The sequence below is a fragment of the Haemaphysalis longicornis genome, unplaced genomic scaffold (assembly GCF_048455015.1).
Source record: "Haemaphysalis longicornis isolate Haplotype H1 unplaced genomic scaffold, Haemaphysalis longicornis Haplotype H1 scaffold_6, whole genome shotgun sequence".
Lineage (NCBI taxonomy): Eukaryota > Metazoa > Arthropoda > Arachnida > Ixodida > Ixodidae > Haemaphysalis > Haemaphysalis longicornis.
Window position 1 is genome coordinate 11,672,135 of NW_027526407.1, and position 127,364 is coordinate 11,799,498.

Genomic DNA, 127,364 nt, shown 5'->3' on the forward strand with positions numbered 1-127,364 from the left:
TACGACGCTGAATGTAACTTTTGCTCAGAAGTAGGAGCAGTCCTCCACATAATCGGGGTGTGCTACTTTAGCCTTGAGCACCCTCCTCTCTTTCCGTCAACTACCCAACAAGAGCACTTGGAGGTGCTGCTGTCCAGCCCCTATCTGCCTACCCAGCTTCAACTGATTGACAGAGCACAGGCGGCTCGGACTGCATATGGGCTCGAGTGAAGAAGGAACCACTTCCCTGCGCCGCACTCTGGGCCATTCGGAAATCTGAATAAAAGTATTTCCTCCCCCTCCTGCCGCCGATCTCGTCGCCGCCGTCCGTGACGGCAGAGACGGAGAAGTAAGATCACCTAATACCGGGTTTGATTTTCCTTTACTTATATAAAAAAAAGTTTAAACTCATGTGCTACACCAATACAACTTAACCAACCGCCGTTCATGCATCATGCATGATTTAACTTTACCAAGAATATCTCTTTCAAGTAATAAATGGTCTGGTTAAGTGCATTTCACTTCTCTCTGGTTTCGCTATTTGTAGAGCGACGTGAGTGAATTTAGTGACGTGGCATGGGTAATCGTTGTGGGTGCCGTTTACCGCTTTGCTTTCCAACCACATTCACAGGGTGGATTGGCGCGAATTATTTTAATGGCGCGAACAAATCCTTTACAACCTTGCAAGAATGGCCTTTCTCCTCATGTAACTCCTCAAACGGCCTCGCTTAGCTGGCCAAGGCGAATCATTTGCCTTCACAAGTTTGAGCTGACACTTTCACTTGCAGACATATAAGCGGACCGTTAAGTAAGGTTTATTGCCCGCCGTTATGCCTCAGTGCCTAAGGACACAGGTTCTATCCAAGCCTCGCTGGCTGCTCTTTTAGAAAAAGGTCATCAAAACCACACGTGTATCAAGATTTGGGAGCACAATAACTCTGGAGCCCTCAACTAAGGCGCGCCTCACAACTGATGTGTAGCTTTGGCGTAATCTGAAATCCGTAATCTGAAATCCGAAAGTTCAAGGGAAGTATTTGCGTTTTGTTCCGTTTCGAAGAGCCGACATAATTCACATGATAGATCCCACTTTTTTTAGCTACAGCTGGTGGTCACGTGGGATTGTTTGTCTGCAGGCAAGATCTTTGGTTGCTTTATTGAAGGTACGCGGGAACGTTCTAAAGACGCGGGAGCGTCGACCGCGGCTTAGGTCAACGCCCTATCATGAGCAAGACACGCGTTCTGAGAGTGATCCCGCTGTACTGAGCGCCGCCTCCTTCGCAGTTCCTCAAAGAAACAACGCATTCCCTACCACTCGTAAACATCCGTCCCTGTTCGTTGACCGGGAGATGACACCAACAATGTGCACGGAAGTCTAGAGTTAAAATGCGTAGTTCGCCCGGCGTCAATTTTCTGTTTCACTACCTTCGGTCCAGCAGACATGCACGTAAGGGCGATCCAAAATTTAAACGGAGCATGAGATCGGAAGCCTAACTGGCCAAAACTAAGGTGCTAAGATGCGAACACCACTGCAGAGGGTGGAGACACTTTTTGAACGGTCCCGTGACGTCGCTCTAGGCTCCAAGTGCTCAACGCGTAGTTTTTTTCGTTTCGCACAAGGCACAGCATTGCAAAATAAATAAGATTATTTAAACTTACAGAGTAAACCACGTGGCGAGGAAAACTTTAGCGCTATCTTGATACAGTGGCTTGCTGCAGCGGCGAGCGATTGACACAAAATGACGGCGCCAACGTATTGCTTGTATTCACTGGCAAGGCGCGCATGCAGGAACTCTATCCATGCAGGCAACCGTGTGAGTGCGCCGTCACTCGTTACGTGGTCTCCGCGGGATGGCGGTATTTGTCATTGCTAAGCGCATGACTGTGTTGCACGTTAAAAAACTACCTCACCGAACGCAAACTATTACTTGGAGTCCAATGTGAGTGCGATTAATAGCATCTCTATTGACACCACCGTCGAGAATCGGGTTAAAACAGAGCCGAAGACGCACGCCGGTGGTTTTTTTTTTTTTTACGTCGTGCGGGCGCATTGGCCAAGCCGCGCCATGTCCATGGCGCATCGGCCATGTCTGTAGCCGTTTCCATTGTTAAACGGCTAAACTTTTCACGGATTACCACCTATACGTGACTCAATCCTGTACGGCGGAGGCTTGTGAATCGAGGCACATTAGCCAGAACTGCGTGCCGCGTGGTCTACGGGTACATGCGTCGCAGAGAGCGAGAGCGCGTCTGTGGATCCGACTGCCCTATTTCAATATTCTAAGGCTCGGCTTGTCGCCGGCTCACGCCAAGCCACCCTACAACCATTCGGACTCTCCAGGTGCGCTCTCAATTCTTTATGCAACCGTGTGTCTACCGTCCTGAAAAAAAAATTACATTGAATGGCGCGTCCTTCCCGCTTCATCGGGAATGTACCACTTTCAATCTGCGTGACTGCTGGGATTGCCGACCCGTACGGTGGCAAATTCAATCCGCAATATGGTGTTGACTCTAGAGAAATAATTTGGCAAGTGCGACCAAAACGCCCACGTCGCTCGACGGGCGCATTCGAAACAAAATAATTTCACACCGCTATTAAAACTTCTTTTACACACAAAATAGGCGCTCAACGCAATTGAGAAAGTGGGCCGTTTAAAACCCCGACACTGCAAAGTTGGTTGCCTTTAAAACACAGGGTAAGCGAAACTAACCAAATTATTCGAGGAAAAAAAGGTGCCCCTGCTTGAGACGCACAGGATATGTTGTATGTTGCAAACGTGTAGGGGTCGCAGAGCCAACACAGTTGACGTTTTGTTTTGCTGAAGAACACCCGCCGGGTGTACAAGCCCAGATCTTCAAAACCGCCACTGCGGTGTTTCTTCAACGTGATTAAACTTGTAAAGCAGGTTATTGTCAAGCATTGTCAAAAAATTATTTGTCCTAAATTCCGGCATCCACTCAGCAAAAAAAAAAAGAAATACTGACGTAACGATAGGTAAGGTCCAGAAAAAAATTACACCATCTTCCCGTAGGGGAACCCTGCGGGAAGAAGCAGCCATGGCGTCGACTGAAGTTCCCATTAGTTTTCAGTTCGTCGTTTCCGTTGACATTCAGCTTCGCATGCCTTTGTTGTATCAGTAGCTTCTTGACGTAGTTTGAATGAGTGAAGGACATAAGGCGCGTTCGTAGCGCATGCTCCCGTCTCGGTTTGTAGCGCAGCGGGAAGAGCGCCACGTACCTCCCGTTGCGACCAGAGAGTCGTGGGATCGAAACCTGGCGCCACCTATTTCTTTTTATAGTCGACTGCGCTGACGTCAGCCCAAACGCTGACGGGGCCGAAGAGATGCGCATGCGCAGTAGAGTGCGGACGGCGGAAAACGACAACCAGGGAAGGAGGGACACAGTCCCGAGGATGAGATGCTCCGCATCTAAAATGGGTCGTGTATCTTCTCGCTTTGCTGGAAATGTCGTCGAAAGAAGATAATATTTTGGAGCTCCTGCCAGAAGTTTCCTCCTCTCTCTCTCCCACTCTCCCTCTCTCCCGCCCACCTCTGCCGCTGTTCCCCTCCGCTCTCGGTACTCCTAGGATAAATGCTGTAGATGTGTGGTGAATTCACTTCAATTCTGCCGCGTCCGCGCTGCTTCTGCGGTATCTGCTGATACTTTTTGTAACCGTGCCGCTTTGCACTCGAGCCACGAGATACACGCGTGAAAGTGAGCTTTTTGTATTTTGCGATAAATATTAATTGAAATACGTTTCTTGTGTTTGCGCCCAATTCGCCAAATTTCCTTTTAAATTCAAAGAACAGTCCTGGTACGAGCAATGTATTTGGGTTTTGCCTAAAATATGCGGAATGTTTATTTCTACTGAACAATGTTGACCAGAATGAAGCTGTCAACCAGATTTAATAGTTTGGGAACTTTTTCCTAAATAAACGTCTCGTTCTAGAGCTTGACACCTTGACTGGGCGACAGAATCAAGGGGCATAGAGACAGACCAAAATTTTTCCGTTTAGAGGGACACTGTACTGAATGTCAAACAACTGTTCTTGTTTTCACTGCATATACTGGTTGCAGTAAATGCACTTTTCATCATTTATCCGCTCTATAAACCACCATTTATCGTAAAGACTGAAAGAAGAAAAATACGTACGTTACGACATTTGTGGCGGCTGCAACAACTAAGAGTAGTGACGCATATTCCAGTTGGGATGTCATTCGACGATGTCCAAGATTCGAATTCAAACTAGTTTCGCGTTCAGCTCCGTGCGACAACCTGCTTGGCATCCCACATAATCATTTGGCCTTCTCGATATCCCAGGAATCGGCATACCGTCCCTCTGCAATGTTTCCCGCTGTATAATGCGTCATACGTGCCTGCCACCACCGTTTACAATCGTAGCGTTCACCAGCCGAGGGAGAGAGACAGAGAATCAACTTTTATTGAGCTCAATAAGGTATTGGCTAGTGCACGCAGGCACCGGATAGGGTGGAACCCTCTTCTCGGGTCCCATATGCATCTAGCAGGTCCTGGCCCCTGGCTGCCAGCGCGAGCTGGATCGTCAGGTCGGGGCTTGACAACAAGGTCTCCCATCGCTCTCGGGGGTCGGGTGTTGGAATGGGGGTAAGGGGCGGGCGGATCTCAAGAGGCTCGCACTCGGCCAGGACGTGTGCCAGAGTGCCTTGTCTGTCCTTGCAGAACGGGCACGTACTCTCGTACCTGTCCGGGTACATCTTGTTTAGAAGTGTGGGATGCACTAGCGACCCCGCCTGTATTCGGCGGATAACGGTCTGCTGTTTTCGGCTCAATTTCGGGTGAGGCCTGGGAAATATGCATCTGCGCTCTCTGTACATTTCAGGAATTTCTCTGTAGCTCAAGACGGGGCGCAGCTGCGCCGGCTCGTCCTCGGCCCGGACGGACAACCCTCGGGCGTGGTGGTCGGCGAGTTCGTTTCCTTCCACCGTCGAGTGAGCCGGCACCCACATGAGCTCTAAGGCTTGCATCGGGGGCCTTCGCTTGGACAATATCGCATGTGCCGCGGGGGACACCCTCCCTGTTCGGAAGCTGGCGTACGCCTTCTTGGAGTCTGTGACTATAGTGCCGGCCCTCGCATGTGTTAGCGCGAGGGCCACGGCAACTTTCTCTGGTTCGATCAATTGCGTCGTGCGAACTGATGCGCAGGTCGCCAGTGTGTCTATGGTGGTCACCGCTGCCGTAACCTTGGTTCCGTACTTTGGAAGCGCTGCGTCCGCGTAGAGGACGTCGGGAACCTCTTCGAGCTGGAGGGCCAGCGCTCTGGCCCTTGCGGACCGCCTCCTTTCGTTTTTCCCGGGCTGCAAGTTCCTGGGAAGGGGCTTGGTCTTTACGACGTCCTTCCACTCGGGAGGTAATGTCTCGGTGTCTGGATGCGGTTCGATGCTCCATCTCACCTTGCGCAGGACGGTCCGTCCGTGTTCTGTCTGACTTAGTCAGATCCTTTGGTTAGAGAGGTGGGCCTCCACCATTTTGTCCACAGTGTTGTGCCTGCCCATGCCCAGCAGTTTCTGCGTGGACGAATGGACGGGCACTCCACGGGGAGCTTGGTCGCCTTTCTGACCACCGTGTCCAGGGCCTCACGGTCTACCTCCGTCAGCTGGAAGTACGGGGCGGAGTAAGTGATGCGGGACACGATGAACGCCTGAACCAATTTTAGGGCGTCGTCTTTCTTGATTCCTCGGTTCCTGTTGGTGAATCTTCTGATCATGCTCGAGATTTGCTCGGAGACGGTCTTGAACTTGTCTGTGGCCGCGGTGGCCTTGGCGTCGTCGCGCAGCAACAGGCCCAGGATGCGGACCTGCTGCGTGAGCTCGATCTTTGTGCCGTCGATCGTGACGATCACGTTCGGCGACGGTTTCTTCTTGGGCCTACCTGGCTGCACCATCAACAGCTCCGATTTCTGCGGGGCACAGCTCAGCCCGCAGGTCTTGGCATACTCGTGGACGGTCGTCGCCGCCCGCTGAAAGGTTTCCTCCACCCAGGCTTCGGAACGCAGACACGTCGGAAGAAGGGACGGCGGTCCTGGTACGCAGCAATGTGGCGGCCACCCAGCACCTCACGGCACAGAAGGGCTGCGCACACACCCTGGTCGAGATACACACGAGAACCATAGGCAGCGCAGGGAACCTGTTCGTGATGAGCGCCTACTGCAGGCCGTCACGCAGGGACTTCGATTTCGATGAGATGGTCGGTCAGGCAAAGCAGCTGGTGGGGAACAGGCCACTTCTGGTCCTCGGAGACTTCAACCCCCGTACACCACGTGGGGTTACAAGTTTAAATCCAAGCAAGGCAAGGCCCTCGCGAAGACGATGGAAGACCTGAACGGGGCGCTCCTCAACGAGCCTGGGGTAGCGACCCGAAGGGGAACCGCCACGAAACGGGACACCGTCCCGTACCTCTCGTGGCTCGCGGGGACTCTCGACGCCACCTGGCGCAACGAGGACGTCAGCCTGGGACCCGACCACGACATTCTGAGCGTGACCATAACAGGACCCAAGTTCAGAGTGGAAATCGGCACAGCGAGAATCACCGACTGGGACCGCATACGCAAGTGGGGCAGAAGCGGCCGAATCTTCCGCCCAAGCCGAGGAGAGTAGAGGAAGACGGTACGCGGAGTGGACAAGAGAACAGAAGGCCGCGCTCGATAAGTTCACGGAGACCGTCGCCACGACAGCAAAGACGCCGTTCGTCGACGCCAAGCTCGCGCATATGTGGGCGGCTCGACACTCGCTGACTCGGAAGTGGAAACGACAGAGAAGGAACACAAAGCTGCCCACGCGCATAGCCTCGCTGAACAAGCAAATCTCCGAGTACGCCGCCAAGCTCTGCCGGGAGAACTGGATGAGCAAGTGCCACGACCTGCAGGCCATGGCGTCCACGTGCAAAACCTCGTGCCTCGTGCGCCACTTGGTCCACCCGCTAAATGGTAGGGCGACCACGAACCGGAACCTCACCAAGGTCCTCAACGCCTACGGCCGGTAAGAAATGTAGCTCATTGAAGACCTGAAATCGAAGTATCTCAAGACGGAGCGCGGGCAGTTCCCGCTGCCGGAGGAATACGGGGGACCCGAAAATCCTGAGCTGGACGAGCCCTTTACCACCACAGAACTACTGACGGCCATCGACGAGAATAACAAAAAGAGCGCACCCGGCACGGAGGCCATTACCTACCGACTCCTGAACAGAATGAGCGACGCGGCGATGGCCGAGCTCCTGGACCACATCAACCTGGCCTGGGAACGCTCGGAACTACCCGCGGAATGGAAGGAAGCAGAAGCGAGATTCATTCCCAAGCCGGGCAAACCGCTGACAATCGAGAACATGCGCCCGATCTCGCTCACGTCTTGAGTGGGCAAGGTCTTGGAACGCATGGTTCTCCGAAGACTCTAAGGGTTCCTGGACGAGACGAGTCAGATGCCGGCTGCTATGTACGGGTTCCGCCAGCACCTGTGCACCCAAGACGTCCTCCTCCAGCTAAACGAACTGGTGTTCAAGAAGGCCACGAGGCACTCACCTCGCGGGATACTTGCGTTGGACCTAAAGGGGGCCTTCGACAACGTCTCCCACGGACGCGTGCTCGAGAACCTCTGCAAGACGGGCTGCGGCCGCAGGACGTAGGGCTACGTCGAAAACTTTCTGACCAAGCGCACGGCAACCATAAGGATGGGAGAGGAACGGCCCGACCCTATCGAGCTCGGAGACAGGGCCAGTCCGCAAGGGTCGGTCTTGTCGCCGCTGCTCTTCAACCTGGCCCCCCCTGCCCTTTCCCAGGTTACTCCAAGAGTTCGAAGGCGTGTACCACGCGTTCCACGCCGACCAGCCAAGGCGTACCCAGTGGTTCAACACCCTCGGCGTCATCAGAGACGCTTCGCTGCGAGGTGCTTCGTCTACACCTTTCCAACTTGTCTGCCTCCTCCAGTGTCGTGAAAGGCGTATTTGCACCACACCCGGTTTTTGTAACGAGAGAATGCAGAGAACGCGCACGTAGGTGCACCCCAAGACAAAACGCAGAGGCTGCTGAGCGCAGTCGGCGTTGTAGGCGTTAGCAGGCAGTATATTTACCGGCTTCTAGCGCCTGCGCCTGTCATTTTGTGATGGCGCACTCTTCCACTCTATGTACACGCCTCCCCTCGGGAAAAACCTGCGACCAGGCGCTTTCACTACGCAACCACATGAAGTATTACGTAACCTTGTCGGAGTTTGAAGGTAATATTGGCGCTGCGAGGAACAAGCCGCTTTCTGGGTTTGGCCTCGTGTAATAAGCTGTACTCAAAACGAAGAACTCTCACTGAAGTAAGATCATTTTTGCGCGTTGCAGACAAATCCGGCAACTTGCACAGGGCATCGTGGGAGATGTATCGTCGCTACGGACCAATCGTAGCCGAGGAGAACCACGGCCGCCGGACCGTGGTGCACTGTTCAGCGCAGACCACTTCCTCACGCTTTACCAGTACGAGGGAAAGGCGCCTCACCGCGTGGGGGTGCGGCCATTCAAGGCCTACCACAAGGCCAAGCCAAAGTACTTTCCCAATGTCGGAATCCTAAATGTGTACGTTTTGTGCATCAAAAAGTTTGAGAGATCTTCAGGTACAGGCAACCAATTTTATGACGAAAACCTGAGCTCTCCAAAAACGCCTAAACAGGCGTTATTGTTGTTGTTGTTCTTTTTGTAAATCAGTGATCCTATATCATATGTCGCGATACTTCATTACAGTGTCCTTTTCCAAACCAGCACAAAAATGCTTGTGCAACTGACACTTCCTCCAAAAGGTATCAGTACCAAATACGTATCTCAGAGAAGGCCTCCGTTATTTCGGCAGTATCACGTGACGTTAGTAACGGGTATTTATCTCATTCGAATTATTTGGTATTTCATACTTGAACGCGCTGTAAAAATGTAACTTTTCTGAACCGGTCATTGAGAAAGGATGCATCTCATATTTTCATACGTCACAGAATCTCCTGCACAATTTCTATTCGACAGAAAACACTGCTGCGATCGGTGACGCCACATATTAAGAGAGCAGTCATAACACCACATACACGATCGAAGGTGTTGTTTGTCCCGTATGAAGGGTACGGCTGCGCAACACACCCCGCATTTGGCATCTGAAGTTCCCATGACTGCGAGGACAAGCTTTTGTGACTACAGTCGAACACGGATATATCGAACACGGGTATATCGAATTATTGTCTATATCGAATTCATAAATTATCCCCTTGAAAATTCTGTGTAAAAGTATAGGAATTCGTACGTTTATATCGAACCGTATTTTTCCCGACATCGGGTATATCGAACGCCGCGGGAGCTGGTAGGTGCTCTTCGGCGGTCGCTGCACCCCCGATTGAGGTTGAGGAGGATGTGGAGGAATGCGCGGGCATGGCGAAGGTCGGGCACAGGAGGCGACTCCTCGATAGGCTTTTGATGAACCTCCGCGTGGGCACCGAGCTTAAGGTTGACCTGCTGGGAGCCATACATATGATGACAAGCGCTTGGAACGGCGGGAAGAAGGAGACCGTGGCCAACTGCTTCCGGAAGGCAGGCTTTGTGACGGCCGAAGTTTCCGAAGCTTGCGTAGACGCCGACGACAACGACGAGTGCATGGGCGACACGTTTCGAGAGTTGTCCCTTTTCCCGGCTGCTGTTCCAGCCGGAGTGTCTGCCGACGACTTCGCGAATGCTGACACCAATGTTCAGGCTGTTTCGAGCCTCGGTGACGAGGATAGTGTAGCTGCGGTCGCAGGAACCCAGGCCGATAGCTCGAGTGGTGAAGATCGTCCGGACGAGGAGGCGGCTACACGATCGTACTCCGCGGGTGAAGTGGCCGCTGCGTTCAGATTGATTCGCCGTTGTTGCGGCGACATGGAAGGAACTGGGCTGTCGCACTTGGACGGCCTCGAGAAGATTGAGACCAGCGTCTTTAATTTCATTTCCAGGACGAAGAAGCAGGCCAAGATCAGCGATTTTTTTTTCACGGAAATAAAGCGTACTGTTGCGTCGTGAGTGCGGAATTAGTTGTCATTCTTGAATGCGCCCATCGGTAAGTGATCGCCATAGGCGAGGTCTCGGAGCCCATATTTTTTATATCGAATTTTTCATATATCGAACTATTTCGCGATCCCCTTGGAGTTCGATATATCCGTGTTCGACTGTATAGAAATGTAGCAGAAGCTAGTCATACCGCTCGCCGCCGGCAAATTGTTTTGGTGTTGAAGAATAAAGCCGTAATTTGTACGATGTCATTCGAGGAACATGAAGCGTTTCCCACCTTATTGCAATCATGTTTTTTTTTGTAATAAATCAATAAATAAAACATTGGCTGGTGATTACGGTACTCCCTAATGCAATATTTGGGCGCAGCAGCAGTCCGCTGAGGCAGCACTCACTCGTGGGTTTTCTCGACGGCAGCAACGATGAGCCTTTGAGTCGGCGGCGCGAAGTGCGTCTCAGGAAAGGACCGCGACCCACGTCTTAGGCCAAGAACGCACGCCATCGTCACGCGCGTGCCCCCCTCACGTTTTCGCCAGCGTCGCGCAGACAAGCGTCTCGTGCGGGCACAGCGTACTGCCCCCCTCCTCCGCCGCACACATTTGGGGAGTGCTGGCGCCGCCACGCGAGCCACTCTCCCCTCACAATTTCGCGACACTCTCCTTTGCTGTCGTTCCATCGTCGGTCTTGCCATCGTTCACTCGGTAACGACGGCGACGCGGGTCAGCCCAGAGATGGGCGCCAAAGCGCTGCGCCTTAAAAAGTATACTTTACCTTCAACCGCTTCTGTTCACAAGGCCACGAGGGAAAAAATCCTAGGCCCCTTTCTGGAAGAAATATGGTGGGACCACGAAGCTCTTTTCGGTGCAAATGTCAATTCCACATCTAATCGGCCAAAGCCCAAATCTACGAAAACGCTGAGCGAACCGAATGTGATGTTACGATCTTCCATCTATTAGTCTGTGATCGGGGCATCTGAAAGTGCTGATTCGGTTAGCCCAGCGTTTTCGTTGATTTGAACTTCGGTTGATTGGATTGTACACTTTTTTATGAGAAAAATCTTCGCGTTTTATAGCCACAATCATGTGCCTTTCGTAGAATCCCATTGTGTAAAGTTGACTTTCCTGCAATGCGTTTTTTTGAACACCGCAGAAAACTTGGAATTTTATATCAACGTCATCACCACCACCATCATGTGCGATCTGTGGAAACCCATTGAGAAAGTTGGCGGCTTTTCTGCAGTGCGTTTTTTTACACCCCAAAAGGTGAGTCAAAAATAGCTTCGCTTCAATCGTTTCGCCACAGCAAACCCAAGGGGCGATTCAGGTAGCACTTTCCTTTGTTTAACCATATCTTCAAGTATTTATGTAGATTTTCTGATTTCCAAGGCTTCCTGTAGAGTCCTTACTGCCGCGGTATTAGCTTCATCGTTAAACGCCATGACGCCTGATCTCTGAGGGTTAATAACGTAGGTCTACATCACTCGATTTCTCAGCCCAGATATTAGCTTGTAATGTCATGTTCTCCGCGTACATCCTTCCAGGGATCCGTGGTCCCATTATCTCTGCATTGCTTTGATCCGACAAGTCAAAGCCAATTTGTCTCTGTTTCAATTGCCTTTCCATTCATCTAACATAAATCGTCAAGGGCAATGATTGAAAAGGGCGTTTTTCTGTAAACCCTTTTCAAATGTACACCGTCTTGGTGCCTCTGCTCCAGTTTTTTGGAATTGGCACTTTGTTGTCTTTCTACATTGCTTTACGTAGCTGAATAAAAAGTGAACAAGGAACGAAAGACGTACGGAAATAACGCAAACGCATTTTATGTTTTTCTGTCTGTCCGTCACTTCTTGTGCACTTTTTAACTACACAATATGTACACCTTTCCATCCTGTCCAACTTTTGTTCTTGCATACACGGCCCCACAACCTCTTTAGTAATACCTTCTCTCGCCCCAATATTTGAAAACAATCCGGTTCATGTTGTAAAGCTACCGGTCTATCTATAGAAACGTCAGCTATTTTGGTCTATCCTGGGCTCCCACAATTTTGATACACTAGTTGACACAAAAAATACTGCCTTCCAAGCACCGACCACGCTGAAATACTTTGTGATTTTTACAACAGTTTATCTTTTCTTTGCCCACTCCTACACCTCAGTTTTTATGGCTTGCATAGCAATTCTTAATTTCGCTGCCGAAACTGCAACTGGTCCGTAAGAACTCAACACACAATTCCCGTCCTTAGTGGGGACGACGGGATCCCGTCAAAACACTAATGCATTTTTCCATGGACCGGTTGCTGGGTCGAAAAGGTCAGATAAGATCTCTGGACACACGCAAGCGTGAGGCTTCCACTGTCTGAAAACGGTGAGTTGAAAATCGCGAAAACGTGTTGGGTGTAGATTAGACAATACACGCATCGATCATAGAAATGATTGAAATGGTACACCATTATCTATAATCCCACGTATCAGTATGCATTTGGATCGTTTAAGATGTGCTTGCTTAGTTCGCGAAAAATCGTCGCACGGAGCCGTTCTTTGTTTTGCGATTAGGATCTTTGAATGTTTGACGATCGATTGGGCGCACCTTCAGCGAAGCTTGGACGCAGTTTTAGCGAAGGTTTTGGCACACTTTTGACGAAGTTTGGGTGGGAGAAAGCTTTCACGCTTCTCTCAACTTTCCTTAGGGAGGGGTGGTAAAGTTTTTTTTTTTTCATTATACATTAGTCTCATCCTGCTTTCAAAGTAACCAGTCACAACTTTTGGGGATTTTTTAGCGTGTTCGATGTCATAAACGATTCCCGCTGGACCCAAATTCCTGATGAGCATTATTGGGATAGCGATGGCTTCTGTCTCGTTTCGGTCGTTCTTTCGTTAACATTTTGGCGCCGTTAAGCCCGGGAGAATGAACACGTGCGGCGAAGGACACCAGCGACGTCCTCTTTCGGCTTGAGATTCGTAGAACCCGGTGATTTGACTGCCGTTCACCGCCGTTGCCCCGTCCTCAGCCGGAGGTCGCCATGGCTGGCCCTGACCGCCCACCAACGATGGACTGGAACCTTCACCGGGACGCAGATACGAACCGTCACGTCCAGGGTACCACGCTTGGGATCAACTGTACGTCCCCCGAGTACCAAGCTGGTGATTACCTGGACACCCTGCGTTCGTTGAGGAATTGGTTCTGCGCGCTGCTGTTACGAAACTGCTAAAGGCAGCGACTGCGCTCCTGCAAGCTCCCTCACCATCTCTGTTGGATTTGGAGTTGGCTATCAACGAGCTCGAACAGAAGGGCGCCGAACTCAACAAGCTGAACGATATGGTAGGTGAGCTGCTGGAAGGATACGAGTGCGAACACGATTGCTACGACATTTTTCACTACCAGGAAAGGTTATGCGGGGCCCCCAGTCAGCTGCGATCGAGTTTGAAAGATCTGCGGGCAGCCGTCATTAAGTTTACCGGAAAGGGAACTTCAACCCGTCCACACGACCCCTCCCACGTCAGCTCGCACACGTCGACTTCGCCAGTTGTCCTGCCGATGCTTTAGGTTTCAACTTTGAACGGTAAGCCACGGGGGTGCAAGGGGATCCGGTGCTGTGTCAAGACGACGAACAACAGCCACGTTCTAGATGTTGACGACGTGGGAGGCAGCACCGAGGTAGCGTCGAGCGTTCCAGCGGAAAACAACTGTGAAAAACGTGAGGCTAGCCAGCCCCACACTAGGACAACTCAGCTACTCCCACCCAAGTAGACAACGGAAGGCTTGAAGTGAAGGACGCGAGCGAAAAAATCGAGCCGCCACCGTGTGAGTTTGAGTTCGAGTATATCTTAGTTCCCGATTACATGAAGGGTGAAGCGTCACCGGACCTTCGTGATTGCCGGATAGCACAAACTGCAGACGTATTCCGGGAATTTGCACCCAAACGCAAGTTTTGGTCCTTCCGTGTACCTGTAGCCAGAAAGGATGAGCAGTTTTTGCAGACTATTTCTCGTCATTCTGCGGAGACAGGCAGGTATGGTGGAGAAGCAGGAGAACCATATTCCGAGCTGACACCTACGAAGAAAATGCGCTCGTCAGGAAGGGGACTTACAGAAAAGATTACCCAAGGGGGGAACAAAACTGGTCTAAGAACACCGCTCCACACCAAGACATTCCAGGTTGCCCGTCATTATATTCAGGGCAATCGCAGCAAGCCTGAAGGACAGGAAGTCTTTCGGGAAGCAGGGCGCAGAGTTCGGTTGTCGTCCGCGTCACCTTGTAGGCGCTTGGCTATCCTCAAAGCGGCAAGACAGCGCAAGCACCGCTGGAAACGAAAAGGGACAGCGTTTTCCGGCAGCTGTACAAAGAAGGAGCTTCTGTACCGCAAATTAGGACTGTGGACGTGTTGTTTACTCACCATGCGCTATCTCGCAGACCTGGGAGGATGGTAAAATCCCAGCCGGGTAATCGCCGTGCCGCAGTGCAAATTTTCAGAGTTGTGAAGCTCCAAAGAATCAGATTCGCTTGTTCAAGCTGCGTCGGAGTACGGAGATGTTCAACAAGTGTCAAAGCGAGGCATCAGCGCGTAGCCACCAGAGCCCACATGGCGCTCAAGCTTTCGGATTAGCTGTGGGACTCTCTGCGCGTATATCATTCGAAAATACACGTACAATGGCCATGTTGGAATTTGGCCGACACGGGGTCATGGTTCCAGCTCGAGAAGCTGTCGACTGGCCAGCAAGTACGGCGTGCTGTAGCGCGCTTCTACAGCGGCAGACACGAACGTTGCGCGTGCGGGAGGGTGTTAAATTTCGCGCTGGCTTCGCGCCAGTCATGATCATCATAGTGGATTTTACCGAGTCAGTACAGTGTTGATCCCCGTAGCGGGCAGCCATGGCTTCGGTCTCACTTCGGCCGTTCTTCCGTTAGAATGCTGACCTGGACCATGGCTGCCTTTAGCGGAGATCGTCACTTTACTGACTCGGTAAATCCATGATGATGATCAAGACTGGCGCATAGCTAGCGGGAGATTTAACAGGGATCATTTACGGTCATGTTTTTATAAATATTTACAACATGTTCAATTACCCCACAAAATCCTAGAGCCGGCCATTCACAAGACTAATGTGCAGGAAGCAGACTATAGTGTGAATGCCAGAATAATTAGGACTATTTAGACTAAGTGGACAAAACTACAGTGGAACTCCGCTCATACGCTCTTCGCCGGACCGGGAAAACAAAACGTAACAACCACGAAAACGCCGCAGTGAGGAAACCTTCGAACATGAACGAAAGCAGTGTAGCTTTGACTTGCAATCATGTATTTCTGCAAATTTGGCTTCTGAACCTTAAAAAACTTGAGAATGCAGGATTGCCCCTTTTTGCAAACACCGGAAAACATCACGCGTGGCAATGCAAGGTCCCTAGCGATGTCGGCTCTCTTCCGCGCTGGCTCCTTGTCTACTGCGTTTAGTACATGAAGCTTTTCCTGAAAAGAAAGCGCGTCCCGTTTTCGTGACGCAATCAAGGGACGACAAAGTTCGCGGTTGCAAGATCAGCGGTGTTCTCAAAGCTTGAAGTGCATGATGGCGACGAGAGTGCGCGCTATTCTCGCGGTGGTGCTTTATGGCAAACACGCACTTCCGGCATTCTGAAGTGAAACTACCGTTGTGAGCGCAGTGATGATGGTGATAGCATGGAGTAAGATAGGGTCACCTAGGGGTGACGAAATCGCACACGCGTGCGGCTTCATGCTGTCAGTTCCGTAGCCAAGCGTGGCCAAGGCTCGTCAAACGCCAAAATGGCGGTCCGTGCACGTTGCCCGGGAGGCTTCGGAGTGTCAGACTGCGACTAATGAACCGGCAACGTACTCTGAGCGAAGACGCAACAGTGATGATTTTTATACACAGGACTCTATGTGAGCTGCGCCGGGACGAGACAAACGCAACGTAGCAGCCGGAAAAAGGCAGCACTGAGGCACGTAACCGCGGGGTTCTACTGTTTGTGGTTCAGGTTCAAAAATAAAGTGGTGGGTAAGTCCAAGTCAGTGGCTGTTATGCATGCAGGGTAGAGATGACAAGAAAGGAAATATTGGGTTGTAACCCACAGACATCTAGAGACAGAGAGAAAGAAATCACTTTATTTTCCAAGCAAGTTGGCTAGGACCGCGTGGCGACCACCGGCCGAGGGCTGGCGGCGACGGTGGCGGCTCGGCCAAGCAGAAGTAGCTGCACCCCTGGTTGCGGGCTGCCCAGAGCGTCCTCCCACTGCTCAACATTCGAGATTGGGGTGGGGAGTGGGTTAAGAGGACAGGGCCAGATGGCGTGGGTTACTGTGTCCAGGGAGTTACAGAGGGGACAGGTGGGTGAAGGGAACCCAGAGGGATAGATCTCGTGGAGGAGGGAATCTCTTGGAGGAGGGAGGAGGAACAGGCGAAGGAATTTGTCTGAAGGCATCACCATAGGCGCTCCAGATTCGCTTCGTAGGTAGTATACAACACTGCCCACGAGCTACTAAAGGCCTATCGTATTAATCAGTTACGCCTCCTCTCTAACACTTACACAAGTCGGCACATTCTTCGCCGCTTACGAATTGGCACACACGCAATGGTAGAAAGCGAAGCCTTGTTACCTCGAGACATCCGAGACTGCCTCCACATACGTCCCCTCCCGCGCAACATGCAAAGTACAAACATCTAGATGTAAAAAGGAACCTCAGCACAAACATGGCGACGCATTACTAAAACAGTGATCATATTGCAGTGTGATACTATGTATTGGCCAACGTTATCGCAATCTGCAATACTCGGAACCTCTATGAAAACACAGAACAAAAGAGAGGAGCTTTGCGCCGGTCTTCACTGTCTTGCATGCGTAATCATGCGTGCGGAAATTTAACTTCGCAGATGGATATCTTAGACTACGGATGCGCTAAAAAAATTCTGCCAAATGAAACTGCGCAGAAACACCATTGCGCCTAACTTTTCAATACAAACGTACCTGCATACGGAACCCACTAGAGAGTTAATTATTCAATTTTACTTAATGAAACCACCGACATCAATTTTTATCCCGCCGAACCCACAAGAGTGGGGAACAGCGTCTCGCGGGATACATGCCCCGACCTCTCTCTCGCTAAAAAAAACCCACAACTCCTGGCACAATCTGGAGGAAAACGTTGGAAGTAACCACATGACAATCGAGACTGAGCTTCAGGGATCCTTCTACCGAAGACATCTTAGAAAGCTCGAATCACAGATTGGCATAACTTAAGGGAAAACCGGCAACAAACTCCGAAGGACTCCATTATAGACATCAAAACTTGGGCACAGAAACTGCGAGAAGACATCAAAAACCACACCAAAGTCCTCCACACCACCACCCAGACCCCAGCTATAGACAGCCATTTCTTTCATTTGTTGGAAGCTCGGCACAGCATCACTAGGCGATGGAGGGGACAAAAAACACAACCGGAAGCTTAACCTCTGCATTGCGAAACTGACGGCGGAGGCAGAGGCCCACGCCACAAAATTCTGCCAGCAGAACTGGCTTGCAAAATGTGATGAGCTCCGAGGCACTCTAAGCACATCCAAAACCTGGAGTCTCCTCCAATACCTCATCGACCCGACAGAAAGCAAAGGAGAAACTAGTAAAACCATGCAGACAATCCTTCATCGATTTCCGGGAACCAGAAACAATTTGTTTCGTGCTCTCCGATCCCGCTACATACCCAGTTTACCCCCTTTCCACCCACCTCCGACAATGGCTCCCCCAACGCTCACCTCGATTGCCCAATCACCAAGACAGAGGTTAGCGCAGCCCTTGCGAAAATCCGGAAGGACATATCCCCACGAATGGATCAAATCACCAACAGAGCTCTGTCAAATCTTGATGACTACAGTTTACATGACACTGTATGACAACGGTATACATGAACAACTGTTGGGAGAGAGGCGCAGTACCCTCAACAAGGAAAGAAGCCGAAGTCAAGCTTATCTCAAAGCCGGGAAAAGGTCCAAGCATAGAAAATCTGAGACTGATTTCTCTTGCTTCATGTATTGGAAAGCTCACGGAGCATGTTGCTCTTAACAGACTACAGGGCTACCTTGAAGAATCCCAACGCATGCCGGACACAATGTTTGGTTTCCGACCCCATCATTCAACTCAAGACATTCTCCTGCAAATTAAAGATGTTCTGAGCAGAGCCAAAAAGCTCACACCGAAGGCTATTTTGGTCCTCGACCTAAAGGGGGAGTTCGATAACGTCAAGCACGAAGTCATCCTCTAAAATCCTAATAATTTTGGCTGCGGGGAACGAATGTACGCATACATTCGAGACTTCCTAACTGGTCGTGTGGCAGTCATCAAAGTTGGGGACATGAGCTCTCAACCCATCACGATTGCATGCAAGGGCACTCCGCAGGGGGCGGTGCTTTCCCCGCTTCTCTTCAATATTGCCCTCATCAAATTTCCAAGGCAACTGGATCAAATTCCAGGTCTGCACCACGGAATATATGCTGACGACATCACGATCTGAATAAGGGAAGGCTCAGAAGGCGAAATGCAAGACAAATTACAACAGGCTGCAGACGTTGTCCGAACCTATGCAGCCAACTGTGGCCTTGAATGCGCCCCTCAGAAGTCAGAACACCTACTGGTGCAGAAGAGACCTCGACTCAAGAACGACACTAAGACAACCATAAAAATAGAATTAGATGGGGTCCTCATCAAACCATCACCCTCCATCAAAATACTGAGCATGATCCTTCAAGAATACTGTTCCAACTCTCAGGTGATCCGCAAACTCGACTCCTCGATCAGTCAAATCACCCGCATGCTACGCCGTATCACAAACAAGAAGCACGGAATGAAGGAAGAATACGATTCGCCTCATACAAGCTTTCGTTGTATCAAAAATTGTCTACATCACTCCCTATGCAATACTCATCACATCTGAACGTAATAAACTGGACGCACTAATAAGGAAGGCCTACAAACAAGCCCTCGGACTACCGATAAGCACATCGACTGAGACACTGCTTGTGCTTGGACTCCACACCATAGACGAGCTCATAGAAGCGCACCTGACCACTCAGCAGCAACGACTCGCCCCAACTCCAACTGGCCGTCACCTTTCGCGCCGTCTCGAATATTCTGTAGTGAATTCGGACCTGCCATGGAAGATATTCCCGAAGAAATCAGACAAAACATCAGCGTTTCCCCCCTACTTCGAAATATGCACCCTCAGCACCATGAGGGCCGAAGAACAGCCAGGGCCGAAAACTTTGAGAGGAAATATGGGCAACAAAGCAGGGTGGTGTACACAGACGCGGCAGACTACGCCCGAGAGCATGCTATGACGGCAGTGGTCACCGACACGGCGCTAACACTCACGAGCCTGACACTTAGACGCACCAATACACTGCATGCGGAAGAGACAGCCATTGCACTTGCCATCAATCAAACTGAAGCCATGACTGTAATCTCAGACTCGCAGGGAGCATGCAGAAATTATATCAATGGACGAATTTCCAAAACCGCCCTTCAAATCCTCCAGCAAAACCCTCCTATTGGATATGTGACTATCGTCTGGACACCTGCCCACTCCAGTCTTTGTGGAAACATCGTCGCTCACACGAGTGCCCGAGAATTAGCCGGCCGGGCTCCACAAGAAGATCAGCAGTGGGTAAACCCGTCTTTAGTCACGTACAGAGATATCAATCAACATTATAGGCTTTCCCGACAGAGATATTCGCCAGGCCATAAATCCTTCACAAAAGAGCAAGAAACCTCACTTAGGCAGCTACAGACAAATACTTTTCCGCCCCCTACCAGGCTCCACGCTATATTCCTTACAATGTATACAACCACTTGCCCTCCCTCTGGAGAGCTCTCAACCTTATATCACATGATGTGAGCTTGCAAACATAATACGAACATAGACACAATACGAAATCCAACTTCAGAGCAGTGGGAGCGAGAGCTGGTCAGCTCAGATCCTGATCGTCAGCTTCGGCTCATCGAGAGGGCGAAGGCGGCAGCAAGCTCTACTGGTGTCCTGGACTGAGGACTCCACTCACAGCGCTCTTATTTGATATCAATAAAACTTTTCCCCCTCCTCCTACTCCATTTTCATCCACTAATTATGTGCCCCCCTCAGAGCATAACTTCACTACAGAGGTGGTATTTACCTATATCAAAGTGCATAGTTTTAAAAAAACCTGTCGACTTAATTTTGATCACCCTGTATATTGGCGTTTCATAGTACGTATCACCCAATTAGGCAAAAAGGTTATTCCCAGCCGGGTGGTCGCCCTCAAGAGGGACAACAGAGGTTCGTAAGTCACCCGAAACATGAGAGAATGCCACCAAGAAGGCCCTAATTATCTTTTTTTTTCACAAGACGATCTCTATATTAACGATTTCATGAATTTTTCCTGTTCGTAAGCAAAATCGTCCGAACTCCACGTGTGTTGAAAGGCGAGGCATTCCAGAGAACAAGGAGTTGATGTGCGAGCGTTTGTTTGTTTGTTTGTTTTCTGGACTTGTTTTTTTTTACTTAGATCCGCACTTGCTTTAACTCCAAAGGATTCCTAAAGATTTCCGCGCTTTCGTAGACGTAGTTGCAAGCGTTCGCGTGGCTAGTTCCCTTCGGTCTCCCCTGGTGCGGGTAAGTCGCGGGTGTCTACTTTCCGCTAGGTCACCGACTTGTCGTAACATCACGCCTGCCTAGTTGTGTCCGTCTCCTCGGGAAGGCGAGAGTCGTTCATGTGAGCGTATATAAAAAGAAAGACAAGGCAATAATTGTAGAAACGTAACTTTGTCACTATCTTTACTGATGAGAACAATAACGATGTTCGTGGCTTTGTACAAAATTATGCGTCATCTCAGCTTCGCTGGGCGTCCCTATTCATCACTCTTAATCAAGAAAGATCGTAAAAGTGTAGTAAGTGCCTTATTTACTAACTCCTTACGAACCTTACTACTCCGCGGTTTGGTATGTAGGCTCTACCACTAGCAGTGGCATGGTTAGGAAATTAACTGAGTGTAGGAAGTAGTATACACTAGATTAAGGTCGTGCCTATGACTATGTTATGCATGGCCAGTTTATAAACGCATGTACCTCAGGAGGGTGTTATCGCTAGAACTTTACTAGTGAAGGTAGTGGTGCTTACTGCCTACTTCATTTAGTAACCCTGGCTAGTGCTGTATTTACTACCTTCAGTTACCAAGTGCCTCATGTATACTGGGACAAGTAACTTGTTAGTGTTCCGTTAATGAATAGCACAGCCTGTTTTTAAAGAGTTATTCCTGGAATGGCTGGTGATTTTTGTCCGTAGCGGTGCTGCTTTTTTATTCGCGCCCAAATGCATTTTGTCTTATAATTGTAAAGGTTACGGGTAAGTAGTGCGCATAGGAACAACAGATGTCACTGCAGCTCATGCGATAACCAAACCATTTATTTGAAAGCCTTTTTCTGAAAACAAATAGTCACGTTTCTTCTTTGCGGTATCCGTGGGCTGAAGAAAGATTGACGCAGGTAAACAATATATCTGCAAAAACACCGACCGTGAGCATGGAGAAGTGTCACCCTTTGCCCATATATTTTAAATGTGTTCGTGCTTCCAACTGTGCGTTCGGCGGTTAGAATACAACTTCGGATGACAGATTGTTTTCATGATCTGCCTCATGCAAACTTTACGGTAAGAAACGAATCGATTCTTTGTTCAGTTGTGTGGTTGTATCAGGTCACCTGCGTCTTTATGGCTATTAACATGTGCGTCTTGTCTCGGTCGTGCGTATTGTGCGGCTTCCGAGTTCTTGTATTTTGTAGTATTTATCCAATGAAACAAATACCACCCGTTTGACGTTGTTTTTATATTAGGTATTATGCAATAAAGGTTTCTCCGTTTACGAAATGTAGCTTTCATACACCTTAACAGGGCAATGGACAAGCAACCGAATTTCAATTAGTACTCGGCCTGAAAGCTGCACTGCGAATCTTATTTTGAGAGCTTATTCAGTTACAATTTCCTCCATTTTCACCATGCAGTCAATCAGCCGAATATACTTTAAATCATTGCAATTTCGATCCGATGCCCGTCATCGTGAGCCCTTCTGGCATATTCAAATTTCCCGCGCCTCTCGGTATTTACATGGCAGAAAGCGGAAGCTAGAGGCTCTTGAAACAGCTGCTCTGTGTGCTGGAGTAACCTCGGCCTCTGGGCTTTAAGCGAGTATCCTCCCCTTAGAAGTCTATGTTTCTCTATGGGATCTCGCAGAAAAGCCGCCAGGGCCTAAAGGCACCAGTTTTCCCACAACAAGGCTCCGCTCTTCAAAGCTGATTTGCAAGCATGTACCGTGTCCTCGGATCCAAGCACCGTCTCGCGTTCCCACGGATAATCGGGGCTTCTCAAAATACGTTTTCGAACGTCTCCGAAGACAGACTTCTTGAAACCAGGCTGCTGACTGCGAAACCATTTAGCGAAGTTCCAAGGATTCCATCTCTGCCACTAATTGGAACATCTTGGTTTTACTGCCCAATCATCGGTGAGTAATAGTTAAATTCTGCTATTTACCCAACATCTGCTTCACGTGGGTCTAAGTTGTGCTAGAGCCGCATGTTTGGCGTACTCGTAGCCCCGAATGCACTCCCAAAAAAAACATGTGTGCTAGTACTTGTTGAGTGTAAAAGCCTTAGCGGCACTTTCTCAACTTTTATTCAAATTCTAGAATGCTCTTACAACGGGATCAACAAACCGTGAAGCCGCTGTATTAGGTTCCCCCGGAATATTTTATTGAAACATTACAGCTGTACGGCCATAGGCTAACCTAAAATTTTATCGAAAGGTGTTCTTTCTTTTTCGCTGTTCTTTTACTTTGGGCCTCGTATGCGTGGCTGATTGCCGTTATCCCAAAAATATCGCTGCCATTAGTCGACTTTTGTTCATTCCAGACAATAAAAACGTTTGGTTGCCGCTTCAAAACAAAGAAAAGACTAAAAGAGGTACCCGGAAGCGAATCACGCGGCGTTGATCTGTGCTCGTGATAAAAATCACTTTCAATGGGCCTGAGGCGCAGACGAATAACTTTAGAGTTCAGTGACGTTTCTGCAGGGTTCCTTAAACTCTGACTACAATACCCAGCAATGGAAATGACAGGAACTCAGAAGAAAAAAAAACAGCATTCAGGAACAGCGTCCATGCTATCTGTTTTTGTTGTTCTTCTCGTTCTTGTTAATGTTTTTGTTTTCATTGCAAATGTAATTTAGCCCAAGGGATTCGTTTTAAGAAAAAAGGAGTATATGGCTAGGTTTCTATACATGTATTTTGTGGCGTATAAAAATTTACAAAAAAGAAAACTACCGAGGCTCTGCGTGTACTTGACACGTGAGGCTTTGCCATTGAGCAAGGAGCTTTGTGGCTCGCGCTTAGGTAGGCAGTAGCCAAATTTGACTGCTGACGCCAGTTCACTGCAGATAGTAATAGAGCGGAAGAATGAAACCACACAAGTGAGAAGGGAGGTGGCGAAATCTCCTCTGATCTTAGACTCCCAATATATGGCGGCCGGAACGACTAGTTGCGCAATTTCTAGAGACAGGTCGAAGCAATTCCGAAGCGTAGGTATTAAGCATTTCGGGAAAAAAGTCGCACCGAGCGACATGAGGAAGAAGCTCTTGAAGAACGCAGAGCGGAACCGAAGCTTCTCGGGCGTTCAATCGTACATTAATGATTTCACACTCAGGAAGTGTTTAGACATCCGCGGGCCATAGGTTTGTGGCGATCACATCACCGCTCTTAAAGGAGTACTGACACCAAATTTTGACGCCTAAAAAATGATATAATTGGCTTCCGTAGTTTGTACAGATGCCTCACAAAAATTTTTGCAGCGATCCAAGGCCGGAATAACATCTAAAATCGATTTTGATTGTCCCGGCCGCGAGCTTCCACAAATCGGCAGCACTAGCGAAATCACTTTCGGCGTGACGAAACATCAGCCTGCGTGTCTGGCCGGTTCAGGGTGACGTCATATAGTCGTTTTCGGAACCGAAAACGATATCCTGCGCTGCGTCGGTGGTATTCGTTTGGGCAGGAGACGTGGGCGTAGCTGTGTGAGCAATGCTTGTAAACTTTGCGTGTTCGACGTCTTCGCTCTTCAGTTCCTGGCCGGCGCATGGTGGTTCCTTGCACTGGTACCGAAAACTGCGCGGTGCCGGCACCGCGCGGTGCGCGATGCCGACGCGCACCGCGGCGACGCGGCGGTGCGCGTCGCCGAGCTCGCCCAAGTTGTGCTATGGCAAGCTCGCGGAATGCGAAGTACTGCTCGTGGAAGCCTGTCCGAGCAAATCGACGACGACGCCAAGATGCATTATGCGCCGGTCAGCGCGCCCCCCTAAGGGACCTTTAAAGGCTCAATAAAATGTTTGTCATCATCCATGCGATGACATGCAGCGCTAAACGTGGACTGAGTTCGTGCGCGGCGGCGGCCGCAAGAACTGTCGCCTAAGCCAGCGGGCTCGGCGTTGCTCTGGTCAGCTTGGGTGTTGGGAACTTTAGGCTTAGTATCGTGGCGACTATTTGATCGCTGGTATCTGTACAACTGCGAATGACCATCCCTTACACAACTTTTCACCACACTATCATCCCCTTTTTTCGCAAATGGAGCTTTATTTTGGCGATAATTTCCGTTTCAGGGATCGGTGACCAAGACATCTGCCGTGGCCAGTTTTGATTCTAGCGCGCAGGTGGCGCCATCTTTCGGCCGCTCGCCGCTCCGCGGTGCCGGCAGTGCTGGGTCAGAGCGCCGAACCTCCGCTTCCGGTCAGCGTACGCTTACCATCCAGGAAAATATCTGAACGCCGCTTTTAACTTCAGCGCTGATAACAACCCCTGGCACAATTTTTCAACACACTAACACCTACTTTCTCGCATGTGGAACTTCTTTTTCGGGATCAGATTGATTAGAAGAGTGGCGACAAGCTGTTGCTATCACGGTCTGCGCCGGTTCGAGCCGCAGTGATATTAAAAAACGGACGACGGCGAAGACATCGCCGGCCTAATCGCCTGGCAAAATTAAGTTGTTCTGTCTGTCGGATGGCAGCGACTCATCCGAGTCTGACGATTCAGACGACTTGTCGACTGCTCGGGCGAATGCGGACCATGTGCAATCGTAGCAGACGATGCGGCGAGCGTCCCTGACGTAACGGGTGAGACCGTGACGTAAGGCTGGCCCGCTTGCAGGCTGGCCTTCGAACGGCCATTTTCCCGCGTGGCGACCAAATTTGAAACTGGTTGCGATAAAAGTGCTATAATTAAGTCTGTGTTGGTGGCTGACGGCATTCGGTTCGATTTTCGTAATTACTGGGCCAATAGGTATTCTTTACAGCATAAAAACTGAAAGCGAGAAATTTCGTGTCAGTACTCCTTTAATGTAGTCGGTGATTTGAATGTAGATATGCCTGGATTCGAAAGGTTGGTGTTTACGTGTTTTCTGTGTGTGAGAGATTTGGCTTCGATGCCACGCCTATCCTGCCCTACAGAAGAATCCGCAGAGTACAGTCATGGACAATTCAAATACGAACCGCGGAGCACATGGCCGAAGGCACCGGTGCCGTCACGTGGCAGCGGCCCTTGAAAACGCACGGACATGCGCAGTTGAGATGGCGGGAGCGAGGCTGCGTATCCCAGTGCGATATGTTGCCCTCTGCTCGCTCGCATGCTTGCCTTGTCGCCATGCCGCAAGGGCGCTGAAAACAATTGATTGCGATGTGGCGCGAGATAAGTTTCTGTGGCCAATGTGTGCTCAGATGACACGAGCGCCTGCTACCCGTGTGTGCCGGCGTCACATTGCCGACGTAGCTTTTCATCCGAGCTTCAGTAACTTGAGCAAGAAAACGATTTGACACCTCGGTCATGCCCAAACCATGCTAAGTGCTGCCCGCTCCGCAGATTTCTACAAGCACTGGGGTGGCTGCCAAAAAAAAAAAAAAAAACACGAAAAATTCGGCCGCCAAATTGTTGTGCAAAGGAAACTGGCCTTACGATAGTTTAACCTGCCTACCTTCTCAATTTTTGTTAATATTAGAATTCTGCCAGTAACTTTCCCAGCCCACACAACGCTTGCAGTTAATGTGTATTATTGGAGACGAATTCTCGTGGTATATCTATTGTTTGCTACAAGCCCCGAACCCGCGAAATGGATCAGCCATCACTCCGTTAAACAAAGGCGCATTCTTGGCTGCCAGCTCATTGTTCAATTCCCTAGCCCCTGCATCACGAACGCAAAACATTGCAGTGCCATTAAAAATTAGGCGGCATGCATTTATTTCTGTCTCCATTGCTGTGCGCTGGCTTTCTTCAAGAAAGCATGATGAGCTCAGCAGTATGCCTTACGAGAGCGTGCTCGCGGTTCCCGCGCAAGCACTTGCCGCAGCTGCATGCGCCGTATTGCTCTCAACGCGACCAGCACCTTCCGCTGCAGCGGCGGTACAGTTGAACACGGATATATCGAACACGGATATATCGAATTATTGTCTATATCGAACAGTGCAGACATCCCCTTGAAAATCCCATGCAAAAGTATAGGGCTGTTGTGCGCGTGTATCGAACTCCTGATCATGGGCAGATTCGATATATCGAATTCAGCGCCGAAGGTGCCCCTTAAAAATTGCTTGTTCTGATGGGGTGGAGTTGATGATAATGTTGACTCATCGCAGGAGCTGCCTGGCTTGGTGGACAGAGGCGGCGTCCGCGGCATTATGTTGCTTCGATGGCCTTCAACAGCTGTTTTCACGCTAGCACGAGGGGCAGCTCTATGATAGCTAGAACGCGGATAGTGGTTGGGGAGAAAGAACATAAAGAAGCAAAACAAATTGACCGGAGGCACTCTTTTTCTGTGATTTAGCTGTTTGGTGGCTCGTGCAAGGGGACCGATGCGGCGTTGTATGTTTGTTTTGTCCAAGGCCTTCATTTCGGAGCATCGAAAGCGGGAATTCGTTGGGTGCAGGCTGCTGAAAAGATGTTGGTTGAAAAGGCGTTCGGAATTCCTTGCAGTAGTTTTGCGGGCGATGCACGCATCTACGTTGACGTAAAGGCGAATGCAGCACAACCCGCCCCGGCTATTCCGTAGCGTGCCGGGTGCAAAGCGACTGCATTGCACGCCTCCAGATGGGGGAGGTGTTCAGTTCGAATACTGAAGATAACGCCACTCAGTGCCTGACAACGTTCCCAACCGCCTACTGCAGTCGAGGTTCTGTCAGCGTTATTCCCCTCTGTTGTGGTACAGTGTACAGCGTTGATTTTCTCATTTGTGCGTGTTTGTAATCTTTAGGACAATTTGGCGAACTTTACGACGCAGAATAAAAAACAAGCGAAGCTCGAATACATTTCAGTGATAAATAAAGTGCTGTGGTCATCATGCTGCGGTTCGGAATTTCCGTGCTTTGAGGGTCAAAACGGTAAACTATCACTTTTCATGACTTCAGAAAACTCTCAGTGATGTGCGGAGTTGTCAGATAATCTTCAGATAGGCGTATTTGATATATCGAATTATCGATATATCGAATTCTTTCACGATCCCCTTGGAGTTCGATATATCCGTGTTCGACTGTAGTACTTTCAGTGCTTGCAGCGTTCTTGCGTCATGGCGACAAGGCAAGCATGCGAGCGAGCAGAGGGCGACATATCGCAGTGTGACACGCAGGCTCGCTCCCGCCGTCTCAACTGCGCATGTCCGTGCGTTTTCCACGGCCGCTGCCAGGTGATGGCACCCGTATCTTTGGCCGTGTGTTCCGCGGTTCGTATTTGAATTGTCCACGACTGTACGTGCCAAATTAACCATTTATAGTCAGCAGTTTAGATTATGCCGATCAGTGAAAATCACTGTCATCACTACTGAAAAATGAGTGATGGATAAAGTGATGATTGAAAATTGAGAGATTCATAAAATATAAACACAAAATTTACAGGATAACTAAGAATACTACGGATACTAAAAATACTAATATTATTAAGAACCACTAAGAATACTGAGAAAAAAATTGCCCCCACCTCCCCGAAGGGAATCGTGAGGAAGTGCGAATGTATTTCTTGCGCCGAGAGTACACGGCGTAGTAATTGTGCCATCGCCTTGAGAGGCGCATTACCGGCGAGGGGGAGCTGTCAGGCGAGGGGAGAGGCGCGCGCCGAGGGTGAGTGCAAACCTAACGGGGGGAGAGGCGCGCCAGCTGCAGAGCATGTGACGTCACGGCGCGAGGAGAGGGGGAGCAGACGCAAAGGCGCCAGCGCGCGGTCACGTGGGAGTGTGACGTCACGGCGCGAGGAGCGGTGCGGGAGCCGGCGCGGGCGCGCGCAGCCACGGCGCGGGAGGCGGAGCGCGCGCGGGTCACGTGGGGTGTGACGTCGCTGCACCGTTGCTACAGACGCTCCTCTCCGCTCCTCGCGCCGTTGCTAGGGGAGAGGAGGAGGAGCAATGCGGACGGCGGATTCAGGGTCGCTTATAAAGTGCATCGCACTTAAAAATGCTTAGTGCACGTGAGCGTGCGTCTTTTGCGGAGGGACCAACGTAGTCAAGGCTTGCCCATGGACTTCCGCCACGTGAGGGGCTCGCAAAAAAAAACAATACCGAGCCCACTTGCCAGTCAGCGTTTGAGCAAAATACGCCGCCGACAAAACGCCTGTAGTCTGCTCCTGATGTCACTCGCTCAGCGTTGCTAGGGGCAACCACCTGCGCTCATACAACATGGAGCCGCCGCGGTGCGGCATAACCATGGAGGAAAGAAAAGGTTAGGAGAGGCCCTGACGTCACATTTGTGAAGCCGAGTCCCGCCATGACTTGAGCCCACGGAGCCCAGCACTCTATCCCATCATCCTTTGCTGCCTCCTGTTTGATTTGACTAACATGGCGTCGCCCTGCCCTCCCGCTTCGAAGCGAAAACAGCTTCGTCGCTAATTCCTCGGTGCGATGTCATGTTCTAAGCTGTTTATTTCGCCTTCAATTTGCCCATTCTAACGCTCACCCAAAGTTTCAATCAAAAAACGGCCTTCGTTTTTGAGATAGAAGGACGATTTTTCAGCTCTTAAGCCTGGCAAAGTAGCGTTTGTCGTCGTCATAGCAACAGGCTCGCGGGATGGCGAACGCAGACGACGGGAGCATTGTTTGGGGTCGTACAGCACTGCGGTCTTTGCGCGCTACGTCTCAGCAGCGATAAATTTCACTTCACTTCACAACGGAGAAACGCAAAGTGAGCAAAGAACTAACTGTGGCTCTCGCCAACGCTGAGCGAAGAGGATTTTCCTGGCAGGTCACCGGTGGCGTTAGCGGCTCGCTCCGCCGATCTCGACGCGACTTAAGCGCCTCTGCGGCCGGAGTAGGTAAGGCCGCCTCCGACGGCAGAGTTTCCAAACTGGCCTAATCTAAAAACGTTTGTCGTAGCGACTGCGCTGGTTTGCAAGCGTAGCAAGGCAGCCACATACCAAGCGCCTTAAAAGTTTGTCCGGTCTATTCGCCCAGATTTGGCCACCGCAGTTGTAAACAAGTAAGCAACATTGTCCATGGGCTCAAGAAAATTGACGTCACTTCCTCCACACTTTTTGCAATGCATTGGGATGCTAAGAGCCTCTCCATGGGCATAACACTCGCCGACCCTGTGCCGCGCAGTTGGTGGATGCGGTGATCAAAGAACATCCGCACGCTGGAAGAAGAGACGGCTTATAGGCACCGGTCACTGCTCAGAGGGCGCGACGAATAAAGTACACCCACCGGCACCCCACGGAAGCTCGAGCTATTTTTGGGTCGGGGAGAGCCAGCCGGCAGGCGCGCGTTCATAGATTCGGCACCTCTCGTTTGCTTGTTTGTGCGCTTCTGCGATTGTTTTTGAAAGGTGTCTCGTGCTTGAAAACTGTTCTGGCAAATTGTTTCTCCATGTCTCAGGTGCTTCTGTGCGATTTCCGGACAATTCCGGGACTGAGCTACTACTGTCAGCTTCGCGTGCGCGAGAAGTTAGAGATTGCACGTTCCCGCGCGCGTTCGCGCCGTGAAAGAAATTGATGGGACAGACATCGTTGCGGAGTCCCATCCTCAGCAAGTGAAGCTTATTTACAGCGCCAATTCAGGTCAGTATTATTTTTTTCTTGTTTTAGAGCCTAATAAAGTGACCCCAGCGTATACCACGGCGCTCAACGACAGAAGCGTGTTTGTGTTAATTCCTCTGCTTGCGCAACCACACTGCAGTCACTTTTCCCGTTGCCCTTCTTCAGCTCCGTTGGTGTGGTCACTAGTTAACAACGGATTCCAGACGTTATTACCTGATGACAAAGTAAACGCAGTTGGAAATCTGCTACGGAGCTACGGTTATCTTTACGAAGATTCCGTTTAGTTTCGGCTTCTATCTTGTGCGTAATGTTAGCGTCGTCTAAGCGGCTAATTGTGATACAGTTTGTTCAGGCTGTTCAGAATTCTCCACAAACGTATTTCCTCCTCATCCGTATCCTCTGCTTAAACAACAGCAACCTCAACTTTCAGAGTACGTACGCAAAACGCATTAAAGAAGTCAGCGCCAGTGAAAGCAACCTTGCCTATGATAGCTCGCGACGCTCTCGCTTGGAATGCGTGGTCAAACTCTGTACACTTCGGGAAACAAAGTAGGGCAGTAAGCGGGATGCGTACTGACCGTCTTCACATTGCTTTTGGCATCACCCACGAAGTGCTGTGAACATATTCTTGTGCCGCCTTTTGGCATTCATTAGGTGCCGTGAATGTCGCTAAAAGAAGGTTACTGCTGATAAAACAAGTGTCGGAAGCCGTAATACCTTGTGTTATGCAAATACTACGAAGGCATGCGATTCATCGCAGCGCGCGATGTGTATAGAACACTGAAAGCAAACATTTTAGTTTTACGGCCCTTCGTGTCTGCGCTGCGCATAAACAGTCATCGCACTCATAATTTTACTCCTTCTACTGACAAAAAATGTCATGGCTTTCTTACTGCTAAAATCGATTTCTCGCTACGCTTATTCTCCACGGCTGCCCGAGAAACCTGTACAGAACGATGGCAGACTGCCTTTCGCGATTGTGGCAGTACTTCACGCAGCAGTAGCGGCGTGGCCACTAATTCTTTCCTGCAGCATTTTGATCCTTTCGGGCCCTGCAACTTGCAATTATAACTATATTTCTTAAAAAACTTCCGCCACACAACGTCGAACCGAACGCAGCGCGCGTGTTTTTACGTGCGCTAAACGGCCGGTCGTGACATCCACCGACCCAGAGTTGCTAAACGGCGGCGAGAGATGCCGCTGCAGTCCCGCGCAAACTTCACTGTCTGGTGCCCTAAGCCCGCCGCGCTGCCAGGCGAGAATGCGATCGCTCAAAACAACGAGAGGAAGAACACGTAGTGTCGATTTTCAACGGCGACGGAGCGTTCCACGAAGACTGCGGCGGCGGACGGTAAAGTATACGAATTCCAAACGCTGTACAGATAAGGCACTGATATACTTTACTTTGTGTTTCACTTGGTTTTCTGCTGAAGATCGCAATATATAAACTCAGGGTAAAGGACTCTGAGTAAATTCAATGGTGCTCGTCGAATCTGAGTGAGATGAACACACCTCTGCTGTTACATCATGCTTGCAACACTGTTCAAGCTTGCTTTTATTTTTAAAGGACAACTTTCGTCATCAAGAATCATAATCCCGGTGGCCAAGAACTCCACCTTTTAGAACTACAAACAATAATCACCAGTAAGTAACCATTTATTTTGTGTAAAAGTTTTCCGGCAACGTGAGGCCTTGAAGTCTCAGGGAACAAATTCGCGGCAATCGCCTTTACAAAGCGCCATCTTAACTGCTATGGGCTCACTTCAGACGTCCCTAACTAAATGCTATGGGGGTTACATTTGACAGTCATTTTAACTGGTTACCCCATATTCACCATCTCAAGGATAACCTTACATCATTCGCCTGCATATTTCGCATGCTCTCCACCTACACCAGTGATTGCTCAGTTAACTCTCTTCTCCAGTTGTGCGGTGCACTTTGCGTGGGCCTGACGCGCTACAACATCCCTGCTTCGGTCTCTCCCTTAAAAGAAACTATCAAAGCGCTGGACAGCATGCAAGCGAAAATCCTGAGGGTTTCCATTATAATCCCAAAGACAATCTCAGCTGTCAGAACGTGACAAAATGCACCCGGTTTTCTCCAGTCTCCCACCCTCCCGTCTGTGTGAGCCTCAGACCATCTGAAGTGTAGTAGTCAAATATTGACTGGAATCTGTAAAGACTTAATAAACAACCAACCATCCTCTAGGCACGCAGAAATTGCTTCCTGCGCGTCTGTGGATTGAGACAACCACAACAACCACAACAACAACAACAATAATATTAATAATAATAATAATCAATCAATCAATCATGTTTATTTACGTGCCCAGGAACAGCCAGAGGACTGAGTGCTGGCGCACGGATAGTTACATGAAAACAAAATACAAGAAACATATTGCAAGAAACAAACAAGCGACAAGACACACAAATTGAAGTAGCGAAAATTACAGAAATAAAGCACATGCGGAGCCTGGGTACACGTAAAAAAGAAAAAAGAAGATGCCTTTGTGGCTCAGCTTATTGTAATGAATACACAACAAGCAGAGAACAAAGTTTGACAGTAAGACGACAAAAACAATGACAAGAGTATAAGACAAATGATAAGACAAGCATGATAAGTAAACAGTTTCAAAAATAGGCAACTATCTATAGGCCTCCTGCGCTGCCCAGGGGGCGCTGCGCAAGCGGCTTCCGGGCAGTACTTCCGGATAGTACAAAGCTGCGCGGGTCCCATAGGATCCCGTGTTGACAGAAGCAAAATGAGCTCGACGCTCTCGATTATTTTGCGACATGGTCACCAGCTCATCCCCGACGCGTCCGATCTACTTCGGCGATCATCTTGGCATTAGGGGAAAAAGCTTTGCAGGGCTAAACACCTTTACAGCGCCGACGAAAGTGCCGGGACCGTGACGGCGTCTGCTAATCGCAGGTTCACCGATCGATGGTCGTACGAAGTGAAATTTTAACCGAAATTTCTAGTTTAAACTAATACTCTAGGTGACAAAGACTTCTCAAAAACAGCCGATCAAAAAAGAAGAGTGACGCAATCGGCGATGATCGCGCTTTAAAAATAGCCAGCGAGTCCGGCGGACCGCAGGCTCGCCTGCTGCGGTGCGCCGCTCTTCTGCGTACCTGCACACTATGCGTGCACTTTCATTAAACAGTGCTCGTTTGCGTCGCCGTTACGAATACATGGTGCAGCGTTAGCTTGCCGTTTTGTCGCGTGTCTCAGTGACAATATGCCGCGACCGTCAGAAGCGTGAAATCTGTTTTGCGATTCCGAAATTAGTGGCCGTGAAACAAAGTGGTCGGGCGAACTAAGAGGCCGCTCGCTTTCCTTGTTTGCTCTCACTTTACTTAATTACGCTCTTGCAGCATACATTCCCACTTCGCACTTAATAGCCCATAGAATGAGGGTCAGCAAAGGTTGAGTTCCATGCAGCCCACACGGCGGAGGGCTGGACGGCAAATCTGGTGGGAGGAGGAAAATGGGGGCTTTGAATGCAAAGAGAAAAAAATTCAGCGAATTTTTAAAAATATGTGGCACTTCAACTGGAGGACGCCAATTCTCTGTTCTTGTCTCGCTGTCTAACTCCATTTGAAGTCGAAGCTGGCGTGTCGGCGTTCAGATTCGACGACCCCTGCACTAGAAAACCAACACAGTCAGTAATGATCGTATGTAAATATTCGGGGCCCCGCACCGTGTATGCGGCAGTGTTATGTTATGCTGTGTTATGTCATGTTATAGAAGTACACATCTCTGCAGGCAGCGGGCGTGTGATTTGGTGCATGTTTTGCTTCCTTTAATAGATTGCCCCACCTACTCGCTAGTATACATGTACTAGCGAGTAATCGTGCGGCGTAAAACGTTACGCAAGAATCATTTAGTTTGCGAAAATACGAAACAAAATTTTCACTCGTTTCGAAGGCGGTGCCAGGCCAGCAGTGTCAGCTTAGTCGGCTTAGCAATTCTTGCGTTCGCTTGCATGCTCCCGCTGAAGCAACCTTTTGCAGTTACCTCAGGATATAGGACGGTCCGTGTTTATGCTACTCGTGAACTTTCCTTTGTCGACCGCACACAAGGAGAAAAAACTAACTGTCGTCAAACAGTTAAATCACCCGACCTGGCGATACTGTCCCACGCCGCAACAGCTCCCTCAAAAGAAAGCCGATAAATCGGCTTCTTTTAGCGGATATTATTTTGTCTAGCCTCTGCAACTACTTTAAGGGTTATTTCATACAGTATGCAGTCATTTAAACACGCCAGCAAGCGCCACAACCAGCTTTCACTCTGGCTTGTTATTGAAAACACATGGAGGGCGGCGAGGGTCGTCTGCTTTTGTACTACCCAGAGGCGTCGGCCGCTAGGGGCGCTGCATGTCGCCACAACTCCAGCGCAGGAGGCCTATTGGTTAAACAGAACCGCAGAGAAACCAAATTTCAGCAATGAAAAAAAAAAAAGAAAAATGAACGACAGAGATATCATGGATGTTTAACATACTGTATTCAACAGCGCAGTACGGTAAATTGTAAAGGAACTTTGAAAGATGTCAAGGCGTTCGGAGAAGCGGTTGTAACAACGCTGTGTCTAAAGGTACGTCGGACGTACCCGCAGCATTTCTTAAAGATACGTCGGACTTACCCGCAAAATTTCTTAAAGATACGTCGGACGTACCCGCAAGATTTTTTAAAGATACGTCGGACGTACCCGCAAGATTTTTTAAAGATACTTCGGACGTATCCGCGAAAATTTTTTAAGTACGTCGGTGCACGTGTATTCGGTTTCACTCGGCCCAAACATGCAGCGTACGTTCAGCGTTTTCTCGCGTCGACGTCGCGTCGCCTGAAATGCATGGCGACGCGAGCTGAAACTCGAGCGACGCCGATGTCTACGCTCGCCAGATATCGGCGTCGACGCAGCGCAAGAGAGCATCGGAAAGCGAGCGGCAGCGTCCGTCTTCGCGGGGTTTGGGGTCGTTCCTTTCAGGAGAAAACAATCAATTTCTTTGCCTTGCGACAAATTGCAAGCTATTTCTGTTCGCAAGCGCTCATCCATTTGTGGCTTGTTCGGCTTTCATCGGGGAGATCGGGGATCTGCGATAGCTTTGTGTGAGTTAAATGAGGGAGCTCTGGTTACATCGCATCCAGTATTAGCATAATGTGGCTTGTCAGCAAGATCGGTGCGTGACGAGCAAGCGTTATCAACGCCAGAATTCTGGCGCATTCCATTCCATTCGTAGCTCTCGTGGCTTGCGCAGGGGAGACCGGGGATGTGCGATAGCTTTTGTTTACTCAAATAAGGGAGCTGTGGTTTCATCGCTTGTAGCACTAGCATTATTGTCCTCGGCTCCAAGATCGGTGCGCAAGAAGCAAGCGTTCCCAGTGCTCAAATCTCTCAAATACGACCAAAAGAAAGCACACCCGACACTATTCCTGGGCAGCCTCAGTTGGTACACCGAATTCTTCAAACCTCCTCGCGTGGTCAAGCGGTTGAGAGCCGGGTTTCTGTTTTGAAAGTCCGGAGTTCGTATCTTAGCAAAGACAGCATTCTTTTTTTTTTTTTTTGCGGTGAGAGTTTGATCAGTTTTTTTTTTTTTTTGCAGGGTACAGACAGGGTGCCAGAGTACCCTGCCTTTCAACCTACAAATGACGTTCGACGGTAACCTCAGTATCAAGGCAGCGCTGAAATTTGTTTTGCTTACAATTTGAATTCATGAATTCGTGCAGTCGGTACGCAACATGAAGATTGAATCAAGTAGCAACTAAAGCAGTTTTGCGAGGTGCGTCTTCGTTTAACATTCTATCTTATTTTGTTCTGATTTGACCGTGATGGCTCGAGATACATTTCGCAGCATTTCAATATTTGCCCGCCAACATAGCAATAAATAAAGACGCCAAGTGATTTTTTTTTTTTTGCTAAAGCTAAAGTCTTGATAATTGCAGTTCAAGAAGCGACAATACCTGCTCATAAACGACTTCAACAGGATGGCATACGTGTCCAGCAACGCCCGCCGACGCAGCGACTGGCGCGCGACTTCGTTGGTCTCCTGCGGGCCCGCGCGTTGACGCCGAACGACGCCGACGCTCGCGCGACGCGTGATTTCGCGTCCATGTGGTTAGGGCTTTAAATAGAAACATATGAGGGGAAAAAAAAGAAAGATACTCGCGTCGCACATGATTTTGTTTCCCTCTTGCGAGAACCCGTAGTGGTCCGCATTCGATCTCTGACCTCAGCGAAGGCTCTAACCGCCCCTTCAAATAAGGTCCAACTAGAGAACACGAGGGAAAAAAATACATTCTGCGTCAGGTTAGGCATCGTTAGATTGTTGGCTTATATACAGCAAACGCGTGATGGTTTTGCCGTCGATGGTTCGAGATAACCACGCTAGTTTCGAGCAACGCCGCTTTCGCGCCACTCTGGGCCCTGTACGTCCGACGTATCTTTAAGAAATCTTGCGGGTACGTCCGACATATCTTTAAGAAATTTTGCGGGTACGTCCGACGTATCTTTAAGAATTATTGCGGGTACGTCCGACGTATCTTTAAGAAATTTTGCGGGTACGTCCGACGTACCTTTAGACACAGCGTTGTAACAACTCTGTATTCTGCGCACAGGAGAATGATTGGAGTTGCGCGCAGCGGTCAAGAAAGGGCGATGCGACCTGGTGGGCCTCTGTGGAACACTAAACTCTAAACAGTTAAGCAGGTCCGCGCAAGAAAGGTCACCATGAACAACTTTGTGAAGAAATGTAAGGTCTGCACGCATACGTCTGCAGGTCAACGAAGGAATGGAAGGAACTATGGGTAAGTCAGAATCAGGATGAAAACTGTGATTGTGATGACGGTGCTTAAATACGGATAAAAACTTCATTTGCACATGTTCTATTAATTCACTACTAGATTTGGAGATGCCGTTCCAGGCAAAAGAAGCATATTCTAACTGAGGGATGCATATTGCATTGTATAGCATTAGAAATGGATCTGGAGAAGAGAATTCCTTCGTTATCCGACACACATTTCCAAGACTTCGGAGCGCTCGCCGGGTGATGAGCCTAATATGAGAAGAAAAAGAGAGGGTACTGTCGAAAAGAGCCCCGAGGTCCCTAATCTCCTCAACCCTTTGCAAAGGAGCTCCCTCTATACTGTAAGAAAACAGTAGACGATGGGTTTTCCCGCTGTACGTGACAACCTTTGTTTTAGCTGGGTTGAAAATTAAACAGTTTTAATAATAGTAATAATAATAATATAATATTATTATTATAATAATAATAATAATAATAATGATAATAATAATAATAATAATAATATTTAATCAATCAATCAATCAATCAACCTTTATTTTCAGTGCCCAGGAACAACCCTAAGGTCTTGGTGTTGGCACACCATATACAACACATTATTAAAAGAAACGTAAGACAGCACGGCACAACACACAAAATCCCCGATATGACAGAAAAGCAAAAAAAAACAGCGTTGCAAGCTATGGCCCTCGGCCAGCGAAACTTTCAAGGCACTTGAAAAAAGGAAATATACAACAACATACACAGTGCACATGATGGAGACAGAGTGTACATTTAAAACGAGAGTTTTGATTTTTGAAAAGTCACACTGCAATAAAGTATTACCCTAAAACGAGCGGTGCCTTTGCGATGTCCCATCTTGTCGAGACACACAGCAAACAGAGCAACAAGTTTGACAGAACAATACAAAAAAAAACAATGGCAGGAGTATAGACATAAATGATCAGACCAACAAATCGCAGATATAATAAAAATGATGAATGAAACAACCAATTAATTGTTTATTATTGTGTCAAGGAACAATGTGCTGGTGCGGAAACAAAGAAAAGTGCATATCTCAGAAAAATATAGAAAATAGCTTTGTATAGTCTGAACGAGAATGAGACACTTTGAGATACACACACGCCGACACACGCACATGACCCGAGCTCATATGCAAACAAGGCATTGCAATCAGTGCATAGCAATAAGACACTGCTGACTGCTATTCAGACTACAAGTGTAATACAACAAGGCATGATTAAAGCTCTGTACACTGAAACATGTAAACCGGAAAAAGATATCAGCTAAAGATCACGCCACAATGAAGGCATAAAACTTAGAACACAAGGGACCCCGGCAGCATAAAGTGTGTGAATGGACGTTACATACTAGGGCAAGCAAACTATTCCTGGTTTGTCAAGCGACGCAGTTTCTTACAAAAAGCTGGAAAGGGACGATGGAATACGTCCAAACTTTCTGCGTGCATATTGTATAGGTGCTGAATGCGTCCCACGCGACTCTTGACACGGGCAGAGACATGAAACGGTCTAGGTGCCCTGGTGTTGCTTGTCGGGGTTCTCAAATTTATGGCACCCAGCAACTCTGTACAATCAATGAGGCTGTGGACCAGTTTGTACAAGAATAAAAGGTCAGCCTTGGCCCTCCGACTGTGTAATGGGTCCATTACAAGCAAGCTGGCGTCATCAACACCAGGATCATCTTTAGCCTTCGCAGTAGCGTACCTATGCTTTAGTATTGAGAGAAATTTAGTTTGCACTCTCTCAATGGCCGCCGCGTTGGACCGACACGTTGCATTCCAGACCACGGATGCGTATTCCAATAGAGGGCGACACATTGAGGTATAGAGCTGAAGAAATGTGTCTGGATAGTTGAATTCTCTGGAGACACGACATGTTGCACCTAGTGTTCGCAAAGCACGACGGGTAATCTCATTAGTATGGGCTGTAAATGTGAGCTTAGAGTCAAACAAAACTCCCAAGTCTCTGATTTGGCACACCCGATTCAGATCTTCTTCACTTATGCGATAGGTGAAATTGATATCATCTGTTTTACGGGTATACGACACCACTTTGGTTTTTGCACTATTGAGTATCAACTTATTTCTGTTGCACCAGTCCGAAAACGCGGCGATATCACATTGCAGTTGTGCACAGTCTGAGATGTTGCCAATCACTTTGAATATTTTTATATCGTCTGCGTATAGCAAGAACGATGAGTACTGAATTGCTGTCGAAACATCGTTGACAAACAGTGAAAACAAAAGAGGACCAAGGACTGAGCCCTGAGGCACCCCGCTGGTGGCTGAGTACGTTCCGGAGTGTTGCCCGTTGCAGTGAACGTAGCAGTGACGACTGGTAAGGTAGTCACGAAGCAGATCCAGCAACGGATCAGGAATGTCAAGGTGGGAAAGTTTTCTACACAACAATGAATGGGAAACCACATCGAACGCCTTGCTAAGGTCACAGTATACCACGTCAAGTTGGCCTCGGTCTTCCACTGCCTTTGACGCATGTTCCATAAAAGAAACTAAGTTTGTAGTGGTCGAGCGACCACGTATAAAACCATGTTGATTTGGAATAATTTCATATCTTACTTTGGATGTAATGAGGGAATGAATTATAGATTCAAAAATTTTAGAAGCACTGCACAGGAGGGAAATCGGTCTATAATTTTTTGCATCTATTTTTGACCCGGATTTGTGTACAGGTACAACTTTAGCAATTTTCCAACAGTTAGGAAACGTGCCAGTACTAATACAGTTGTTAAACACACATACAAGCACTGGAGCAAGGATAGGACTGAAAGCCTTCAGTAGAGCCATGGGAATGCCATCTGGGCCACAGGATAGCGAGGGCTTCGCGTCCCGTAGGCTTTTCATCACGATTTCCTCCCCTACAAATGCCGTGCTCGGTGCCGTACCGCGACAATTGGACATCGGAGCTGACTGAACGTCGCAGGTATTCCTATACACCGTTTTAAACTGCTGAGCGAACGCGGCAGGGACGTCATCGATGATTACTCCATCGGAGTTAAGAAGATTAATGCATTCAGTGTTATTCTGGGGTGATCTACTGCGGACATATGTCCATAAATCTTTGGAATTCCTTTTAAGATTGCTTTCTATGGACGTAATGTATGCATCTCGATCACGATCATACAGCTTTTTTACAAAGTGACCGGTATTCTTTAAATTCTAACTTCCATTTTGTCTCCCCATCCTTTTGTGCTTTCCTGTGGGCACGCTCTTTGCCTTTTAGCGCCGACCGGAGTTCACTCGAGAACCAGAAAGGATACTTCGAAGATTTGGATTTATTTAGTGGTATATATCTGCGCATACCTTCTTGCAGTACTTTGGTTAATTGGCTCGCCTGAAAATTTGGGTCATTTGACGCGAGGATTGCCGACCAATCAAAATTCGACAAGTACTGGTAAAGACTAATGTAGTCACCTGCAGCAAAGTTATAGCGGGGGAGTTCGGAAACACGTGGCTTGGCCTTTTGCACATCACTATGAATAGGTAGTACTATAGATAAGGGTGGATGGTAATTGTCCGGGGTAACCAAACCACTAGGGCTTATGTTGACACTGATGTTTTCGATGTTTGAAAAACAAAGGTCAAGTAAGCTCCCAGCAGAGTTCACAACGTGGTTGCACTGTTCAAGACCAGTAAATGAAATAAAGTCAAGTAAGGCTGAGGCCTTTTGAAGGACGTAGGTATTGTAATGAGAAATACTAAGGTCACCCCATTCTATTCCCGGCGAGTTAAAGTCACCGAGAATCATGATACGGTGTCTAGGATGAGAGGAAATTACATTTTCTATCGATGTTAAACAAGTTTGAAAAGAAACCGGAGCTATGTTAGGAGCTAAGTAAAATGCACCAAGCAGGACGCGTTCGCCACCGATGGAACACAATTCAACCCAAACAGACTCATCCTCTGTCTCAAGGTCTGCGCGCCTCACGCATCTAAATGAGCTATTGACGGCTATCAAAGCTCCCCCTCCCGTGTGTGTGGCACAATAATAATAATATTCATAATAATAATAATAATTAATAAATAACCTATTTCTCAAGGCACTAGATACATGTGCGGGCCATCCCAAGCCAGAAAAAGGCTTGCGGTGCTGTCCCCGGCAGTTGCTGCACATCACCGACGCAGCGATGCAAACATTATGTCGTTTATGAACGAAAGCAATAAAGAACAAAGAAAAAGAAACAAGAATGTACACAAAAGGAGTTGGGGAATAAAACACGCACCATAATACACTCAACAGTTTCTGCATCAACCACGTAATAAAAAAAATTACACCATCGTCCCGTGGGGAACCCTGATGAGGATGCGAAGCATCGTGGCGGTTCCGTGTGGTTCCATTGTGTTGCCGTTATGTTTAGTGCTCTGGTGTTTACTAGCGCCAGAGGGAATTCCGCGTCCGGGTCCACACCGGTGGCAAAGGCACGCACGTGTTTCGGTGAGTAGGTGGTGGTTCTCGAGGCGCCGAAACTCGTCCATCATGTCTTGTCGATGTTGTCGTCTTTGTGGTAGAATCGGTAGTCTCCGTCAGCGTTGGTGAGGTAAAGGTTGTTGACATTGGTGCACCGGCTGAGAGGAATGTACACGCCCTCGCCTTCACAGCTTTGTCTTTTCCTTCTTCTTCTTCGGCGGTTCGCTTACGGGAAGATGACGACGGTGGTTGAACGCGAAGCTATCTCGTGATGGATTCTTTGGTTGGCCAATCCCTAGGGGCATCCTGCCACAATCATTATCAGAGGTGTGCGGACGGGGCGAGAGCAACGTACACGCCCTCCTCTTCGCAGCTTTGTATTCTTCTCCATCGGTTACCCTACGGGAAGATGTCGACGGTGGTTGAACGCGAAGCTATCTCGTGATGGATTGTTTGGTTGCCCAATCCCCCGGGGCATCCCGCCACAATCAGCATCAGAGGCGCTGCGTACGGGGATGGTTGAGCTGCAAGGCGCGTGGCGCTTCCCGTTACAGCTTTCCCACGAAAAAATCAACATCCTCCTCTAAAGTTTTCAGTTCGTCGTTTCCGTTGACGTTCAGCTTCGCGTGCCTTCGTTGTATCAGTAGCTTCTTGACGTAGTTTGAATGAGTCAAGGACATAAGGCGCGTTCGTTGCACTTGCTCCTGTCGCGGTTTTTTAGCGTAGTGGGAAGAACATCGTGGACCTCCCGTTGCGGCCAGATAGTCGTGGGATCGAAACCGGGCGCCGCTAACTATTTGTTTTTATATAGTGTAGGGGGAGAGGTGCGGACAACGGACGGACGCCGGACATAGCCCCGAGCAAGAGATGCTTTGCATCTAAAACAGCGTCTGTAACTTGAGCACGGGTTCTTAGAGATAACAGTAGGAGGGAAGGGAGCTGAGCATAGAAGGGACCTAAATATTTATAGTGGACTGCGCTGACGTAAGGCCGAACGCTGACGGGGCTGAAGAGACGCGCATGCGCAGTAGAGTGAGGACGGCGGACAACAACGACAACAAGGGAGGGAGGGACACATCCCCGAGCATGAGATGCTTCGCATCTAAAAGTAGGGAACCACTCACCATACTTCGTGCGAACCCTAGGCACAACAAAGCGATCTCGTAAGCGAAGGCCATGTTGAGGCGTGTACAGTATACAATGTTCGTGGGACCAAGTATTATTCAACGTCCCTGCCTGTTTGAACAAAAAATGGGCATTCGGGCAGCGTAGCCATAATTTAGCAGAGATCTGTGCCAACAAAGTACGAAACTTACTACCGCCGACTGTGAAGTGCCCGCCGAAGCAAGCGTCTTAAGTAGACGATGAACACACCAGGGTTTCCACGGTTTCCAGGGCGAGATAAGGGCAGAACAGATTATCTTGGTGGTGGACCAGATTGTGGCACGAAGCAGCAGGCTGGCCGCTGTCCTGGTCGTTTGTACTATCAGTCCCACTTGGTGCCGGCGCCGTGATAATCCTGTAAAAATTGATGGTTAGCGTTGGGCGAGGTATCGCCACGGACTTGAACATCCTGTTCATCTCTGCTCTTGCCGCTTTCCCTGTGTGCACGTGTAGAACTTTTGTGGTACGCCTTGAAGGTGAACAGTTTGGTGCCTGTGCGTGCGAACGGGCTCAAAATGTCGGAAAAACTGAGGAAAGAACACAAGGCGTGCTGCGCTGCTGTGTGGTGCGACAACTCGAATACGAATAGAATAGCGACATTTTTCCGCCTCCCAGGGCGATGACACGTAAGCACACTTTCTGTTCCGTCGTTATGAAGAAGCAAGCGCTGTCCTTATCAAAAAAGCCTCAGGGCGAACTGAAAAATCTGAACCGCTGTTACTTTACAGTGAATTTTTTTTTTGTTTGGTACACGCATTTTTCGGTATTATTGTAAGCATGTGAAGCTACTTGTCGACAGTTTCTCATGAGCCGATTAATGCCAGCCGACGCGCAGACGGAAATTTTGTTTAGGTATCTGCTTGGCGAGCGGTTGCTCTTCATTTTTTCTCCATGAGAGGGAAGCTTGCAAATTATGCTTGACGAATGTGGTTAAAGGCTTCTTTGATGCACTTAGTTGTTTGGCTTTAGAGAGAGAGCGGGGGGGAAACATTTTAATGAGCTCAAATGTGAGCATTCCGCTGACCAGTCTCTTGGGGTAAGAGTACCACCTGTGAACGTTTATAAACACGAATGAGGCCGCCAAAACCTTTTACGTAGCACCTGACCACTTGCATTCTATATTACGAGAATGTCGAGTTACCTGAGCGACGGCCGAGCTGCGCTTCGCTTTTCAACCTGCGCTAGGACACATTTTTTAACATGCTTTAGGTTCTCGACATTTGTTTCGCTTTTACTTGTTGTTTATTGATACCCATAGCGGTATTTTTAGCGGTGTAATGTATGGCTTAATTGCGCCAAAAGGAGAGACATTGCGCGGCTGACAAAGAAGGAAATGTACAGCGGCTACCACCTCTACTGGAACCACTTCACCGAAAGTGCTTCCGCCGACCCTGCCTGTACCCACTGCTGCTGTGGAAGCGAGGTCCCTGGTCGATGAAGGTAAGAAAAACAAGTTATTAGTGGTTGCGCTTTTGTAGCGGTTGCGCTTTTCCTTTTTGTACACGTAATTGTCGGATGCATAATTTTTATTGCGCTATTTTGCTACAGGGCATCGAAGGAATGCAAAGATAAAAAAAAAGGAATTTACGGGAGGCAAGCGGCTTCACGCGCCATAATTAAGCGTGAGTGAAAGGTGTGCCCTTCGCTACCTACTTAAACGTGACTTATTTCTGCCCTATCTTAAAAAACCCTCCCATGCAGAAGCCACGGCTTCTTCGACTCAAGAACACCCGGGCCGAAACAGCGTCGCTGCAGTGGCCGGTAAGCACAGGCCGGCGTGTTCCGTTTGGGAATCAAGAAAGGGGCGGGTGTTTTTGCTTTGTGTCGTGGACGAGAAAGCTAACGCCAAGGTGATGGAAGGAGTGGGTAGGGGGAGGGGTTGAAGAACCAATATACGATCGAGCGCGGCCTGTAGGGGCGCCACTGAAATACCCCTAGAGGCCCGTTTCGAAAGCAGCCGCGGGAGTCCGCGTCCCGCTCCCCACTGCCGCCGCTGCTTTTGCGGCACGTTCACGACCGAGGTTTATCGTTTGCGGGCGTTTGAAATCCATGTTTATGTGGAGCAGTCACTCTGTTCGCAAGCGGGGTGTGTTTACGAGAGTGTAAATGTTTCTAACGCGATCTTAGTGTGGTATATTCGGTCTGTATAAGCGCCAGGTGTGTGTCACAGGCCAGCGTCGCGGATCCGGGGTATGATGGAGCCGATTGCATACAGTTACACTGCCCTGAATTTACCAGCAGTGTCTCCGTAACCACCGGTTCCTCAGATGTTCATGCTACGGCTGTACACTACGATGTAAGTCAGTTTTGTGCGCTTACATAATCAGCGGAGCACTCATACCTGACAGCACGCCAGTTACGTTTGCCAATATATTATACCTTAGATATTGATCACCACCATTTACAAGCCAGTCTGTGTTAATTCCGGGAATAGTCAACAAAAGTACGATGGACAATGCATAATAATTATACTCGGGGATCAGCACACGACAGAGTCGTCTTGTCGTGAGGTGAGCGCCTCTGCGAGCAGCGGTTCGTTTCCCGGCCGCGGCGGCCGCTTTTCTGATGGAGGCGAAAAGCAAAAACGCCCGTGTGTACGAGATTTCGACGCACGATAAAGATCCCCAGGTGGTCAAAATTAATCCGGAGCCCTCTACTACGGCGCGCCTCATCGTCTGAGTTGCGTCGGCGCGTTAAACCCTACAATCAATCAATCAATCTGCGAGCAGCGCGGAGACGGGCTTGAATATAATCCGCGTCCGCGACTAAATGCTTCTTCGAAATATCGTCACATGGCACAGGAAGCCTGTACAATAAAGCACAAACGCAAATCAGGGGGCCTTATCACGTGCCAAACTCTTTCAACGACCCCTTTCATCGCTTGTTGTATTGGCGATGAGATGTTTGAGTGGCGCCCCCTGGCTCTGACGTCGGCTTAGGGACTCGCGCCGCTGTCGTCTGCTACACTCCGCTTGTGAGGGGCAGCAGTGCCTGCGCTAGAAATCACCCGCTTTGATGTTTTAGGGCATCAAAGGCGTGTTTCTAGTAATTCAGTTATTTTTGCCAGCTTCTGACACATCTAAATAACTTCAGTCTGTATCCCCCCCAAGTTTGCAACACTTGAAGAGAGAGAGAACAACCTTCTTGAGAGCCTCGGTCAGAAGATCGTTTATAACTCGTCCTTCCTGGCTTATTCGCGGGGTTTAGCGCTCAGAGCTCCTCAATAAGTATTCGAAATGCATAGGCTTCCCTGAATTGTTTTTCAGATGCTCTTGTTAGGTGTTCCCAACGCATTAGTTTTTCTGCACCATCACAAATGTCTTATTAGTAGGTTTGGGAATGTTTGGTAGGCTCACGAAGATTGTGCGTATATTTTCTTAAGGCTGTATGGTATACATTCCCTTTTTCACAAATTGGCTTTCGTTATGAATGCATGCAAGAAGATGCATATCCGCAGCGTGCGTTGCCTATTCACATGCAAATACAAAGAGAAGGTTTGTGCCTGTTTGTGCTACGCCACCGCGATCGCGCCCCAGGCAACGTTGTCCAGAGTACTCGAAGGCGTCTTTTGTGCTCCGAATTTCTACAGTAACCGTCGTTATCATAACGAGCTGACTCTCAACCCAAACAATTATGACTATATTACGGTGTTAAGGGTGTAATATACTAGCTAACCAACGCAATAAATAGTATCCGCGCATATATTGCAAGAATTAAAACTGAAGAATATTTCCAAAAATCTCTTTATTGCTTGCCACCCATTCCAGGCGTAAGAAACAAATCCTAGTCTACTCGGGATGGCGTTCTATGAATCGAAGAAAATTACTCTCACTATCTTGTCCTGGACTGAGGACCTGGCCCACTAATCAGTTCGATTTTACTGTTAAATTAAGTTTTCTCCTCCTTCGCTTCCTCCTCCTCCTCCTCCTCCTCCTTGTCCTCGTCTTGAGCGCAGTTTTCCTATTACGCATATCTGAATATTGGGGAGATAAGGCTGTGAGAAATGTACTGAATTTCCCTCCAGGTCTGAACAAGCATAGTGTTACTGTATCTTTACCGTAAACGTGACTTGTTTTGATCAAAACACCTCCATACTGGTTGGAAACCTGGTATAAAGCCAGCACGCGCCCGTACTTACAGAAGGTGAAGGTTGTTTAGAATTCAATTTACATTTTTTGCGTGCCATACCGCATGTCGGCATACTTTCATGCCATGACAACGTAAAGTGATGTGATGCAACACTTTCGAGCGTTCGGCAAGGTTCGCAATCGCAATGCCTTCTGCCAAAGCCGACAGCCCCAAAGGCCTGGAATTTGTTTTGGTCTTGTATTTTAGTTGTTGTCGGTTACTAGCACCTGGCTGTTTTCTTTGTTAGAAATATTGCTCAATACAGAAGCTGACGCCTAGCTCCGACTCATCGCGCTCCGCACAGGACCGGCTTCGCAAGGAATGGGGTGACGCCGGCAATGTTTATTCCGTAGCGGTATCCAAAAGTATACTTAAACTCACGCCCTGAGCTAGTTTATGTGATTTTAAGTCTATTGTTATGATAAAAAGTTACGCACTCGCAAAATCTGGTGCGCACAAGCATCAGACGTCTACTTCACGCTAAGAAATAGCGGGGTGAGCGAGCCCGAGTGAAGCAGACGACATATGCGAGAATCCCTAAGCTGACGTCACGGAGGCGCGCTTCGCAGCGCCGCCCGTGGTCGAGCTCACCGCCAATACCCTGCATACTTCCAAAAATGCGTCCGCCATACAATCAGCTGTGCGTTGAAGTAGAACGCGAGATTTGTGTGTATGATTACTAAAACGTTCATTGCTTGATTCCGCTCCGCATGTAACACGGCGTTCCCCTCCTCTTTCGTCTCCCCCCCCCCCCCCCTATGTTTCGCGAAATAGCAGTGCATTTCGCGTATAGTTGGTCTGGTGAACCCTATCTGGCTTAAGTTTCGATGAACGTCTTTAGCATGTCAGAAGCTGCCCTGTTTTTTTTTTTTCATTTCCGTTAGAGCTATTATGTTTCTTCCTCACTTGCACAGCATCTCTTTTTTGTGGTTTCAATAAGTTGCATTGGTTGTTGCTATAAGGCGTGTGTGGGCAAATATTTAACGACGCACAGGCTTGTAATATACTTACATTTTCGCATGGTTTATATTCTTATGAAAGGCATGAGTGTTTGTCCGGGATTGGGTAATCATATCCCCGAAACATATTTTTCTGCTACGTATATATTCGAAACGAAGCCGCATTCGTTGTCCAGGCTGCAAAATGAAGTTAACCTCTCAGTGCGCCAGTATCAGGTCTAAACGAGGCGACAGTAGAATTCATTTGTGCTTGACGTATTTGGAGGTGAAAGTGGTGATATACTTCTACCGTCGCCGACGCCCGGAAGAGCGGCGACGAAGTGCGCAGAACGACGTCCCCAGGTAGCTCTTGCAGACGATGGCGCACTCTACGAAGACGCAGCTGCTATTTAAGTGAACTAAACGTACACTTGGCTTATATACGTAACCAGAACAAGTTTTTTTTTTTTGGGGGGGGGGGGGGCGCGGAAAGGCGAAAAGAAGGAAACCAGAACCAAAACACTGCACGAACCCCTATCAGAGAAGCGGCGGCAGAGAAGCGGCGGCAGGCGGCGCAGCGATCGCGAAGCTCGAGGCGTATATAGGGTGCGGGGTTAGTGTGAATAGCTAGGAGCACTTTCTTTCATTTTTGTTCTCGTGTTAATTGGGTTCCATGTCATGATGTCTTGGTGGCGCAACACTAACACAGACTGAAGAAATAACAGACAAGGACAAGCGCATACGGGCAAGAAATTTTATTAAAAAGAAATGCACATAAGCCTTTGTCTTTCTTATGTGCCTTGGTTTCAATAAAATTTCGGCTGCAAGTATGCGCTTGTCCTTGTTTGCCCCAATTTGTATACCTTAAAGGAGCCATGAAGACAAAATACAAGTTGGGCTTATTAGAAAGACTGCTTAATCCCGATAACAATGATACGAATATCATCGCAATCTTCGAACAAATAACGGAGATATTAAAGAAAACGTGTGAAGCAGTCGCGACCCCCTAGCCAATTTCCCGCAACTTTTCTATGACGTCACGGAACCTTGTTTGCGCGATTGGCGGCCGCCTAAGCGACCTTCCGCGACGACACATGACTCGACGTCTGTAATGGGGCCTCCAGTTCCATTTGACCGCATCACTCGAATGCTAACGTGCAGTTAACGCACTGAAAATTATGTTTTATTGTTGGCCCGTGTGACGTCATGCTTGCTCATAATACGTCACTGTGGCGCAAAATTTGAAAGTTTTTAAATACTTCTTGCTTTTTTTTTCGTTAAAAAAACATCTTTTGTGGCTGTAATGGAGCTGAGTGAGATACTGAATCGTAGTTCTTTCAAATTAAACAAAGTTGTATTTTCTCTTCATGGCTCCTTTAAGCTCCCGTAATCTGCACTAATCAAGAAGTGTTATAACGGTTGTTTGTGTGCATGCTGGTACTGCGGCCACGAACCATTTAGTGTTATGTCAACAAATATAAATACCGAACACTCTGCATTATGTCTCGTTATGAATTCCTCAGTGCCTCAGTGCCTGGACGAATTATCCGTGCCTGGACCATCTGGCTTTGCCGTGTACGGCCGTTCAGATGAGTGTGGGCGCCGTGCTCGCAAACATCCGGCCAGGAAACATCGCGTAAGATTGTGTTACTGTTTTTTAACCGATTCCAGGGGAGTCTTCTTTTTTGTTTTTACAGGATATATTAGACTATTATTTACATGACAAAGTTCTATAACCGACATTACATGTTCCACATGTGATAAAGACGTTCCTGCAAACAATAAAGGAAACTATTCGATATACCAACACCTAATATCTCATGCCACCGTTCATGAAAGATGCCATATCATGAAGCTCTGTTAACATCAACATTGACTTTGATGGTAACCCCAGCTATCTGCATCTAATTAAACGTAAAATTCTTAGAGATGCCTGAACAGGTAATGAATTATCAGATTTCTGTCAAGGGTGCTTGTGACACGCATCCATCAATATAATCCATCCATCCACGCATCCATCAATATAAGAAATTTTATTTAGTCTTACCTGTCGCGCACAAAATTTCTTTTACTAAAGAACATGACACTTGCTCATAGACAGGGCTCTGTGCTCGCCCTGTGTAGATATGCTAAGCCAAAGATAAGTTATAGTGTATGATAAGTTAGTGTGTGCATCTCTCTTTACAGCTTCCTTACTACCTCAGCGAGGCCGAAAGAGGAAGGTATATGCACCGAAGATGGCAGCCGTCATCAAGCGACTAAGCAATAATGTACAAAGGTATTTGAAGTCAGTTAGGTTAAAAAGCCGTCGAAACATTACTACGTGATAAGCACTCCAGAGGAAAAAAAGCTTCATGTTCGCCTAGAGTTCTACAAACTCTTTGGTAGCCAAGTGGCACTCCATTGTCGCAAGAGGAAGAGAAGGAGGTGGTTTCTAGAGGTAAAGGAATTCGCCTTGAATATGTACTATCATGGGCCAAGTCCTTACCGCCAACTCTCGAAAGCGTTAGCTTTGCCATCACCGAGGTCCCTCCGAAGGTGGTTATGTAAACTTTCACTGACACCAGGAATTATTTCAAATGTATTAGGCATCCCTAAAGACGTAGTGAAAAATTGGCTAAGAGAAGATGGGGCATGCATTAATGCATTTGATGAAATGTCACTTATACCAAATTTGCAGTACGACAGAAAGCCTAATATAGTCATTGGGTGTTCAGATGATGGCTCAGAGAGGATAACAGCGGTGTAAAAGTTGCGTTTCTCGCACTCCTTTTTGTAATCTCGCAATCGTGGGTGATGCCAGTGGCGTTAGCTGTTGCCAAAACTTCTCTGCGGGCGGAAAAAATCCAGAGACTGCTCCTTGCCTTGATAGCGCAGCTTGCAGAATGCGAGCTGTACGTCAAAACCGTGGTGTGTGATCAGGGGTCACATAATGTTCAATTATTTCATAAACTGGCACCGACACTGGAAAATCCATACTTCCAGGTGAACGAGCAAAACCTTTATTTCTTCTTCAACACCCTGCAGCTACTGAAGTTCACGAGAAATAACCTTAAAACCCCTCACCAGCTTTTCACTGGCACTGAACTTGTGGACTGGAGCTACATTTGTGAATTATACCAGTGCTCCGACCCACTTAGAGTGAATATGGCGAGAAAATTAACATTAGATATATCTTTCCACAGCATTAAGGTCAGGTTCGCCAAGAAAGTCCTGAGCGAGTCTGTGCCGGTAGCAATGTCAGTCATGATTGCTCCTGGCAAGCTGTCTGCGACTGTCAAACCTACTGAAGACTTGATTGGACTGTCAAACCTACTGAAGACTTGATATGGACAAGCTATTTGAATGCCTCAATAGCAAAACTGCCGCTGCCAGTACTCCTGGCAAAATGACCTATGCTCTGCGTGCAACCTCTGAGCACCTGCCTTTTTGTGAGGGGCAATCAAATGGATACCGTGCTGGCTATTTCCCAGCCCTAGGCAGCCGCATGCCATCCGTTGATGACTAGTGACCAAACAGGCTACCCTTATGCTGCGAAAACACCTTCATCACAATTTCAACTTCACTTGCCTCCTGACCCATCGACTAATAGCAAGACTCGCTAGAGAATCTTTTCAGTGCTTTGAGGCGGAAGGGTGACGGAACTGAGCATCCAAATGTGTTTCAGTTTTTTGCTGCGTTGAAACGCGTTTTTTTAAGAAGGAAATTGTATAATCTGTCATCTCGCGGGAATTGCGAATTTGTCGATTCACACCCCTTTACACGGCTGTCCTCAGGTAAGCCTAAATCTCAGTAGGCCTTTGTAACTGAAGCGCTTTTCCGAAGCGAGACATCGGGTGAGGACTTCCTTGGCATCACGAAGTAGAAGGTCTTGTACTGCTTTGCAGGCGGCATCGCGCAGCAATTCCTTGAGAATAGGCCAGTAGATTGCATCTGCAAGCCTTTCCTATGGAGTTGTGATCCGGCCTTCTCAGGGTGCTATTAAACCTTAGCAATGCTTCAGTCTCATGGTAATCAAGGCGGGCGTTTTGCCAATATGACGCTGCTTTCTGCTGTTTTTTTTTTTCGATGCAGTCAAGGACATGTAAAAGCACATGGGCGTGGTCGCGCATGTGTGCCGGGTGACTACTGTACTGAAAGGTAAGGCAAACCACCCTCTGCGCAAATAAATATTAAATGCAGAGCATTTCAGTAACTCACGATGTCACCCGCGTTGACGTCCGTAGTCCGCATCGCTCCCCCTACACTATATAAAAAAATGATACTTACCGGCGCCAGGTTTGGATCCCACGACTCTGCGGTCGGAATGCAAGGTACATGGTGCTCTACGCACTGCGCCACAAAGCCGACACAGAGTGGAAGCTTACGAACGCGCCTTATATCCTTGACTAATTCAACCGTCGGCCACAGGTGCGCCCTCTCCCGCGCGTCCTCCTCGCCTTCTCTCCGCTCGCAACACCCTCTCTCGCCGCGTTCGGTTCGGGCGCACAACAGGTGGGGACGTGCGCAACACCCTCTCTCGCCGCGTTGGGTTCGCGCTGACCAACAGTCGGTTCGCACGCAAGAACAGGTGGGGGCGCTCGCATCGCGCTCTCTCGCCGCGGTCGGTTGGCGCTTAAACCACATATGTCGTTCGCGCGCGCTCCGGTCGCTAACATCTGTGGCGTGATCGTGACGTCAACATCACGCGTTCGTGTGGTGGCGCGATTTCGGCGCTATAACACTCTCTCGCGACGGGAATTAGATTGGATTCGATTGGCTTGGCTTGGATTGGTCTGGATTTGGATTGGATTGGATTAAAGTGGATTGTGTTGCGTCATAGCCGCGCCACGTTGCGTCATAACCGCTCCACGTTGCGTCATAGCCGCGGCAGGGGGTTCACGGCACGTTTCACGTTTCACCATCGACTTCATCGACAATGTCTACGCTGGAAGACAACAATTACAACAACCAATACGTAATCCATACGACTTGCAGGCGCGCCCCCAGCGGAAATGCTCTGCCTTTGATCGTGCCCCTCGCGAGGGGGATGTTTCTTTTTTCGTTCTGGCGAACTCAGAAAGAGCCTGTTCGAGGGCTTTGCTTTACGATGCGGGCGGGAGTGCCGTTATGTGTTTTTTTATTCCTCCAGCGCGAGCGCGCGCCTCGTGGTTCGGCCTTCGTCGTCGTCGTCGTCTCGGCGCGGCGGACCCGCGCCGCTACACTACGTATGGGCTGGTTTCGCCCGCATTCCGCCAAAATGCCTGCTTGTTGCGCCGTCAACTGCACAAGCAGACCAGAGAAGTCGTCTGGGAAGACGTTCCACTTGGAAGTATTACAATATTTTTTTCTAAAAAGTGCCGCATACACCTACTGCGGCAGTTTTGCTAGGGAATGGCTATGCTGCACCGAAATTACATAAGTCGGGCCGTCAAGAAACACAGCGAGAGAAATCCGCTGCAAAATAGAAGCTGCAGAAGCTTCACAATTAGGAAATATTGACTTAGTCATGGTTTATTATATTTGGGTGCAGCATTTCTTTGGGCAATCTCCTGAACAGTGTATCTTTGCAAAACACTACAGCGCATTTAGATGTTTGTGCAGCGTATTGTTTTTCGGCAGACATTCATTGCTCACACAGTTGCGCTCTTGTTTTTCAAAATAATCCATAGCTGCCGTATGCGAATTTTGAGAACTTTTACTTGATTCGGTGAAGTTGCGCAAGTGCTAAGACTACTTGGCATTCTTACCGTGAGTGCTTTCATTATATCAAATGAGGAAGAAGGCGCTCTTTCTGTCCATGAGAGAGAGAGAGAATAAAACTTTTACTGAAGCCCAGTTCAACTCCGCGCGTGAAGGCAGACCAGTGGGGAGACTCCTTACTCCAGGATTCCCTGGCTCTGGCTAGCCACCCCGGCCCGTCTCACCAGGTTAAGCTGGGAGCCAGGTTCAGAGCTGGACAGCTGCGCCGCCCACTGTGAAGGGGAAGGGGGGGGATTGGCAGGGAGGTCGGGTGTGTGGGAGCATTCCCATACGATGTGGTAAAGGTTACCTGTTTCGGGGCAAAACTTGCACAGTGGTGGTGAGAGGTGGTAAGATCAAATGCCTATTGTATTGTGAGGGAACGTCCGAGTTTGAAGTTGGCGGAGGATGATTTCGTCAGCCTTTGTTAGAGAAGGGCGACGTGTCGGGAAGGTCCGACGAGACAGCTTATATTGTGTGCGAATGTCGTTGTAGGTGAGTAGGGGATGGGTTGGGTATCCAGGGGGGAGGAGGGCGGTCGGGGGCAATGGCCCGGTGTATCACTTCTCGGGCAGCGTCGTGAGCCGCTTCATTGCCAGCCAACCCACAATGGCCAGGAGTCCACAGAATGTGGCACTCCTCGGGGAGGTAAGTGGAGTGCTCAAGATGTGTAGGGCAGTGTGAGGAAGCAGACCTTATTGAAGATGCCGGCAGGCTTCCTGCGAGTCCGTGATTAGTGTCACGTAGTCGCGACGAGTGGGGGTAAGGGACAGCGCAGTGGCTATCTCTTCAGTTTCAGTTTGTGTTGAGGTCCGTGTGGAGGAAGTAGTGGTAAGACGTTTCTGTCTGTCGACAGTGGCGATGGCATAAGTTGATCGGTTTGGATATGGGGATGCGTCCACGTACAGCGTGTCCAGAAGATGGTGGTAGTCGTTGCAGATGTAGTTGGTGCGGGCGGTGGGACGACCATCGTGGATGCCTGGGTGCACGTTCCGGGGTATCGGGACGACTTTAATGCGAGCGCGCAGTAGGGGGGAAGATGTGCCAGGCAGTGAGGCTGAGTCGGGGTCGGATAGCCCTGACGAGCTAAGCTACTACAGCCAGTGGGCGTAAGCTTGAGGCGTTGAAATTGCGAAGTTCGTTGAGCTTCGCACAGCTCTGTCCAAGTATTATGTATTCCCAAGCGTAAGAACAAATCAGTAGAGGTGTTAGTGGGGAGACCGAGTGGAGTTTTGTACGCTCGCCTAATTAAAATGTCCAGTTTCTTCTGCTCTGCTGGTTTGAGCAACAGGTGAGGAGCTCAGTATGTACGGCGACTGATGAGGAAAGCTTGAACCAGACGGGCAGTTTCAGCTTCTTTGAGACCAGTACGTTCATTGGTGGGTGATGCGCTTAACTAGTTGTGCCAATTGAGTAATTGTGCGTTGAAGTGCCAGGATGGTGTGTGAGCCTGAGCCGTCTCAGGATTGTGAGTTCGAGTACCCTGAGATGGGTTACTACAGGAACGGGGCGAGTCTGTATAGTAAGAGCCAGGTCGGATGTCGGCGCCGTGTGTCGTTCCCGATTTCTATGCTGAAGGGTTAGCAGTGTGGATTTTATCAGGGAGCAGGTCAGACCACATTTAGAGAGATATATGCTAGTGATGTTGATTGCTCGTCGAAGGGATTTTTTTTGTTCGCCCATGGAACCTGAGTTGGTCCATATCGTAAGATCGTCGGCATATAGGGCATGGTGGCAGGATGGGGCCGTGTCCAGTTATGGAGGCAGATCTTTGAGAGCTATGTTAAATAGCAAAGGATAAATGACGGAGCCTTGTGGTGTTCACCGGGGGTGCGCTGGGAAGAAGGGTGTGCGTAAGCGGGTGATCCCCACTGTAGCGGTGCGGTTGGTAAGGAAAGCTCTCACGTAGTTGTATAGTCGTGTCCCAACATGGAGAGTAGCTAGGCTGTTTAGTAAGGTGTCGTGGGAAACGTTATCGAATGCGCTCTTCATGTCGAGAGCGAGGATACAGTGTTTGTGATGCTTCGGAAGGTATTGAGAAGGTCCTCCTTGAGCTGCAGGAGGATGTCTTGAGTAGACAGTTGAGATCGAAAGCCGTACATCGTCGTTGTGAAGAGGTTGTTATCTTCGATGTACGCCGTAAGTCGATTGTAAACTATGTGTTCAAGCAGTCTCCCGAGGCATGAAGTAAGGGAGATAGGACGCAGGTTGTGTATCTCGATTGGTTTGCCAGGTTTGGGGATCAGTGAGATGTCAGCGTGTTTCCAGGCAGGGTAAAGCGTCCCTTGTGTCCAATGATCATTTATAAGATTCAGGAGCTGGTCGAGGCTGGCAGGAGGAAGGCTGCGTATTAGACGATTCGTGATTTTGTCATGACCTAGTGCTGTGTTGCGTGTGAGGTTGCGGATCGCTGCCTCGAGTTCTTCGTAGGTAAAAGGCGTGTACAGCGTTGCGTTAGGGTCACCAGTATAGTCTGAATAAGAAGGCAGAGGAGTCTGTGGAGAAAATTCGTACTTTTGTCGTAAGGTGTTCACGAGGCCTTGTTCATCTCCTGGGAAGGTATGCAGACACAAATATTTTTAGTAAGTACAAGCAAAGTTAACGTGCTTTCGCCTTTTTGCAAGGGCGTCTTCGAAAAGGAAATGACGAATTACGTCCAGCCAATGAGTAAACTAATAGCATAGCTCAGATTGGTCCTGTGCTTCAAACAGCACTCAGTCCTAGCCCAACTTCCAACGCTGATCATCCATCGACACTTGTCTATACTTCCCTTACTTTTTCTCTATAGAATGCTCAGTCTGCGGTGTGATATTTGTTGTTTGTGTTGAAGAATTGTCGCACTTGTGCCCTAATCATGATAGAAAATGTGCGCATTCAAAATTTTGAAGAATAACTGCAATATACTGATTTGGAATTGTCCAATGATGCCCTGTTAGTAATGTTACAGCTTTGAATGAAGCTTTCCGGGTTGTGTCGCGAAATAAAGTTAAGTGTTAAAATATAAATATTCTTTACTTACTATGAATCGATGCAATAGCAAAAGCTAAATTGTGCAGGAAATTCGCTAGCTATTGAATGGTTTTTGGGCTACCAAGTTTACAATAATTAGGAAGAGATGCTTTTCGTAATGGTGTGCGAAATGTGCTGGTCATGTGCACTTCATAATCGTTTTAATATTCACGAACGTGTGTTATTATAAAACGTCGTTTCTGTAGAATTGTATTGTGTACAGCGAATGAACGTGGGGACCACTGCAGCAATTTTCTGTATACGATGAATTTCACGAGCATGTCTCTTATGTTTGTGTAACCGACATAGAATGCGAACATTTGTACTTTCTATACGAGATACACAGCTGTATGCTATTGTGGCATATATTGAATTTCTTCGTTTGCGATACGTTGCTAATAAAATCAGCGAACAAACCACATTTCCCGCCTACTCCTTTTTCTTGCCAAAACAAAGTTGTCACGCTTCAGGGCGTGCGGGCTCGCGCGTATTTTACGGTGAAAGATTACCAAACAAATGTTTTGTGCATGTGCTGAGTCCAAGCAAACGAGCGACTAAAAGCTGTCAAAAAACAAGATGTGCAGCAGCAACACAATGTTTTAAAAAAAGCAGGTGGTGTTTGTTCCCGCTTGCGGCACACAAGACAGGCGCGCGCTCGTTTTGCGCATAGCAGACGAAGCGGCACAGCGTTTCCTCCTCGCGCATCAACCAAGGCGTCACCGTAGCAGCATCTGTAATTTTTTGTAGTTTTATGCATTGAAAGTTTAGCCCACCAAGCACCAGGGAACGAATTGGCGCTAGTAAGCAATTTGCGCTAGTAACTCAGAGGGCGTACCAGCTGACTGAGCCGTGGCGGAAGCGCCGGATGCATTGCGAGAGATGGTTTTGGTGGAAGAGGCCAGCACGGACTAGCGCTCGCTGCACCACGGCAAGGCTGCATTTGTGAAAACTGATTTGGAACGATGTATCGCTTGCACGCATTTAGGCAGTTTCTGAAGTTTCCGCAACGAATTGGCGCTTCCCGAACAACGTTTTCGAGTGGCGTTGAAGACAGACTCCTTGAGACGCGACTGTTGGCTGCGAAACCATTCACCGAAGTTCCGAGGATTCCATCTGTGCCGCTGGTCGGGACGTCTTGGTTTTACTGCCCAGTTATCGGTAAGTGGTGGTGAAATTCACCGCAGCTGAATGGTGCAAGTAGCGGTAGGGCCGGATAATTACTGGGCTCGTAACCAACCGCAAAAATAAGGCTTTTATTGCAGACATTCGGGCTTGCCCATGACTCCCCGCACCACTTTTCAGCCTTTCTTTAGCATCACAAGTACTTCCACAGCGTTTTCAATGAGTCCGTACGCTTTCGACCTCAGACGGCCGCGACACATTCGAGCCAAATATTACTGCTTACACACATCCCAAAATCGAAAACCTTGTTCAAAACAGCTTCCTTTCTTTTCTATTGGTATCCTCTATCTCCGTGCATTGGTTGCGTTCTTCCATGTGTTTACCCCAGCACTATTCTCTTGTTAGCTGGCCTAATTTCAGTTGCAGCAACACATGCATTCGATACCCACGTTAACGGAAATCGCAACAAAAGCAAAGCACAACTAGAAGGGAACTCTGATGCGGCAAGCAAATGGCACAGTGCAGATCTGCACTAGAGATAATTTTCGCAAGGCTCTCCGGCAGAAAGGGAAATCCCAAGGTGTTTATCAACAGCCCTGTATAGTCCTCTGTATAACCGCCGAATTGTTTTCTAATATCGTCGGAGCCACGACCGCCGGGTCGGTCAGCACCTTATCACTGTAAAAAGCTGTGAAATAAGCGAAAATATTATGTCGTAAAATCCGCATGCGCAGCAATGGTCTCGCCAGTGGAACCGATTGGCTGCGGCCGCAAGTGCTACACAGCCTCTTTCTGATCGTAATCAGCCGCCTATCTTCATTTCTTGGAACAAGGCGCTCGGGACATCATTGTCAACATACAGCAAAGAAAATTTCCGGTTGATTACCAGGGTGAAGCGGTGTGTAGCACTTGCGGAAACAGCCTAGCAGACGACGATTGCACTGACGGGGCCTATCTGCGCATGTAAACTGCGTGATCTATTCCCGCTCGTTTCGCCGCTTTCTACATTGATAAGGCGTTGACCCACCAACCAGTCGACGCCCCCGCGATATCAAGAAATTCGGCGGCTCTATATTTACATTATTTTCCAAAGAAAGAAACCAGCAGTCGGTGCGACCGCGCGTACTGGTTCCGCGGTCTCCGGTCTGCGCGGGAGACATCTACTAAAAACGCCTGGTTTGAGACCGGTAGATTGTGAGCATGCGTGACGCGCATCAGCGTGATGGCTGTTTCCCTTGTCGTTGTGCCCGTTACATTTGCTTCCGTACAGTCGCGTGCGATTTGAAAGTAATCGCGCGAGCTTCGACCGATAAAGGCGATAACGCCCCCGCGCGGCCTTTTTCGGAGTGACTGGGACCTAGTTTATGCATTCTCCTTCCTCTCTGTCGCTGTTCCATCAAGCAGTGATCACTCCCCCGGCTAGTAAACCACCCTTTCCGCTTTGTGGTGATCTTGTGTGGTTGTAATCACGTGTGTGTTTTTTTATTGGTTAACGTGAGCAGCGATAGCACCCATTGTTATAAATGTCCAGTATTTCCCGAGAATGCGTTTCTGCGCACCTTTTTGAGAACTGCTGTAAAATACCACGACTGGGACGTCGTCGCTGTGTGCGCGATAAAAAAGAGGAAGGGGTTATTGATTTTGCTGCTGGAGTGATGGCTGCTGGAATAAACAGCGACCGAGGGAGAGAAGAATGCGTAAACCAGGAACCAGGCAGAGTAAAACAAGCCGCGTGGGGGCGTTATTGTCGTGGTCGGTCGACGCTCGCGCGATTACCTTCAAATCGCACGCGACTGTACCTTCTTTTGCCGTGAGAATTGCTGCCTGCCCTGTCTGGCCGGCAAACAAGAGTGGAGGTTAGCGATTGTTAGTGCAGCGTTTGCTGCCAAAAACTACGTGCAACGCTTAATTTTCGCGGCGCCATACGCAATTTCTACAGGTTTTTTTTCTGTATGCGAGAAAACGAACAACGACCGCCGAAAACGCATCGCTGCCGGTGTTCTAGACTGACTAGATATCAGTCCATGATCGCTTGCACAGTATTGTGGCGTTAGCCCGTCGGTAGGGACGTGCAAAGCCGAGTACAGAAACCGGATTGTGGTGCCCGCCGTTCTCTAGCATCGTATTGGCAGAACGATGACGCAATGCAGGGCTGTACGCCAAAGATAACGCAGAGGAAGAACTCGCACACCGTGCGCTTAGGTGGGGATAATCTCTAATGTTGTTTCCCGGCCCGGCAGCGCAAGCATGCAGCGTTTATCATTGTCAAAGAAGATGCAGAAGCAAAGGAGACGGTCACAGCGACAAGGGACACAGCCATTGCGCTGATACGGGCCGCGCATGCTCACATTCTACCGGTCTCAAACCTGGCGATATCACTTGGTGTGTCCTGCGCAGTCCGGAGCACGCTGCTTGAGGTAGTTAGAGACAAGCGTCTCCCAGACTGTACTGTCGAACTGAAAATACGAGCTCCTAATCTTATGTAGATATCTTAAAGGCAACATACTGCGATTGGCCGCAAAGCGGCTCTATCTTTTCCGTGAATTTCATTTCATTGATTCACCGTGAGATTGCAAAAAATTTTAAATTGCAATCTTCTGTGAAGACATTGCTTGTACGGAAGTATATGGTACAGAAAACAGCTGTAACACCTGGTTTATTCACACGGTCTCTGTACAAATTATAACGCGAAGGGCTGCTCGAACGAGTCAAAAATATTTTGCGGATATTGCTCATGTAGTGAAGGGGCGGCGTTTCTGAGCTCCAGACAAGCGTAGATAAAGCTCAGGTGACACGCAGAGCAAGAAAACAGGTATGACATTTCGGGTGCGCTGCGGCCCATTTCGCTCCCGAAGCGTGATATCTATTTTTTAACTCCGTCATTCCCCTGTGTGTCGTCTTCTGTGTCATGCTTCCTGAACAGATATTCCGTTACACTGTCGACTTGTCCAGACAAGCATGACTGCTGGCGTTCTTCTGCAGATTGATTGATTGAAGGGTTTAACGCGCCGACGCAACGCAGGTGATGAGGCGCGCCGTAGTAAATTCGCTCCGGCTTAGTTTTAACCACCTGGGGATCTTTAACGTGCGCCGAAATCTCGAGCACATGGGCGTTTTTGCTCTTCGCCTGTTCTTCTATACACGTTCCCGCAATCTGAACCGGCTAGTTCTGTTTTTGTAACTTCTATGTCCTTCTTCTGTACAACTCACAGCGATCAGGATGCTATAAAGAACCCGCCGCGCTGACACAGTGGCTAAGGCGTTGTGCTGTTGAGCCCAAGGACACGGGTTGGATTCCCGGCCACGGCAGCCCCTTTTATGATGGGAAAAGCAAAAAGTACTGTGAGCTCGATATTTCGGCGCACGTTAAAGATTCCCAGGTGGTCAAATTTAATCCGGAACCCTCCAATACGGCGTGCCTCATCGCCTGCGAGGCTTCGGCGCGTCAAACCGCATAATATTCATCATTGTTGTATAAAAAAACTGCATGAAGCTAAGTGTACTACATTGCTTTGTAAACATGTATATCAACTTTTTTTTAAACACGACACTTGATCAAGAGTACGGATGAGTTTGTGCGGCTTTCATGTTGAATATGCCGCAAGCCGTGCGATATTAAAGAACTCCTCCGTGAATATCTACTACACTTCGAGCATCGATAAATATATCTCCAGTTAGACATAGCTGTAAATTTTCAGGACGTACGAAAAGACCGCAAGGTACGAAAAGACCGCACACTTTTGTTTTGTTTTTTCTTGACGAAAAAAACCTAATTTTTTCCCAAGTGCCCTGCCCGAAAACAAACAGAATTTAAAACATTTCACTTCTAGTGAAATGCTTTTTTTTTGTGAAATTCAAGAAATTTTTTCCAAATATTCTTGAGAAATTCAAGCCTCCCATGCCCTGTCAGTGTCAGGGGAGATTGATTACTTCTGGGGAGCTGTCTGAACTTTGTCTGTTGCACATACACGTTTGACGCCCTTTTCTTCGAACAGTCGTTGTGCTTTAAGCCCTAAAAAGTTAATAGACTTTGCTTCTGAGCTACTGGATGAATTAGCGACGAATATGCGTACGACGAACTGCTCCACGCGACAAATGTTTCTGCTGCGAATTTCCCCATTACGAAATGCCCTATTACGAGTTGCCTTTCTACAAATCGTCCGTTTTCCATAGCATTCATCCTGTAAAAAACGAAAGGAATGGACAGTATTCGATCGGAGTTGTACGTCTCTGCGTTGAAAAGTTTTCGCTGCATCCGTTCACTTGCAGGAAATAAAAGCGCCTAGTTCAACCACCGCCCATAATTCACGCCGATTCTCCGTCTACTTAGCAAGAAATGCTCGGAATGCAGAATAGCTTGCGAACAGACAAGACGGTTTGTATTTCTTTAGAGAAGGCACAAGTGGTCATTGTACACGCAGGGTCATCGACCGCGAGGTGTGTCAGCGCCTTGTCCATGCGCGACTTCCGCATTGAAAAGGCGCTGAGACTGAGAGGCGAGACTGATGACGCACTGGTGAGCGCCGCCTCCTATAGAAACGACGCCTTCCCTTCCGTTGTTAACAACCGGCGCCGTTCGTTGACCGGCTGACGACGGAAACAATTAACCTTATCTAGGCAAAGAAAAGCGCTCGTAGCGGGCAATACTAAAAGCACAATCGATGGCCCTTTCAGCCACGGGTGCCGGTGACGTTCTTTTCCAATACTGCTAATTGCAGGGCGCTGCCATAACGAAAGCTAAACGGACCCGCCGCGGTGGCTCAGTGGCTAAGGCGATGCGCTGCTGAGCACGAGGTCGCGGGTTTGATTCCCGGCCGCAGCGGCCGCTTTTCTGATGGAGACGAAAAGCAAAAACGCCCGTGTGTACGAGATTTCGGCGCACGATGAATATCCCCAGGTGGTCAAAATTAATCTGGAGCCCTCCACTACGCCGCACTTCATCGCCTGCGTTGCGTCGGCGTGTTAAACCCCACAATCAGTCAATCGCGAAAGCTAAACGGCTCTCTTTGCATGTACACCGCCCTCTGTACACCGGCCTCTGCATCTACACCGCTTTGTTAACTTCACATGCGGAGGTCGCTCTTGGGAGCGCTGTTGACGAAGCTTAGTGCGTTTTCTTCCACTGATTCACGGTCCGATGACTTGGCACTGCGGTAGCGGCACCCGAATTCGAACTAGTATCTATTCGGAGCTGAAGCCCGCGTCCCTTGAGCATCAGGTAGAAGAGATATCTGCGATAAGGGCGAGTCACCAAAAGTAATGGCGGCGCCTGCAAGCGCAAGCACAAGTCGCCGCGTCAAACTATTATCCCTTCGTAAAGGAAGTTGAGAGAAGGGCGAAAGCTTTCTACATTCAAAGCTGCGTCAAAAGTGCTTCAAAACATTCGCTAAAAGAGCGTGCAACCTTCGCTTTAAGTGCGTCCAATACATCGTCAAACATTCAAAGACTCAAATCCTAAACAAAGAATGAACCCATGCGACGATTTTTCGCGCACTAAGTAAACGCATCTACGAACGACCTAAATGTGTACCGTTACGAGGTTTATGACATAAATGTATATTATTGCACCCCATTCCCAGCAAAGATGCATACCTCTACCCTCAACGGTTTCGTCGCCGTGGAAAAAAAAAGACCTCCGTAGGCAAACACCCCAATGTTTAAGACGTCGAGTGCATGCATCAGGCTTATCAGGCATACAGCATATAGCCCAGAATTCGTTTTTAAGGAAAACACAATACGGGCATCGAAACCGCATTATGGATGTTAACGCGCCTGTGAACAATGGGACCCCGCACCACGTGTTCGTTGTAGAGCTTATGCTTGCAGATTATCTCTGAAGGCTAGGCAGGACCGTGTCACTAAATAGAGCAGTTCTTTCCCAAGACGCCGAGCGCGTGCGTCAGGCTAGGCAGGACCCAGCATTTGCCTCCGGAGAAGTAGAGAAGGTATTGGAATACGCCAATGAGGCACGTAAGTCAGCGTCGTTGATTACTTTGTCGTTCAACAGGGTTGAGACATTGCCGCATTTCCGGCTTCGCCGTTAAGTTGGACCAGGTCGTTTAACATCGCTACCTAAGGTGCAGCAAAACAGCATGTTTGGACACACTTCTGTTGCTGAAATTCTGTTACACGCGTTATTAAGTGCAATGCACTTCTTAAGCGACCCTGAACCTGCGTCCACCGGCGATGTCCGCGCACGTGGAGATGGGCGCGCGCAGCCTGGCCGCTGACATGGCACATACCCACGTGGGGGATTGGCCAGGAATCTCCTCGTCTTCCTTGGCAACGGGGGAGATGGGCACGCGCTGCCTGGCCGCTGACATGGCACATACCCACGTGGGGGATTGGCCAAGAATCGGGCGTGAGAAGGGCTAATGCACCTGCTTAAAGGAGTACTGACACGAAATTTCAAAGCTGAGATCCGCTCTAGCAATCAAGTACAACGACAACACAAATAGGTGTCTGTGAATAAATGCATCTTTCTTTCTTTGTAGTTGTGTGTGTGTGTGTGTGTGTGTGTGATCTCTCTTTCGCAAACATTACCGAACCGCGCAAATTCAACTCGTGCATACGCACTTTCACATTCTTCCCCTCGGGGAAATGCGGGGAATTTTTAATTGGGATTCGGAACGACGTCAGTCGCGCGCAGCCGCGGAGCAGGGAGGGCAAACAGAGTTGACCGACTAAAACTCATAAAAAAAAACAAAATGGCAGCGCCCATGAACCCTCGCAGTGTAAACAAGCGTCACTAAATAAGCTACGTTTAAGAGTACCGCCACTTCGTGCACCCGAAAGCGTTCGGGGGCCATTTTGTTTCTGGCTTGCAGTGTTGCAATCTCTCCCAACGAAACCACCTCCGGTCGTCACGGGCAAAGTGCGACCGGCCGCTCTAGGGTCAGCGCAGCAGAGAGAGAGAGAGAGAGAGAGAGAGAGAGAGAGAGAGAGAGAGAGAGAGAGAGAGGGGCACCCAGAAACAAAACGGCTGCGCCCATTTGAAAACAAATATCACGTGGTGCCGACCGACCAATGAAAATCCTGGCGGCGCATTACAATGACAAAAAAGAGTGCAGATACTCTAAAAGCCTTTATTTAGTGACGCTAGTCTAAAGAAATGTCGCGTAATGCGAATAGACCAATGATCATCGCGGCGGCAGGGAACAATAGCAGAAACGAGTGCCGATACTCTGTACACTTATCTGCTGACACGGGCCGAGCGCAAGCGACAAGCCCGCCAAGACAACGAGAAACGCTTCATACCCTCCTCCATCACCACTTGTAGTCGTTTACAACAGCTTCGCTGGACATCCACTTTCGCAGTAGGGTATGGCGACCAATTTTTTCTGATCGACTCTAGAACCACTCCTTTTTTTTGCGATTTTGTAGTAACCGTTTTGACGCAATGGAAGCCCCGTTTTCGCGCGCGCGTGCTGTGTCCAGAGATCTCAAGAGATTTTCAGTGGACCAACCGGTTTATGGGGAAGTACATCAGTGTTTTGATGGTACGCCAGTTGCCCCACTAAGAAAGCTTTCGCTGTGAAAGGTCCTTTGGCTTGAAAGTTTACCCGCGGAATTCGAATTTCGCGTGCGTTCCCATTTTTTCCAGTTCACCTTCCGCAGCCGCGCGGGCATCTGCGTACACACACGCACGCGCGAACAAATATATTGTTCAAATATTCAAATTGTTCAAACTTCCAAACATATTCTTGTCATTTTGAATGTTCTATCGCAAACATCAAGAGCACATTCGTTTTCAATCAAAAGAACAGGGGCTAGAACAAGTTCCGTAATAATGTTTTTTGCCTCAAGCTTGCCAAATGCTTTGTTTTTACTCAAACATGTCGACCAGTATAAAGTGTGGTCCCGCGTTTAGTGTTCTGAAAAGGCTTTGTTTATATTGGCTTTTCGTTTCAGGATTCTTTTGATATGGTGGCTGAATCGAGGGATAGACAGACTGAAAGACCTTTTTTTTTATTTTTTGTAGCCCAAACAAAATACGACCGGCTGTTGAACTCCTGTTTGCTGCACTTTTGCATAGAATTGCCCTTGTCCCCCAAACATGTTACCCTCAAAGTTCGGAGATACGTGAACTCAGCCGCGCTTAAATCGTACCAAAGCTGCGTCTACGATGTCTGGAATACACTAGCCTGGTGTCTGAGCGTTGACCTGTATACCCTACGAGCAACACCGCGTCGGTGAACGACCGCTTGTTCGCTCTTCGCGCTGCATACACGCCGCATGCGTCAATGCAGCTGCGGGAGCCTTTCTTCTGCGCATGACCAATGCACGCCCGGTTTGGCAACACACACTTGTTCGCACAGGTGAACGATCGCGCGAAAAGTGGAGTCACGGAAGCTTTTACAGATTCCCTAAAGCGGGAGATTGCGCCAGCGGGGCCTATGTGTTTATCTTTGATATATTAGATGCGACTGCATCTCATTCACTCGCCTTCCCTGCATCCGGCGTCGGCGTTGTTGTCGGCGTCCGCCCCTCCCCCATTCTCCTCGCCGCGTGAGCTGCGCTTTCCGCCGCTCACCCCCTCTCCTCTCCGATAGCGAACACTCTCTCGTGAGGGGCATTGAATTGGATTTGAATGGATTGGCTTGGCTTAGATTGGATTTATTGGATTAAAGTGGATTGTGTTGGGTTGTGTTGCGTCATAGCCGCGGCAGGCGCACTGGTAGGCCTAGCACTGGCGCCGGCGCGTCCCCTCACCGTTATGTGCGCTATAATACGCGGTGCCTGCGCCGCTCCGCTCCATGGTTCCAGCTCCGTTCCTCCGCTGTCCAACGCTGCAGCGTGAACCCCCTATGCGTCGCATCTACACAGGGGTTCCCGCGAGGGGAGGTAGGAGTTTTTTTACGCATTTTATTAATATACAAACTCAAAAAGCTTATATTTTAGGCACATTGAAAGCGGCTTGGCATAAACAATTACACGCGTAAATGTGTGTTACTTTCCTAAAAAAATAGCCTTGTGCAGAGGGCTTAAGGGTCGCGCCTTGTCGTCGTAGCTCGCTCGCTGGACAGAGGTACAGAGTCGGCGTTCCGTCGTAGCCTCTGTCGTCGCGGCGTACCCGAGAGGCTTAGAAAGTCAAACAGTTTGTATAGTCATAAACGTTCGAAACTCGTGAACTGCTGGCGCTTGTCATACATCCCCCCGTTGTAATTAACCGACAGCGCACGCGTTCATTTAGTTAGGAAGGCTCGTTGGGTTGGTTTTTACGATAGTAAGCAAAAAAAAGTGGCAGTGCAACGCCTGAACGTGCGGGAGGAACAGCAAGCACAAAAAGAACAGAACTCCCGCTGGCGCAGCTTCAGGCAGGGGGTGCGCGAGCTCTGCGAAGGCGGGAAATTTAAAATACATTGTATGGTAGCAGTGAGCGGATAACGGCGCTACAGCCCATTATGGCGAATCACTGCTCTGCACTTCCGATAGCTTTCACATTGAGTCGAACAGCTTTATTTGTTTTTAGGGAAGGGGGGTGGGGGCTACTTCAACCCGGACATTTTGGCCTGTCTGTCTGTCTATGTGACTCTCGATTCAGCCATCTCGCGAAATTTTGAAATATTTCTTGAACAATAAGTGTATTTAGGCAAACGTCTTCGTACCGCTAACTCTGAAAGCATGCTTCATACATGTCAACATTGTTGAACAAAAAAAATACTAAGCATATTTGAGGCAAAGCATCAACACATAAGTGATCTTAGCAGTGTTTTTAATTGGAGATCGATGTATGATTGATATTTGCAATGAATGACAAAATATACGCGTTGAAAATAATACTTTGACCCAAAATGTAGAAACAACCCGCACACGAGCGTACATGTTGTGGCAGCCGGCATTCCAAGAGTAGAAAGTTTTCAATAGATCGCCAGCAAGAAGAGGAACGCGGGAAATTTAAATTGACTTGATCAAACCTCCCCCGTGTTTATGGTGGGAACTGGGAGACAGGAGAGGAGGAGCTTAAAGGATGCGCGGGGAAGAGAATAGATATGTTTACGTAGCAGAGACGGTAGAAGACTATCGCCTTTCGACAACATTCGCAGCGAAGTCAGCAGATATGGGGGCAATTTTAGATGCGACGGCATCTCATTCGCTCGCCTTGTCCCTTCATACGGCGTTGTCGTTGTCCGTCCACACCCCTCCCCCATTCTCCTCGCCGCGCGAGCTGCGCTCTCCGCCGCTCACCCCCTCTCCTCACCGATAGCGAACACTCTCTCGCGAGGGCCATTGGATTGGATTCGATTGGATTGGCTTGGCTTGGATTGGATTGGATTTTGATTCGATTGGATAGGATTGGATTAAAGTGGATTGTGTTGGATTGTGTTGCGTCATAGCCGCGCCACGTTGCGTCATAGCCGCGGCAAGGGGTTCACGGCACGTTTCACGCGATGGGAGAATCAACCTAACGGAAACAACACCGGAACCCCTTATGCGTCGCATCTACACAGGGGTTCCCGCGAGGGGAGGTGGGAGTAATTTTTCCTATCAGGCCCGCCTATGCGTATGCAACTGTTTGTGCTCTGTAATTAATGCAACTGATAGTTTCCGCTCGTCTTACGTATATCCAGCTTCCGTTCTCCTCCGTCTCTAGTAAGCACTGAGCGCTGTGAAACATCAACAAATTTATTGCAGTAAAATGTGCCTTCAGTTCTACTAGAGAGTTAAGGAAGCCTAAACATAGCGCCTGCCTTCTTCAAAAAACACGACGCTCCACGAGGGGTCAATTAGTGCTCCTTAGTTAGATGTATTTGAGAATTTACCGAATAATGTCGGGCCACTCTTGAGGCATCCCCGCTGAAACTAGGCGCGTTTTAGAAGTTGGCCTTTTGCGGCACCAGCGTGTTTTTGCACGCTGTTTGCTGTTTCGTATTGCAGATTACTGGCCGCCATAATACAAGTAGCGACATCTGACGAATTGGTCTTCCGCAAGCCTGACCTATTGCTTTAATATCACATAACGGTCACCTAATAGTGGTGAGATAAAAATATCAAGAATGAGAAATGCTTGCTCTCGCCTCTTATCCGGTCGCTGGCCTGCGCTCGATGCGGGCGAGGGAGACTGTGAGATGTATGTGCTATCAGCGCCATTTCTGTGGCCAGAGGACGGCGAATGCTGCTCAGAGCCTGTGAAAAGTAAATGAGATGAGATATATGAATGGGTTATCGCCAATAGCCTGCGGCTTTTTTTCAGTTGCCGTCGGGGCAGCCATACGGGGCTGCTGTATGGTTCGTTAACGGCTGTAGTTCTCCAATATCTTCGTACGGCACATGTACAGTCTTTGTCAAAATTTTGTGGGCTGCGGTGACCGTGGCCGGAGCGGGCGCGCCGCCGAGCAGGGGCGCTGCGCTTGCCGCTGTCGGCTGGTTACGCGGCTAAAGAGAGCGAGGGGAACTTTCGCGCTTCCTTTCGTAGTATGGCTGGTGCGATAAGTGCACATAGCAGGCGCACTTTGCTTCAGCGCAGGCACTTTGCGCAGCACTTGTCACTCCGGGCACACATCAAAAGCAAGAGCAAAAGTTCCCCTCACTCTCTTTAGCCACGCAACCAACCGACGGCGGCAAGCGCAGCGCCCCTGCTCGGCAGCGCGCCTGCTCCGGCCACGGTCGCCACGGCCCACAAAATTTTTACAAAGACTGTACGTACCTACATGTACGTACAGGTTTACTCCGTGTAAACCTGTGACGAGCTATGAACTCTAGCTACTGTAACATGGTTGCTGTAGATGTCCGGGGTGACGAGGCAAAACACTTCAAGCAAAAAACAAAATTTAGAACTTCGTTTGTCCAAGAGCCATTTCGAAGTGTCACGAGGGCACACTCGGGTTTGGTGACACTCTTGCCATGTGACATTCGATAGTATTGGAAGTCGCACTTGCTGTGTGTGTCCTCGAACACTTCATGTTTTGCAGTCGAACTTTTCGTGTACATAATGAACGGAAACTGCTCAATGGGTTAAACTTTGTGGCGATTAATTTTGAAATATGAATGCAAGAAAAGGAGCTTTCTACGTTGATAATTGTATTTAGGTTGAGTGATTCTAATGAGGACACCGTGAGTTTTATAATGCTGAGTGTTTATTTATTCTAAAATAGTTTTTGTTTACAACACTCCGAACAGGCGAACAATTTGTGCCTGCATTTTTCAATGCGAAAATAATTTTGAATATACGGAGTTTCTTCTGACCAACTTGTTCTGGACGCAGAAAGCGGGGATATGTAACATTGCTGAACTGCCGCCCATCCCACAAACTACGGCGGAACTTGCACCTTGAGTTTCGTCAAAAAGCACCACCAGTAGTGCACTCCATTTTAACTGGCTATAATCACGCTGTTAACATCGAGATTACAGTGCCGCCGACAATCACTTAACGCAAACCTTTACACCCAGAAATGCCCAAATGCAACGATTTAGAGTGGTACGCATCAAGCGATAACAATATTTTGCTAACCTTACTTAGTGAAAATATGAACTGGTTCGTTGTAAGCGTGCAAGATGGTCAGTCATGTCCGTCAATTGCTTGTTGCAGGGTTACTTTTTCCCGCGCGTGCGAATCCCTGTGCTTATCACCGCTTGCACGCCGCCGTGTCATTCTCCGGTTTCAAGGCGCATGGCGGTCGAGAATAGAACCAAAAGCATGCTTTAACGGGTTCCCAAGTTAAACGGACCCGACGCGACGGCTCAGTGGCTAAGGCATTGCGCTGCTGACGAGGCACGGAGCAAGAAATTCTTGCACTGTGGGTTCGCGGTCGCAGCGGCCGCTATTCTGATGGAGGCCAAAAGCAAAAATGCCCGTGTGTTCGAGATTTGGGCGCACGTTAAATATTCCCAGGTGGCCAAAATTAATCCGAAGCCCTTCACTACAGCGCGCCTCATCGCTCGCATTGCGTCGGCGCGAAACCCTACGATCAGTCAATCAAATCCCACTTAACACCCAGGCTCGCTGGGTATGCCGAAGGGCCACTGGCTTACTCCTGGTGTCCACGGGTGGTGTCGTGTCAGCAAATAGACTGAAGCTTTCAGCTGCTTATGGGAGTAAAGTCGGAACAAGATAAATGAGTTTGCTCTGCACGACGCCCTTGGTGTTTCTACAGCACACAATCGCGGACTCTCTGCTGGGCTCAAGACGACAGCCGGATTCTTGATAACCTGAAACAAACATGTCCTCCAGGCAGAAGTGGGTGAAGTTCGCGAGAAGCACGCATTCTGTTGAAGTCCTTTTATCTCCCTCTGCCTGCTATAGAGATCATGTTGGTCGAGTTGATGCGCGGACAACCAAAATAGCTTCGACTGGTTACTTGTCTTGGGTGTGCGAGTTTCCCGGCGTCTGTCCATTAACAACTATGCATGGCTGGCCTCCTTGATGCCCGATGAGCCCAGTTTAGCCAGCAAGCTCAGGTACGGGCCTTCGGACTTGCCTACGAGGCCTCTGACAGTTTGGGCCATTTGTTCCACCTCTCAAATTGAGTGCGCGAACCGAGTTATAATTGGCAACATTAAGTATGCCATAGGACAGTGCAAAGTCATTGGATTGCTTGGCCCCAAACGGGGGCCATTATCAGCACGCAATAGTTTGAAGGTACCAAGGTGCGGGAAAACAATCTTGATGGCCGTGATTACTACTACGGCTGATGTTGAACCAAGGCTGAGAGGACCTGAGGTTGCGGACATGTAGCCAACAAAAAGAATGTAGTTCCTGCCATGCACATGAAAGAGGGCGGCCCCAACCTCTTCGCGATGAAGACTTGGCGTGACTGAAGCCACCATGGGCTGTGGAAGTTAGACATGTGCTTCCCCGAACCGCACGTGTGGCAACAGAAGTCAGGGTTGTCGATTTGGCTGCTAATGGCATACTGACTCTCATTCCACGGCCTTGCAACAGTTCATCACTTGATGCCCTCCATGAAGCAGTTCCAACGTGTTCCGCTGGGGACAAGTGGGAGTGATGATGAGAGTGTTCTTTAGGAGCAAACCGTGCGTCATAAAGATTGATGTCACCTCTACGTTGCCAATACTTTTTCGAATGAGAGAGTGAGAGAGACTGTCTGGGCCAACCCTTGGTGCAGTACTCCATGAGAAGGTCGCACTCGTCGTCAGCTGCTTAGGCCTGGCGCAGACCATTAAGCCATGTGGAGACTACGCCTGGCAGAGAGTGGCCGCGTTTTTGCACAAAGCACTCCATCTGGTCGGCCTACTGCGACGAAAGAGCGTCGACAGGGGCTGAAGAGAATATGTCCGCTGTAGCCAAGTGTCTTCCCGGCACATAGGGTACTTTGTGCGGGTACCTTATTAGCTTCAGGCAAAACCTCTGGATTCGTGGTGGCAAAATGTTGACTTTCATGTTTCTGAGAAGCGCAACGAGAGGGTGACAGTCAGTCTCCAGGATTAAGTGCAGACTAAGCATATTCTGGCCATACCTCTGCACAGTCCAACTGGCGTCCAACGCTTACTTTTCCGCACGACTATATTGGTTTATACAAGCTTGATTGATCTTGAATCGGCGGCGATTCCTCAACGCTCTCAGGTTGGTTGCTCTTGCAAAAGCACGGTTCCTAGGCGAAAGGAGCTTGCATCTGCCGAAACCGTCATCTTGTACTGGATGTTGTGCCTCGCGATGCACCGGTCAGAGCTATTCTTTCAGCTTCGCAAAAGCACTGTGCTCGGATGTGCCCCACGGCCATTTTTTCAGCAGCAGGGCTCGAATACCAGGGACGTCCACTACATTCGGCAAGAAACGTCCGACGTGATTCATTAGCCGAAGTAGACAGCGAATGCAAGGTAGATTTTCAGGAGCTGACATATGCTTGATGGCTGCAACTTTGTCGGGGTCTGGTGGAATTCCTTTAGCGCTCACTACGACTCCAAGGAATAACATTGTGCGTCCCGAAGGAACATTTGTCACAGTTGACCGTGATGCCCGCCTCGGAGTGCCGTATGAAAACCTGTTGAAGGTGATTGTTATGCTCTCTACTAATCTTGCCGAAAACAAGGTGTCGTCGATCATGTTTCCTACGCTACCCTGGCCTTCCTGCATTCGGGACATTTGTTTCTGGAAATACTCGGATGCCAATGTAACGCCTGATGGCAACCACAGAAAGCGGTAACAATCAAACTTGGTATAATGAACGTTGCGTACAACTGTGATTCTTGATACAGCATGAGTTCCTGAAAATTTGACTTAGCATCCATTTTAGAAAACAAACTTGGCACCAAGCAAGCCTAGCCATTGTTCCATTGTCGGTAGCATGTGGCGTTCGAGAAGACTGGCTTTCGAGCTATACTCTCTTCCTTCCCAAGGCTGTATGCCTACTTCAAACCTGTACAGAATGGCGGTCGAGAAGAACACCACCGAGCTATATTCTCTTCCTCCCCAAGGCTGTACGCCCACTTCGAACCCGTACAGCGCAGTGGTGTGCCTGTAAGAAGTGCTCGCCATTGCTGAATCCGGCTAAGCTCAACTCTGTGATTGAGTTCTTGAAGGTACAATTGCCCATGACAACAATTTACTAATCAAAGTGGCCCGCTGAATGATCTGGTTTTGGCGCTCTTTGTCCGTACATACATTTGCAATGCAAACACCGGGATCTGTTGCTTTAAAGAAGTACACTGGAAACGTGGTTATATGTCCCCTGGTTTCACGTCGGAGAACTCAAGTCCCCGAAAAGTGCCCGTAGAAACACTGCATTAAAAATCTCGATTATCCGACGCAATTTTATGCCTGACCCCCTTTATCCGACGACTCACGCGAGGCGGGCGACCAATTGGTGGACGAAATGAAAGTGGCACGGACCTGTTCCGTGGACTCTTCAATTGTTTCTCTCCAAAATAGCTTTCTTCGCCGTATCTTTCGTTCCTCTTCCCCTAAGCAGCGGCCCTGTCCTCTGCACAATCGCTTTCCCCTCTCCTCGCTGGCATTTCTGGCCTTGTTGCGCAGCGGGCGCAGGGTCAAAGTGCGGATTTTCATTTCTCCCACTTAACAGTTAATTACCAACACGGTTGAGCCGACATACTTAGGCTCCCACATGTGATTGCCGTCATCGCTTGTGCCATTATTCGCAGTGGCTAGAAGGAATCACGGCAGTGGTACAAGGTTTGTTTAATACAGCGTGATTGGCACCTACACTGCATTTATTCGTTTCGCATTTACTGTGTCATTTGGTTTTCCGAGCCCTGAATTAGTTTGTAGCTTATATTGAAATTTCCTTCAAATATGTCTCGCGAAACTGTAGATTATAAAAGTAATTGCTGTTATCATTTTACGACGCCCACATTTTACAACCATTTTAGGGGCGAAGCTCCTAAAGCCATGGGTCTGTCCATCCCTTGTGTCTCGTGGTACGTGACCGCCGCATGCTTTCGGAGATGTCGCAAAGTGGGCCGCGTTGCACGCGCAAGAACCCGCTGCAACCGGCAGCGCAAACTCGGCACCGGGAGCGCGAGCTTGTGTGTGTTCGCCAACGGAGGCGCGAGCGCACGTGCACTGCGAGGGGGAGATCACGCAAGAGATCACGCCACGAACGCAGGCAGTCGTTCTCGGAGATCGAACGAGACGCAAGGACCTTTGCTCGTTTCCTCTCGTCTTGTTCGGGCACAAGTTCGCCCTAAATAGACTTAGTGTTTGCAAACTTCCCATTGCAGCCAGTACAAGAACCTCTCTCGCTTTTTCACAGATCATAAAGCCGTCGTAATGAAGGGACCTCGCAATCCAGTCATGACAACGACGAAATGAAAAGAACAAACGAAGAAACGAAACAACAAACGAACAAGAACAAAATAAAAGAACAAAATAAAAGTTGATTTGTACAATGTACGCACACAGTCTTACGTCTTTCTTAATGATGTAATGAGCGAACTTTCACGGGAGAGTTACGGTTACCGATGATCTCCCCCTCTCGAGCTTCGCCCCACTTATCATCATTCATTCCGTGGATATGGCGTGATTTTTTTATGGTCCTGAGAAAGTTGTATAATCGGGGTTCTACTGTATTGAGTTTTATAAAATGATAAAGTTCTCTGGCCAAAGCACGATTACTTTTGCTCGCCGCAGGTGCTTCTGGCAACTTGCACAAGGCAGAATGGGAGATGTACCGCCGCTACGGGCCGATCGTTGCCGAGGAGAATCCCGGGCGACAGACCGTGGTGCACCTTTTCAGCGCCGACGACTTTCGGACGCTGTACCAGTACGAGGGAAAGGTGCCGCACCGTTCGGGGTTGCGCCCCCTCAAGGCCTACCACAAGGCGAAGCCCGAGTGCTTTCCGAACGCCGGCATCCTAAACGTGTACGTACTTTGCATCAAAAGGTTTGAGAGATCTGAAAGGGGCCATGAAGACAAAAGAACGGGTTTGTATAGTATGGATAAAATATCCTTCAGTATCTCACTCAGCTGCATTCAAGCCACGAAATACGTTTTATACAGAAGACGGCGGAAATGTTAAAAAATAATACCGGACATCTTCCACTAACGTGAAACCTGGGGAGGGGCGAAGCATGCAGTGTGTAAGTGTATTCAAAGCTTGTAAGTCTCTTGTGCTACGCAGCGTGCGCTGATTGGGAGCCGGAGAAGCGCTGGTGGGAGGAGCGATTGCGCGCCCGCTGAGGCGGTGGTGCCCTCTAAGTTGAAGCGGATTTAAGCAATTTAATGAGAGACAGACTGGCGGTACGTTGCCTTCGTGTCACACGCCACAGCATGCTAAGAAGTAGCACGAGGCGCCGGAAAGGAGCGTTAAGGTGTGTTCTTTTATTAGGCGTTTTTGCCCATGGAGATATAAACGTTCTAGAACGAGGGGTTGAAAAACGAGTGTCGCGATGTGTTCTTTTAGTACGCGTTACGTTTTGTCGCGACGCAAAAAAACGAGTGTCCCGGTGTTTTATAGCGTGACTGCATGAGACGACAGGACACGCCCGCACGCTCGAGCCCCTAAGGTGCTTCGCCCCTAAGCAATTGACGTAGCTTGCACTCTTGGTACAAGACTCAAGAAACAACCCTACGGCCCCTCTCCTTTTGTCGGAGACCTGGTTATTGCACCTCGCTTGGATTTCTGAACTTACCGCTGAAAGCTCTGCGTAACTGGCAAGCCTTGATCGTTTCGTCCACAGACTTTCACATCCCTCCCAAAGTGTACCGTGTTAGCACGCGCTAGAACCCGCCCCAGCCGGCTTCGCGAACTCGGCGTCTGTAGCGCGAACTAGGTGTCTGTGCTCCCCATTTCAGGAGCCAACGCAAGTGAACTGGCAAGGAGACCACCACGCGAGAAATCACACCACGAACGCTGGGCAGTGTTCCCAAAGGTCGAGCCCTGGTGCTTCTCACGATCCGCACGCTCACGTGCACTCGGTATTTTTTCTTGGTATTTTTACAGGCTCCTCACGTGGCGCAAGCCCACGCACGAGCCTAGACGACTCCTGACGCTCCTCACGAGGCGCACACGGTTGGGCTGAGCTTTCTGGTAACGCTCCACGGCGAAACAAAGGAACCGGAGAGAGAGAGTTGTGTTACTGGAAGAGAAACGAAAGTCGACTCAACCAACAAGTGCCTCTCGGGTTGAGCGCACCTCAGTCGAGACTCTGTCTAGGAGGAGGTTGACAGAGAGATTGAAGAGAAAAATATGACGGTTCACAAGCCGCGCAGCATGGACAGCACTGGCAGCATCATAGCCGCTTCGAGAGTTCGGTGTCATTTATAAAGTCCAGCAGGGCACGGAACGCTTTTTCGCGATTTTATGTCCGCATTCCGAGAACAACAGGTTTGATGAGATGCATAAGAGCAGTCCCAGTTTCGCATATGACGCTCTAAGCGCTGATCGAGCCTGCGAATGTTGTGGACACTTGCACAGTCCATGCGCGAGTGTCTCTATTGGAGGAGAGTGCGGACAGGCGGGGGAACTAGCGATACAAAGCTTGATACTTCCTTCAGCGCAGCAATGAGAGCCGATTCGCAGACGGAGAGCGCGGTCAGCTCGGGTCAGTCCCCTCGAAGGAAGCGGGTAAAGTGGCGTGCCGGATGCAACTCGGGAGTCACTGTGCATGGCTTGTAGGTCCCTTCTGATAGGGTACCGCACGATGTCCACGGGCCTCTTTGCTCACGCATCGAAGTAAATGAATGATAAGCTTATTTTGACAGAAAATCAGACTCCTCATTTCCCTCGATGCCTACATCAGCCGGTAGGAACTGCAGATGTATTCTCCGGTCTTTGGCGCTGAGACTGTGCAGTTTGCTGGCGATACTTAGTACATCAAGACAGCTATGGTGGGCCCGGTCGAGCCTCAAGAGGGCAGGCTTCGAATCTGAGAGGATGGGTACTTTCCGGTTGACGAGATTCTGCTCGCACTCCTTAATGGTATCAGGGATGCCAGGTTCTCGGAGAGTAACCCGCCATTTTTTTTGCGCCGCATAGCCCAAAAGTAGACAAATGTTGACATATTGAAATAGCCCAAATAGCGAAAGGAGAAAACTTCACACAAAATTCATTTGAAACGTTCATTGAGATGACTACTGCTAAAAGTTTGACATATTTGCAGAATGAGTGCAACTTATATAACCAAACATCAGTTTGGAGTACAAACAGCTCCACCAGTGTACATCGTGGTGGCATTGAAACGATCCAAAAAGATGTCGGATGGTGTAAAGTCCTTACAACACTTTCATCTCTCGTTAGTCCAAATATTACATGTAGAATGTTCTCCAAAGTTTCTATGGACATTTGGTTCCGCAAGACGGTTTTTCTTAGAGTGACTTGACTTAACACTCGTTCTACTACAGCATTGGACACTGGCAGCGTGAGCAGTGAAATGGCTAGTTGCGACAGCAACGGAAACATTCGGGCGCCAGCGCTGTTTTTGGCATCCGGACATTTTTCAAAAACACTAACATCAAGAGTGCATCAAGCCAACATTGCTGAAAGCAATACTCGGACTCCATTGCAGAAATACTTGACGGCGGAAAAAATCGCAAAAGCTTTGAAGAGAGCATCAAAAGAGAACTTCTATGTTGTAGCAGTGCAAGAGGTTGAGGTCACCTAATAGTTTCATATTTGACGGGACACGCTTCAAGGTGCTTTTCACACATGCTGTCATAAATGCACGGCACCGCCCAAGAATGGTGGTCTTCCTGTCGTCGCTAAGGGAAGACTTTTCCAGGGCGTCACGGAAAACACTTCCCAGCTGGAAGGACCGAACATGCAATACATGGCTTTCCCAATCACAATCGATAGGTGCATGTCCGGGGAGAACGATCCGGTGAAGCAAACACTCGACAAACGAGCTGAAGTCTTTAAAAAGCTTTGATGGGTCAGGGTTCTCACACTGAAACACTTTGTTGAGTTTGTCAAATTCCTCAACAATTGGGGTCACAAACTGCACGTACAGGACGTTCTGCTCATCATTGTACATTTCGCTCAGCATTTTAGCTAAGTAGCAACGCTCAGCTGCTTGCAACATCGAAGTGCGTCTTAAGTTCCAGCCATTGGTCGCGAATCACACTAAGGGCCCCAGCAATGGCAAGCCAACGCGTCGTACACACGCCAATCAACTTTTTCGGCGTCAATCCAGGGTTAATAGCAGCGTAAATGTTTTTATACACCTCTTGCTGCTTTGGAGAGTGAGAAATCTAGTTAAATGTTTCCCGTACAATGTAGTCAATCTGTGTGGGCAGTGCATCGACAGCCTCGTTGCAAGCGAGGTGAAGGGAGTGACAGACACATTTCACAAACACGAGGTATGAATTCACCTCCTTCATTCGTGTGTACAGACTGTTGTGAATTCACTCGCTTTACCTGTGTAGCAGGCTTCTATAATATCTCTCGGTCTTATCCGAGGTGTTCTTACGGAACTTTGTTTTTAAGTGTTAGACTGCATTCACATCACTTACACTGTTTACCAACGTGACCTCCTAAATTGCTGCGTACTGCAAGTCGCTGCACATCGGCACTGTCGATCTTTGAAAAAGAGATAAAATTTCTGGATGATTTTATAAAGCTTCTAACTATGCCCAATGGCCACTACCCACCTATTGAAATTTCATATCTTCGGATTTTTTTCTGTCACATTCGGAGTACAAAATCGCGAGAACGCTCCAAAAATAAATCAGTCGAAAGTCAGCGCCTGTCTGTGTCCCTGTGTGTCTAGTTTTTCGTGCCGTTTTTCCGCGATGTTGGCAGTGGTTTCAAGACCACGAGCCAAATTAACGAACTCGCACCACATTCCTGCTGTGACTGATTCGTTTACTTTTTCTTGCGAGCCAGCCCAAAAGCGGTGGGTCGACAATTCTGAAACAAAGCATTTTAAAGACTTTAGGGTGTAATACAGAATAGCCAAAAAATAGCTAAATAGCCAACGACCAATTTTTCCCGCCAAACTCAAAATCAAGTAGCCCAATTTGGCTATTTATAGCCCAACCTGGCATCCCTGAATGGTATCCGCAGTCCAATAAAGTTGCGCGATTTCGGCCGTTGTGGAGCTGCTGGCCACTGGCAGGCGGCATTGCCTGGCTGAAGCGAAGGCAGGCGTGATAGATGCCGCAGGCGCCACCCCCTTGTCCGGAGGCACGAACCTATCAGTGAATATCAGCACGTGCCCCTCAAGGTTCTCCAAGCAAGCCGCTACTTCATGCCTAAATTCAGAGTTGATTGTAGGGTTTAACGCGCCGACGCAGCGCAGGCGATGAGGCGCGCCGTAGTGGAGGGCTCCGGATTAATTTTGACCACCTGGGGATCTTTAACGTGCGCCGAAATCTCGCACACACGAGCGTTTTTGCTTCTCGCCTCCATCAGAAAAGCGGCCGCCGCGGCCGGGAATCGAACCCGCGACCTCGTGCTCAGCAGCGCAACGCCTTAGCCACTGAGCCACCGCGGCGGGTATGCCTAAATTCACACAGTGGAGTTATCCTTTAGAGGTCCCGTGTGCTAGAGTGGCACTTATGGTGATCTGATTCGTCATGTTGGGTGGACGAGGTATGATGTGATCCGTCGGGGGCTTGCCGATCACTGTTTCGAAGGTACGGACAATCAAACTAAAGATATGGTTGATCCCTCTTTTATAGGAATCGGTAAAACACGAAAGTGAAATGTGGCTTCACCGAAGCAGTTGAATGTTTTTGTGCAACCGGGCGGGCGAAACCGAACGGGTAGTCAGCGAATCGTTTGGTGAAGTCACAGTCCGCTACAGCGAAAATAGCTTGATTTTTGTGTCTGCAGCAGACTTGTGGGTGTGCTTGGCGGCGGCGTCCTGCTGGCGGGTCGCTTCGGCAAAGCTACGATCATTTCGGTCGTTCTTCGTGGCGTGTACGGCAGACGCTTGCGTTGCGACGAGCTCAGCTTGTGGAACGCGAGAGGCTGAGTTCGTAGCTTGTACCGCGAGCGTGAACGCGTTCCGCTTCCCGCTGGCGTGTCTCTCGTCGCACCAAAGCAGTCAGGATTGCGACATTCGCTTGTCGACGTCGTTGTCTTTCTGCCTTAATGCAACAGTTTTCTTACACGGGGCCAGGGTGTAGGGATAAGCACGGGGCCATCACACCGGCAGCCTAGGCGGCGGATAAACACTCCAGCTTACGCTGCTGTACGCTGCCCTATCAAGGCGCCAGCTATCAGCGCTCATTAGCGTCATGACGCACTACTTCGCTTCACCTCTCGTAGGTGGCAGCGCCATCTGAATGGAGAATGTTATAGGGTGGATATAAGGCGCGTTCGTAGAGCTGCACAGGCTTCAGTTCACAGCCCAGTTGGAAGAGCGTTTCACGCCTCCCGTTGCGGCTAGTGTGATCGTGGGCTCGAATCCTAGCGCCGCCGCGTCAATGGGACCTTTGGCGATGTTATTTCCGCGACGGATATGGCGTCGGTGAGGTCTTCCTGTACCCCGCCATAGAACACCTTCGTGTTAAAAACCGGGCCATCTCCACTAACATAAAACCTGGGGAGGGGCGAAGCATACAGTGTATAAGTGTATTTAACGAGTGTAAGTCCCTCTCTTTTCACACGGAGCACGCTGATATATGCGACATCCCAGTTACGAAGACGGGGAAGTGAAATTATAACTAGAGAACTGCAAAACTTTAAAGTTAACGCGCGCACGGAGCGAAATAAAGGCAAACAAGCAAGCGCGAACGAAAAATGAGTGCCCCGCTGTATTTCTTTTAGTAAGAGTTATCGCTTATGGAGATCAAACTTTCTGGCGCGAGGCTTTGGAAAACGAGTGTCCGGGTGTGTTCTTTTAGTACGCGTTACGTTTTAGCGCGAGGCGTTGGAAAACAAGTGTCCTGGTGTTTTATTACCGTGACCACATGAGAATACGACGACGTACGACGGCGACGACATGCAACGCTGACAGCCCGAGCCCCTAAGGTGTTTCACCCCTAAAAGCCTAAACAGGTCTGCTGTTAAAATTTTCAAATTTCGCACTACAGTACAGTGTAGTGCGATCTCTAGTGTAGTTCGCACTACAGTGACATGTTCTAGACAGGAGTGACGTGATGACTCTGCACAAAAAACAGCTTTCAGTGTGAGAACTGCACGTTAGCGCTCAAGTGACATGATCTAACAGAACTGGATGCCCCAATATGGAGATATGGAGAAATTTTTCAATCCGTTTCGCACAAAATCGCCCAGTCATGTTTTTTTTTTTTGTGGTGGCTTTGATTGGTGGCCACCAATAGAATAAACAAGATTATGTGACGTCACAGATAAATCGGCGGAAAGTCGCTGGGGAGTCTCCACTGCTTCATCTGCTTTCTTTATTATTTCCATTACGCTTTTGAAGTTCGCGGTAAGATTGCTACCATAGTTATCCGGGGAACCAGTCTTTCGATGAACGAAACTTGCGCTTGCTCTCAATGCACCCTTTGTGGAGCGGACAAAACAATCTCGAAGGAATTTATTTCTGTTTGTCTCGAAACTTGGTTCCACCATTCCAGCCAGGGTGAAGAGTGGCGCCACGTTCGAGGTGCCGTTCAGTCCTCCACCATCCGGCCAAAGACCGTTCGGTCGTACGCCAGCATCCTGAACAAAACATCGGACGACACGCTTAAGATGATTGCGGCGCATCGAGATGAAAATGGGGAAGTGAAAGACTGCAACGAAATCATGCAGAGGTGGTCTCTTGAATGTAAGCACATTTTATACTATTTTCTCTTTGAATTTTTTATGTGCGGCAAATGTACAAAAACTGCGTGTTCAAAGTGCACTGACCCCTGAACAAGACGCTTTTAAAACAAAACTGTAGGAGTTACACCAGTTGAACTCAGTAATACGGAGCGAAAACACTGCCATGTGGCCGTTAAGCGCACTATAAGAGTGCATGGTTGAAAGCGCTATTTATTTTCCGGAAATGTCATTGCGAGCACTTCTTTTCGGTGCTTTAGCTCAGCTCCAAGCTTTCAAGTATGTCAATTTGCATAAGGCCACTATTTGTAAAATTTCCAAGGTATAGCGTGGTTGGAATAGAAAAACGAATTGACGGTTATAGGTTTGTTGGTAGAATACCGATCTTGATCGTTCTGCAAATTGGGCGGGAAAGTTGGATTTTTGAAGGGAATTTTATACGCTTTACAACCGTACAAACATGCACTGTCCACTGCGCAAGACCCCTTTCAAGCAAAATCTTAGGAGCATAAGGTAAATAAGCCAGAGGAGCAACCTTTGCCGTATTGTTGTTATTTGCTATATTAAAGTAAGAGATGGTTATCGTTGCTTATTTTTCCAGATATGCTTACGGTCCCTGCGTTTAGATGCGTCTAATCGGCAGCTCTGCAGCATACCAAGTGTCCAAAGCGTACATTTTAAAGTACCCTTCTGAAGCATTTCGTATCACGGAATTATGGGAATACGAAATTTTTACCCCCGCTGACTCACCACCGGAATAAAGACAGGGAAATGTGTCCGCAACGTATGATAATAGGTTGCTGTATTACGTTAAAACTTTTTGCTTCAATTTTTATCTCTGTGCGATTGTCAGAAAGGCCAAATCATGGTCCTTATGAATTCCGTTTACGGGAGTGTATGAAAAATATGAAAAACATACGGTGCCGTATTCCGTTTATATTGCGACAAATCCCTTGATTCTTTTGTTTTGGGAAAGATTATCCTGATTAGTTACGCCTGTGCGCGAATACTAAGTATAAATTTCGTATTCCCATATTTTCGTATATATGCAAACGTTTCGCTACGGGGCTGCTGCTATTCCTTGTTTCGCGACAAAAAAAAACACTTTTGGTTACTCGTTGGTCTCTACAGCACAATGATCTCAATCCCTTTGCCAACAAGTCGGAAAGTTAGGTACAATACCAGGCGAATTAGATAAGGCTAGCAATCTGGGCACGTTGGTACTCCACAATTTCAAGCAAATGCGCAAAAGGGGGGCGCGGACGAAATGAGGACAGGCCGACACAGCGCTAGTGATGATTACGCGGTGCCCAGAGCTGACAACCAGACGCGAATTACAAGCAGACGTCAGGCTTCTGCTCATACATGTTTTTTTTTGTAAGTTTTCAGGTGCCTGATACGCCTTGAACACACTTCGTGCAACCATCGTTTCCTTTCTCGGCTGGGGCTACACGCACGACGTTGTGCAATCCTACCTCAGTTGGTACAAGCGCAAATGCAGTGTTTTCCAAAATATAAACCATTGTTTTTTTATTAATGCAGTGTCAACGGGTATGCAAAAGCTACCACTCTACACTGCAGCCTCCGACAAATTCCGCATAAAAATGTTATAAATTAAGGGATAGCTCTCAGAACCCTTCGCAAAGTACGCAGCACTGCTTTAAGTATCCTGTGCTGAAAGCAAATTAGAACATGCCTCCACTCTAGCTACAAAAAGCAAGGCTGAGAAACAACGAATTCACGGGTTGCTTCAAAAAAGCCAGACATTGTAAAAAAGGGCCCATCTCCCCGCGAGGGGGACTCGAGTAAATGCGTCGCATAGGGGGTGGGTTTATTGCGTTAACGTTTAGTGTTTGGGGAGTTGGTGGTAGTGAATGTGTTGTATCAGCAGCTTCTTGACGTAGTTTGAATGAGTCAAGGATATAAGGCGCGTTCGTAGCCTTCCATTCTGTGTCGGCTTTGTGGCGCAGTGGGTAGAGCACCATGTACCTTGCGTTCCGCCCGCAGGGTCGTGGGATCGAAACCAGGCGCCGGTAAGTATTATTTTTTTATATAGTGTAGGGGGATGGGTGTGGACCTGTTGTTGAGAGCGAGGAGGGTAGCGTGATGCGGGAGAGGAGGAGTGGGGGAGAGGGCGCACCTGGAACGGCTGTTGCGGACGCCGAGGCACGCCGACAACGCCGGGTAACATCGTGAGTTAAAGAAATGCTCTGCATTTAAAAAGCGAGAAAAAAGTCTGCAGTTGAACGGAGAATTTCTGCAGAGAGCCCATGGCATTACCTTGACGAAGACGCGCATATACGTCGACTTCGTAACCGTTGCCGAAGAACGTATGAGGTTGTGCGTACAGCCATTGCCCGAACATGACACAATGTCGTGCGTATAGAATTAGTCATTAGTCTTTTAGCGTAGCGGGTAGCGTACGCCACGCTAGCGAAATCAAGTACCAGGATCTGACTGAGACTGCGCATGCGCGCGTTCGTTCCCCGAACAGGGGGCCTGCAGCCCGTGCCCGCGCGTGCATGCGCAGTCCGATCCCAGTGTCCGAAGTCGCTAGCGTGGCGCACGCTACTCGCATGTCGAAAGACCACAGTGTTGAATTACACCCAAACTGAGGAATCGAATGAAGCATGTAAATACGTATTTGTGTGCGCGCATGCGTCAATGAATCATTACCAGTCCTAACAGCTGCCTGCACTTTTCAGCCGCTATATCTGTAGCACTAAGGACAAGCCTGGGCCTTCTTGAGCATCCACTTCCAGAAGACTCCGACGGAAGCGTGATCCTACGCTGCACAGACGACCTCGTCAACATCATGGACAGCTTGATGGTCAGGATTCCTTTTAGCCACTACTTCGAGATGCCAACGGTTGAAAAGTTCAAGCTCATCGCCAAAGAACTATCCCCGTAAGCTGCCTTATGCTTTACCCGAGCGTTTTATCTTTTAAAACCTGAATGTAGAAAAAGAGGTTGCAGATTTTGGGCCTGCCTCTACTCTTGCGGGAGGAGCGTATGAACAAAGTTGTAATAAAAGGGAAACAAGAAGTGCTTGCTTCTCGAAACGATCGGAGGCATTTTGTCTCTGTTCTCTTCGACTGACTTTGTTTTACATTGGGTGCCGAAACTCGGGATCGAACCAAGAGCCCTTTACATGCCGTCTGGGGACTTGACTGAAGCGTCCGTGGTCTTCAATGAAACGACTTTGAGGCTGTATCGTTTGATGTCTTAGTCCGCACTATGGTAATCTTCCAGCGTGCCAAGTCCTCCCCATGGCTCAGCAGACTCCCTTAGTAATTAGACACACGAGCTCTCACTCACTTCTGGTATCGTGTCTCCTTCAGGCACCCAGGATGTTTAAGAAGTGATAGTAAAAGATAAACAAGAAGCGGTAAATTGTCGCAGCGATGGGCGGCCTCTGTCTCTCCTTTTCACCGGATCTCTTCCACCTGGAGTATGCACTAACCCTGTTTTGCACGGTACGTCGTAAACTGTAATATGTGTGGGCTCAACATATCAATAGCTCGCTGTTTATCTACTGGCTACAGCAGGGCCCTTACAGGTAGGTCTTGCACGCGTTTTTAATGACAACGTAGTCCTCATAATGGCGGCATAAACGGGGGAACTTAGGTGGCTCTAGATTTCAGCAAAAACAATGGTAAAACACTAAAACGGTCTGGCCGGCACTGAACTGTTCTAAATTTTCAACAGTCAAGCCAGCCGACGCCTAATATTTAGTCTGAAGTTACCGCGTCGCAAGAATTCTAAAATGAACTGCATATCCCGCTATGCTCGCAATATTAATGAATTCTTTTCCCAACAACCGTTTTCTCTTTTAGTCGTGTCAAACTGAAAGGAACATAAGCCCAAAGTACTGGGACCTGTATTCTGGCGGTATATTTTAATTGTTATTAGTTCTAAACAAGCTGATCCTAGCAAGATAAGTTACAAATTTTAACGAATCCAAAAGCGATTATAACATCGTTATGGCCGGTATTTGTAATTTAGGTGATAATATACGGAAAACATTTGTGCAATTACTCTTTATCTGCTAATATTATTTCGTTTTAATTAGCGGTTCAGGCCAAACACGTTATCAAATTCCTGGCAGGTACTGAAGCTTCCCAAATCAACAGACAACTGGTCGGATACGTGACGCAGATGTGGCGAAGCGGCAGTCAACGCCGATGCCCGGGGAATAATCAAAATAAAGGCGCTACTATATTAGCCCTTGCAGTCCCGACTTTTTTTCAAACACAGAAATGTTTCCTCTGTGTTCTAGTAACTCTATGGCTCCCCTAGGCTCACAAACGAAATATAGAGCTGGTAGTGCAAGTAATTCCTGATTTATCAATGGGGTTAATATTTCATGACATCTGGCAATTAAGTGTTATTTTGAGCGGAAAAAAAAGTTTTCCTGTTCTCTTAAATTTTATGACTGCATGAGCCTACAAGCAAAACATGAGCTCCGCAGTGCAAATATTTACAGATTTACAAGCCATGGGAATACAACAAGGACAATTGGTTCTTTTAGCGTCGACGTCAAAATTTCGTGTTCACTGGAGCTTTTTCTTCTTTGTAGCGTCCGGCTCGGCTAAAACGCCACAATGCGCCACAATGTATACTAGAAAATTTATCCTTGAAGGACAATTCCCAACAAAACTTTTATCCTTGAAGGACAATTCCCAACAAAACTATGAGTTTTCGTCTTGGTCTCTATGCGCTAAACTGACTACAGGAATGTGATTCCCTTTGGAATCACCGGGACAGAAAAGGTTAAACAGGCACATTCGTAATTCCCTAATACTACTTATCATAGCTTTTTGAAAATGCTACAGCGTATATTACCGCGAACCTTGCATTTTGATTTGTCTACTTATGTCGTATTCGCGCCTGGCCCTACCCGGCTTTCTTTTTCTGGCTTAAGCGAAGTGCCCCTTTCTCTTCTTTCCCATACCGCCCCGGCAACCACGGTTGATCGGGAAGGGTTTTAGCTTTGCGCTCTATATAGCAGACAGCTCTTGTTTAATCGACAGTGTCCTAGATCTGATTCAATGCTTACAGAAACAGGAGCACTCGAGATAAACTCTCACACAGAAAGCGCCGCGCTATTCATTGCGCCTACGCTGGACGGGTGCAGCCACATTGTTGACTGCTTCTTCGACCCTGGTATTCATTGTTTAGTGCGTAACACAACGTTGCGCCAATAAACGTTACCTGCTGCAAGAACCTTGATTTGTTATTCACTGCATGACAACACGACGTTGGTGTAAAAAATTTACAAGTTCGCGTGGCCAGACAAGTGCGTCTTCAAACTCAGCCCAAATACGCTGTCGTTAAGGTTCGTAGTCTGTGCTAAAAACCTTTTTATTTCAAACTTAACTTCAGGTTACCGAAGGCGGCCGAGGCGCGTTTATAAATTTTATTAGGCGAATAAACTCACTCTCACTTGTCGTCACTTTTCCATTGCAAGCTTGTTTTCTGGAACAAGTTCTAAACTATGGGAAATATTCACCCGGTTGTCTCATAATTTCGTGCATAGACTGTAAACCTGATCATACGAACTGCAGTCCATAACGTCTATTCTGCTCATAGTTAATTCTGTAATATTTCCCCAATTAGTTAGCTAAAATGCTCCGCAATGGTGCAACCGGCTTACTTTGCCAGCCACACACGGCCATTTTTAAATGCGGGAGGCTGCAGTGGTATTTAACGTACAAAGTTAGGTCCGCACAGCGTAGCTTTTCTGTGTAGATAAAAAAGCACAGTACAATTTCCGCAAGGTTCTGAGCTTACAAATGGTCTACGTTAAAGCTACTCGCAGAGCGTTGCATTAGATTCAATCACTTCTAGAAAAAACCGAATGGATCCACAAAACGCTTTTTTATAATTTTTTGTTTCAAATAATTTCACAATTTATTAAAATATAAATCTAGTATTATATTTCATTGTCGTTAAGCTCTAATAAGGTAACGTTTCCAAGTATACCAACGAAACGTTAGCGTTACGGCTGACATTTTCTGTGCTTGCGAACATTCTTTACTTAATAAATTATTTATTAATTCATTAAAATACTGCAGGCCAAAAAAATGGCCCAAGTAGGAGTGGGAGGTGTTGAAACTGTAAGAGTACGACCAATTACAGAGTCTTACAGGTGTAGAGAAGAAAACAGACAGGTGTACAAAATACAATAACTTTTACACTGCAATAACTTTTTTTACAATAACTTCACATTCGCAGGCGCATGCTGCGGGTTTTCCACAACGCCCTTTCATCAGTGTGTCTGCGCGACGAAAGTGGAGACGACTTCACAATACTACAGCGTCTTCAGAATGATAACAAGCTCGTCTTCAACGAAATGTTTACCTTCGTTCACGACTTCCTTGTGGCTAGCACACACACGGTAAGAACCCTGAGCATCTGCGAACAGAATATTTTTTTCGAAAGTCATGCGGCGAGGAAACTATAACAGTACGGCAAATTTACTGGCTGGTGAGATCGTCGTTTGATTAAGGAATGATAATTTCGAAAAAGACATAGCGCACTCAGTTCGCGGAACGATCGCGGCCACTTCAGGTTTTATTCATGTAACTGACCTTTCAAGGAATGGCATTTTTGAAAGTGCAAAGAGACCCTGCAAAGCTTTTTTCAGCTGTTTTTTTTAAATCCTGAATGCTTTCGAAATGTAGTCAACCAACATATCCAGTACTTAATAGTACCTAGGCCAAAAATTACTGCTCCGTGCCCATGAGATAACTTGTTAACCTGCTCAACAGATTTTTCTCTCTTTCACGAGTCTTGGCGATCTTTGCAAGCTCGAAATACGTCATTAGAGAAATGAAGCGGCTATTGGCCATTTTTTTTCTGTTGCAAAAATGAACGCAATCGATAGCCACTTTAGAAAAAAAGCTACAAAGCAAAAGAGAAACAGAAGGTGGATGTTCCACTGCGACAAGCAAATCCTGCAGTGCCGCTCCGTGCTGCTGAAAACTACAGCTATGGCAATGCTTCCAAACGCAAAGGAAAAAATGAAAGCGTGTATCTGAAGGGTTGCTGAGTCCTTTTAATGAAGGAAGCGTATTTAGTAGTACGTATTGCTCCGTGAAAAGATGCAAGCACCACAGTGGCAAAAGCCATGACTGTGAGGCCATGTTCAGACTACCGACGTAAAAGTCATAGCGTGACCAATCAACGTAAAAAAACGGTGCGTCACGCAGTTCGGTTGGCTGAGACGTGGAATAACGCCATTCTTTAAAGGTATTACGACAGTAGCAATAACAGTCTGAACCCGGCCTAACTGACAATATAAATTTAAAACGCAGCCATGTATGTGTGTGTGTGTGTGTGTATGTATGTATGTTTGCATGCATGCATGTATGCATGTATGCATGTATGTATGTATGTATGTATGTGTGACGATGATAGCCATCGTGCCCTTGCACTATTTGCCACGTAGCTACAGACAAAAACCTGATGACTATGCCGTGCTAAAGCTTAGATTGAATTTATTTCGCCGAGCTGGGGATATGGGCGTTAAATGAAATTAAGTTGGCTGCTATTAAATCCCGGCCGCCCGAGCAAGACTGAGTGCTAAACCAATCTTCGTCGTCTTTCGGTTGGGAATCTGCTGGCGCTATCCGGGATTGTCCAATTCTGCACCTCGTGAAGATATGCTTCGCGTCGCGCGAAAACAACGCTTCGGTTATTTTGCAAAATAATGACACTAAGAACTATCAAAACTGCTTGGCCTCTGAACTTTGTATTTCAGGCAATTTCCTAGTGAGGCAATTTCCACGTCACATCGGACTAGATTCCTTTCTAGATGAATAGCTGTAGAACGTGTGCGGAGACATAACACTTTGTTTTAATTTTCTTACGCACAAAATGATACATTTTTAAAAATATTACGTTGCTATAAAGAATATTTAGCACAAAATAGCTAATCCAAAACACAATAATGGCCAGTAAGATAACAGTAACTGGAAATCTCTTGGAGAAGGTCGTTGCGAAAAGAATTTAGGCGCGGAAATTCATACTGATGTTGGCTTTCATGCCAAAAATCTCATGATGATAACGACACACGAGGAGTCAAGGCATATTCTTTTTCACAATCTTCCCACTGGTTATATTGACGATGTGAGTTTATGGTAAGTTAAAATTAATAGCGGGGCAACGGTCCAGGGACATAAAGCCATAATTTATATCCGTAGACGCTAGTAGTGTCGGGGACCTCTGTATCAGGCTTCATCCGAAGCTTATGTCGCTTTTTTACGGCACCGAAGCTTACAACTTCAGTCATATTGAACGGCCGTTGAACGTAATGTAAAATACAATTTAATGTAACTGGTAATGCGAAATGTTCTGTACTCTAAACTTTTTGCCACACAACACCAAAAATTTGAACTTTCATTAAAACTGCAGCAACGGGTAATTCGATGGTTAGCGAAACGAATATTTTTGGCGGGTTGCTTGCCTAATTACATCACTAGAACAGTCCTCTCGGGGCCATGACTGAACAACATAGCAAGCTCCCATAAAGCCCGTTGTTATTACATCATTAGAAAAGTTCTCTCAGAGCCATAACTCAACAATATAGCAAGCTTCTATAAATCCCGTTGTTAATACATTATTAGAACAGTTCTCTCAGGGCCATTACTGAACAACATAGGAAGCTTCCATAAAGTCCGTTCTTATTAAATTATTGGGAGAACAGTTCTCTCAGGGCCATAACTCAACAATATAGGAAGCTTCTATAAATCCCGTTGTTATCACATTATTAGAACAGTTCTCTCAGGGCCATTACTGAACAACATAGGAAGTGTAAGGTCCACTTATGAGATTAGCGGCCAGGCGCCCGGGCTGCGCGTGAGAACCCGCCGCTCTGTCTGGTGGCCCAGCACTGTAGACTCTACGCTGCAGCCGTCGCCAATTCGTCACGGCGCGCACGGGAGACGGATTGTCTGGCCCACCGCATACCACAGGGATAATCCCCCATTGAGAAAGCAGACGGCGCCGCCGGATTCCGGGAACCGTCTGCGCGACGCGCGGAGGTGGTGGGATTACCGGTGTCGAAGCGCGCGCCGCGCGAGACACCATTGTTAACGCGCCCTGGCCGGCCCAGTGCACTGTCGCCGTCTTTCGCTCTCACCCCGCGGGATCACGCGCACCTGCTCGTCTGCGAGCGTGCCGTTGACCCAGAGATGGCGGCGCCTCATTGAATATTCCGTGGCGTGCTGCGTGACAGCTGTCTGCGTGAATTTGGGCACTCCCTTACGCGTGTACGAACGCTACAGGGGCGTTCCCGAGAGAGGGTGATCTCGAGGTTTTATAAGGCCGAACCTGGCCGTTGGAAATTGTTCTTGTCTGAGCGCCGAGATGGGCAGTTCCCGGCGGGACAAGGAGCCTCGACCGTTGAAGCTAGGTTGGGATTTGTGAGCCCCCTAGGTTAGAGGTTAAGATCGCGTCGGAGGTTTAGGGTACAGTGCCGTACCGGGCAACTAGACGGATCTTGCGGTGAGACAGAGTCTCGGCCGTCGTTTCTCGAGCGGTTTGTGTACGCTCCGAGAATAGGAGAGTTAGACGAAGTTGAGGAGCTCGGGTGATTTGTGCGCACTCGGAGCTAGTGTCTAGCTGAAGTTTGAAGTTTTTCTTTTTATTTCTCATGTACCCAGTTTTTGTACTGTAAATAGCTGTATATAAGCTCTTCGTTTCATTTAATCAACCCCACGCCTTGAGTTCGCCAATTCGACCGCCGTCTCCAAGAACTTCAACACCATCGCCCTGCCAGCCTCCTGCCAAATCAACCGGAACCCGGGCGATTGAGGTCCTGATCGACACCGGACTTCGGGGAAACGAACCACAGGACCATCTTTACTGGAAGCTTCCATAAAGTCCGTTGTTATTACATTATTGGGAGAACAGTTCTCTCAGGGCCATAATTCAACAATATAGGAAGCTTCTATAAATCCCGTTGGTAATACATTATTAGAACAGTTCTCTCAGGGCCATTACTGAACAACATAGGAAGCTTCCATAAAGTCCGTTGTTATTACATTATTGGGAGAACAGTTCTCTCGGGGCCATAACTCAACAATATAGGAAGCTTCTATAAATCCCGTTGTTATTACATTTTTAGAACAGTTCTCTCAGGGCCATTACTGAACCACATGGGAAGCTTCCATAAATCCCGTTGTTATTACATTATTAGGAGAACAGTTCTCTCAGGGCCATAACTGAACAAATAGGAAGCTTCCATAAATCCCGTTGTTATTACATTATTAGGAGAACAGTCCTCTCAGGGCCATAACCGAACAATACAGCAAGCTTCCATAAAGCTCGTTGTTTTTCTCTCAGATGTCGCGCGAAGTTGCGAACTTGAAGATTTATTACACGCTGCTACTGTCATTCACCAGCAAATATATTCTTCTCTTGCGCACCTTATCAAGAATGTCTCCGTGTTTAAATCTGTTAGGCCTAACATTGTTTCGACGCAAAGCACCTTAAAGTGACTCTGTACATTTTTTCCAGACATCAGCCGTTGCCACTTTCTGCCTTTACCGGCTGGCCAAGCACCCAGAGGCTCAGGAAAAAGCACGGCTAGAAGCTCTCTCCTCTCTCGACGAATGCCTTGAAGGAGACACGCCCGTCAATCTACCATACCTTCAGGCCTGCATTAAAGAGTCATTACGGTAAGCGTTCAACATTTTAAGGTAACCTACGAACCGCTCTTGTAACGGCACTATTGTGTAATTTAAGTGGGGCAAAAATGGACTTAGAACATTACCTACTCTAAACTTCCGAAAAAGTCACGCATATTTTTCTGCAGAGAAACCTACTTCACAACGAATCTTTTTATTGAAAATAGAAACAAACAGAAACCACATTTATTACGCGATAGGAATAGAGCTATAAACAAAGTCGTTCCTTTTAGGGCAAAATTACTTCTGGTAAATTCTAAAGGCCACTGATAAATCGCGAAGACGGAATAGAACTGTTCTTCTCTGGAAACAAAATGATGTTCCCATCATTACTGTCTTATCCAAGGCGAACAATTCTGCCAGTCCTTCTATATTTTTCATCAAAGACTGGTTTCACAAGGCGTATTTCGGACAATACAAAAAATATCGATAAATGCTGTGCCCTAACTTCAAGTTCCATTCTTTGGTCAGGACTCGAGTGTTGAAGATAGTAACGAGTTTTAGCCCCCATTACCGGTTCCTTTGCAGCACTGGCGCATGGTACAAAACACAGCGTTTCTGAGCATGAACACTCAGGATCGCTTTCCGGCGGGTAGTCTGCTTTCTGACGGACGCGTAAAATAAACATCCGTGACAGCCAGATTTCGTTGCACGTTTAAAAGTTTCTTGTGTAGGAAATCGCTGATTCAGCACGTAAAATGGGAACGATTTTTGTGGTCTGTGTAATGGCGTGGTCGCTAGAATCGTGCATCCATCGGGACACGAAGATGGTCAGGAAATCACCAGGCTCTAGTTTTACACCTTCGGCCACGCTGAATGCTAGCCTTAAAGGACCTGCGGCCGGAGTTCAGTAGCTTCCAAGCCATGAAATTTGTTTGCTGCCCAAAGTAACAGAAGCTTTACACTGGATGAAACAAAATGATACAAGACCAAAAACCAAGTTCAACTTTCAACGAATACAGTACAACCCTACTCGACTGTACCATGTATACTGAATACAGCAAGGAATAGAGCTTGATAAAATATTTACTGATTTCAATCAGCATATGTAATAACACTCAGAAAAAGCAAACAAACAGACGAATAACAAAACTTCCTGCGAGAGGAATTCATAGCGTATTCTTGCAACTAGTTATCAATTTCACTACTCTACTGAATTTATAGCAGTTGGATGCAATTTATTTCGCAGACTGTTTAAAGGACCAAAAATTACTGGAGGTTTCTGTCTGCCATGATACGCAATTTGAAAATGTGATAAGCTCGCGCTGATACGTAGTTTGGCGGTAAAATATCTTCTACGAAGAATGCAAGTTCACGATAAGGTCACATCAGAAGAAATATTTACATGCAGCTTATCTGGGTGCGTGGCTATTTTTTTCCCAAATTTACCCCTTGCTTGCATCAGGCTTTGCTGAAATTATGGACTAAAAATTCCTCTAAAAAAATAAGGCGTCCCATGTCTTGCCTGTCTTTTGTAGCGTATATCAAGTGCAGCGGGCGGTCCTCACTCGCTCCAGACGTAATCATCTGTACTCTGTGGCCAATATTTTTTACGTGCCTTCGGTGGCTAAATGGCTATAGATGGTATTCACTGAAAAGTTTAGCTGTCAATTTATTCGCTTGGCAACCCTGAAAACTGACATTGCGCGGCTTGTGCCACTGCAGCGCCCGCACGCCGCAGAAAAAAACAACACCGGCATGCATCGTGTTCTCAGTTTCAACCCGATTCTCTACGGTGGTTGTTATTAATCGCACTGACACTGGAGTAGAGGCATTACTTTGCGTTCGGTGGCGTAGAGTTTGGAACGTCCAACACACATCACGTGCTTAGCACGGCCAAGTACCGCCATCCCACGGAGCCCGACGTGACCAGTGACTGCGCACTCCCATGGTTGCTTGCATGCGTGTCTCGCCAGTGAATACAACCGATAGCGTTGTGCTACTGAGCCCAAAGACGCCGGTTCGATCTCGTACGCGGTGGCTGCTGTTCTGGTGTAGGCGAAAAGTGGAAACGCCCGTGTGTCGAGACTAGTGCACGTTTAGCTCAGGTGGTCAAAATTATTCCGGAGCCCTCCACTACGGCGCGCTTCATGGCCCAGGCTTCGGCGCGTTCAATTTCGGTGCGTGAAACCTGCGAATCAATCAATCAACTAATATTTGTACGGTAATGCTCTTGTGCATTAGAACAACTGACGCGCGTTTTGTTGCAGGAATCATAGGGATTTAAACTTCTTCTTCGCAGTAGAGCAAACTGAAGCTCTGAGTTGAAAGCGAAAAATACGCCAAAAGACCTAAGCTTTCACTTTACTGTTTTATCTTTGTACTTAAAATATAATACCGCGAAAATTCAGAATTCCTGCTAGAAAACGTGGTTCATGCTGTCTATTCCAAATGAAGCTACTGCATGCGCCATTTGAAACAGTGTTTTTGAACAGTTTTGAAAATATATTTCAACTCTAGAATTGCAGCCCGATCATTCTTGCAATGTAGTTTTCTCTAAACTATGCGAACATCTGCAAACATTCGGGCCCGAATTTTGGCTGCGGCAGTAATGTCAGAATTACCTGACAAAATTGTCCTACAGTTACAAGAGACTCGTATACGGGCCGTATGCTCCGACAGACGAGGCCTACCGCACTTCCGTAATTGTTCCCTCATAAAGTCCCATAATTGTTTTTTTGCATCTTGTCACTGAAAATAAGTATTATGTTGGTTTTAACCGCCATTCCGGTAGTCAAAGACTGAACCATTTAAAGTTTCTACCCGCTTCTCAGCCAACGCCAGGGAGTATTTGACATCAATGGAGGAAGAATCGGCATGAACCTGCTGTTTAGATGCGGAGCAGCTTATGGTCGCGCCTGTTCCCTCCGCCGTTGTGCGGCAGCCGTTGTGCGGGGTCCACACTCCCACTGCGCATGCGCATTCTCCTCCCCCTCCTCTCCTCTCCTTGTCTCATCTCCTCTCCTCTCCGGCATTCCTCCTCTCCTCTCCGAAGCTCCTCTCCTCTCCGGGATTGCGCAACGACTGGCAACACCTGCGGCTCCGCGCGCGATAGTGCGAAGCAGCTTAGGGTTAGAGGCGCGACGATAGCCGCTGCATACTCCGCTGGGGGCGCCACTGTAGCTCCGCGGTATAAATGACGCTCGCGCGTGCTCCGCTCCCCTCATTCTCCTCCCGCCCCGCCCCTCATTCTCCTCGACCCCATGGCTGCTTCGCATACTACTCAGGGTTCCCCTACGGGAAGATGGTGAAATTTTTTTTTCTTGGCTTTTTTTAGGATTCACCCTGTTGTACCTGGAGTGGATAGAAAGCTGGACCGTGATGTCGTTATGTCAGGTTACCGAATACCAGCAAATGTAAGTTGTCCAAATATGTGTGCCAAATATTTGCCTCGCGCATTGCTTCACCGGTAGGTGCACAATTGGAATATACCTGGTCGCTTGATTTCATTGGGAGCACCAAGGACCCCAGAAAATTTTACACGAGCCATAATTGCGCAGACGCGCGTGACATTTTAGTTCCCCAACTGTTGCCGGATACACGCAAAATTTTACAACGTTTTCTGATATTCAGTCTATATCGCCTTTTGAGAAGGCTTCTGTTAACCTGTGACGAATTTAGGAACGAAATAAAGACAACGATACGTGCAAAAGCTATTTCGTCACGAAGCTCTTATTGGCCCTATAAGTGCATGCCACACTACGAGGGTACTCAGAAGCCTGAATAAGAGCATACTAGCGGGCATAGTTCTTTACAAAACTTGAAGCACTGTGCGGAACCCTTGACAATGTGAATCTAAAATAAATTTGCGATTCTCATTATGTGCACAATATGTTCGATGGCTACCAACGGCGAGGGTTTGCTACCCTACGGGAATACAGGGACCGCTTGTCAGTGATGCAAGGGCCCAGAAGTTGAACCGCAGAAGCGGATTTTTTTCCTTCTCCTCCGAAGCCCTTCAGTAAATTATACATAATATTGCCTGAGCATCGCGTACGCATTGCCCGGATCAGTTGCTAAGAAAGTGACTTCCACAAGTTCCCGTGGCCAGAACTTGTCATCAAAACTCCCATTTGCTGCGTGAAACAAGGAACCTCTCATCGAAACTCCACATACGTGGCGAACGGGCCTATCCCACGGCCCGACGTTATCCCTAAGTTGTTCTTTTTTATCTGTCGTCAACTGGTATCCACGGCTTCACGTACGTTTATCACTTCGTTATTTTGAACTTTATGGCAACCTTAACTCTAAGGCTTAAAGGGGCACTGAAGACAAAACCGAAGTTGCTCGGAATATGGATATTGGCATCCGCAGAAAACGAATATACCAGTCTCTGGGTTAGTACCTTGAGAATAATAGCGGAAATAATAAAAAAATGTAGCTATCAGCCGCCCAGCATAGATGACGCCAACGGCGACTCAGCGGTTGTGCCTGGAGTCACGTAACGAACAACAGAACGAGAACTGCGCACACGAGCTCTCAAAGAAACACATAAAATCTTCATTTGCACGTTCACTTTTATAAGTCATAAATTATAAATGTACAGGTATATTTCAAGCCACGCCAATATTCGCAAGCTCCCAAGGCGGGGGTGCCGGTGGCGGTTCACATGCATATCTGTTATCTTCTTTTTTACATCATGGCGGCAAGTAGCGCGTCGACCTCCATGGTTCCGTCCTTGCGGATAGTAATTGCGTCCGATAGAGCAAGTTTTTTGCTTCCTCACATAGCGCTGTCTGTCCGAAGTTTTGCACCCAGGACAGCTGCGGCCGAAGCAGTGTGTGTGTTGTGGGCGAGTTCGCTTCTCGATGAAGTTCGAAGGCGGGCTCCGGCGGGCCGAACTGTGCTGACTATGTTGGAAATATCCCTAGAATTAGCACTAGTTGGGATTATTACTACCCCGCACCGGGAATGTAGAGTGTGCATGTGTTTTTTTTTTTTTTTTTAACCTTCTAGGCTTGCTCCGGAGCGAAGTGACTTCTCCAGCCGCGTAAATCGCAACAAGCGAGTGCTACCTTCACGATGAACAGAATGAAATCTATAGCGTGTTAATTTCGTACTTCGGCCTCAAGGCGCATGCTGTGGCGATGTGCTTGTTCGAAACCGTTTCTTGATTGTTCTGACGGGGAATAAAATGTGTGCGCCAAACCTAGTCTTTTGATTCAGGGCGTTGTGTGCTGCTATGCTTCCGATACGGCGCGTACTTGAAAAAAAAAATGATATTTGTATCATGTTATGCGCGTTTTTCATTCCATACTGGCGCCAAGGCATTTGTCAGTACTCGTTTGGGCGCTCGCAAATGCTCTAGGCACCCTTCTGGCAGATGGGCAACTCGTTTCGCAAAACATTCAATAGATGGCGAAATAAGCGTTACCATATCGCGACGGAAAAAAATTTAGCGTCGCGCGGTGTTGCAAGTTAAACTAGGAGTGGGGGCGGGCAAGTTGTTTTGCCATATGCGCGGAGTGCGCTACCAGTGGCTCATGCGGCCGCGATGGTTCGCTCGGTAGGTTTCAGTTTTCCAGTTGGACCACACCGCTGTCTCACTCACTTCCGGCAACTGTTGACGTCACGCGAAACGTCAGGAAATGGCGCGACGAATGAAATGCTTTTTTCAATTGCTAATATCTCAATATCTCGGCAATTAAAGCATCTCTTCCCACCAAGTAAACGCCAAGAGGGCTTCGGGGTAGTTGAACTTTCGTCTGAGCCCCAGTTGCTATTTGCCTTTAGTGTCCCTTTAAAGGTACACTGAAGTGAATTTGTGGAACTTCTGGTTTTGTTTACATCGCGTATACTGGCTCAAATAAACACAGTTTTCATCGTTTATCTGTTAGATAAAGCAGTACCGAATTTGTAAAGCCTGAACGAATAACCCGCAGCAACTAAACACAGTGACCAGTATTTGTCTTGCGACTTGATTGGACGATGTCCAACGTTGGAGTACAAACCATTTTAGGTTTCGGTTCCGTGCAACAACATGCTTGATTTCCGAAGTTTTCTTTGGTTGGGCATTTTCAATTTCTCAGGAATCAGCATACCGCGCATCTTCCTTGTTGTCGGCTCTATATTGGATCAAATAAGCCCGCTAGCACCTCCTGGAATGGTAACGTTCACTATCCGCGGCGTACGCAGTGGCTGAACGCCCTCTGCGTCATAAGAGAGAGAGAGAACAAAACTTTATTTAAAAAACCGGGTTAGCGAGGCGGGGTGGCGGAGGACCAGAGGTCCGCCGTGACCGCCAGAGCTCGGGAGGTGACCAGCACTTGGCTGGACTCCTCGGAGCTGCCCAGGGCCTGCTCCCAGTGGGATGAGAAGGAGAGTGGGGAATATCGTACTCAACTAATACATACACAGCCATATCACATCCACACACCCCACTGCCCCAAGTGCGGTCAGCTCGATACTCTGTATCACTCTCTTTGCGAATGTCCCGCGTCATAAGAGACGCTCAACTACGAGGCGCTTCGCCCCCACCTTTCGGGATTTCCTGGCTCGTCCCTGTCTTCTAAGACGTGCGTTCGCACTAGGCCCAAAGTAGCCTAGTTCGGCACTGTGCACGCAAGCTGTCGGCGCTTATGTCAACATCATGCTAACGAGAACTCTCCAGCGCGTCAGTGTCAGCCTGCACGCAGTCGACCAACTCACTCCTGGAGCAATGAAGGTTGCAGCGCAATGCGGTTTAATACAGTATTTAAAACATTGCCTAAAAATAAATCAACCTAAAAAACACGCTCAAACGGAGATTCGAACTTGCGAAGCATTGCATTCAATGCTTTAGAAGATTCAGAACACTCCCATAAGCACACACCCATGCAACGCACTCGTATCTGCTGACGGGATCTTCTAGACCCCAGTGCAGCAGGTGCGGAGAGGCCCTATCCGTAGTGCACATATTAATCACATGCAAGGCACTTCACACAACGCGACACAAACACTTCAGAGAACTGTACAGACAACATATCCCACTACATCCATCGCTGTTTCTAGGTGACGATGCCATCGTTTCTGTGAAACGTGTGTTTGAGTATTTGTCAGACGTTAAGTTTTTAAACCTCATTTCCTATCACGCATAATCAAATCCATCACCATTATCTTTAACTGATTTAACTATGTTCGGTTGACATGTTTGTTTTTTACCGACCTTTTTGTGGTAACCACTTCACTTCATCAAATAAACTTTCCTCTGGCGCTCTTTGCCCTTAGTCGGCCTTGCGCCCATAAAAACCCAACCATCATCATCATCATCACTCCCATAAGCACTAGGCATTGCGAGGAGAGGAATATTAAGTATGTATATCGTATGGGCTGTTCATTCTTTTCTGGTTTAGCGTTCCCAGCAGGTTAGATAACTATTTCTTGAATAACGCTTGTGCAGTAAGTGTCCGCCAAATTCCCGCGAATAGCTTTCTACAAGCGACTGCGTTCCTTACGCTGGGAAAGGGATCGCAAATGTGAGGTTGTGGTGCTGACCGCTGTGCTAGTTCAACTAGCGCGAAAGTTCTTCCCGCACCTTGATTTTACGCTTAACAACAGTTGTTTCGGTTGATTTCACTTCCTTAATTTAACTATGCGCACTTCGCTGACTCTTCTCCCGCTAACCTTATACTTTCTACTAGCGTACCAGTAGTGCCAGTAGCCCACGCGTATGGAGCTTACGGCTCCAGTGAACAAAGTCAGCGAAGCGTCGCATGTGCTATTGGGTGGAAATAATTTGACCTCATAGATTTCACTGACTTGATACAGTCTACAAACTATCTAACTAAATCCCCATTCTTCCTGGTAAAATTCTTGTCGTGCTTAGTTCTATCAGAGTGAACGAATTGCGACGACCCGCCGCAACCGGCCGACAGGTCTCTGTTAAAATGGCCTAGAGTTCACTTTAATTATGTCGGAGGTTCGGTGATCCGTGCAGTAGGCGCAGCCAAGCCAAGCTTGCACGAAACATCATCAGAAATTGGCAAAGTAGATGCAGAGAGGAGGGCAGCACTTTCAATTAATTTTGCTAAAAAATAACTTCGCGTAAACGCACCCGTAGGCGTCGAAACATGACGTAGAGGCTTTAGACTTCTACTTGCGCAAGTAATCTCACAATGTTTAGAGGTCACTTAAGTGTCCCTTTAATATGAACCCACTTTAATATCAACCCACTAAGGTGGGTTGTCCACTGGAGATGAAAGCCACCGCGAGGCGGTTATAGCCGATTCGCCAGGCTTACAAGGTAATGCTAAAAGAGCACCTCAAGAAGCGCAGCTCGATGGCCTTCATTAAAGGTCCTACAACTGTTTTAACCTTGAGCTAGAAAGGAATAATAAATGGAAGTTGATCAGTATTAATGACACTTTACGACGCGTGGTAATAAAGCTGTTCTTCTTCAAGGCATACTCACAAATTGGCTAAAGACCCTATGAAATAAATCTACTGTAAAATTACGCCTGAATGTGATATAAAGCGCGTCATATGTGAAAGCTCCGTTAAACAATGTGGAGGTGCATATAAAAGCAAACCGCGTAGCGATGCTGAAAATGTGCGCTTTAAAACTCTTGACATCCTATCTCTCTTCAACAGACAGAAATGAGGACCATCTTGTCCGTGGCTGGCCGATTGGAGGAGAATTTCACGAACGCTTCCCAGTTTGTTCCTGAGAGGTGGATGCGACCGAACGAAAAGGATGCGGAGGATGAAGACCGGAAAGCCTGGACCCTCCACCCATTCGCTTCGATTCCGTTCAGCATGGGGCCCCGGATGTGCATCGGACGGAGGATCAGTGAGCTGGAGCTTTCCATCCTGCTAGCAAAGGTGAGCTAAAAGTCAAGAACGGCGACAGGTTGGCTAGCTCAGGCTAAAAACCAAGCAGCTCAAACGCTAGCATAGGAGAGAGGGAGAGAGATAAAAACCTCTATTGACACCACCGGCCTAAGCGGCTGCCATGGCGGCCCTACGGCTTGTGCCCGGGTGACCAGTGGGCGCTGGGAGTCTTGGAAGCTGGGAGCTGGGAAGTTATGGTGGGGTGGGGGTCAGAGGGGCAGGCCCACATGTGGCGTTACACTGTGGATTTAGCGCCACAATGTGGGCAGAGCGGAGAGGGGAGGCGGATGGGTAAATGTGATGGAGGACTCGGTCGGGGAGGGTTTCCGTTTGGAGGAGGCGCCACAGCCGTTCGTCCGAGAGGGTTAGGGATGGGTGAGCTGGGTCAGCGTGTCGCGGGAGAGGCGGTAGTAATCTGTAACCTCCCTGTAAGTGGTGAGGGAGTCTCTGGCGGAGTAAACTCCTTTACGGGAAGTGGTCTCGTCAGGCGCACGGGTAACGAGTGCTCGTGCCGCCTTATAAGAGCCCACTCCGCGCCGTCTAGTCCCGTGTGTGCCGGTAACCGGAGGAGCTCCGTAGGATGCTGGTGGGCTGAATTTTGAAGCATAATTTTGCAGGCTACCGCGGAAATAGTGCCGCTAGCAAACTTTTTTGATGGCCGTTTTTGAATCAGATAATATTAGATAAGGGGGAGGACGGTGTGCGAGAGCCAGGGCTATGGCCACCTCGTCCGCAATATGTGGGGTTGTGGTAGTAAAACGTATCGCTCCCAAAGCTGGTGGAGCAAGCTCACATGTGGCCCGACAAATAGTGACAGCAGTTTTACAATCACGCTTGGTGTAGTTGTTTCAGTTCCAGCGTTTGACGGTAGCGCAATAGGATCGACTGGAAGCAATTGACACAGAGGCTACGAGAGCAGTTGCTATGCTCCCACGATCACCATTATAGTTGCTCTCCAGGAACATGCCCAACTGAACATTTTGGATGAACTTGTTTATCGGCACCGCGAAGCTTATAAATTGAAGGCTGCTTGCGTAATTCTGCGCGAGCATTCATAGCTTCCCCCTTGGCAATTCGTACAATTGAGTGGCACCAAGCCAACTGACCTTCATCGTCCAGAGTCCAACAATTCGGAGTCTGCGCTTCAACAACGCATCACCGAAATGAATAGCCACCTTCCACCCGGATCCACTATTTCATATACCGGCGCCAGTATTCAAGACATTGTGATTACCAGTGCCATTCATTGCACTAGCCATCCAGCCCTCAGCAAGATGTCCAGGTTTAAGGTCCCTAACTTCCATCATCGTTCTGTGTGGAACTTGTAGCCATTAGAGAGGCTCTGACTCTGACAGCTGCTGACAGTAAGCGGAGTGACTTTAAAAACGCGGGGCACTCATCGAAATTTGTTTCAAGAAGTTAGTTAGCCGTAGCCTTATGTTTGCCCAGAATGTTCGACTTGCAGCACGAATTGCTCACGAGGTTTATGTTGAATGGGTTCCGCGTGAGCTACTGACAGTCCACTGTAAGGCAGACGTAGCAGCCAAGCTAGTAGCCTCCGTTCCATCACCGACTTCTATATTAGAGTTGGATTATGCCACTCTCCTGCTGACGAAAAAAGGACACATCCGGAGCCGTACACGTGTTCTCATTCCACCATGTGCTACCGACCTCCCCCAGGGTCTTACCCGTCCTGAAATGGCGCTTGAGAGGATTCGGGTAGGAGAGGCCTTAAAGGGAAGGTGAAGCGGTTTTAGAATTAAAAGAAAAGTTGACTAGCAGCAAGTACACACTGAATAGTTCATGTGTACGAAATATTTTCGCAATACATGCAATAGAAGCGGCGCAATGAGCAAACAAAAGTGGCCCGATGCCCCGCCCCCATCTCGCCGCGCGATGCCGGAAGACCGAAGAGCGCGGGCGAAAACCGGCTGAAAAACGTCATACCTGGACTTCCGGCCGGATCGGCCGCCTCGGCCATGCTCTTTTCGCCGTGTTTCCTTGTGAATTATACCTGTTGTTGCTGTGATTGATAGCACTCATTTGTACAATTTTCGTATTCAAAAAGTATGCACGAACGCCAAACGAGGCACACGTTATCACGCCGTATTCCTAAGCAGAATAATGCCACGACGGGATGCTTGATAACATACGGAAGCGACAGCCGAGGTGGCTGTGCTTGATGACAGAGAATATACTACACTACGTTAAATACTTTGTAAACCGCTCCAATGCGGTTTTTTTTTTTTATGCGACGGACGTGAATGTTCACATTAGATTCTAGATTTAGGAAGGATGGGGAATACTGCTGTACTTTGGCCGGGGATGTTTCGTTCCATTCCAGAAACCAAGTCACATTTGTTCAGGAAATACTTGTTTCGTTAAACGCGTCGGTTTTCTTTCCCTATGGGCTCAGGACAGTGTTCAAAAAAACAATTTTTGGCAAAACTAAAACAAGGGGCCAATCCTGATAGAAGTTCTCTCCCAGCTAAGAGGTAAACAGCATTCCTACAAAGTAAAAGAACCAAGACAACCAGATTACTTATTTTGCAAGTATACATGTCACGATAAGGTGATGTTTGTCTGGAATTTAAAAAAAAAACACCACTCCGAACCACCACCGTGCCATAATTTGTGTTGACTGCGGGGGCCTAATTTTTTGCCCAAGATTCCGTGTGGCTGCATATTATAACCTGGCAAGCACTTGTTGTCACTGAACCTCAAGTGTGCTCCAGTGATAGTCGGTGATATATATAATGATGATACTAAAAAAATTAGGAGCGAAGAGTAAATATACGGCCTCTGTCCGACTAGCGCGGTAAATGCTTAAATCTAGAAATGCTGAAACAGGCCAACGATTCATTATCACAAACTTTTGGTGATTGTTACCTAAAGTAACGTAACTACAACGTAACTGCCTTGTCCGACTGGTCTGTTAATTATAACGAGGTGGCTGTAATATTGTAGCAGAATGCGCAACGCACAAGCGAAAATCAAGCCCTACTACAGTCAATAATGCTGAGCAGGCACTAGTTTGCTGCAGTGTTTTCAGAATAAATGTAGGTGAAGCAGTAAGACGCCACTCATCGAAGAGCAGCTAGCGATCGCGGAGGCGCCGTAGTGCCGCTGCCGAAATGGCGCGCGCGTGTGGGTCTGTGTACGGGGATGAGTAACGGGGCTGGGGTGGGCGACAACGAACAAAGGAAATGCGGAAGCAGAGTCTGCTTGTTGGTTTATGCGTGTACCGGCAAGATGTGTCTGGCATATACGTTTACAGCGCATGAACGCTATTTTTTCGCGCAGTGCACGTGCGTGCTTTTCGCTGGTAGATTGTTTATAAAACACCCATGAATCTTCGGCATAAATGGTTTTGTGTATAATAAGAAACAGTTAAGGCAGTACCTAATATTAACATAAGGTATAAAATCCGCCTATGCTGGTTGCCTAATTCAAAAATATTTTGATGGAACGCACTAGTCGACGTCACAGTCACTGCTTTGGGGTTCTCTGTCGTGTAAAGCAAATTTAAGCTCCAAGATAATTGAACCAACAGCACGGGAAATTATAAAACAAACTTCAAGTCATGTACGAAAATTAAACTGCAAGCTAAATTGCCGCAAAGGCAACCGTGCGATCGTTCGCAATGCTTCCGACGACCCGCGCGGCCGAAGGGTGTCCTCCTTTGACGTCATGACGGGCGCAACCAATCAGGGGCGTCAAAAGACGAAACTCGCGCGGCTTTCAAACGGAGCCGCGCTTTTTGCAAGATAAATGCCACTTGGACTCATGTACGATAAATTTCAATGTGATATTCGGAATCAACGCGCAAGAAACTATATAACTGTTAATCTAACTCAATTTTTTTGGAAAGCGCTTCAGCTTCCCTTTAACTACCGCCAATAGCGTCACTTCCGTGATCCTTTTGCAAGCCCCGGTTTCCCAGTTTGCCCCATTCCCTCCCCACCAGACACGTCCTCTACCACATCTATCCCACATTATATCCCCGCCGAAACTGCCCGGCATGTGGCGCTCGAGATACCACGCCACACGCCGTTTGGGAATGCCCCTGTTTACCCCCTCTCCATTTACCCAACCCTCCCACTACCTGGCTGGAGGTGACCGGGAGCTCCTCGCCCGAGCTACAGCTCCTGACCGCCACTAGGGCTCAGGATTACCTGACGCGCCGCCCTCACCTGAGGGACACTCGCTAGTAGTGAGCCTCGTCAAAAATAAAGCTATTCTCTCTCTCTCTCTCTCTCTCTCTCTCTCTCTCTCTCTCTCTCTCTCTCTCTCTCTCTCTCTCTCTCTCTCTCTCTCTCTCTCTCCCCAGTTTGCCACCGCAGCGATGCAATAGCCGACCTCCACAACTTGCTGCGGTCTTGGCTCGCCTTACGTCAGAAGCGGATGTGACATCTGTGGCGACGGGTCTCCGCCTAGACGACGCATCCACATACACCGCATGGATACATGGGCCCCATCCTAGTTCCCTCCTAAACTTCATCCGCGAAGCGAACATTTTCTTGTTCATCTAATCAACTTTCGTCATCATCAACTCATACCCCCTCATCTATGCCCTGTGACAAAATGGACGCTCTTAAAAAAACAACCCCTCTTCTCAAGCGGCAAATTGCAATGACAGCTGCTCTTCAGTGTCTTGAAAAACGCCTTGAGGACACTTGCATTTTTTTTCTGCCTGTTTATTCGGAAGGATGTTTGCTGTCTAATGCACTGCGAGCGCTTTCGAAAGACTTCAGGGAAAATACCAATAAGTTTTTTTCTAAAGCAAACTACACGTCAAATTTACGGTAATCTGAAAAACTATCAAACGGTGAATGTGCCGGTAAATACCGTTTTTAGCCATCTTTATTGGCCCTCGGCAAACAATGAAGGGTGCAGTTGAACACAACCTGATGTGTTCTCATTTTCGGAGGAAAACCATATGAAGACAACAGTGCATATGAATGACGACTAAGCGTTTTTTAGTCCTACAGGCGTCTTGTGATCTTTAAGTGCAGAAGACGCCCAGCACTTATTTTGCCTCTGCACGCACACACCACTACGCTTCACGTGTGTTGAATAGAGGCTGCGGCCAGTGTGTGCGCGTCAATGTCTGGGGTAGGTGAGGGGCGCAGCTGTATTTGCGATTGCGGCGTTAGGTTTCCAAGGCGATCAACACAGCATAGACCAGCGGAGTGTCGCTATAGGTTTACAAACATTTCACATCATTGACTTGCAACGTGTTTAAAATATTTTAGGGCAGTGCACAAGAAACTTCGCCTGCCTTGACTCAGCAGCTTAGGAAGCTCCGACACAATGCTTGTTAAATTGGGGATATACTATGAAATTCACTTGCTTTACCAGCACGATTCTTCTAACGCAATGATTTCTTCTACTTGCAGGTGCTGCGCAAATATAGAGTTGAAAACCATCATGGTGACATAGGATTCTACACGAGGTTTATGAGCCGGCCTGAGCGCGCAGCCAAGTTTCGTTTTGTTGATCTGTTGAGGCCTTGTTGAGCCAGAGGGACCCTGTGAACTGCGCGAGCTTCGAAAGCTTCTGCATGCGCTGATGCAGCGCAAAAAAAAATAACAAAAAAGGTTCCGACCTATGCACCCTGGTTTATTACTATTGTGTGTACTGCGCCGAAAAGCGAAAATAAATTACTCGTTTAAATCATAAATATCCGTCTCTTCAGTGCTTTGTTCGTCTATCATGTCACGTACATCCCGGAAACTATACAACGAAGTTCGCGGCGTTTCATGCAGAGCTCAGTTGTGCCAGACAACCAACATTAAAAACCACGCACCCCTCCGCCAAAGTACGACAATGGTTGAACGCGAAGCTTACCCGTGACGGATTCTTTGATTGTCGTCTGAGTTTTCCAAACCGATTCGACCATATACTACAGCCAACACTGAAAAAGGAATTACCAATCACGCCCCATGGAATTCGCGTTCTGCCAGTGCAGAAGGATGGAGGCGTCCCATACGACATGATCATGGTTCGAGGTCTTCACAGTATATGGAAAACAAGAATGGCTGTGAATCATGCTGATGTGAAGGCGCGACCTGTGCGCGAAAACTTCATTGAATGTGTTATGTATTTACGGGATGTGTGTCGCACTGAGGCAGAACCGCCCGAGTGGCTGCCAGTTCTCGATGAGTCAGTTGATTTGAAAAAATTGTGATGTAAACGCGTCGGCGGTAAATCACTGACGCGTTATTGTAGTGTCGGTGCTGAATACGTGTTTTATGTTTAAGCAGGCAATACACAGAAAAAAAAAGAAATGGAGCAATCGGATAGACTCCGGCTCCATACCGCGAAGGACCCAGGTTCCATTCCGGCCACGGGAAGCGTTTTTAAATGCGGAGCATTTCTTAGGCTCGCCTTGTCCTGCGTCGTTGATGGCGGCGCCGTCCACACGCTCACTGCGCATGCGCAACTCTCCTCCTTACACCCACAGCTCCGCGATACTACAATATAAAAAAAAGAAATAGTTAGCGGCGCCCGGTTTCGATCCCACGACTCTCTGGCCGCAACGGGAGGTACGCGGTGCTCTTCCCACTACGCTACAAATCCGGGACAGGAGCACGTGCTACGAACGCGCCTTATGTCCTTCACTCATTCAAACTACGTCAAGAAGCTACTGATACAACGAAGGCACGCGAAGCTGAACGTCAACGGAAACGACGAACTGAAAACTTTAGAGGGGGATGCTGAATTTCCCGTGGGAAAGCTGTGGCGGGAAGCGCCACGCGCCCTGCAGCACAACCAGCCCCGTCCGCAGCGCCTCTGATGCTGATTGTGGCAGGATGCCCCTAGGGATTGGTCAACCAAAGAATCCATCACGAGATAGGTTCGCGTTCAACCACCGTCGTCATCTTCCCGTAGGGGAACCGCCGAAGAAGAAGAAGAATGAGAAGACAAAGCTGCGAAGAGGAGGGCGTGTACATTGCTCTCAGCCGGTGCACCAATGTCAACAACCTTTACCTCACCAAAGCTGACGGAGACTACCGATTCCACCACAGAGACACCATCGACAAGAACATGATGGACGAGTTTCGGCGCCTCGAGAACCACCGCCTACTCACCGTAACACAACAGCACTTGCGTGCATTTGCCACCGGTGTGGACCCGGACGCGGAATTCCCTCTGGCGCTAGTAAAAACCAGATCACTAAACATAACGGCAACACAATGAAACCACACGGAACCGCCACGATGCTTCGCATCCTCATCAGGGTTCCCCACGGGAAGATGGTGTAACTTTTTAAGTGCGAATGCACTTTATAAGCGACCCTGAATTCCGTTGACCGCCGTCCGTCCACATAGCAACAGCTGCGGGTGCGCGCGCTCCTCGTCTTCCTTGGCAACGGGGGGAGATGGCACATACCCACGTGGGAGACTGGCCAGGAATCTCCTCGTCTTCCTTGGCAACGGGGGGAGATGGGCGCGCGCTGCCTGGCCGCTGACATGGCACATACCCACGTGGGGGATTGGCCAGGAATCGGGCGTGAGAAGGGCTAATGCACCCGCTTAAAGGAGTACTGACACGAAATTTCAAAGCTGAGATCCGCTCTAGCAATCAAGTACAACGACAACACAAATAGGTGTCTGTGAATAAATGCATCTTTCTTTCTTTGTAGTTGTGTGTGTGTGTGTGTGTGATCTCTCTTTCGCGAACATTACCGAACCGCGCAAATTCAACTCCTGCATTCGCACTTTCACATTCTTCCCCTCGGGGAAATGCGGGGAAATTTTTTGTTTCCCTTCACCCAGCGTTTTCTCGTTAGACCCAATCTGTGAGAACACTGAAGCTTCGCTTTAATAAAAGGAACTTCAGGTACTTCTGGAAGAGATTTTCAGCGTCTGGTTAGCGTGGAAAACGCAAAACATGCATGATAACGGGAATGATCTGGATGCCCTAACACACATTTAACTTTCTGGTGGTCACGTACCGACACTGTGAACCCGCCAAACAGACGGAAAGAGGTTGATCTGCTGTCGCCTTTTAAAGCTTAGTTTGATATTTCCCATCCAACCAGTGAACTTTAAAGGGACAGACAATCGATTTTTGTGGACTGCATGTCCTCTAGCTCATATGAAAGCCAGCGTTCTATATACTGCGGTTGCCGCGAGGAATTTCTAAATGAACTGGCGATAATAATTTCGATTTTGCTCTGAAATTTTTGAAGTCTGAAAGGTGGCGACGCGTAGCGTCCAAACGTGACACTCCGTTACGTGTCCAAACAATTCAGCCGATTCCAACACGCGATTCGAGTACGTCATGAAGAAACAGGAAAGGTTGCACATTATGGCCGTTTTAACCCGGTACAAGTTTTTAAATACAACTTTTAATCTCACGTGCAGTTACAAGTGTGTTGCCGCACAAATCACTGTCATGGTTGCCAGCATTTCTTTTGGCAGAACACGCATGGCTGGTAGATCTAAAAATTCAGATTTAAAACTTCTAGGGCGCTATTAGCAAAGCCGTTTAGCTTGAGATGCCCCTCCATTTCGGATAAAGAAAATATACCCGACAAACATCGGTTGCCTGTCCCTTTAAGAGCACTTCATACCTAGTGTCGGGCAAGTCTGCTTGCTTTCGGAGGACTGCCCCGAAGCTGTCTGCACGTACACCACAGTAAGTACACCCGTACACAACGCCTTGGCCACCACCACGGCTTCCGGCTTCCCACCGGCGGTTGCCTCCGACAAAGACACTGCACTGCGTTGGCGTAACAAGGTGTCGCTACTCCCGGCAAAAACAATCGCACGGTACCACTAAATTGACGAAGCCGCGTAAAGTTGGTATTTGCGGGCTCCGAATCCGAGCAACGGGCCCGCGGTCACAACAGGCGACCACGTGGTATAGTTTCCAGGGGTAAATTCCTGTTGTGATATATCTTCTTCTGAAGAAGAAACAAGCTCGAAAACATTGCGATGCACGGAAAAGAAACCGTGCACACGCCACGCACTCGGATGGGAAAGGCAGGCACCGCTCCTCCGTCTCCCTCCTTTTATTGTTAGGTGCGGAGCACCTTAGAACCGTACAATATTCGTCCGCGTCCGTGCGCATAGCATTTACAATCGCAAAAAATCACACAGGCACCGGCAGGACTCAAGCCTGTGTCTGCAGTAGACCAGACAGTGTTAGTCATCTTACCCGTTGGGCTACGACCGTGAGTTAGCACCCGAGAGTCAAACGGCTTACTCCCTCACCAGTAACGGTGCGGAGTACCTTAGGACCTCCCAATGTCCGTCCGCGTCCATCCGTGGGCACACCCCATCAAGCGAAAATGAAGCGCAATTGGGTTTGAGCCGTGAGTTGGTTTTATTTAGGGAATAATCAAGGTGCAACTTACGGCTCAAATCGAATGACGGTCGGGGCGCAAATCGGATGTCACTCGGGGCGCAACATGGATGTCATTTCGAGTCCCCGTACTCCGCACCCTCGCCATCATCCACGGAGTGGAGATGCTGCCACAGTAACGTCAGTGGTGCACTATAGGTTCGTAATGCAGGCGATAAAATGCGAAATGCAAGCATGGATGGAAGAAACTGAAATCCTTGAATAACTGCAGAATGGATTTACCATTATGAATTACGTTCTTGGTCATTAAAGGGACATATGACAACGTAAACTGAAAACTGCTATGGAGAATGCTTAAAGGAGCCATGAAGAGAAAACAAAAGTTTGTTTTATTCGAAAGATTAAGTGTTTCATAGTACCCTAAGCGCTTTCCCGGAAGCAAATAATGCTTTATTTACTGAGAAATAAGGCAATTTAAGCCAAAATTTTAAATCTCCCGCTAAATTGCACATTTCGTGACGTGAACAATGGCGTCATACGAGCCGGTCCATGAAACAGATACTTAGTATGTCGACTCCATATAGCACCCGCACGCGGGAATCAAACAGGAACCGGAACTCGTGCCGAAACCGAGACGGCGGCCATTTTAAAAATACTAGTAAAACCTAGTGCACCCGCAATCGCCTGATCCGGAGAACAATTCTCTCGCCGAGAAGCTCGGGCTTGCATTTAACAACCTCACACCACTTGAACGCTCAATGCTTCGAAGTGCACGAGCGGCAGGAGTTGTGGGATACGCGGATGGACCGGAAAGCGACCATTCCGCGATAGCCACAACAGACGAACGCCCAGCCACCGGCACCGCTGCCTCGTCAGTCCCGTCGCGACGGACGAATACAGACTGGTACGTATGTGCCGTATTTTAATTACGGTTAATAACAGTTCAATTTCAGTGGCAGTATCGCTTATGCCAGTTGGCCAGTGTCGTGTATGGAAAGCCGTTCGCGCGAGCTCTCTGCTCCGACCCGAAAGATACGAGCGTCAATGCGCGGTGTGTACGGCATTTTTCCCCCCAATGTCAGAGCGCTTTTACGGCGACTTGACGAAGTCAGCAACGAGCGCCAGCATGTCCCAGGAGTGAGCTAACGTTAGGGTCCCTGCCGTAATCACTTCCTCGGAAATGAAGCGGCACACTCGTACTTCCATTAGCTCTCTTTCTCCTCCGTTTGCAAAGTTCACAAAACGTAGCCACTGGCTTCGCCGAGGTTCGTCGTTGGGCAGCACATGAAAGGAGATCTCCTCACCGGCGGGGATGTCGCACTCCCTCGACGATTTGCCCGTACTGCATGGGAATTTCAAAACGCAGCAACGAAATTTCATTGTCAAGTACTCGAACAAACTGAAGTTTTTACTGGTTGTAAACTGTAAACGAGCTCGTAACGACAGCAGCAAGCCAACACGACCTCCATACCGAAACCTGTGCGACAAGTGGCACTATCTCGTTGCTGCTCTCTGTTCCTTACTCTCCTCGTTTCTATTTTTACCTGTGCTGGTTGGCGATATGACGGCCAACCTCCTGTGAAGGGATTACGATACCAAGCAAGGTCGCGGCTGTGCGTGCTTAGACGGTTCGTTGGCCCCGAAGAGCCTCGAACCCGAAAATTCGTCTGCGCGACGGTGGCGACGGCGAGATGTCGAGTTCGGCTGGCGGTAGTTTCGTACGCATTGGCATACACGCTTGCCACGCTTGCGTGTTTATTCGGAACTTCAACCGCTTACTCCACCGTTCTTAGTGTCATAAAAGGAATGTGCACTATGTTTAACGGGCATATAGTTCACTATGCAAACTGGTAAGCCCTGCCTAACTAGCGTTTGCTTTTGCCGGCCTCCGCCAATCGCAGAGCATTCTCGTGTGACATCATAGGTTCTGTTGCGGGAAATGAGCTGGTGGGTCGCATGGTCCTTCCCTTTTTTCCTAATTATGTAGCTTATTTGAGCGAAATTTGTGTTAAAAGTGGTGTCAGTATGGTTCTAACGAGGCAATCTTTCGAATGAACCAAACTTGCGTTTTCTCTTCATGGCTCCTTTAAACTCGAACGATTAGATGACGAAATAATACAGTTCCTTATAGCGATCTATAAAGATAATAGAGTGCGCCTTATATGGGAAGGGCAGAAATGCGCACAGCAGGTCAACACCCATCGGGGACTGAAACAGGGATGCCCTTTGTTTACATGGCAGGGTTAGAAAAGAAACTGGAAGGTCAAGTAGGATTCAGCCTAACGCATATGTTGCAAAGCGAAGTGGTACAACGGCGTATTCCGGGAATGTTATACTCAGACGACATTGTTCTTTTAGCTGATAAGCAGACCGATATGCAACAGCTCATAAATATTAGCAGTCAGGAAGCAACCGACCTCGGGTTAAATTTTAGCGTAGAAAAATCGGGAATTATGGTTTTCAGTGACACTAGCGCTGACGCAGTGTCAACCCAGAATGGCCAATTACCCTGAGCCAAGGAATATAAATATTTGGGAGTGTGGATAAAGGGGTAACTACTTAAGAACTCACGAGGAGCAATTTAAGGGTAAGGGAACGCGAAACGTAGCTATAATGAAGCATACAGCTCTGTGGGGGTATAACAAAATATGAAGTAGTGAGAGGAATGTGGAAAGGAGTAATGGTTCCGGGTCTCACATTTGCGAATGCTGTACTCCGCTTAAAATCAGACGCTCTAGCAGGTTTTGAAGTGAACCAGGGAACGGTAGGCCGTTTGGCCTTGGGAGCGCATGGAAAAACAACTAACGAAGCAGTGCACGGAGATATGGGCTGGGCGTCGTTTGAAGTTCGAGAAGCGCGGAGTAAAATATGTTTTGAGAGAGGAATGTATCAACGTAGATGGACAGCTAGTGTTCTAAGGTACCTATACATGAAAAGGGTGGGCACGCAGTGGCTAGCCAGACTAGAAGGCTAACGATGAAATACGGTAGAACAGTAGAGAATCCAAGACAACCAAGGCAACCAAAAAAGAGGCAAGGCCGATATAAACGAATAAATGGAGAGAAACCATTGAAGGTAAAACTTCGTTAGAGATGTACATGGCTGAGAAATTAGACATCAGAAAAGAAAATTTCTACGATAATTCAAAATGCAGTGCTTTGCTTTTTCAGGCTAGAGCAGGTTGCTTGCGAAATAAGAGCTTTGTGTGGAAGTCTACACAAAATGATGGGGTATGCGTGGTCTGCGGAAAAGAAACAAAAACTACGGGGCACAGTGTTAGAATGCGAGGGTATCCACCCAAATATAGAGGGAAATACAGTAAAAGAATTCGAACTCGAAGGGCACCACAGCATGGTTCGAATCAAGATGAGTTCGAATTATCCGGCGGCCGCTAGAATGAATGGACTTCGCGCCACACTGCGCGGGTAGAACACAAAGAAGCCCCCGCTGGGCTCGTTGTCACGAATTATGCGCTACTACACGCTTTTTGCGCCCGCCACGTCATAGCAAACCCAGACCAGTGCCCGCGCCACAACGAGAACCTGCAACGCCATTCGCCGAAGCACTAAGGCCGGCGGCGCGGAGCCCGCGGAAGCCAAACAAGCTGTCGCAGCAGCGTTGGGCGAGCGCCCCGCTGTTGTTTGTCTGTTTCGTTCTTTTGCATCTCAAGTAAATTTGATTTGGTTTGGGTTTGCAACAAATCGTAATCACTCTGGGCCGACTTCTTCGGCGAGGAGTGATGGAAACCACGGGATTGCAGCTCGGATTAACCGTTCTGGATACCGACGCCTTCGATTTATTGGGGGTTTTCCCCCATTGAAATGTACAGGCCTGCGAGGGATCAGGTCGTCAGTTCGAATTAACCGAGTTCGAATTAACGAGCTTTTACTGTATTCGGCTTCCAGAAGCCCTGTAATTTAAGGGGAGCAAAGAGGGAGTGAACTTCAAGGCTGTCGAGGCGACGAAAAGAAGATTAGAATGCTCGTGGACGAGAAGCAGAGAGGGGCATATTGCCTAGGACAGCTACCAGCTGTAACAGAGAAAAAGCGCTAGTATTAAAAGAAGGGTGTGAAACATGTAAAAACATGAAGGGTGTAAAAAGAAGGGTGTAAAAGGGTGTAAAATTTCTTAGTTTTTTTTGTAAGATAACGCGTCATCACCCCTCTACAAAGGGTATACCACTATCGATCATCATCATCATCATCGTGACGCAGTAGTCGCACGTGCGCTCACCCTTCGAAAGACGCTCCTCTCCATTTGTTTTCTGCTGACCAGCGGCCTGTCTAGATCGGCGGCGTCCGCGAACCCGGCCGCGGCCGACGCTGCTGCGTTCGGGACGCCGCCCCCGCAAATCCCAGGTGACGGCTGGCAAATTCTCTGGCTTCACTCTTTGTAGAGTCACGTGTGTAAGTTCAAGTGATGTCGCATGGGCAATTGTTGTGGGCGTCGTTTACAGCTTTGCTTTCCAATCACCTTCACAGCGTGAATTGGAGACAATTTTTGTCGTGTGCTAATTCCCGCGTAGAATTTTGCATTATCCATCGTTCTTGTTTTGTAGAATGTTCGTGAAATTTGTGCCACACTGGCTTGTCAAGGGTAGTGATCAATATTTGAGGTATGAAGTTTAACTGGCGTGGTTGAGGTATGAGTGCTCCTCCAGATTATGTGAGCATACAAAACCGGTTTACATCGTAGTGTATAGCCGTAGCATGACCATCTGAGGAAACACTGCTTACGGAGATACTGTAAGTAAATTTCAGGGCGCCGGAATTACAATCAGTTCCACGCATATGCCGGTTTCGCGACGCGGGCCTGTGACACACGCGCCTGGCACTTATACGAACCGAATGTACCGCACTAAGATCGCGTCCGAAACATTAACTCTCGTAAATACACCACATTTGCAAACGGACCGACTGCTCCACAGAAATACGTATTACCAACGCAGACAAACGGTAAATATCAGTCGTGAACGTGCCGCGAAAGCAGCAGCGACCGTGGTGAGCGGGCCGGAGCCTCCCGCAACTACTTTAGAAACGGGCCGCTAGGGGGATTTCAGTGGCGCCCCTACAGGCACAGCTCGAGGCGTATAGTTCGCTGCGAGTCCTTAAAGGAGCCATGAAGACAAATTACAAGCTGGGTTTATTAGAAAGACTGCTTAGTCCCGATAACAATGATACCAATAATCATCGCAATTTTCGAACAAATAACGGAGATATTAAAGAAAACGTGTGAAGCAGTCGCGACCCCCTAGCCAATTTCCCGCAACTTTTCTATGACGTCACGGTACCTTGTTTGTGTGATTGGCGGCCGCCTAACTGACCTGTCGCGACGACACATGACTGGACGTCTGTAATGGGGCCTCTAGTTCCATTTGACCGCATCACTTGAATGCTGACGTGCAGTTAACGCACCGAAAATTACGTTTTATTGTTGGCCCGTATGACGTCATTCTTGCTCATAACACGTCACTGTGGCGCAAAATTTGAAAGTTCTAAATACTTCTTGCTTTTTTTTCGTTAAAAAACATCTTTTGTGGCTGTAATGAAGCTGAGTGAGATACTGAATCCTAGTTCTTTGAAATTAAACGAAGTTGTATCTTCTGTTCATGGCTCCTTTAAACACGGTGATTTCCCACTCTACAGTTGATGCTTTCCTAGTTGATGTAAGAACCGTTGTGGCCGTTCTAGGTAGTGAGCCCAGCAGGAGCTGCCAAGAGCCCAGGGTACGTAGCCCTGGTTGCCGTTGGGAAATGCTGCGGGTGCGTGGCACAAGCTTTGCAGCTAGGCAGCCCAGTTGGTTCTCCTTCGGTGCTGGTTCTGTTCCAAGTGGTTCTGTCAGGAACCATCGCTAGTTCGTGGCTGCCGAGTATCGGGCTGGGAGTGTGGCCTAGAGCTTGTACTCTGGCGTAGCCATCGCTCGCTCCTTTTGTTCTGAACGCTTGCCTCCTTCCACGTTTTTCTTTCTCCTCTTGCTTCAAATCTTCGCACACTTCATACTTCTTAGTTGGGATCCCGTTCTTTCTGGGGAGAGGGGTGCTCATAACAGGCAGTGTGCAATTAATGATGATAAATCGCACACGTCGGCTCTTAAAGGAGCCATGAAGAGAAAACACAAGTTTGGTTCATTCGAAAGATTGCCTCATTAGAACCATAACGACACCACTTATAACGCAAACTTCGCTCAAATAAGCTACATAATTAGGAAAAAAAGGAAATGACCATGCGACCCACCAGCTCCTTTTCCGCAACAGAACCTATGATGTCACTCGAGAATGCTCTGCGATTGGCGGAGGCCGGCAAAAGCAAACGCATGTTAGGCAGGGCTCACAGTTTGCATAGCGAGCTAAATGCCCGTGAAACATACTGCACATTCTTTTTATGACGAAGAACGGTGGAGTAAACGGTTGAAGTTCCGAACACGCAAGCGTGTATGCCAATGCGTACGAAACTACCGCCAGTCGAACTCGACATCTAGCCGTCGCCACCGTCGCGCAGACGAATTGTCGGGTTCAAGGCTCTTCGGGGCCAACGAACCGTCCCAGCACGCACAGCCGCTACCTTGCTTGGTATCGTAATCCCTTCACAGGAGGTTGGCCGTCATATCGCCAACCAGCAAATGTGAAAATAGAAACAAGGGGAGTAAGGAACACAGAGCAGCAACGAGATAGTGCCACTCGTCGCACAGGTTTCGGTATGGAGGTCGTGTTGGCTTGCTGCTGTCGTTACGAGCTCGTTTACAGTTTACAACCACTGAAAACTTCAGTTTGTTCGAGTACTTTACAATGAAATTTCGTTGCTGTTTTGAAATGCCCATGTAGTACGGGCAAATCGTCGAGGGAGTGCGACATCCCCGCCGGTGAGATCTCCTTTCATGTGCTGCCCAACGACGAACCTCGGCGAAGCAAGTGGCTACGTTTTGTGAATTTTGCAAACGGAGGAGAAAGAGAGCTAAAGGAAGTACGAGTGTGCTCGCTTCATTCCCGAGGAAGTGATTACGGCAGGGACCCGGACATGCTGGCGCTCATCGCCGACTTCGTCAAATCGCCATCAAAGCGCTCTGACCTTGGGGAAAAAAATTGCCGTACACACCGCGCATTGACGCTCGAATCTTTCTGGTCGGAGCAGAGAGCTCGAGCGAACGGCTTTCCATACACGACACCGGCAAACTGGCATAAGCGATACTGCTACTGAAATTGAAAATACGGCACATACGTACCAGTCTGCATTCGTCCGTCGCGACGGGGCTGACGAGGCAGCGGTGCCGACGGCTGGGCGTTCGTCTGTTGTGGCTATCGCGGAATGGTCGCTTTCCCGTCCACCGCGTATCCCACAACTCTTGCCCCTCGTGCACTTCGAAGCATTGAGCGTTCAAGTGGTGTGAGCATGGAGGAAAAAAAAGCTTAGGAGAGGCCCCCAGCTATCCCCGCGCATTGGCAAAAGTGTGGAGGAAGTCACGTGCTTTCGGCGGCCATTGGAAGTCGCGTTAGCAACGGCGTCCTAGCAACAGCCCGCCCGCCGTTCGCCAGTCATGGAGGAAAGGCAGCGCCTGCCTTGTCGTCCGATTGCGAAGATTGCTGCTTCGCTTTGCTGCGCTGTGGTCTTGCGGAACTCGAAAGGATGCTGCGAGTTGCGACAGCTGCGCCGATGTGAATATGTCATTTAATTTCTACTTGCAAGTGCACCTTGTACCGCGTCAAGCTTTTGCTCCGGTCGCGATCACGACGCGCCTATTGAAGTGCACATATCGTGAACGCGCCGTCCCGTCGTACGCGCGGACACCCGTCAGGTAGATTTTCGGGAGTGTGCAGTACGTAGGCGACTTGCAACCGAACGATTCGCAACTAATTTTTTTTTGGTTATCGCCGCTGCAATATATACAGTTTGCTAGGCCGGCAATGCGCGGCAGTGCCTTTGCAACTGTTACAAGGTAGATTCCCAGTTGATATGATTCCATCGTCCTATTACCTTAGTAGGTGTCCGTCTGTTGACTGGAAGAGTGCTGGATCTGGAATCTGGATCTTTTTGTGGTCTCGCTCTGGATTTCGCTTTTCAACGCTTCATACTGCGAGGTTAGTGCATGAACGTTTTCAACTGATATCACCTTGAATTTATTGACACTGAGACAAGTTGAAACTTGGCGAAAAAAAGTTTATTGACGCCACCCACCCTCTCATTTTTTTTTACTCAATAAAACGTTTTGCCTCCTCCTCCTCCTCCTTCGCAAAAAATTCTATCGAAGGCACGCGAACAACGGTAAAAACATTCCACAATTTTTTAGCGTGAAATCTGCATGAAGTACTGCTTACCTATATATATAGAACGGCCGTTTAATTGACTGGTCATCTCTGGGATTGCCAGTGAAACTGCAACGCAAACTTGGGCACTTTCCAGTCCGGTAGCCGCACGGCGTTCGCCCACTGTTTGCGGCGTTCTCCATCGCTTGGGAACCTATAAACGGCGGCGATTGCAAACAAAGGATGAATGCACACCAATGTACAGCAATACTTGTCAGCGGAATGATGCACTAACCGGTGGAAAGTGACGCCCAATTCCTTGGGTACCGATCGCGACTTGCAGCCTGGCACCGAGAATTGTGGCATTGTTAGAGCGAGCCGCTTCGCAAACCTGCTGCGGCCACACTGAAGACGTGTAACAGTGTAACCGCGCGTTTAGGTTCACGGTCACGCGCTGCAAAACGGCCTTCTACCTGCCTATCAGCTGATTTCCGCCGGCTCGGCGCTGGCAGATGCAGACGACAAGAGAGGCGATACAGGACGGAGGAGGCGGAGAAGGTGCACCGAGAGAGAGAGAGACAAAAAGAGTCCACCAATGGCATGGAGGGCCAATGGTCCGCCATTCGACTTACAGAAATGGCGTTTCCGGCTGCGCTGGGTGTGACGTCAGGGCCTCTCCTAAGCTTTTCTTTCCTCCATGGGTGTGAGGTTGTTAAATGCAAGCCCGAACTCCTCGGCGAGAGTTTTGTTCTCCGGATCAGGCGATTCCATGACTAGGGTGCGGGTGCACTAGGTTTTACTAGTATTTTTAAAATGGCCGCCGTCTCGGTCGACTCCCGCGTGTGGGTGCTATATGGAGTCGACATACTATCTGTTTCATGGACCGGCTCGTATGACGCCATTGTTCACGTGACGAAATGTGCAATTTTAGCGGGAGATTTAAAATTTTGGCTTAAATTGCCTTATTTATCAGTGAATAAAGCATCATTTGCTTCCGGGAAAGCGCTTGGGGTACTATGAAACACCTAATCTTTCGAATAAAACAAACTTTTGTTTTCTCTTCATGGCTCCTTTTGAGAAATAAGGCAATTTAAGCCAAAATTTTAAATCTCCCGCTAAAATTGCACATTTGGTGACGTGAGCAATGGTGTCACACGGGCCGGTCCATGAAACAGATACTTAGTATGTCGACTCCATATAGCACCCACACGCGGGAGTCGACCGAGACGGCGGCCATTTTAAAAATGCTAGTAAAACCTAGTGCACCCGCAGCCCTAGTCATGGAATCGCCTGATCCGGAGAACAAAACTCTCGCCGAGGAGCTCGGGCTTGCATTTAACAACCTCACACCACTTGAACGCTCAACGCTTCTAAGTGCACGAGCGGCAAGAGTTGTGGGATACGCGGTGGACGGAAAAGCGACCATTCCGCGATAGCCACAACAGACGAACGCCCTGCCGTCGGCACCGCTGCCTCGTCAGCGCCGTCGCCACGGACGAATACAGACTGGTACGTATGTGCCGTATTTTTATTACGGTTAATAATAGTTCAACTTCAGTAGCAGTATCGCTTATGCAAGTTGGCCGGTGTCGTGTATGGAAAGCCGTTCGCGCGAGCTCTCTGCTTCGACCAGAAAGATACGAGCGTCAATGCGCGGTGTTTACGGCATTTTTCCTCCAAGGTCAGAGCGCCTCGAACCCGAAAATTCGTCTGCGCGACGGCGAGATGTCGAGCTCGGCCAGGCGGTTGTTTCGTACGCATTGGCGCACACGCTTGCGTGTTCGTTCGGAACTTCAACCGTTTACTCCACCGTTCTTTGTCATAAAAAGAATGTGCAGTATGTTTCACGGGCATTTAGCTCGCTATGCAAACTGTAAGCCCTGCCTAACATGCGTTTGCTTTTGCCGGCCTCCGCCAATCGCAGAGCTTAGCCCATGTGACGGCATAGGTTCTGTTGCGGGAAATGAGCTGGTGGGTCGCATGACCATTCCCGTTTTTCCCAATTATGTAGCTTATTTGAGCGAAGTTTGCGTTATAAGTGGTGTCGTTATGGTTCTAACGAGGCAATCTTTCGAATGAACCAAACTTGTGTTTTCTCTTCATGGCTCCTTTAAAGAGGCACTGCACTGGTTTTTTGGGGGAGTCGATGGAATCAAACTGCAACAGATATTTATTAAACTAATCTGTAACGTAGTAGCCCAACCTTGACGAAAGCAATTTTTACGAGCAAAACACATCAGAAAGCTACAAAACAATGTGCTTGATCCCGCTTTCATAGAAATCGGTAAAACAGGAAGTGAAATGTGCCTTCATAGGATCCGTACGTTGAATGTTTATTCTGCATCGATTTGAACTTGCACATCGCTATTTATATTTCGTCGGTATGACACCGTCAGACGCCACATTAGACACTGGATTGCACGTGCCGGAGCACTGCGTAAACCCGAATGAAACCACACGCGAACGAAACCGAACGGGTTGCCAGCGAACCGTTCGGTGAACTCAAACTCAGGTCCCCTCCAGCGAAAGAGCATGATTTGCGGGGCTGTCTTGTGGGTGTGCTTGGCGAGCGACGGCCTGCTGGTGCGTCACTCTGGCAAATGTGCGACCACCGCGTTCCTGCTCCGTAGTGTGTACGGCAGACGGTTGCGTTGCGACGATCTCAGCTGGCGCCAACTGTCGGCGCTCATTAGCATCGTGATGCACACTTCGCTTCACCTCTCGTAGACGGCAGCACCATCTAAATAACGATATATGGCACGTTCATACAGCTGTCTGTGCTTCAGCTCATAGCGCAGCGGATAAAGCATCTGCACCTCCCGTTGCGGCGTCGTAGATCCAGGCTCGAATCCTGACGCAGTCCCATCGATGGAACTTTTCTGTCGATGTCATTTCCGTGACGGAAATGACGTCAGTCAGATATTGGTGGATCCGGGTTAAAACACTTTGCTGTTAAAACAGCTTTCTTGTGTTTGCGTGTATACTGCGGCGGATATTTGCTATGCCAGAGTGTAAAGCAATAACACACCCGGCACGACGCTCACCCATTCTTGGAGGAAGGATACAGTGAGCGCAAGAGCATAACGATGTGCGAGCGCTCGACGTTTCGTTTCTGGCGCAAGCTTAATCAGTTTCATTTGCTTTCTTGGCTGCTGTACCCAGAACGGTTCCTTGTGCCCTCTTCTGATTGTTTCGAGCGTAGCATTTCCACTGCTTCCGTTACGACGAAAAGCACAGGCGCAGCCCCTAGTTGTGGCAGCAACAACTCTTGCCACTTGTTTCATTTCATTGCTACACATCGTTATGATAATAGGAAAATGTAGTTAGATGCGCTTGGCCTTTTGAGTAGACTGTGTTGTCATAGTGTCCTCTGTGCACTACCATTTACCATGTTACCGGAAATATAAGAGTTTCCATTTACCGCTGAAAAGAAAAGGACATGTTTTAGTACTCCATTTACGGTTTCCATAATCTGGCTAACCAGCTGCCATAACGCAAGTAGCGACATCTGGCAAATTAAAATTCGCTTACGCTTGAATCTTAAACTTTTTATATGGAACTCTCACAATACAATACCGTTCGTTTAAAATACTCGCAGGCATCTCCAATACTTTTAAAAAAGAAAACATTGCGTTGATGCCGCTATCAAGTGAGAACAGTTGGCACCAAATAACTACAGCGATCCTGACGACGTTCCGAACCGCCTACCACTGCCGAGACAGCCTTTCTCATTTGAATGGCGTTGGCAAGCTTGAAGATAGCTTGGTGAACTCCATGACGAGAAGATAAAGCAAGCGAAGCTCACGGACTTTCTTTGTGCTGAATAAAGTGCGATGGTCGTCGCGCTGTGTTTCATATTTTCCGTGCTTTGAAGAACAGTTCGGGAAACTACCACTTGTCGCCGTCTCCCAAAGCTCTCAGTGACGTGCGGAGGTTTCAGACAAGCTCCACATACACATAATTTATATTTCGAATTATCGATATATCGAACTTTTTCGCGATCCCCTTGGAGTTCGATATATCCGGGATCGACTGTACATATATGCGTTGTAGTAAAACTGCACTCCAAAGGAGAAGAAAACTTTTAATAGTAAACTCGAGTTGGTTGGTGGGCGGGGTCCTTAAGGGTAAGAGTAATTTTTTTCAATTACATCCCGACTGGGCGATCATTTGTTCTTTATGCCTGAAAGGGTTGGAAAACAAAGAGCTGCCTGTACATATTCATGTTTCGATTCTTGTTATACTGGAAACCAGCATGTATACTAATTATTGCATTCGTTAGCGAGTATATCGAGCGTTCAACACCATTATCATGTTAAACTGTTCGGGTTGAGAGTCAGTTTGTTATGATAACGATAGTTACGATAAAAATTCAGAGCAGAAAATCTGCCTTCGAGTATTCTGGAAAGCTCTGTGCCGTTTTATGGTGGTGTAGCACAAACCTTCTCATTGTATTTGCATGTGAATAAACAACGCACGCTCCGGATATGCACCTTCTTGCACGCAGCCATAACGAAAGTCAATTTGTGCCAGGTAGTGTATGCCATACAACCTGAAGAAAATATCTAGACAAACTTTGCAAGCCTTACAAACATCCCCAAACCTCCTAATAAAAAGTTTAGGATGGTGCAGAAAAATTCATGTCTCAGGCAAAGAAAAAAAAATACATCCATCTGATCCAAGTCAACGACGACAAAAGAAATAGAAGACAGATTTTCTGCTGTGCAATGCACGTTTAGGGCCCCTGCTTGGTGCGTCGCCTTGAACTGTTGTCTTCATAACATTACCTCAAAAATACTTTAAGGAAACCTGCACATTTTGAATACTTACTCAGGAGCTCTGAGCACTGAACCTCGCAAATAAGCTAGAAATGACGATTTACACACGATCTTCTGACCGATGCTCTGAAGAAAGTTGTTCTCTACGTTTTCGTGTGTTGCAAACTTGTGGGGGATACAGCTTAAAATATTCAGATGTGTCAGAAGCTGGCAAAAATAACTGAATTGCTAGAAACGCGCTTCTTAATGCATTACGGCATCAAAGCAGTGATTTTTGGCACAGGCACTGCTGCCCATCACAAGCGGAGTGTAGCAGACGACAGCGACACGATTCCCTAAGCCGACGTCAGAGCAAGGGGGTGTCACTCAAACATCTCACTGCCAATAGAGCCCTAGAATGTTTGAAAGTGGAATATTCAAATCTACCAGCCTCAAGCATGCTGCCAAAACGATTGCTGGTAACCATGACACTGAGTTCTGCAGACGGATACTTTCAACTGAACATGAGATGAAGTTATAAAACACTGGCCCTCAGCTGAAACAATAAATGCAGCCTTTCCTATTCCTTACGCAGTTTTTGAATCCCGCAATGAGACCGATGGACCGCATCTGTACATGTGGAAGGAAGTGTCATGTTTAGCCACTACAAGGCGCCACCTTTCCGACTTTGGAAAGCTTAGTGCCAAATTAAAATTATTTCAACCACTTTGCTCACAAATTACTTCTGGTTACTGTACCATTTGAAATGCTGAATTTCAGATGAGCTACAGGACATGAACGGTTCTGCCCCTTTAAAGGGACAGATAACTGGTGTTTGTTTAGCATATTTCTTGATTGATTGTGGGGTTTAACGCGCCGACGCAACGCAGGCGATGAGGCGCGCCGTAGTGGAGGGCTCCGGATTAATTTTGACCACCTGGGGATCTTTATCGTGCGCCGAAATCTCATACACACGGGCGTTTTTGCTTTTCGCCTCCATCAGAAAAGCGGCCGCCGCGGCCGGGAATCGAACCCGCGACCTCGTGCTCAGCAGCGCAACGCCAGAGTCTTTCAATGTTTTACTGGTCACGAAACTTCGGCGCTCGTTTCATATAGGGACCGCGCGCGCCGCTACAGGCGCCACCGCCGCACGAAGGTCATCCAGCCGCCGCGCGTGCGGCGTATTGGCCAGCTCTTGGCGTGCAAACGCTTGCTGCTTTTGGTGTCTGCGCGCTGATTAAGTGTTTTTTTTTTTCGTAGTAGTCAGCGATGAATAGTCCAGTCATTGTGTATATCACCTGCCTTCAATGGGGTTTTAGTTTTCGAAGCAAAATACCGTATACTTCGGCCGCGAACGGCAACGGCTTCTGCGTGCTCTGGCACAAGCGCTGCGCCGTCGTGTTTAGGGATTTTTAAATCTATATTGCTTCTTTTCGTAAAGCAAAGCTGTAATTACCGCATATACGGTAGCTGTGTAGTCACGGAATGCTGCAGGCCTATCGATAATACAATAAAAAAACTGAAAGAAACCAAGTACGCGTCGTTCAGACTACGCTTAATGAATCCGTTGATTGCTCTGGAATGCACAGAACGCTAAAAGAGATGGCCCAATAGTATTGTCGTTTCGATGAGTTGTTACATACTTGAGAACATCTAAAAACGCTGCAGAAACGCGAAGGATCAAAACACGAAGAGATATATGTTGCACCATGTGTCTCTCTGCATCCACGCTTTGCAATACTTGAAAAAACAGGAAGCGAAAAAAGAATAAAACTGATTTTATCACACGCAACAAAAAATTTCAATGTTACGAAGGGAGACAAAAGAGCGTGGTCCAGCGTACAAAAATTTATTTTTTCGCGCTGCGATGTGCAGCACACGGAGAAAACAGAATATTTCAACGTAGCCAAGAACGAAGCAAAGCTTATCTGAACGCAGCGAGCTAGCGATCTTCTGCACTACAAAAGACTAGAATGAAACACAAACGTCGAAGAAGCAGTCCGCAGTGTGAGCCCTCATTCCCACAGCCGTTTTTCACCCCGTCACGTCACCGTCCCGTCACCGTCTTCCGTCATGGGCGCCGTTCTTCGATCGATTTCTCGCCGAAAACGGTGTGACGGTGACGGGAGGCCGAGCTCTACGTTTCCGCCACGTCAACGTGACGGGACCATGCCCCGCGCTAAACCAGCTAATCAGAAAACAAATTTTTACGGCTAAATTTCGCGAAAAGTGAGCCCAAACCACTTTCCTTACTTTTTAGATTAAAAACGCCCAAGTCTAGGCTAAACTGATCACTAGGCAGACGACCCTGTAATCTGACGGAAAGCTCCCGTGTAAATCCAGTCTGAACACTTCTCCGTTCCGTCAACGTCGCTTTTTGTTGACGTGACGGTGTCGTGACGGAGAAGGTGACGGCTGTGTGAATGAGGGCTGACGTGCACAGATGAACGTCGATAAAGTGAGTTGCGCGGCGTTTGCTATGCATGCATTACTCTCGGAACGTTATTAATTTCAGATCCATAGAAATGGGATCGAGAACATTGTCGAAGAAACAAAACATCAAGTTAGCGACAAGGTGGCACCCTTTCCATATCAAACAATATTGCCTGATGGGACGTACGACAAACAGAGCAAATGGGCGCTCCGGTTGAAACGCCAGATAAGAAACCGGAATCGGACACGCGCGGTTACAAAACAAAGATAACGAATCCTCAGGGATAATTCGCGAAAATATGAAAAGTAAAAGCACAAGGACGTCCCAAAGCTTTTTTACACGCCAGCCTGAGCGCACGGTAATACAAGTTTGCAAACAGGTAATGGAGCACCGCTACAATCTGAGTGATATGGCAAAAATCCGGATTTAAGTTAGCCTTGTACAATTCTAGGTCCACGATGCTCTCAAAATAGTACATTGCTTTTTCCATTCTCACACACAGTGCATTTCCACACACTGTCGCACATTTATAATCGAAGCTGAAATCTCCCTTTGCTTGCCTCGGAATGGCGCGCCTCCAATTCTCACGCAGCTGCCCGTCGCTCGGTCAACAGAACAAAGAAACATTTTCTGTGGTATCGTTGTACAAGGAACGACATCCCGGGACGCAACACGTGTTCGGCATCGTCGTTGCACTACTTAAGTCGCATCACAAGAGTGCGATATGCCCGTTACATTTTTTTTCCCGCACAAAACTAACACAACTCGCCGCCGCTCCGCCGTTCGAGCCAGCGCAACGCCGCCCGAGGAGTGACCTCAGTGAGAGGGTGGCGCCACCGCGCGGCGGCCAAACGCAGCATATGAAGCTCTCCCATTGAGTTACAGAGCAGTTTCGTGACCAGTAAAGCATTGAAAGACTCTGGCAACGCCTTAGCCACTGAGCCACCGCGGCGGGTTAGCATATTTCTTTATCCCATATAAGAGGGCATCATTTAAAATACCTTAGCCTGAAACGGTTTTGCTGATAGCCCCCTAGAACCTTTTAAATTGAAATTTTTTAAAATCTACCTGCCATCCGTCTCCTGCCAAAAAGAATGTTGGCAACCATGTCAGTGAGCTGTGCGGCAACATTGCTTTTACTGCACGCGAGATTATAAGAGGTGTTTAAAAACTTGCCCCCGGCAAAAACAATGAGCAACCTTTTTTTACTCCTTCATGCAGTTTTTGAATCACGCTTTGAAATCGGCGGAGTTGCTTAGACCCGTAGCTAGTATCAAATTTAAAGGGACAGACAATTGATTTTTGTCGAGTCTATATTCACTATACCAAATGAAAGGGCATCACTAAAAGCCCCTTGACGAGAAACGGTTTTGCTGATAATGCCGTAGAACTTTTTAAATCAAAATTTTAGATCTTCGAACTGTGTGTCCCTCCCAAAAATAACGCTAGCAACCATGACCGAGTAGCTCGGCAACATACTTTTGTCTGTATGCGAAATGAAAAACGATACTTGAAAACTTGTCCCCAGCTAAAAAAGTTTGAATCACAGGCTTTCCTGTTTCTTTATATTTTTTTAATGCAACCGTCTATTTTGCACGCCTGCGCGCCATCTGTTGGGATAGACAATAGGTA

General features: G+C 48.3%; 1 protein-coding gene across 2 annotated transcripts; it reads left to right on the forward strand.

Annotated features, from left to right (window-relative positions):
- The first annotated feature begins 22,256 nt into the window (after positions 1-22,256).
- On the forward strand, positions 22,257-106,662 carry LOC144142235 (putative cytochrome P450 301a1, mitochondrial). Of its 2 annotated transcripts, none has more exons than XM_077673598.1 (9): positions 22,257-22,528; positions 74,446-74,677; positions 81,302-81,492; positions 84,194-84,395; positions 87,726-87,888; positions 92,013-92,173; positions 95,460-95,538; positions 100,751-100,981; positions 106,390-106,662. In XM_077673598.1, the coding sequence occupies exons 1-9, from the start codon at positions 22,333-22,335 to the stop codon at positions 106,507-106,509; spliced, it is 1,575 nt and encodes a 524-aa protein (XP_077529724.1). In that variant the 5' UTR covers positions 22,257-22,332; the 3' UTR covers positions 106,510-106,662. The 2 variants fall into 2 exon arrangements, with proteins under 2 accessions (XP_077529724.1, XP_077529723.1); XM_077673597.1 differs by lacking the exon at positions 22,257-22,528 and adding an exon at positions 57,077-57,434 and having other exon boundaries at positions 106,390-106,661.
- The last annotated feature ends 20,702 nt before the right edge of the window (positions 106,663-127,364 follow it).

What these genes read in the sequence shown, in the direction of transcription:
- LOC144142235 (XM_077673598.1), top strand. Translation starts at nt 22,333, where the DNA reads ATGTACCGTGTCCTCGGATCCAAGCACCGTCTCGCGTTCCCACGGATA. An exon ending in GCAGAGGTGGTCTCTTGAAT is followed by an intron (nt 81,493 to 84,193) that starts GTAAGCACATTT and finishes TGCACTTTTCAG; the next exon opens with CCGCTATATCTGTAGCACTA. An exon ending in ATCGCCAAAGAACTATCCCC is followed by an intron (nt 84,396 to 87,725) that starts GTAAGCTGCCTT and finishes TCACATTCGCAG; the next exon opens with GCGCATGCTGCGGGTTTTCC.